The 144,179-nt window shown below is 35.0% G+C and overlaps 1 protein-coding gene across 3 annotated transcripts; it reads right to left on the reverse strand.

The window, feature by feature from the left end:
- Positions 1-4,439: 4,439 nt before the first annotated feature.
- On the reverse strand, positions 4,440-86,780 carry LOC140147991 (neuronal acetylcholine receptor subunit alpha-10-like). Of its 3 annotated transcripts, XM_072169816.1 has the most exons (8): positions 86,180-86,780; positions 85,199-85,246; positions 77,938-78,086; positions 28,957-29,001; positions 19,291-19,400; positions 9,020-9,247; positions 7,228-7,541; positions 4,440-6,207 (listed from the first exon to the last, which is right to left on the reverse strand). In XM_072169816.1, exons 1-8 carry the CDS (start codon positions 86,241-86,243, stop codon positions 5,597-5,599), a joined length of 1,569 nt encoding a protein of 522 aa, XP_072025917.1. In that variant the 5' UTR covers positions 86,244-86,780; the 3' UTR covers positions 4,440-5,596. The 3 variants fall into 3 exon arrangements, with proteins under 3 accessions (XP_072025917.1, XP_072025932.1, XP_072025924.1); XM_072169831.1 differs by lacking the exon at positions 85,199-85,246; XM_072169823.1 differs by lacking the exon at positions 85,199-85,246 and having other exon boundaries at positions 77,938-78,131.
- Between the last annotated feature and the right edge of the window lie 57,399 nt (positions 86,781-144,179).

The following is a 144,179-nucleotide window of genomic DNA, read 5'->3' on the forward strand; positions in this document are numbered from 1 at the left end:
ACCTTGTATGTAGTGGAGGGTGAACCAAGTCCTTATTTAGGCCCCTTGTGGGATCTTGCTCCTGGACTACATTGCCAGGAGTGGCTAAGTGCAATAGCTGCCATGTGTAAATGAGTACAATATACTGTGTAAATTGCCAAGTCTTCACAGGGCAGCTATTGCACTTACCCACTTCTGGCACTGACTAATCGAGATGTATTTGATCTTGATTTTACCTCAATGTTACCTCTATTTCAAACTTCTTTAACCTTGTTCGGGGCTTTGTTTTCATTCTCGACGTTTTCTGCAGAGAAATACGCCGCGATCAATTTGCCGCGTATGTCGCAATGGAGAACGCCCGTAAGACATTAAAGCTTCGGTTTCTCGAAGCATGGCTAGTGGTCAATTAATTTAGTTTAATTAGTCCTACATACCAGTGCTTACAATTTCGCATCGTACATCACAAAATAGATGCACTTGGTGGAGTAGCCCGGTGGTTTAGGAAGCCTGGTCACTAGCCATGTTTCGAGAAATCGGACCTAACTGTATCTCAACATTATTTAAAAGCAACGCATTGGAGTTTCTATATCATTCACTGTTTTGATGTGGTAGTTAGGACTATATATATATTTACAGTTTAATATCACGCAACACAAATAACAGCCATCATTAAAAACTTTTTGGAGGTTACTTTGCAGTGGCGTAGCCAAAGGAGAGTGATGGCTACTATACGCCCCTGTTAACCTTCAATTCCATTTGAAATCCATACACCACTTATGGACGACATGACCTCAATATCCCATTGTAGATTTCAAAAGGAGTCACCCAATCTGGTAAGGCTATTTGAAATTCATACTCCCTGTGTAGAAGATGAAATTCATGTCTTCCATAGGGGTGTATGGATATCAAATGGAATAGCCCATTTCATATAAGTACACTATCCGCTATAAACATGGTAAATGTATAATATGCTAACAAAACCAATTTAATGTTGTATCCACAGTATGAGATGATCGGTGGTGAATCATTGAAAAGTATTTTGTATCTTCTTTGGTTAACTGGTACTTAAAGCCTTAATGTACGATCTTTTTAAATTTTTAGATTTGTCTTTTTTTCTTCCAAAATGATAATATGCAATCATTATGAAAGTTCCCAATACATTTGGATGTGAAAAACATTGGCAATTTGCAAAGAAACAACATCATAAACTTCACCTCTATCACTCGAAATATCTCGCACTATTTGGATTAGGACGGCGAGTGCTGCCTCAGAGTTAGTCTCCTACGCAGCCAGTTTGGTTATGCTCCCTCCACGTGTGGAGGGAGCGTAACCAAACTGGCTGCGTAGTAGACTACGATTTGCGAGTCGTTCTGACATATTATCGAATTAGGGCGAATTTGACAGTTTGCTCATAGATTTAAGTTGGAACATGTGTAAGTATTTCAAATATGCCAAAAAAATCGGTTTGAAAAAAATAAAGGTATATTCTGAAAAAGATCGTACATTAAGGCTTTAAATATGATGCATGCAATGTATATACAATGAGAGATTGAGATTAGTCTATACGACTTAGCGCCTTGTGGCTTACGCATAGCAACTGACATTGTGAAGTGTGGCTTAGGAAGTCGTAATAGTGTGCATTTTGTAGAGGGCTGTTGCTGCAGCAACTTGACATCTCTCCATCAAAGATGTCAAGTTGCTGCAGCAACAGTCCTCTACAAAATGCACACCAGCTTGTGCCCACCAGATCTGAAGGCACTGCTACCAAAGCCATTTGTACGTAGTCAAAAGAGCTACCCGCTCCAGCTTGTCCATGCCTTGCCATGCTCTCTCAGTACCAGCTTCTTCCAACCATATCTACTGGCAGGACCTTCATTCACACTGCAGTTCACGTTTGGAATAGCCTACCAGATGGAGTAGTCGGAGACGTAACTGACAACGGCGCACCATCCTTCAAGAGCAGAGTGCATAAGCATCTCATTTCATGTGTCTGATGCTAAAGTTACTGTACCCCTTCACTCTTGTTGTTCCTAAGCCATGTAAGCTGCTGTGAACCACTGACTGGCCCATGTGGTTGTCTTTTATAGTGCCTAGGTATCTATATAAGTTTTTGACTTGTGTCACTCCTCATGGGCTATTTTTCACTCTAGCATTTTATATAAAAAATCCCCCTAAGAGGCAATTTTTTTTCAAGTCGAGCATATCTAGACATTAACAGCTGAAATCTATTAGATAACGCTGACGAAACTTCGGCCAGGCACAAGTGACCTGTTGAAGGGGGTTGCCGTAGATAGCTGGTCGGGATATTTTTACAGGACAGGCAAGTGTACCCGACAATCGGGACAATCATAAGTCATCGGCTCCGGCATTACCAGATGAACTACGGGGAGAGCGGAGATTTTTTGGGGGTGGGGTGGTCCTGCGGGGAATTGAACCCGGGACCTCTTGCACCAGAGGCAAAGACCTTAACCAGTGTGCCACGCTGTTCTCTTGTCTATCTGCTTTGGTTAAAATTTTTGTGCAACGTTTATAGACACATATGGTGTTCCAAATTGATCTACACACACCCATATTTACATTTTTGGTAAACAAAATGGGGTGAGGAGGAATTGCAACACTGCATTTTTCAACTCAAATATCTCAGCTCACGTCACTTTTCGTAAATGACAGCCGGAAAAAATAAAATATCAAATTGTGTAGATAAATGTTAACACCATTAGAAGCTTAGTAAAAGAATGTTGCACAAACACCTCAAAATTACTATATGTGACCTCTTCTCTAAATAATGCACTAATTCGTTATAGGCGGGTATGATTACCAGCCTAGGCATTCCGAAGGACAAAGGTTCGGTCATTGAGAATCATTGAGAATAGTCCATATGTGATATAACCAAAAGGGTCTATTGGCAAAATCGCAAATAATAATCAATTGAGGTAGAACCAAAGAGTACCGACTCCGCCATGTTTGCGTGTCGCTCATAGAGGGAAAACGGTGTACTTGTCTTAGTCCCAGACACTTTGTGCTCTTTCGTCACTAAACAAATCATCTGGCCACAAGCTCGAAATATCGATCGCTGATTGGTTTATGCATTTCCATAAACAAATATTTTCAATTAGCTATGGAACAACATGACTGCGGGCGTGACTTGTGTAGAGTTCAGACTCTCATATGCCGCCCAGAATTGTAGCTAAACTGAAAACCGCAAGCGCAAATTGTACAACAAAGCTACAATAGGACTGTTATATGGGCAGTGGTGACGGAGGCGCCAATCGTCTGATATCGTCATCCATGCGCATACTCGTGTGCATTGTGCGGATTTATATCACCACATGACTGTCAATCAACCACTGAAGCCCAGTGGTTGACTGACAGCCGAATCAACCCAAATAAATTGGGGGTTCGGTTTGAGCCAATCAAAAATGATATACCTAGAGCTCGTCACCTGATGGTATGTTTAGTGATGAAGGAGCACAAACTGGCTGAGACCAAGAATAACAGCAATGAGCGGAGTACCTCAAAATATTTTCCCTGTGCGCCAAACAAACTTAGACTCGAAGTGCGTGCGTGGCTGTAACGTCAAAGACGCAGATTATCCTTCGTTTTCGTGCACTTGACGGAAAATGCCGGAGGTACACTATTTTCCCTCGATGAGCAACAAACACACGTAGCAATTTTGAGTTGGTATTATTTGGGTTGAGTATAATTCTGTGGAATAATCTATTATCTCATTCGTTGTGATCTCCGCATATTTCCCAATAGCGACCAACTATAAATCAGCTCGTCCGCATCCCTTTGTATTATTTCGTCTACAGAGGACGACGTTGTCTATTTTGCCTTTAACCTTTTTACAGTACAAAGCCGTCTTTGTCGCTACTCGCACTCGGCGAGTCGCATAGAGCACGTCACTTAGACAGGAACGGTGGTATCCGGCATTATGCAAAATTCACAACGATTTTCCTCTTCGGTAAATCGCATAAGCCTTTGCGGGTACACCTGAGAGGTCGTCATTTGAAGTCACGCCGATCTGCGCCGATGCGCATATCGTTTATCGAACATCGTTACTGCGCATTGCAAGTCGGCGTGACGTCAAATGACGAGTTCTCTGGTGTACTCGCAAAAGCTTATGGGATTTACCGAAATGTTCAATTTAGTTTTATTACCTGGCCAGGGGTCCATTTCACTAAACTTTACGAAGCTTCGTAAATCTCGAAATCGTTCGTAACTTACATCTAGTATTGGGTATTCGTAACTTTACGAACAGTTACTTTGAGTTACGAAGGGTTACAAGTTTAGTGAAATGGACACCAGGTGACGTGATCAAGCAAAATGAGTGCTTTGTCGCAAAATAATAGGGCAAAACACGTACTCCTGTTTATTGTTTCAAGCAATGTGAAAATGATATCCCATCAACTGTATTCCATTTTGATGGAGTGTCTTCTATATATAATCGGGCAAGAGTTTATGTTACATTACAAGTTAAATTGATTTTGTGCGACATGCGACTAATTTTGCTTGCTTATATCACTATTTTAATATCTTAAAACATAGTAACCTGAACCTGGGGATAACAGTTTACACTTTAACAATCAATTGAAACTGCTTCAATATAAAATATATTATACGAGTACTTTTACAATGTTCCAGTTTCTAACAAAGTGTAAGCCACAAGACTGTGTGACTACTAAGATGATGACCTCACCGTTAAAGTTTGATAAATAGATGATTAATTACTTGCTCGTATTGTTGCGCCATTTTGAGAAGTTTGATCTTCTCTATAAATTTGGCATGTTATAATTGAAGACATGGATAAAAGGACTAGTTTGCGTCTGACGTCACTATCAATCAAATTCCCTACGATCTTTGATTGGTTATTAGCGCGTAAAAGGAAGGCCGAAAATGGCGAAAAATTACGTACTTTTATAAGACAAAAAGCAACTTTTCTAGGCATTGTTAACATGATGCCTTCGCGACAAAAAGTTTCCTACTATAAAGACCTAACTTTTCAGATGGTTTGTATGTTTGAACAATAAGGCGCCCGGTATTACCGCCGCGTTCAGCAACTCATATCATCACGACATTTATAAACAAACCGTGCTCGAGTTTGATTGACAGATGACGTCAGACGCAAACTAGTCTTTTTATCTCTGTCTTTCATTATAGGTGTCTTTCAAGTTATCCCCTTTCATGTTTACTTCAACACTTCCATGGTGAACGATTTCTCCCTTTGCAATTATTGCATTTGACTGCATTTGATATTAGTTCTGATCAAGATGGTTCGTCTATCACTTTGGGGAAACATGTCTTTTCATACTAGGATATTTCTTGGGCAGAGTGCAAGACTATCGTAGGTGAAGTAGAATGTAATAGCTGCCATTTGCAACATTTCAATAAATGTACTTACTTTTGATCATTAACACATAAAGAATGCCAACTACATGTAAAGGTGATATCTTGGGTTAGCTTAGTGGCCATAAGGAAAGTAATACAGAACATCAACCATTTACAATGAGGGGGCTATGTTGCAAACAATAGAGGCTTACATAAGGCAGCTATTACATTCTACTGTACTTACGACACCCTTGCACTCTGCCCACGATTTGAATTCTGCTGAATTCACTCATAAATCATCTGTATGTTGTGGAATCTTGCTCAAATCTACTTCACCCTCATGGATGTGCGTCACCTCTCGCTCAAACTCAGCCGCGCTATCAATTACGACTTTCACCATGAGAACCGATGTACACACAACTGTGAAGACGAAGAAGAAAAGAAGCAAGCATCTATCCATCACAGCCACTACTTGTTTCCATTCTCCACGAAGTGCTCCCTGGTGGTTCCTTTCTTGAAGATCTCTGCGTAGGTATTCAACACTATCGCGAATGTCCGCTAACTCACTGCAGAAAAATCTATCTCTGTCCCTGTTTTCATCATGGAAGACGCGAAGACTTACAGAAATGTCGTTTCGATCATTATCATCAATACCACCCGTATGATTGTTTACATTTAGAGCTTCTTTTTCGCAAATATCTATGGCTTTTTCTTCATGTTTTTTAACGAAGTGAGAACTTGGAGGGACACTGTTAATGCATACACATGCGCGTAGAACTCTTAGGAATAGCCATCTGACCCAAGGCGGGACAGGTCTCTCATTGTGGCTGACGTGAATAATAAAGACGGTAGAAACGACTGAAACACAGACTACTACAATCATGGTAAGGAAGTAGGTACCTGAAGAAAAGAGAACAATGAACAATTTTAAAGATAATGTCAACCGTGGCCAAACTTTATGTAAAGCAGTATGCAGACTTTTTATTATACGTACAATATTGTATGTAACATATCTACGTTATTTAATCTATTGCCATTCTATTTCCAGCAATGTTCAAGTTCTAACGAATGTTTGATGACGTAAAATCGATAATATATTTCTACCAGATATTATACGTAACATATTATCGATTTTACGTCATCAAACATTCGTTAGAACTTAAACATTGCTGAAATAGAATGGCAATAGATCTTGACTAATGCACTTTGCTCGGTGAATTATCTTTATATTAAAGACAAAGGCCTACCCATTATAGGTGAGCCATCTCCACCAGGTGGCATTGTTTCTGCTATGACCTGCTCAAAGGCGACTAACGTAAGCAAATTACATACCTATTATAGGTGAGCCATCTCCACTGGGTGGTTTGTTTCTGCTATGACTTGCTGAAAGACGACTAACGCAAGCAAATTACATACCTATTATAGGTGAGCCATCTCCACTGGGTGGTTTATTTCTGCTATGACTTGCTGAAAGACGACTAACACAGCAAATTACACACCTATTATAGGTGAGATATCTCGACCAGGCGGCATTGTTTCTGCTATGACCTGCTGAAAGATGACTAACACAGCAAATTACACACCTATTATAGGTGAGATATCTCGACTAGGCGGCATTGTTTCTGCTATGACCTGCTGAAAGACGACTAACGCAAGCAAATTACATACCTATTATAGGTGAGCCATCTCCACTAGGCGGCATTGTTTCTGCTATGACCTGCTGAAGACGACTTACGCAAGCAAATTACATACCTATTATAGGTGAGCCATCTCCACCAGGTGGCATTGTTTCTGCTATGACCTGCTGAAGACGACTTACGCAAGCAAATTACATACCTATTATAGGTGAACCATCTCCACTGGGTGGCATTGTTTCTGCTATGACCTGCTGAAAGTTGACTAACACAGCCAATTACATACCTATTATAGGTGAACCATCTCCACTGGGTGGCATTGTTTCTGCTATGACCTGCTGAAAGACGACTAACGCAAGCAAATTAGTTATCGACAGCGTTAGTTTCTCTCCGCATTCAGCCGGTAGATAAAAGACGAGTAAAGACAGAAGAGATAAAAACACACACGGACAGATGAGGTAAATGACATAGAATTCAGATCGACGCTTGAAGATGAGATGGTAATACAGCTCGGAGAATGGTGCCGGACAGCAGGAATATTTGGAGAGCTTTCGGCTAACTTTGACTGATACCATATCCCAGACACCGTCATCAAGATATCTGTAGGAATTGGAATGAAAACAATGAACAAAAATATATGACAACAACTGTAAATATGAAAAGCTTATTCTATCTGACTCCTGATCGGGGTTAACGGTAACCTGCTGAGTCCAGGGGTCCAAATTGGCAAATAAAGGGGTACAGGCATCTAATTCTACAAAGACGTACAAAATTAAGGAGTCCAAATCACAGGGACCTGCCAAATCAAGGAGTCCTGGACCCCAATACCCAAACCGCTACCCCTGCTCCTGATCACTTAAACTGAACTTATACTCCGTCGCTAAGCGACGAGCGATTGGTTCTTAACTAATGAGCGATCGCTCGTCACTCAGTAGCCCAGTCAAATTCAGAAAAATAAAAAAACCACTAATTGCAACAGAATCCATTTAATCACCATTCACTTCAGAAAAGCATATTAAATAATGTATCAAGAGTCCCAGAATATCAAAGTAGTGGAACAGTGCCTAATTTACACTAATCCAAAATGGCCGCCTATGCAGGGGGTGAAATTTCAAATTTGGTCAAATCTAGTTAAAATACCATACCAATATTGCTCTCAAGGATTCACAAAAAGTATAGTTTGACCTGTCTCCGACATACAGTTTTTGAGTTATAGGGAAAGGTCAAATGCTCCAAATTTTAATATTTTTCCAACTGGTCCTTTGGCAAACGAAACAAAACAAAACAAAAATAAGAACAGTTGCATTGTTTAGGATGTTTTCTTACATAGGGAACATCACAAAATAGGTCAAGGAAAACATGGCTCTATGGATTTTGATCTTTTTTGCCATGGTACTAAGGTAACAAGCCACCTGAGATATGGCAAACTATTCTTTTTTGAAATGTTTTTGCAAGTGGAGCAATCTTGTGAATCGAACGAAATGGCAAATGAGGTTACCATTTTCTTTACCTGTAATGTAATTATGTATTTATTAAAGAGAGTCTAAATCATCCTTTACAATGATTGAAATTGAAATTATCTATTGGGTCAACCATGCATGTGATATGAAATATTGGGAGCTAATTGGGGACCAAAGTGTAGTTTGTTACTTCGTTGTTTGCCTGTTATTTTTGTCTGATTGTTTTCCATTTTAATCAATAACTTTCTTTTCCCCTCCAGCAAACAATCCCTTCAGAGGCTTGACTTTATATTTCACCAACGACAACTACAATCATGGAAATAAGTCTTAGAACGCTTTCGTGTAAATAACGGAAAACTGTCACCCCCTTTCCCCCGTGCAATGTTGAGAAATACCAATGTCTGCAACGGCTTCCCAATGTCCCCGACATTGATTGATGAGGAGGGGGAAGGGTAAATCATTGTTGTATATGTCATGTTTGTTCCCAAGCACAATACTAGTATATACGTCATTTACATGATCATAAGAAATTCTGTAGGAAATTACGGCAGAGTGTACCAAACGTTTAAAGTACTTTTTTTCCAAGATTGTAGATATTTGGGAGAAAATAGAACTCACCTATTTTGAGCTGCGTCTGGACCAAGTTCTGGATACAGATCTATATCTAACGTAGTGAAAGACCATGAGGCAAATACCATCTCGCAAACTTGGGTATCAAAGGGAAAATTGTGCACCCTTACACGACAGTAGCTTGTCATTATGGAGGGCGTAAGCCATGATATAAACCCATCACTGTTGACGAGAACTACTGTGCCTGGTTTATAGCGCTCGAAGTCGAGATCAACACTTTAAAAAAAGAAAAAGATTTTTTTATCATTAGTATTATTTAGTATATTATTAGTATTTTGTCGCCGGGTTTTATGACGCACAAGAAGAGTGCACGAGAAGGACAAGCACATGAACAGCAGAGGCAAAAAATGATAATCCCTATTAAATCCTGTGTAACGCATGAAACTATTTTGGTCCATTACTCAGGATAGCAATTTGGCAAAAATATCAAGGTATCATTTACAAAATCCATATCTTGAAAAGTATTAATGCTATTTATATTTATGCTGATTGTTTAGTGCTTACATTTTTATTCAAATCATGAAATGTCACAAATGCGACTTGTTCCTGGTTTTGTCAGAGCGGGTCACATAAATAATTACATTCTAGCACTTTAAAACAAATTTGACGTCAAGAATGTTATTAATGTACGAGTATATGGAATGATGACTGTCTATTACCTAAAGTGCCGCGGTGATCTGTCTGATTGTGGTACAGTAGTAATATCAGAAACGTGGCCTTGAGAAAACTTGTTTCAGTGTTATTTGACGTCAAGAATATTATTGATGAATATGGAATGATGACTGTCTATTACCTAAAGTACCATGGTGATCTGGCTAATGTGCTACAGAAGTACTATAAATCAGAAACATGTCCTTGAGAGAACACTTCCAGAAACATAGACTAGATCGTTCAACTTAAACCATAAGATAAAATTTATAATTTAATACTTCAAGATACGTAGATTGATTAATATGCAAGGGTGTAGAGCGCTATTGGCACTCAACACTGCTTTGTGCTTCTGATGGGATCCACGTAAACAAGATTTCATTTCCCGCCCGATGACCACCGGCATGTCGAGAAGAATCATGACTACAATTAGAATAAATTATGGCATAGAGTATCAAAACTTTACTGAAGCAAATATGATGTACAGTTTTGAATACAGTCAAATAGCTACAGCAAGAGTGGACTTACGGGTACACGATGTATTGTTGGTCGAAGCATCCCAAACAAATCGATTATCATTATCTAAATCAATATATTATTGAAAAATAACACTTCGATGTTTTGCAAAAGTTCATTCTACAAATCATATACTTTGAAAACTTGCTTGATTTATTGTTGTTAATGAGTTATGTACGTTTTACAAAAGTGTTGTTATTTCAACCCTCTTTACAACGTAACTCAAGAACCACAGGACCTACAAAAGTATATATGTGACATTTGAATTCTTCTACACACTCGCTATGAAATGACCAATGCAATTTTTGCCAAAGCTCAGTACCATTCGCAAAATGCTGTGAACTATATACCGAATCGCAACAATTTGTTGCTAACCTTAAGATTATTCCAAGTCATTTAGCGCTTATTTGGGAGTTACTGTAAACTAACAGTAACATTGGAAACTACTGTGCCCATTTCATATAATGCATATACGACACTACAAATCAGTCTATAGTATTGTATAGCATATCACAGGCTCTTATAACGTCAATGATAAGTATTTTCTGATTTTTGACTGAAAGAGAATAGTAAGTGCCTGTTTCGGAGTGAGTATCATCAATTAATAGGCTGGTGTAAGTAATACAAAAATGAATCTTAAATCAATGATAAGCCTTTTATCTTTTCCTGAAGTATTTAGTAACTATCACAGAGAAGAATACTCGTGTCAGTTAACATGGATGATATTTAGATCAGACAGTATATTTAAAGAAAAATGGGAGCACTGTCTAGATGATAAATAAACTATGTACTTGTTAATGTCAAAATCTAGAGGCAAACTTCTCTGTTGTTTTCAAACTTTCAAAAGTTTGGAATAAAATCTGCATAAGAAACTAAATGCCATTCTCTAGAGATTTGTGGTGCTACATTTTTAAATACCTTGAGAAAAATCTGCATTAGAATTTCGAAAGTTTCATTCGATGTCATGGTGCCAATGACTAAAGCAGATGAACGAAAGATCAGTTCGATCTAACAAGGTGACAACACTAGTTCAATTAGTTTGCCAGCAAAACTATTCAAATGCGTAGATTGGCAATTCCAAGCATCATTCCGCAACGCGAAGTTTGCATATGCAAATTAGGGTCGTTTGGAAAAGAAAAAAATCTTTCACTTACCCAAAATAGTTTCCATTATACTATTCACTACTTTCCTAATTGACTGCTGCATTAAAAAGAATTCATGTGCGGAATGATGTTGCTTGGAATTGCCCAGATACAAGTGCCAAACATAAAAGTATTTCGAATAGTATTTCAACTATTGGCAGATCCCCTCTTGTATGAAATTGCACTCTTTGTTACAGAACAAAAGGGTCCAGGCGAACCTTGCTATATAAATGCTTGTACAATGCTTTTTTCGGTCAAGTCCTATAATTTGTTTAACGGACGGGTGGCCTTCAGAGTTTTTAAAGTAAAAGCTTGGCTCTAAGGGTGCTTAAAACTGAACTGAAGACGCATTATCGGAATATGGAATACAGAAACAGAATTAAAAAGTAAAACTAATTAAACTGTTGTTATCTCCTGTTAGTTGATCTCATGTATTATTTTGTAGGCTCCCTCTGCTTCGAGATTGACATTGAGCCATCTAAAGCTTTGCATCATGTAACCATAAACATACAAAATGTGTTAAATGCCAATGCGTATAATTAACTGAACATTGTAGCATTGAATTTAAGTTGGGCTTAGTTGCTCTATTTCTGTCAACAATGAAAATCACCAGAGGCTTATATTTCACTAAGTACTATGAGCCAAAAACTAATTAGAAATTGAGCTTTCCTGAGAATTTGGAATGAGTGAACATGAATGTCTCGAATGTGCTGCGCGCAGATCATGTGTTTTTTTTATCCATGTCTCCCTTAAGGAAATGAATGTATCAACTATGTGCTGCGCGAAGATAATGTATTTTATAAATGTTAACTTTCTTTGTTACTGACTGTGATTTGCTTTAATGAACAATAATTTCCTGGCAATGATTTTTGAGTGTTGAGGGAATGTCGATGATTGTTCTCTTGTTGCATATTACACTGGATATTTCGAGTGATGGTGGATTTCGGGTATGGGATAGACAACAAAATATATGCTTCTTTTTTATGGTTTTGCTAGTTTGACACTTCTTTCTAAAAATAAAAAATTGGTGGTAAAGCACGTGTTGTGTGTCTGCAAGAAATAAATGCCATATCTCTGTATATTCGAGGTTACAAATCTGCATTCCATTAGAAAGTTTCATCCGATGTATTAACAATGAGTTAGTAGATAATTAAATCTGGTCAACCAGAAAAACTCACTTTTTGGTCAGATGGAATCACCGACGTTTCGGCCAAAACCTTTGGCCTTCAGCTGGGTGGATGATTTAGGGTCATCCGAGGTCAATCAAAGGTTTTGGCCGAAACGTCGGTGATTCCATCTGACCAAAAAGTGAGTGATCAACTAATTGATCAAATCTCAGATGACTGAAAGTATACACAGTGTTATTAACAATGAGGCCTTCAAATGGTGCCAATGACTAAAGCAGATGAAGGAAAGATCAGTTCGATCTACCAAGGTGACAGCACCAGCTCAATTAGTTTGCTAGCAAACTATTCAAATGCGTAAATACAAATGCCTTCAAACAAGAAAGTATTTCGGATAGTATTTTAATTATTGACAGATCCCCTCTCGTATGAAATTGCACACTTTGTTACAGACAAAAACGGTCTAAGTGAACCTCGCTATATGTTTGTATATGGTCTCTCAGTCAAGTCCTATAATTTGCTCAATGGGCTGATAGTCTTCAGATTTTTAAAGTAAAAACTTGGGGTCTAAGGATGCTCAGAAAAGTAAACTGTGTTTGCGCAGTATCGGGATATGAAATAGAAATACGAAATAAAAACAATTTTTAACTTTTTTATGTTACTGTTAGTTGATCTAAATTCCCATCATCTGTGTGGATATTGGCACTGAGCTATCTTAAGCTTTGCATTATGTAAAACTAAACATACAAATGTATTAAATGCCAATCTGTGTACATTAACTGAAATTCTTAGCTTTGATTTTAGGTTTGGAGTGTTTTGTTGCTCGAGAAATTGTACAAAATAATGCACTAGTACTGAGATGTTGATTCGGGGTTAGTATATCAGACGCATCAACATCTCAGTATAAGTGAATTTGTACAATTTCACTCCCAACAAGTGATACGCGTTTATTAACCTATAATCATTGATAAGTCTTTTCTCTTTTCCTGAAATATTTAGTAACTATCACAGAGAAGAAACTTTGTACCAGGTAACGTGGATGATATATGGATCAAATCACGACAGTCTAAAGCTGAATTTATACTCGATCGCCGAGCGATTGCGATTAAACGCTTTTGGAAAGCGATGGACAATCGCCGAATTTTGCGATGCATCACTCGTCGCTTTTGCATTTATACTTATCACGGCGATAGCGATTGCAGACGATAATTAAAATATTCTAAATGCCACAAAATACATTTTTAAAACATCAGTTGCTGTCAATAATTATTGTTTTGAATTAATTCATCACCAAAAATTAATATTCGAGAAAGGTAAATTAATTAGCAAAATAATAAATCCAGTTGGTCGTATATGATTTGTTGACGCATTCACGTGTCAAGCGATATCGCTGGGAAGTTGAGATTTCTTCAACTTGCAAAAGCGATGTCGTTTTTGCCTCAGCGATTTGAATCGATTGATAGGCTTGACGCTCTGGAAATGTAAGTAAACACTGAGCATGCGTGAGAATCGCTTTTCTGCAAAAGCGATCGAGTATAAATTCAGCTTAAGTTAACGGAAGATGAGATCACTCTCTAGAATGATAATAAATTATGTACTTGTAAGTGTAAAACATTTATCAGTATTATTCTCTTAGAATATTATCTTAGACTTGAATCACCAATTCGTTTCATATTGGCAGATGCTTGAAGAGAATCTGCGTACGAAATAAATGGCTATTCCCTGTATATATTCGAGGTGCCAAATTTTTTACAATTGGAGAAAATCTGCATTAGAAAGTTAAGTTTAATCCGATGTATTAACAATCAGGGCTTCAAATGGTGCCAATGACTAAAGCAGATGGACGAAAGATCACTTCGATCTACCAAAGTGACAACACTAGCTTAATTAGTTTGCTAGCAGAACCATTCAAATGCGTAAATACAAGTGCCTTCAAACATGAAAGTATTTCGGATAGTATTTCAACTATTGGCAGATCCCCTCTCGTATGAAATTGCACTCTTTGTTACAGAACAAAAAGGTCCAGGTGAACCTCGCTATATAAATGTTTGTACTATACTTTCACAGTCAAATCCTATGTTTTGCTCAATAGGCTGATGGTCGTCAGATTCGTTAAATAAAAGCTGGGCTCTAAGGTTGCTCAGGAAAAGTAAACTGTGTTTCGCAATGGCGCAGTATCGGGAATATGAAATACATAACGGGATAAAAACTATGTAAACTGTTTTATGTTCCTGTTAGTTGATCTACATTACCATTTATTATCTCCCTCTGTCTGGAGACTGACATTGAGCCTAAAGCACTGCATTATGTAAAGCCAAAGATAAAAAATGTGTTAAATGCCAATTTGGTATACTAACTAAAAATCTTAAGGGTTTTTTTTAGGTTTGCCTTGTTGCCCTATTTCTGTCATTGATGAAAATCACCACAGGCTTTTATTTCAATAATGTGTGTGACTGTATGGAGACACTATTTTGATTCGGATGAGCCAAAACCTAATCAGTTTGCAGTTGTGCAAACAATACAAAATGAGTTGCGTCTATGATGAACTTAGAAAATGAGGTTACCTGAGAATTTGGAATGAGTTAAAAACACAAATCTTCCAGTGATTACAATGCCCCCCTTATGAAAATTAATGTCTCTAATGTGCTGCGTGAAGATAATGTATTTTATATCCATGTTAACCTTCTTTTACTAAACGTTAGTTGCTTAAATAAACATTGATTTCCCGGCAATTATTTTTGTGTGTCGAGGGAATTTGATGATTGTTCTCTAGTTGCACTCCATGCTCCATGTGCACTAGACCTTTGGAGTGATGATGAATAATCGGTGTGTTAAAGGTGGTGTGTATTTAGACAACCTAAAATTTTTGCAATCAGGGATATATGGTAAAGCATTGTTTATATTGGTAAAGCACTTGTTGCCGCTTGTTTTACATAGAAAGAGAGTCCTTGTTTCTGACTCAGAAAAAAATCACTTATTATAGTGGTACATGTCCCAAGATCAACGAATGTTGACTAAAATAGAATGGTAAACCTAACATTACTGTGCATGTTTCGGAGTGAGTTGATCAATGATCATAGGCTAGAATAAGTATTAAATACAAAGATTGATCTTAAATCAATGGAAAGTATTTTATATTTTCCTGAAGTATTTAGTAACCATAGGCGTAGATCCCCCCCCCCCCAATGTTGACGCCTGTATGTGGGTTTCTAGTTTAATTTAGTCATTTTATCCCCAAAAGTACCAATTTTTTCGCGCTTCGCGCGAATTTATTCCGCTTTCACAACATATTTAACCAGTTTAGCTTCAATATGATACAATTTTTGTACCATTCTGTCGCCAAAAGGTGCTGGATTCAATATACTATAATTTTTTCCAACATCATCCACCCTCCCTATCAAAAATAAATGTTCGCCACTGTTAGTAACTTTCACAAAAAAGAAACTTTAATTTAAAGTAAGATGAGATCACTTTCAAGAATGATTTTTAATTATGTACCTATTTATAGGTAATTAATTCTCTTAGACTTGAATCACAAATTCGTTTCAAATTGGCAAATGCTTGAAGAAAATCTGCGTAAGAAATAAATGCCATTCCCTGTAGATTTGAGGTGCTAAATCTGTAACAATTTGATAAAATCTGCATTAGAAAGTTTAATCCGATGTATTAACAATCTGGATTTCGAAATGGTGCCAATGACTAAAGCAGATGAACGAAGGATCAGTTCGATCTATCACAGTGACAACACCAGTTCAATTACTTTGCTAGCAACACTAAGCTGCCTTGGCCTCAAATGAGTCATTTTAATTAATTATCACCAAAAAAGGTATTGAAATAGCTTTCGTGGTGATGTTTTGATAACTCTTTGGGCTGAGAATAGTTGTGAAACCCGTTACGGCTAGTGTTTATAGTGGGCAAGTTTCCGGACAATTTCTGATTGGATAGAATGTATACACCGATGTACCGTACATCTGTTCCCACTATAAACGCGCTGGCTGATTGTGGCTTTTAGTATAGAATATATAAAAATACCTAGTCATTTATAAATGATCAACATCTATCAGTACTAATTGACTATGTCACCTATTACTCTGACAAGAAAAGTCTAATCATATTAATGATCCCGAATCCTATTCAAAAAATTAACAGTTAAATGGACAGTGTGCATTAACGTTGAGAGACAAAACTCATGAGCACCAGGCCGGATTGGAACCGGCGATCTTCGGATCACTATAGACATTATGCTTTAATCACTAAAATACAAGTACTGCGTGAAAATTGAGTTTAGATGGGTGTTTATTTATTGGCTCTTTTCGGTTACTCAGACAATTTGCGCCACTTTCCAATAATTCAGTTATCATAATTATTCAATACCGAAGATGAGGCAGATCAATATACTCAGGGAAGAAAGCTGAGAGAGCGAGTATGGACTTGAGCACATCAAGTCGTCTGTGAGCGACCGGGGCTCGGACCTGGGACCTCAGTGGTGGTGCAACGCGAGGACAGAACCACTATCTCGCTCCCTCTTTGGCTCAAATATCCCCTTTTGCATTTGAGCAGCCCTTAGAAACGATATTCATCGATAAAAGTATGCCCCAAAACAATTACTTCAGCTGTGCATGAAATACAAACACCCATGCCATGACTTCAGAGGGCAAACGCGTATTCACGTGCCTTCAAACAAGAAAGTATTTCAGAAAGTGGTAGAATAGGAAAAGGCCTATGGGATACAAAGTAAAACTAATTAAACTGTTATAGGCTCCTGTTAGTTGATCTTCATGTATCATTTTGTTGGCATACATCATTGTACTGCTGTTTATTAAGAGGTAATTGAACAGAAAGTCTTGCATTATCAGATTATGTAAAACCATAGACAGACATGTGTTACATGCCAATTTGAGTAGATTACCTGAAAATCTTAGCTGTGATTTCGGGTTTGGCTTGATGCTCAATTTAGGAGGCATATTTGCAACATTTGTGTGAAAAAACTACTTTGAGTCTTAGGGACGCACTACTTAATATCAAGTGCTAGATAGTTTTGTTCTTAATTTTGCTTCGCCATTTGAGCAAAAAAATTACTCCACCTCAGACCACAAAAAATTATCCACCTCAGACCAGAAAAAAATTATTCGGTGTTAAGGGTGAACAAAAAATGTTCATAGTCAGTGAAGAAAAAGTAACCTCATATTTGATTAGTTTAGCTTTCAAATTGCATTTGTTTGTGAAAGGTATTCTGTGAGCGAAAACACTTGATTTCATAGATCCCCCAATTTCAAATGGGAGCCATACGTGGGGAGGGATGTGGGGATGTTTTGGTTTTTTTTGGTGAAAAATCATTACACATGAGTCCATGTTTTGAAGAAAATAATCACAAGACATGGAGCTCATTTGAACATTTTCAAGTTAACCTGCTACGCGCATAAAAACTCACCATGTGAACTCATTGTTCACAGAACGCAAAATTTTGGTGTTAAAAACGTAAAAATAGTAAAATATGGACTTATCTTGAACAAAATTTGTTTCACAAAATCTAAAAACAAGTGTTTAGAAATAGATATGGCCTAGAACTTTAAATAAAATTGTCACGACCACAATTATCCAGCTCTCCTCTTGATATCTAATAGTGCGTCCCATATGAACCAAAACTAATCAGTCTGACGAAATAAAACAATACAAAATGTTTTGCACCTATAATGAAATTTGAAATTGAGGTTACCTGCGTTAAAAAAACAAATTTTCAAGTGATTACAATGCCTCCCTTAGGGTAACGAACGTCTCGAATGTGCTGGGCGAAGATAATGTGTTTTAACCGTGTCAACTTTCTTGCGGGCTGAATGTGATTTGCTTAAATAAACATCAATATTTAATTTTCTACTTATGTTTGTTCTTTAGTTGTATATACTTTACCTGTGTAAAGTTGCTGTGCAGTTACCCAAAAAAATGTTAGAATAAAGGAAAATATGTTACTTTCCTGTGATTTTGTTGGATTAAGGTTAGGATTACGGTGGTACTTTACCCCTTGATAGATTTGGTGACTAATTTTGCATTTTTCTCAAAAACTAATACACACCGGTAATAAAAGTTATGTATATTATAGGGGCAAGAAGTCCAATTACTGAAATTTCAGTGATTCAAGACAAGTGGTTCATTATATATGCTAAGAAATGAGGTACATTCTAGCGGCGCCTTTTTTCTTATAATAAATAACTTACCGCTTGTCTTTAGTCACTGAAATTCCAGTGTAGTAACTGGATTCCTTTCCCCTATAATATACATAACTTTTTTTACCAGTGTGTTATTAGTTTATGGGAAAAATGCAAAAATAGTCAAGATTTATCAAGAAGGTGTAGTACCACCTTAACGCACTTGTTGCCTGTGGTGTTACATAAGAAAGATATTCTTTGTCGGCCTCTATTCTTTTAATACGGACATGTTTCTGACTCAGAAACATGACCGTAACAAACCAGAGAAGAGCAAAATAATCTTTTCCTAGTGTTACAGATCCCACGGTCACTAAAGGTTGGCTGAAAGAGAGTGGTAACCTAATACAGCAAGCTCCAAATTCTCGTAGACAGTCGTACATACAAATGATCCAATAACATTTTCACTTGCTTTAACCTCTCTTACACGGGACAGATGTGACTTTAAGTATGCAAGGATCATTCTAGACATAAACATGGATGTGTATTACAATATATTTTCATGAATTCCGGTTTATGTATTTCATTTCCTTCTAGAGTGACGGTATTATGTCACAAAACACTATGTAAACCATAATTTTGAATACATTGTATCTGACACATGGCATCTAATAAGATATGGTACTTACTTTCCTTCCAATGTGATGTCTGGTTTCCAGATGAGATCCACAGGAAGATGAATAAACTCTATACCACCAAAGTCACTGGCATTCCATCTCAAAAATTCATCTGTCCAAGTCTGTAATAGAAACAAATTAACAAAGCGACTTAATGGTTAATAGATCCATATTACTTTTGTTTAATTGTCGTGTTATCAGGGTACGATTTTCAGAAGCAGCTTCATCAAATAAATTGGGTGTTATAAGTTCACTCCTTGCTTTTTGAAGGAATATAATTTTTCGCTTGAATAATAATACCTTAACCATAGTCCTATGAAAATGCGCTTTTTATGGGCGTAGATTTGCTTTAAAAGAGGGAGCGGGTGAAAGTTAGATCGTGCATTTATTTAGTGGCATGGGGTTTAGAGGCTCCCTTAAGAGGCTGTGCAATAGTTAATTTGTACCCACGGGTTGGTAAATTATCGAAATAAATGCTTCTGCCAAAATTCGCTTGCGAACCCACCCCCTCCCTTTTACATGCAGTAATTCACTTTCATATCGCTTCATTTTGAATACTAATACTAATTGAAAATTCAAGTCGTAAGAACAGGAAATAGTTCTGCTTTTTGGAAATAAAATCCTCTTTTCATTTCCATGCCAAATAACATCTGTCCGTGTCAATATTAGAAACAAACGAAGAAGTCACATAGATACAGTTGACTAATACTAGATTGTAATTGATAATGACAGTATGCATCATTATTTTCGATCATTTAAAGATACATTGTGCCTTGTTTAAACCAAATGAACAAAATTATTGAAATTCTTGAGAAACTTCATGAAATTCCATTCATTGTATATAAGCCAGTGATACGGCTCAAGCGAAGTCGGCAAGTAAGTCGGTGTTATTCTGGTAATTAATAGTACCCCCTTCAAGATGACAAGTATTATTGTGAATTCCCAATTTGACATAATTCATTCAAAAACAAATGCGAATTCCTAAAGGAAACAGGTAAAAAGTATTATTTCTTGAACAGAGCTTGCTTTTTGGGAGGGTATTCCCACTACTAAATGATGACTTTTCTTCAGAAATCATACTTCTGAAAAGGCAGGTGTTTTTAATTCCCATGCCTCCTTTTGAAGGCGTCTGATAGCGTAATAATCGATTTCGCGTCGATATTCCGTCCTCTTCCGATTTATTGTAATAAGATACTCTTCCGAAATATATATTTTCCGGTTTTAGGAAAATGATTTAGCTACTTTATTTCTCTTTACAATGACACCACATTTGAAACAATCAACTTTGTCACACCTGAGTACACGTTTTGTGAATGTAGTGGGATCTCAAACCGAATGTGACAAATTGACCATCATTCTGTGCAGCAAGCTGCAATCTCATATCTTCAAAATCTGGGACCTAATGCAATCCTCCAAGATGACAACGCTTGCCCCACAGAGCCAGGGTAGTCAACGACTACCTACAGAACATGGGAGCAGAGATAATGGAATGGTCTGCCATCAGCCCAGACCGCAATCCGATTGCACACTTGTGAGACGAACTTGGTCGTTCTTTGCATGCCAGAGTAGCCAATGCAACCACATTGAATGACTGTGACGAATCCTGGTTGAAGAATGGAATGCCATTCCACAGCAACATGTGACCAGGCTGATGAACAGCATCAGGTGGAGTTGCCTGGCTGTTGTGGCTGCTTATAGTTCCACTCGCTTTTTGAGGTGTAGTGACTAGTGTTGTTTGAGCACAGATAATGACCAATAATTTGGCACATTTTGTTTGAGACCCCACTACATTCATAAAACGTGTACTCAGCCGTGCAAAAGGTGATTGTTTCAAATGTGGTGCCATTGTAAAGGGAAATATTGAGACTATCCATTGATATGCTATGCAACACGATATGAACATGTCACAAATAATCTAAGATGTAGATGCTTGAAAAAAAACTTTCCAAACATTTGTTGAGGAGTTTATTTCTTTGCAGTCTTATGTTTTAAAACATCATTGATACAGAATTTTGCATATTCATATTATTATGCTAACAAAACATCTTTGATAATCGTATAAGTATTTCAAGATTTACACGTCTAATCTGATTTGAGTCAAACGATTGTTTGCCTATATTTTTTAATCAAAATAATTATCTATAACTCACTTTTTAAAAAAAACCAATCAATGTGCAAAAACTTTCTATTTTAAACATAATGCGACAAAATCTTATTGACATTAGATAAACTACCCATGGCATGTACAAATTTTCTCGCAACGTAATTTATTTAGTCGCCAAAATATTTTATTCTGCTTGTAATATGTGTATGCGTCGCTGTCAAGAAAATACAAAGACTTTACAATACTGCATTTGTATTGTCCTAGGGCATGGTGTCTCATGATGTATAAAAAGCAGGATATATCCTATAAAAAGTGCTTTGTTATGGCAGATATGGAATATAAAAACTGGGGGGCTTTAAGTCTAGATTCAGTTTCCTTTTTAAGTCGAGTGGAAATAAAATACTCATCACATCACTTGAAACCATTCTTAAAGCAACGAAACCCAATAAAGTTTTGTGATTTTCCCGCTTTTTATTTAGATAGCTGATATTCCTTCCAAATCCTGTAAATCCTGTACCTTCTGTGCATGCCTGAGTGACTATACATGTCAGTCATATCCCACAAACTCGATTTCATAACTTTTTTTCGGAAATTTGCTTGGAAAATGAATGATAAAAGAAATCGTTCCGTAATTAGGCTAAGTTGCGAAAGGAAATAAAAACCTGCTTCAGGGATTCCATATAACCCAGCGGCTGGATAAAATAAGTTTTATGTTCATAACATGACATATTAAGAACAAATGGGGTTTCAGATAATTCGGTATAAGGCAGGGCTGAGTCCCTCTTTGCAGGGTTGTAATTAAAGTACAGAATGTTTAAATTAGAAGTTACCTATATGGAGAAGTAGTAGTATTTGAATGTACAAAGTCACTTTTGCATTTCCACCAATTTTCATCCTATTTAGCAATGCATTGGAATGTGAATAAATGAGTAGTACTGTATTTCAGTTAATCTGCAGAGATTGAACCTCGCGGTGATTATGCTTGAGTTAACATATTATTACAATTTTTTTTTGTTATTTGCTATACGAGAAACATGTAATGCGATCATGCAAAATCAGTCGGAACTCGGAAATACTAAATTTTCAGTTTCTAATAGGATAGTAAAAAGCATTCACAAATCTGGATTTTTCAGAAAAAAAACATTGAGAATATACACAAATATATTAAAATTGAACGACCAGTTCCAAAGATATGAGCAATTAAAGAGTTTCCAAAACAACAGGAAACAAAAGGAAATATTTCCTTTGTATGGCTGTATCTCAAAATCAATATTACCGAGTTCCGACTGATTTTGCTTGATCGCCTCACAAATGATAATACGTTATTGTATTCAGTAATACTTTTTAACAACTCGTATAGCACCACTTACGTATTCATGTAGTATGGCTGCTTGTTCCCAATGCTTGTTAAGTTGGAGAGTGATATGTTTAAAAGTAGGCTAATTAATAACAGAAAAGTGTAATTGGGACAGAAAAACGTTTTGGTTTCATACTTTACTATAGTAAGATATTTGCTTAATTATTATATTCTTGCTTCGGATTGCATTTTTGCTTGCTGGAGTGCAACCCATAGGATGTCTCGTAATATAACCTGTTTCATTAAAGATTCAAGTTTTGTTAACTTATACAATCAGTGTATTTTGTTGTGCATTCTGAAGTGGTTAAATGTGTTTTGGGCCCTGGGTCGTTGCGATCTATAACAAGAGCCGATTGTTCTCTACTTTATATCAATCATTGTTACTTTAAGAATTATTATTAAATCACCATATTATCCGAGGGCTTGAAAATCATACCCAGACTTCTTTTTATATTATGATTAAAAGCAAAGATGTTTTAGAATGTAATGCTTCAGTCGTCTTTACATTATGCTGGGTATAGTCAGACGTTTTAAAGATAAGAGGTATATACCCTTGCAAAGTGACGTAATAAATCGGATTAACTACCATAGCAATAGGTGAAAACTATTTTGAATATATCCCGCTGCACTACAAGCAGGTTGCACTCATCACCTGTGTATGTCTGCAATCAAAGATTGAACACAATACCGGTCTTTTCAAAGATACTAATAGTACAAGTGCGAGTGATCAGCATGATATGGTTCAATGCAGAGGTACCGCGTGAACGTACTAGTGCAGCGCGGTATATTCAAAAATTATTTCCACATATTGCTATGATAGTTAATCCGATTATTACATAACTTCGCCAGCGTATTGGTCTGAATTTATTCGAATGCGTTCATACAAATGACACCAAAAGCGGACTTGAGTCGAATTATGTCGCAAGATGTATTATTGTGAGTTTCGACAAGTTGGCACGGAATTTCCGCTTTACGCGTCGCACGCGTAAGCCCATGCTTAATTTCACCTGTTTTTTGGATACTTAGTTGCCTCACATTAGTTACACTGCAAAAACAGTGTTTAGAAATTAAACACTTTTCTAAACACAATTTGGTCTTCACTTTGTAAACACGTTTAGAAGCTAAACATCATGTGCTAAATTTCTGAATATTTGTCAGTGATGGTGTTCAATTTCTAAACAGCTGACATCCATAACCTAAGCGTTTCTAAACATAAACTTGACACTGTTTTTGCTTGCAGTGTACTACATATTGTGCTGGACCATTTTGGAAAACCTATCAGTCACATAAGATACTTCATATTGTCCTTATATACTCCTATCATGCCATGTATTTTCTCCATCGATTAAAACAGAATCAACTCTGAGACTTTCTTTCAATGTGCGCTCCGTCATTCGGTAAATCGCAATCCTCTCATTATTCCATTCACCTTTTTTGGAAAAAATAGTGTTAATTCATTGGTGACGTTTTGCTTTTAACGAATGCTCGTGGGTTATTATATGCATAATAGGATAATGCAAAAGTTTTGAGTACAATATTACTCAACAATTAATTACTTTACTCTCGACTATTATTGCTGAAAAAATGCACACATTACGAAATCTCTTTCTAGTTATACATTAATTAGCAAAAACCAAACCGATCGTTTTAACGACATTCTGGGGCGAAACAAATGGAATGTACTGAAAATTGCATGTACTCACTCTGGGCTAATTTGCTTTAATATCTTAACGGTGTTTTTTTTTCAGTGCTAAACATTGTATGTTGTTATCTCGTCAACCTTGAGATGTGTTCGTGAACTGACCTCGAAAACTTGACTAGAATAGTGTATTAGGATTGACACTCCACTAATCTAATCAAATCAAATCAACCATCTGAAAGCACCATCTGAAAGCACTGCTACCAAAGCCATTTGTAGTCAGAAGAGCTACACGCTCCATCTTTACTAGTTTCTAGAGCTATCTTCTGGCGGGACCTTCATTCACGCTACAGTTCACGTTTGGAATAGCCTACTAGATGGAGTAGTTGGAGACATATCTGACAACGGCGCATCATCCTTCAAGTGCAGAGTACATAAGCATCTTATTTCTTGTGTCTGATTCTTTACTGTACCCCTTCACTCTTGTTGTCCCTAAGCTGCGATGAACCACTGATTGGGTCATGTTGTTGTTTTATAGTGCCTAGGTGCCTATATAAGTTCTTGACCTGTGTCACTCCTCATGGGCTATTGTTCACTATAACATTTTATAAAAACCACACAATATCAACGACCTCATGGGTCAAAACAATGGGTATTTATTCCCGATATAGGCTTATTCCACACACCCACAATAGAAGGAGCAAATCAAAATGGGAATTCCTGTTGGAATTTTAAAATGCATATGTACCCACCCTATGTGACAGACAATTTATTGATAAAAGAAATCTATACATTTATATCAATTTGCAAAATGGTTACAACGACAAATTCAAACCAAAGAGAAGCCAATTCTACTTTTGTTGCTCACTGGTGTCATCTTTCTTAATAATTTAACTGGGCCATGCTTATTATATTACGTATTTTGTTTCCGGTAGCAATGGGACAAATCAATGATTGGTATTGGGCCATCATAACGCTATACGCTGAAATTAAAATAAAAAAATCATTCCCTATTTTATTTCGATAATTTGATATGTTGACATAAATGGGCTATGACGAGCATCAACATGTGGATTAAACTTCATGTGCACACGTATTTAGTTTCCTGAAGCAACGGGACAAATCACTGATTGGTATTGGGACGTTCTATTCGTCGAATTTAAAAAAATATCATTCGCCATATTACTTCGATAATTTGATATGTTGACATAAATAGGTTATGACGAGAAACAAAAAGTGGATTAAAGTTCACGTGCACAACGTATTTTTGTTTCCTATAGCAACAGGGCAAATCAATGTTTGGTATTGGGCCGTCATAAACGCTAACAAATTGGTAATCTGCCATTACACTCGGCATTTGCTTTGAAATTTTGATATGTTGACATAAACGAGAAACAAAATATGTATCAAAGTACATATTTAGCAACCTTGCAAATTTGACCTTTTAAAATGAAGACTGATAGGCAACGGGGTAATTCACTGCCTGGTATTGGGCCGTCATAAACGCTAACATTTTGCAATCATTCTGTCATTTTACCCGGTATTTACTTTGAAATTTTGATATGTTATGTGCTATGACGAGAATCAAAATATGGATTAAAGTTCATATTTTCAACAATAGTAATAACCTTGCAAATATTACCTTTCAAAATGAAGACTGATAGGCAACGGGATAAATCAATGCTTGGTATTGGCCCGTCATAAATGCTAACATTTTGTAATCATTCTGTTATTTTACTTGGCATTTGCTTTGAAATTTTGATGTGTTGACATAAATGTGCTATGACGAGAAACAAAATATGGATTAAAGTTCAGATTTTCAACAATAGTAATAACCTTGCAAATTTGACCTTTCAAAATGAAGACTGATAGGCAATGGGGTAAATCAATGCTTGGTATTGGCCCGTCATAAACGCTAACATTTTGTAATCATTCTGTTATTTTACTTGGCATTTACTTTGAAATTTTGATGTGTTGACATAAATATGCTATGACGAGAAACAAAATATGGATTAAAGTTCATATTTTCAACAATGGTAATAACCTTGCAAATTTTACCTTTCAAAATGAAGACTGATAGGCAATGGGGTAAATCAATGCTTGGTATTGGCCCGTCATAAACGCTAACATTGTGCAATCATTCTGTCATTACTCGGCATTTACTTGTGAAATTTTGATATGTTGACATAAATGTGCTATGACGAGAAACAAAATATGGATCAAAGTACACTCTAAATTACAGAGATTTAAATTCAAATCCAAAAGACTTACTTTCAAAACTTTCAGAGACTGTAGTTAGGGACCAATCAATATAGGATTAAAATAGGTCTTTACAAAGTTTTATAAATTTCAGTCCCACAGGGATTTAAAAAATAAAACTTTCAGATTTAAAGTTTAAATCTAAAAAGAGCAAATGTTAATACTTCAAAGACTTACTTTCAAGTCTAAAAGATTTAATTTTTAAATCCAAGGCGGACTGTAATTGGTGACAAAACCTTTGGATTAAAAAATAAGACTATCCTTAGACTTAAAATTTCAAATCCTTGGAAGATTGAAAATGCAAGTCCATTGGATTTAATATTCAAGTCCTTTAAGATTTACTTTTAAGCATATCTGGGATTTATTTCAAAATAATATAAATCTTTATGGGGATTTAAATATCGATATCAAATACAAGTCTGTGTGACTTCTTATCAAGCAATACGTCTATTCACGGCAGTAATACCAAGTCAGGACTACTTCTTTCATAAAGTTCAAGCAATAGTCTGCAGTGCCACTGCAGTGGCCGAGTGTGGTCCTTCATGGAAATAAGCTTACCCATTTATAAATTATATTATGTGTATAGGTAAGCTTATACAGCAGAAGCACAGACTGTACTACCTCGGCGATTGAATATATTAATGTTCACATTGGCCCTTCGTGCACAACAATGTAAGCTTTTTCATGGAAGTTTTAGTCACTGACATTGGCAATTACAGCATCTGGGATGCCATTCTGCAAAACAAATTCGTCCATATCACTTCATTCATTCGCTCGCCTCCACACGAAATCGCAAAAGAAAGATGGCGGCTGAGCAGTCCAGGAAAACGTTTCCATTTGATCATGTGCACGCACCATTGCGTTGTGATTGGTTTAATGTTTAAGTCTTTCGAAAGATTAAAAAAAAGATTTTCTTTTTTCCCGATCCCAAAGAAAATTTAAATCAAACCCCGCGTAAAATAAATCTTAAAGACTCAACTAAGATTTAAATTTTAAGTCTTTCTAATTTAGAGTGTACATATTTACAACAATGGCAGCAACATTGCAAATTTGACCTTTTAAAATGAAGACTGATAGGCAACGGGGTAAATCACTGCCTGGTATTGGCCCGTTATAAACGCTAACATAGTGCAATCATTCTGACATTTTACTCTGTATTTAATACTTTGAAATATTGATATGTTGACATATTTTCAACAATAGTAGCAACCTTGTAAATTGTATCTTTCGAAATGAAGACTGATATGCATCTCTCTCTTGCTCTCCCCTCTCTACAGCCTGTCTCAAAAAAATTGTGCAAGTGAAAAGCGCCCTCTATGGCAATTAGAAAATACCGCTGTGACAAGATGCTTACATCAACGTCAAGGGCACAGTCTTAGCTCTCAAATACCGTTTATTCTGTTCAATTTGCTCTTTTTAATCTCGAGATATGTTTAGTTAACAACGAAAGGGTAAAATCACAATTGTGCCACTTTTACTAGGGAATATGGCTGTACATGTAAATCAATGATAGCTGATGTTGATGCGTCTAATGCACCCCCCTTCGGGACTCGTGCATTAGACGCATCAGCACCAGCGTGCGTGCATTATTTTGTCTAATTTCATTAATTTGTCTAATTTCATGAACGTGTGCAATATTTGTTTGTCTTTTAACATTTCTTGAATGACAAAGAAAACAGTATTTACCTGATAAAATCATTAACATTCACATGTATTTAATTTTACAGCAGAATGTGAAATATTTATTTATCTTTTGATTTGTCGTAAGTGGAAAAAGATAATCATTATACCTCTATCATGATAAAACACTAAAAACAATTTTGTATTGTTGTGTAATTGATGCATTCTTTTGATTTCACGAAGGAACTCTTGATAAACTTGATGCTATCATTGATTTACATGTACAGCTCTCTTCCCTAGTAAAAGTGGCACAATTCTGATTTTACCCTTTCGTTGTTAAGTAAGCATATCTCAAGATTAAAACAAGCAAATTGAACAGACTAAACGGCATTCGAGAGCTAAGACTATGCCCTTGACGTTGATGTAAGCATTTTGTCACAACGGTATTTTCTAATTGCCACAGAGGGCGCCTTTCACTTGCACAATTGTTTTTGAGACAGGCTGTATAATGTACCTCTAATTCATCTCGTATCTAGACTGTCCTAATTTTAATTACAACAATGCACATAAAACGCAATAAAAGGGATCATTGCGCTTTGTAATAGACAGGCTTTGAGCTCTAATGGCTATTCTGCGAAGAAGTCAGACAAGTCAGAATAGACGGTTTGGCCTCCTGACCAGTAACGTCAATTTACTTACCATTTTTATCCAGACTCCAATGGTAAACTTTTGGTTACGAGTATCCTGTAAACAATAATAAATAAACAAAATAAAAACAACAGTAAAGTAAATGAGCTAATGTTAAAAGTTGTAAAGTTGATGAGTTATGTTCATTTACTTTTTGTTTATTTCAGCAGATAAACCGTTCCTATGTATTTTAGACCAACTATATTCACGACCTCTTCATGTGGTAATCAGAAACAATTCAGGGTTGTCTAAAACAGTAATGGAAAGTAGTTTCTGTTTGAAATATTATCTCATATTAAAATGGTGAAAATATGGTGCAAAAGTGGAACAAATTTGCGACAAGAACGCACAAAATTGCACTTTTTAGGCTATATGGCCAAATATGAAGTTAACTTGGTAAGAAACCCACATAGAGGTGTCAACAATGTGGGCATGATTGTATGGACCGTCTCCCTTTACCATAACATTATTGGGGAGCAGCTAGTTAAGGTGCCTATTACGCTCTCGTGGAAAAATTGAGTTAGCTTGAAATTCCCTTGGACAAGGAACTTACTGCTAATTGTCTCGTTGTAACCCGTACGTAACTCGGGGAGCTGATCCTGGTTGCGATGGCTATTTGTGGAATGTCTAGGGTGTGCGCTCTTGAAGCAGCAAAGTCCCTGAATAGTTGTTAAATGGTTTATGGAATGATGTGGGGCCGTAGTGGTCAGCGACAACCTGTAAAGTGTGCTGAGGCTTGTGGATCAACGTTTAGGCGTTGTGCCTGTGCGTAGCGCACTATAAATCACTGCGCTTTTCTTCTTTTTTTTTTTTCTTTTTTTTTATTGCCTTTGGTGTAAGAAGTCCCGGGTTCAAATCTTCGCATGGGCAAAAATAAAAAAATTTTTATCCGCTCTCCCCGTAGCTCATCTGGAAAAGTCGGAGCAGATGACCCATGATAAAAGACCTCGTTACCGTCGGTTCCAATCAGAGTAATAAGCTACCCTTGCCTGTCCTGTAAAACTGCCCTCGACCGGCTATCTACGGCAATCCACTTCACTAGGTCACTTGTGCATGGACGGAATTTCGTCAGCGTTATCTCAGCTGTTAATGCATACGCTTGACATAAAAACAAAGTATTGGGCGGATTCGCCCTTATCCCCCGGATCTACGTCTATAAATGTAGGGATGTGATATTGATCCGACAATTCTCCTTTAATTTGGTTGATACTACTGAGTAAATTTCAGCAGGAAATACTTGGCGGGAATACATGTAGGGAAAAGTAAACATTGAAAGATACCCTTTAAATCGGTGAAATAGATCATATACCTAACCCGCTGGATCAGAGCTACGACATGTGATATCCGATAGTCACAGTGTGGTTTCAACATGTTCAATATAAATTATAATAAGTCCCCATGGCACTTTACAAGGTCTGAATGTCTCAATGACAAGAAAGCTATTAAGTTGACATTATGAAAACACACTCAGATCGGCTACGTCTGCATGGATTGTCCTATTGCATAACATGCTGTGTATTATGGTGGGTGAACGCGTGTAAAATGGGGGGGGTGGTGGTCGGGTGGGTGGGTAGGTAGTTTTAGTATATGGTGTGAGGGGGTGTGAGAGCAGGGGTGCGTGCATGTTTTTTGTACATATGTGTATGTTAAAATCAATTAGTAATTCAATGATGATGCAGGTAGTGGTAAACCTACGATGTTTTCAAGATTGTCAATATTCATGACAATAGCAATAACAAAATAATAGTAGGATTTTCTTACTTCTAGTCCAATAAACAGTACTCACTGTGGACGTTTCGAAAGATGTCTGGTAGATATCGAAACGTCCACAGTGAGTACTGTTTATTGGACTAGAAGTAAGAAAATCCGACTATTATGTTTCATAACAGTCCTGATGAACATGTTCAGCAAAGCAATAACAAAGTAATAATTCACTGTGGTGCAAATAGTGGTAAACCTACGTTGTTTTCAGGATTGCCAATGTTCTTCACAATAATAATAGCAAAGTAATAATTTAATAGTGAAGCGGGCAGTGATAAACTGCGTTATTTTTAGGATTGTATATTTTTGACAATATAGTGATAACAGAATAATAATTCAACGATGATGCAGGTAGTTGTAAACCTGCTTTGTTTTCAGGATTGTCAATATTCTTGATAATAGTAATATCAGGGTAATAAGTCAATGGTGATCCAAGTACTGGTAAACCTATGTTGTTCTCAGGATTGTTAATATTCTTGACAATAGTAAAAACAAAGTAACAATTCAATGGTGATGTAGGTAGTGGTAAACTTACGTTGTGTGCACGAGTGTTAATAATTATTCTTAACAATAGCAAGAACAAACTAATATTTCAATGGTAATGCAAGTAGTGGTAAATCTAGGTTGTTTTCAGAATGGTTGATATTCTTAACAATAGTATTTAAACACAGTAAGAATTCAATGTTGGTGCATGTAGTGGTACTACCTTCTACCATGTCTACGTTGCTATTGTCAAGAAATGTGATTGCTACGTTATTTTCAGGATTGTTAATAAACTTGGCAATATTAATAACAACGTAATAATTCAATGCCAGGATAACTGCCGGGAATGACGAACTATTCTGCATTATTTTGATTATTGATTTTAAAAAACAACACATCCTTAACAAAACAATTACAACTTTACATTGTGCATTATGCTTTTGCTCATTGCATAACCAAATTGTATAAAGAAGATGAACATTTGTGACAGATGATGCCTTGTAGCCGCTAATAAAATGTTTGACAGTGTTCCAATTCTGTCGCGAACAACCGATTGACTGCAATTGACTTCCATGTCTAGATTTACATATCATACAGACGCTTACTCAATAAAATGAGACTAACTCAATCAATCACAAAGACTTCTTAATGTTTAAATTGCGGTGATTGTTTAAAGAACAATCTAGTCTTTGTCAAAGACCTCGCGATCCTAGGGGGGCGAGCGGCGAAGCCGCGAGCTGAGCGCCGAAGGCGCGACAGAGCGGCGAAGCCGCGACAGCGAGCGGCGAAGCCGCGAGGTCTTTGCGCATATAGCATTTACTCTGTGCAAGCATCGAATGTCAATCAAACGATGTCGTCATAGAAAGCCAAAATAGTACCGCCCTATTTTTGTTGAACACAAGTAGTTCCGTAGTAAAAAAAGTTCCATTCCAGTCCAGAGAAGATCGTATTTATATTGCAAGGGCTAAAAACACATTGAAAATAATATTTCGTCAGAAGCATGTCCAAAATATGGTTAAACAGGCAGGTTTTGACTTTTTGGATTCAAAATTGAATAATAAAATACGAAAATTCGGTATGATTTTCAAGCCGGTACATCGCTCTGCTGCGTGTGTAAACCAGCTGTGGCGATCTTTTAATGAAAAATTGTCGTATTTTTCCCGGGATTTTTCCTTCGCAAATACAGTCTAAATAACGATGTTTCACTTTGCACAACAACTTTATACTTCAGAATATCAAAGATTGATATGTTTTTTCCTGAAAAATAGCATAGTTTTTAGCCAGGACTTCTTAAGATTTTCAAGACCACGGTTTATTTTACCGGACCCGCAATCGGTCCCCTCCATCTCACCATTTTGCCATGACAAGTTATGGTCGATCACAAGCAGGAGGTCGCGACCTTTCGACTTGATTGGACTTTTCCCAAGGTCATCCAAGTGATGAACATTCAATACTTCATGTACTAAACGGGGGGGTAGGAGGGGTTGTTATTGAAAAAAAAAACAATAATTATTATAAAGGGCAAATAGTATGAAACGTGTGCGCCTAAAATCAGTGGTTCAAGATAAATTTAAAATACAATTTAAGGGGGAAAGCAATTAGTGACTGACAGCCCATAGTGGGGGAGGGCAAGAGGGACCCCCATTTTTTATTACCCCAGTAAGCAATAAGCATTAAAAAAATCCATTATTTTGGGTAAAAATCACTGAATTTTATTTTAAATTTTCGAATTTTTACACCTTCCTCAGAAAAAAAAAAAAGCTTGCTCCGCCACTGCAGAATTGTAAGAATTTGGCAATGCCGAGAGGGGCAAGCATTTTTTTGATAAAAAAAAAAAAAAAAATTACACCAGGGGTAAATTGAACAGCCCATTAAGGAACACACCATATGGTACTTGGGGCTGGTGGAATTCTTTTTCGCTACACAGAAAGCGGCAATTAAAAAAAATAATGTATACCTTTATACAGAGTTGGGTGGGGAACTTTTTTTAAATCATCAGTGAGGTAAATTGTTTTCTCACTAGAGGCGGAAATATTTTTTCGTCTCGCTAGCGAGCGAAGTTTTTTCGTCTTCAAAACTCCCGGAAATAAAATGGTGCACCCCGAAGCTGCAAAATGTACTGCCTTCTGTCATATCTTGAATTCCATGGCATCTTGGTATTTTAAAAACATTATTTTTTGTATATTTTTTAAAACATTCAGTAATTCTATTCGTATACTACTTATGGATGAATGAAAAAAAAAAATCATACAACAAAAATGATACACATGACATGAATTTCCAAGTTTCTGTTACATTTTTAAAAAAGCTTTAATTGATTCGGAATGATTCCATTACCCTTTGGAGTGTTGGGAAAAGGTTGTAGGTCATTAGATCATTGTCCGAAATGGGTAAAGAAATTAAGTACCCGTACATGTATTATTGATCTCTTCCTATTGCATAGTGAGTGAGCTTGTCAATAATAATTGCATTGCACAAAAATAAAGGTTACTCCAAACAGTTGTGGAACGTATAATACTAATTATGAACTTATCATTAAATATTATTAATCAGTAATTATTATTGAATTATTATTAATAAATATTAAATAATTATTAAATAATTATTAGCTACAAATAACAGTCTTTCTCTGGCTTTTTGCTTTGCACACTTCCTTCTGCCTTGTCAAAGGCAAGCACATAACACCATGATTTCATCAACAACTTGTTCTACAAATTATAGTACCCCTCAGATTATGTTCAGAAAAGTCTGGCTTTCAAAGTGTTTCACAGTCTGCAAACATTTAGTAATAATTTGTGCCCAGGTCTGCACAAACTTTTCAACATTTGAACGTTAAGTCAATTTCTGGCAATGTACAAGTCAGAACTGTCTGGGGGTGACATTGTTAATGAGAAGCTTTAATAGTATGCCCCTAATGCAAAAAAAATTGTTTGCTTGTCCATACAATCCATACAGATCACTTTAAGAAGCTGGATCGGTCGGTCTGGAAAAGTATTTTATTTTTAATTTTTATTTAATACCACAATTCCCTGAGTCAGTAGGCCTATAGTTCCACATATGAGTAAAGTTTTTATGGATTTGGAGTGTCCCTTGACATAGAGCTGAATGTTGGGATCATTCATGGTTGACTTTGCAAAATAAATAAAGAAATAAACATGATTTCAAAATGCACTGGATTTGTATCCATTTTGAAATCATTAATAGACTATGACATAAATACAAATTATAACTTTACATATTAAAGACACAATTCAACCAAGTCAACCATGACTGATTTTAGCATTTGGCTGTATTTCCATGGACATATCCGAAAAATTAAATTAAAAAAAAAAAAACATTTTTGTAAAAAAAAAATTTAAAAAGTTTTACGGTCCGGTCTGCCAAGAAGGTCGGTCGGACGAGGACAAGCAAACAACTTTGATTTTGGACTAATTGCTGGACACAACTCTGTAAATTCCTCAACAGATCGGGAAATTAATTGGGAATTGATGTCATACATCAGTTGAACAGTTCCCATGGCCTTTAAATCCTGCAGTATTTTGACATCATAATATTCAATAGCTGTCTGCAATGTTCAAACAGTTGCCCGTCTTGCAGTATGGAGTGCCATGTACGACCAACTCAGTCCAGCTGATAATGTCTTTGTATGTCAAAAAATGTCCTCATCGTCATCGAAGTATTAATGAGCGAATCCCCAAAGATAACAACTTCCAGAGGCCCAGACCATGGCGAATACCTGTCATTAAAAAAGAAAATATATTGTGATTATAAGTAATGACTAATAACCAGATATTAATGAGAGTAAAAAAAATTGAAAAAATTGATGTTGAGGTGACAAAAAAAAACTTTCTACGGGTGGATGAACTTCTCAAGTAGGATCAATTGCCCGATCAGGAAGAAGCTTGACAACACTAATCATTAGCACAGAAAGGTTGCAAAATAAAAATAGATTTAAAATTCTGCAAAAAAGAAAAACATGAAAATGTCACTATCCAAGCTATGTGCTTGCATTCATATGCTTTGTAAAAATATTGTCAAATTCAGATATAACAGAACAAAATTGCAACACAGTGGCCTATCATCGCCTATGGATCGGTAAAAATACACAGCATGCCGAACTACACATAATTTGCTCAACCAATTATCGGATCGGATATCGAATCCATATTTACAATATCGGTATCGGATCGGATATCGGTAAAAAAATTAAAACATACTGAACTTGAAATAAAGTGAATCAATTTAGCCCGGGCAATTTAGGTAATTTAAAGAATGATGATTTGAAAAGTGAAATGATCTGTTCTAGTTCTTGTTTTGGAATTTTTTTGTATTTTTAACGGATCATCAGGTCAGACTTGTAGACCACCCGAGGCTATAAAAAAGTTAAAATTGCTAATGTGGTGATGACACTGTGACTGTCTGTCACTGTGAACATGGTGTATTACGAAGTGTCCCTTACTTTGTTTCCTGTACAAAATGTATTACTGTGTATGTGCATGAAAATAGTATGAATCTCAGTCAGCACCCTGACTTACCATTTACATGTTTACCAACATGGGCTTCGTCGACAAACACTCCACTGTGACTGTCCACACAATTCCTCTGTGCAGAAGTCTGACATAAAAAGTGATGTTTCCTGGTCGTCCGATATCATTTCAGGACTACTGTTGATGATTTCTGTTCGTCGTAGATTGAATGATTGAAAATCCCACTGAATTTCTTCTCACACTGCACTCAACTATGTCAGCGTAGTTCATAAGCTTCCCAGGCTTCGACCGTAGCGTACCGGCCCGAGTAGCAGCCTCTGAACAGGCTTCATCGTTGATCATGTTGAGGGAAAACTTGAACAGTAGAGACCATATATTTATATTAAATGGCTGTATTTCACGAGCAAGTAGGCCAGTTCAGTAATAAATAATAAATATGTAAACAAATTTACCGTCGCTGTAAAACTCAAATATGCCGGCGAAACAGATCTGACCTCTTGACACAGCGTGCACATTTCTACATGCGCACTATGTGATTCACCTTTGAAATCACTACGCAATTTATGAATGGGTTTTTGGCGATCTATTTTAAGGCAGAACGTATGACATCATCGGCAGCCAATCAGCGGTCTTATTTTCTTCCGGGAGAAATCTCCCGGAATTCAAAGGCTAACAAAACACACAAAATAAGTGCTAAAAGGCTTTGCCTTCAGTGGAATATTATAGGTGGCGCTCACACTACGGTGGTGGTCCAGGCAGAGCCTTGTTGAAAGGCTTAGAACAATCCGACTCAATTCATGTGGCATTGACATTTGATATTTTAACCGCGTTTTTGCTGTATACTGTTATTGTATATGTATGCTAAAGCATAAGTCTTGTGTGAACGCTTGCAACATCCCTTGAGCAGTACTCAAAACACTACTTGTCTATAATATGCATACGTTCAGCGGTTTTTTTCTTCATATTTTGGTATTTTTCCAAGCTACTAAATTTGTGTGTTTATTTGTGACGATTTGTATTTGGTGTTCTGCCTGATTAGTTTGTCTTTTCCACTTAATAAGCACTTAGTATGTTTTCCTATTTGTTGGAAGCATGTTTTTGATTTAGTTTCTTTGGATGGTTGGTTCCTTTTCTTGATGCGTGATTCAGATTTTTATGTGTTTGTTTCGTTTTGTTGGTGTTTGTATGTTTATCTGGGGTATTTGTTTTCATAAGCCTAGTCTATATAATGTGCCATTGTCTTGCGGAACAAATAACCTACTCTTACATAATTTACAGGTGTCACTTCAACATGACTGCAACGAGTGAAGAAATTAACTGTGCATTCGTTTCAACGTCGTGGAGCTTTAGCTGCTGTCTTTGCGTAAAAAGATACATTACAAAAAGTCTCATCATGTTCCAGCATGATGTCTGTAGGTTTCCTGGACCACAAAAACAAACCTCAATACTGTTCTTCAAGCTCTTCAAGCTGTTCTTCAACTACATTTTATCACAGATTAAACACCGATTGACTATCACAAAAATACAAACAGCCGTTAAAACTAACCTACAATAAAACACATTATAGTGCTAAATGTATGCATTTAACTGGAAGGAGAAAGTTGATCGTCATTTAAAACGCCGTCAAATTTGTAATTCGTGAATCTTTAAACGAACTTGGCACGTCTCTTATTGCACCATGATTGAAGTTGAATGGTGGTATGACCACAAGGAGGTATTGGATTTCTACATGTTGACTTGAATATGATCTTGATCTACGTTCAATATCCTTTGTTTTATTTCATTCATATATTCATAACTTCCGCGTATCACACCACAAGTGTGTCCCAATCAAATTGCTCGTTAGATGACATACGACATGTATGTATACAGGCTGAGGTTGTTGTTATTGTTGGGTTGTTGTTTTGAGTGTGTGTGCTTTTGTGTTAAAAGGTAAATATTCATTATTTGCACCATCGTAATACCGGTCAGATTTTGCTTCAAGCTATAGTGAAAACGAATGTAAGCTAATGTTCGTCTCAATCAGTTGATAAGGTGGTACTACACACCTTGATAAATTTGTGACTATTTTTGCATACTGGTAAAAAAAGTTATGTTTATTATAGGGGCAAGGTATCCAGTTAATACACTGAAATTTCAGAGAGTCAAGACAAGCGGTAAGTTATTTATGATAAGAAAAGAGGTTCCGCTAGAATGTACCTCATTTCTTAACATCACTTGAATCATTGAAATTTCATTGAAGTTATTGGATTCCTTGCCCCTATAATAATACCTGCTTTGTTTTCAGGATTGTCAATATTCTTGATAATAGTAATATCAGGGTAATAAGTCAATGGTGATCCAAGTACTGGTAAACCTATGTTGTTCTCAGGATTGTTAATATTCTTGACAATAGTAAAAACAAAGTAACAATTCAATGGTGATGTAGGTAGTGGTAAACTTACGTTGTGTGCACGAGTGTTAATAATTATTCTTAACAATAGCAAGAACAAACTAATATTTCAATGGTAATGCAAGTAGTGGTAAATCTAGGTTGTTTTCAGAATGGTTGATATTCTTAACAATAGTATTAACACAGTAAGAATTCAATGTTGGTGCATGTAGTGGTACTACCTTCTACCATGTCTACGTTGCTATTGTCAAGAAATGTGATTGCTACGTTATTTTCAGGATTGTTAATAAACTTGGCAATATTAATAACAACGTAATAATTCAATGCCAGGATAACTGCCGGGAATGACGAACTATTCTGCATTATTTTGATTATTGATTTTAAAAACAACACATCCTTAACAAAACAATTACAACTTTACATTGTGCATTATGCTTTTGCTCATTGCATAACCAAATTGTATAAAGAAGATGAACATTTGTGACAGATGATGCCTTGTAGCCGCTAATAAAATGTTTGACAGTGTTCCAATTCTGTCGCGAACAACCGATTGACTGCAATTGACTTCCATGTCTAGATTTACATATCATACAGACGCTTACTCAATAAAATGAGACTAACTCAATCAATCACAAAGACTTCTTAATGTTTAAATTGCGGTGATTGTTTAAAGAACAATCCGACTCAATTCATGTGGCATTGACATTTGATATTTTAACCGCGTTTTTGCTCTATACTGTTATTGTATATGTATGCTAAAGCATAAGTCTTGTGTGAACGCTTGCAACATCCCTTGAGCAGTACTCAAAACACTACTTGTCTATAATATGCATACGTTCAGCGGTTTTTTTCTTCATATTTTGGTATTTTTCCAAGCTACTAAATTTGTGTGTTTATTTGTGACGATTTGTATTTGGTGTTCTGCCTGATTAGTTTGTCTTTTCCACTTAATAAGCACTTAGTATGTTTTCCTATTTGTTGGAAGCATGTTTTTGATTTAGTTTCTTTGGATGGTTGGTTCCTTTTCTTGATGCGTGATTCAGATTTTTATGTGTTTGTTTCGTTTTGTTGGTGTTTGTATGTTTATCTGGGGTATTTGTTTTCATAAGCCTAGTCTATATAATGTGCCATTGTCTTGCGGAACAAATAACCTACTCTTACATAATTTACAGGTGTCACTTCAACATGACTGCAACGAGTGAAGAAATTAACTGTGCATTCGTTTCAACGTCGTGGAGCTTTAGCTGCTGTCTTTGCGTAAAAAGATACATTACAAAAAGTCTCATCATGTTCCAGCATGATGTCTGTAGGTTTCCTGGACCACAAAAACAAACCTCAATACTGTTCTTCAAGCTCTTCAAGCTGTTCTTCAACTACATTTTATCACAGATTAAACACCGATTGACTATCACAAAAATACAAACAGCCGTTAAAACTAACCTACAATAAAACACATTATAGTGCTAAATGTATGCATTTAACTGGAAGGAGAAAGTTGATCGTCATTTAAAACGCCGTCAAATTTGTAATTCGTGAATCTTTAAACGAACTTGGCACGTCTCTTATTGCACCATGATTGAAGTTGAATGGTGGTATGACCACAAGGAGGTATTGGATTTCTACATGTTGACTTGAATATGATCTTGATCTACGTTCAATATCCTTTGTTTTATTTCATTCATATATTCATAACTTCCGCGTATCACACCACAAGTGTGTCCCAATCAAATTGCTCGTTAGATGACATACGACATGTATGTATACAGGCTGAGGTTGTTGTTATTGTTGGGTTGTTGTTTTGAGTGTGTGTGCTTTTGTTTTAAAAGGTAAATATTCATTATTTGCACCATCGTAATACCGGTCAGATTTTGCTTCAAGCTATAGTGAAAACGAATGTAAGCTAATGTTCGTCTCAATCAGTTGATAAGGTGGTACTACACACCTTGATAAATTTGTGACTATTTTTGCATACTGGTAAAAAAAGTTATGTTTATTATAGGGGCAAGGTATCCAGTTAATACACTGAAATTTCAGAGAGTCAAGACAAGCGGTAAGTTATTTATGATAAGAAAAGAGGTTCCGCTAGAATGTACCTCATTTCTTAACATCACTTGAATCATTGAAATTTCATTGAAGTTATTGGATTCCTTGCCCCTATAATATACATAACTTTTGTTACCAGTGTATAGTTATATTTTGAGAAAAATGCAAAATTAGTCACAAAATTTATCAGGGGTGTTATACCACCTTAAGGGTACTTGCCCATCAATTTCATTCAGGGGCGTGTTTGAAAAACGGCACAGCGCATTAGTAAAAATAATAAAAAATACTAAAATTTTCACCAGTGTTCGAACCACTGCCAAGGCACTATGAATGCTAAAGATGCCTATTGTGACACGGTGACTGTGCTTAACATTCGGCGATTTTCAAAGATATACATATCAACACGTTTCTAGTGTATTGAAAATCAGATTTTGGTAGGAATACAGTCATAGAAAGACATATGACTCTACTTGTCTGTTTGTTTTTCATTTAATACAAATTAATTTTGATGAATTGAACTGGTACGACTCTTAGCACTTGTGATTAATTTTGTAATAATAAAATAAAAACGCTTGGTCATTCACGACGTCATTTGTAATTCATGTCAAAACCTGGGGAGGACCACACTGCACGCAATGCGGCAGTGACAAACACACTTTGTTGAGGATGCGTCATTTCAATGCAAAATTTTCTATTAGTGTTGTCACTTTGATTTACACTTAATGGCCTATTTCGCGGTAATTACTCATTTCAAATTACTAACTAGTCATTATTCTCTTACTCAATGAACACGATAAAAGAAATAAGGAGCTCGGTAAGTCCAGGCATTAGAATGCTACAGGTTGCATTTAGATGTCCTTTACCGGTGCAAAGCAGATGCTTTAAATGCATTAAAGAGATGGGTGAAAGATTATCCCGCGAGGTACTGGCTATTGGTTTTATGACATATCTGCCTCCGACCTCTGCTTCGATCGAGACCATTCAAATACACGCGGGTTAGAGTTTTCTCATTAATACTTGTCTATAGAAGCGGTAACCCTACTTTCGGGAACTGTTGCTTTATACCATTTTTCACCCTAAGGGAGTGTTAAGAAATACTCTGGTGGGGGAGGCTGGAAAATATGTATGGGGGTCATAAAAGTTTATTAGTTCTGAATAGGGGGTTTAAAAATGTTTTGGGTGTATGAACAGGGGGGTTAAATTTTTTTTGGCACGTACAGGGGGTGTAAAATATTTTTCATGCGCTGTGCGCGCAAATGTTCCAGTAACACCAGAACAAAAGTACATTTGATCAGGTGCTTTAGGTATTTTGATAAGTCAATATTCAATAGTCAGAGAAATATAAATTGTCTTGTCTATAATTTGATTTTGAGGTTTGTGTCAGTTCCTTCTGGTCTGCTGTTTAAATCACAAAAAAAACCTGCAAATATCAATTTTTATTATAATGTTTGATGTAGTACAGATTATTTATTTATTATCACTGATATATACAACTAAATCATGTTGCATTACAATTATAGGCAGGGGAAGCTTGGAGAACCGGGGTACACGCCCCTCCCTAATTTTTTCCATAGGGGACATCCCCTAAAAATCCTAATAGAAGAAAGATAGTTGCCTTTTAACTTTTTTAGCACATCGAAAAGCACCGTGTTTTGGCCCAAATAGGGTAAAATTGCCAAAAGTTCCGCTTCGCGATCACGCGAACTGGCCCATCAAATAGCAAAACACACCATTTTGACAGTAGAGTAGGCAGGGGGCGGGAGAGTGCCCTCTGACAAAAAAAAAATGAAAGAAAAAAGTACCCCTGTGACAAAATATTAAAGAGAAAATCTGGTGGGCAAAGGAAAAGTAAAGGGACAAGGAGCCCCTTTCATGGCTAAGATCCGTATGGGCCATACACTGCGGCTAGAGGAGCGGGAGAGATATGATTTGAACATTTGGCCTATATAGTACATTATAACACTTCGATGCTTTTGGCTTCCTTGATAACTCGGTTGTAAGAGCGCTGGTCTAGATACTTAGGCGTCTTAAGTTCAAATCCTGGTGATGGATGATATTTTTTCCTCCTTGGTTTCCTCGATGGAAAGAACAAAATAGGTGTACACCATTCGAATACTAAATAACTCTTAGTCGTATAATGACTTTTTTTAGACTGATTTACCAAAACGCAATGACCCACCGTATACAATGGTATAACGTAAGGTATATGCTATTCAAAGGTGTTGTAATGCTAATGCAAATGAGTGCAAAACAATATACACATTAATGGTATCACATTTTTGCATTCAAATTTAATCATTATGTATCCGCTTCATCCACATCTACATTATTCTCATTGCATGTCAATTATGTATACTGAGTGAGATATAATGTATCATTACTATCAATAATATAACTGTCACCATCATGTTGTTATTAATCCAAAATGTTCATATTACATGACATTCGATTCATTTTAGACTGGTTACATGCGTGTAAATGCTTGTACGAGCACAATATGTCATCGCATATGGAAATAATTGTGTATACAAATAATACAATATAGATACAACAACCAGCGCACTATGGATGGTTCTTAAACAGGTTAAAGGCGAACTTTTAATGTTCATTTGCATTTTATTCTTTAATTATTTTTTCTATTTCTTTCTTTCTTTCTTTCTTTCTTTCTTTCTTTCTTTCTTTCTTTCTTTCTTTCTTTCTTTCTTTCTTTCCTTCATTCTTTCCTTCTTTTTTTCTTTCTTTCTTTCTTTTCTTTTTTTTCTTTCTTTCTTTTTTTATCTTTCTTCCTTCTTTTCTTTCTTTCGTCCTTGCATCCTATATTTTTTTCGTCCTTTCTTTTGTCTTTTTTGGTATCTTTCGTCTACATATTCTTTCATCCTTGCTTTCTTACTTTCTTTTGCCATTTCCACGTTTGTCCTTTGTTTCGCATTTTTGATTCGTTACTTCTTTTCTTCTTGTTTCATTGGGTTTTTTTTACTTTTGTTTGGTTTTTTGTTCTTGTTTTGGTTTTTTTCGTTACTCTTTTCCCGCTCTTTTTTGTTATTTTGTGCGGATCCAACTTTAAATCTCTCTACATTGTATCAAACCACATGAACCAAGGACTCTTTATTCAGTGATGTTTCATCAAAACCTAGTTACAATGAGAAGATCGGAAGATAACAGATGTACTGGTATTCATTGGACACGCATGTCTGTACACCCACGCAGATTTACGGGGTATTTCATTCACCAGACACTCCATTTATAATAAACGTTAAAACCGACTATAAAATCTTCACCAAGAAATTTCTGAAAACTCACACTGCTAGACAGTACATTTTAAGTACAAGCAATTATCTTATGTTCAACTCTTCCATTTCATTTGTTCCTCTATGCGTAAGTGGCTTATAATTTCTTATTTTACATTTTTCTTAAATCTTAAGGTTTTCAAACTCTTTGAATAAGATATTGGAAATTTGGCTCAGGATTAATATCATATTTGATATTGTCACATTGATCAAGACAATATCATTAATCTAAAATACACTTTCATGTGCTTGTTTTGTCAGAGGAAACTGCAGCTGAAACTGGTTATCTAAGATTTCTTATTGCGTGATACATTGAATAAAAATGGATTGCAATCTCGGGTGTTCATTGAATTGTATGATGCAATGAATTAGTCATTTAAAATACTCTTTCGTATATCGAGAGTGTATCATAAGTACATTATAACGTCAATTTTATTATTCCTTTGAAAATATGTATTTCATATTTTCAATTCGTATGATTTAAATATTTGTGATTTGTTCCCACTTAAAATGGAACATCTCAAAAGAATTTGATAACAAATAAAAGACAAGACAGAATAATAAACTTGTTTTTGTACCCTCTAAATATAAGAGAAAAATCCACTCTTTTATTGTTTTGCTACAATGGAGACACGGTTGCTTGATGTGATCATTTATTAATTGTTTTAACAAAACATTATATAATTTTCAATTCATATCATATCATACTAATATACACATATTTTTAAAGCTATTTTTAACATAGATTTATCTTTCTTTATCATTTTTTTTTCATCTTTTTTTGCCTTTTGTAGTAATTTTTATTCTATAAATTGTATAGTTGTGTGCAAATTGAGGGCGCTTTTTACATATATTTTAAGTCTAATTAAGCCCCATAAGAGGAGTCATTCCTTTCATTCCATTTTTAGAAAATTCCCTTGCTATTTGTTAATCATTTTTCTGATGTTTTAATGTCATTATACAAGTGTCTAAAAGAAAATTCCCTCTTAAGAGTGAAATGCACTCCTTGCTCACTCTTTTTCATAGTGAAGTTCACTCTTTCTAGAGCAATATCACCCGAGCGTTAATTTCAATAAGATTACAGTCTGTTTTATTTTAAATCCATATGCATGGGATCAATTGGCCTCTCTACTGATCTTGCTTTCACCTGAGTGACCTGAAAACGATTAAACTAATCAATCAATTATCTGACATATCAAGTCTAATGTATTCACCGTGTGTTGTCAATCTCCCGGGGGGGGGGGGGGCACTTCAATTTGAAATGGATATAGGTGTAGGGCTGGCACTTTCGCACTAAGGGGCATCCGGTGAGAGCAAAATGTAAAAAATATGGGGTCATTGGGTGAGAGCATGATTTTTAGCATTCGGTGAGAGCAAAATGTAAAAAATATGGGGTCATTGGGTGAGAACATGACCTTATTTTTAATGGAATCTTTGCGTGAGAACCGAAACAGCGCCACAAAAACCTCCAAAATGGCTTTTGTTTCTTTGTTTTTTCAAAATAAGTAACAAAATCAGTGATAAATGAAACTTGCTGTTCAGATTGAACTTGTAAGGGTCTTTGGGTGACAGATCAAATGAAAAAATAGGGGGTCTTTGGGTGACAAAGCATGCGTTTGTAAAAAAATATGGGGTCTTTAGGTGACAGCGATGCTGAAAAAGGGGGTCTTAACAGCCCAACATACGCGTCACCTCCAAAGTTGGATTGCCCCCCCCCGGGGTCATTCTACTATAATTAAATGGAATCATAGAATCCTAACCATGATAAAGTTCCCGGTGATGAAGTCTCAGGTATCGCAAGATTACAATTTGATCTTGCTTAATGAGTGACCAACAGCATCTAAATAAATCAGGTCCTAATCTTTCATTCTTCTTTTTCGTTGATTTCAATACAAATTCTTCAACAGGTGTAATGTGACAACCTGGTGTAACATGTTCACTTCTGGCTTGAGATGCCATCAAGATGTCGTTGGCCTTATTTCAAGTTATGGGGGTTCATTTAGATTATCTTAAAACACTTTTTAACTAATGACCTTTGTTCTAATCATGATCAATCAACAAAAACTTTCGGCGACTTTAAATTTGCTGTCCTAATTAGAGATGAACCATAATCTGAAGATGAAAACTAAATCCCTGCAACCTAAAACAGCATCATAGTGGATTACAAACAATGTCTGACTCGGCATTTATTTTATAGACATATTGGTCTAACGGCTCGCATCCAACACTTTACTTGGAAAACCACTTTTTTTTTTATCATAGTGGATTCCTGTTTTCTTGACCAGATTGAGAGCCTCATCCCTCCACTTTACCCCACCAAACTGCTGATTTTGGTATCAGGTGAAAGCTCATATATCTCTCATAACCCCCATAACGGTATATATATGCATGGAATATGTTTCGTTTTGGAGGTATGAATAAGAACATGTAATGGTAGTTTAGTGCTTTTCACCCAGGAAATCGTGTACACTGTTGTTCTCTAGCTTGCCTTGATCCGCATGAAATGGTTAGACTTAATATTTTGTATTTAAAAGTCCTCCCAACGCACCATTTTATCCGCATGAAATGGTTTGACTTAATATGTTGTATTTAAAAGTCTAAAAGTCTGGTTATTTTAAGTGGATCCAATGGTGCGTTGGGAAGAGGCAGGCATTAGAAAACCGAATGAAGAACAATCATTTTGATACAGCTGAGCCGGTATTGGCCATTAGGATACACATAATTGCTCTATAATCCAAATAACTGGAGCAATTTAAATCCAAACTTGGAATAAGAATGTTTGGGTGATGTGCCTCAATGTTAATTATATACAATGTGTACCAATTGGACCCCATCTACCTTTAACATGATCACATATTATCCAGGTGGTAAGTGGAGGTCTGTATAAAGAAGGCTAAGATTATCAAGAGAAGTGATTTTTTTATATATTTCCTTGGCCTCCTAAGTATCGAATTACGAAATGATTGACTTTACTTTAGTTTTCATTGTAATACTAAACTTTAAAACGTCTTCAGAAATAGTAAACATCACTTCTACGGTTTACTAACCAGAACTATTTCAAAATTCATCTTTTGAGTTCAAATTCTTTCTGCAAACTCAGTAATGCTAACAAAAACAATGATAATCAAATATCATCGATATATTGTATATAAACACCCCTTGCACAATAACCATTCCAAGTTAATGCTAAGATGGTGGTCAAATCAAAAACAAAAACAAAAAACATTAAAGCAGTAATATCAAAAATCTTTAAAAGAACAAAATCCTTAAAGCAGTAATATCAAATATCTTTAAAAGAAAAAAATCCTTACTTTATCATAACATATCTTCTGTAATGAATATAGAAAGTGACTGATCATTCAAAAATGGAATTATCCGACATGATAAAATGTGAGGTAGAAAATTTATATGCAGTACTCGTCAGTATAAAAAATAAACTAGGGTCAAACATAAATTATTAAACGGAATAAATCACTACTTACAGAAAGTTATTAGATTTTTAAATCAAGCTTGTGGGATTGTGTATCATGATGCAGTCATGTCTACAGTAGAATTCATCTCGACCTTTGCAGGACTTAAACCCCATTAAAAGCTATTAAACCAAGATAACACTCATTGAAGCAGCTCAACTGAATAAATCAGATCTTCTCTGGTTGTGCACACTGTCTGTTTTCAATGTGCGACATCGCAATAAAGCTGGTATTATAGCTTCAGTTGGTTAACCGATTATAAAGGAAACGAAAGGAAACAATGGTATGTGTAGCTTTGTTTACGAAATGAGACAAAGACCTGCTTTTTGTTAACCAGCATTCTTCAAAATGAGCAACATAATGATTGTTGACTTAACACGGTTTGGAAATAATTTCTTCATATTTTTGGTGTTATCTGTCGTTTACATATCCTTCCTAAAACACAAAAGTGCGACCCTCTCCAAACATCTAAATTAGCTAAAAATTTAGGACATGTTACAAAACTATATTTTCTAGAACCTATTTAGAATAGTTAAGATGTAGCTTGTACCGTTTTTTTTGTGGCATCCTTCAGAAGTGAGCGGTCCGATACCAATATTTTCGGTCAAATCTCCATTCAATTAACACGGGGGGTTGGCTAGCTATGCCTTGCCCTCACTCATATTTTACAAAAGTGCGACTATTTCTGAACATCTAACCTAGCTGTAATTTTAGGTCATGTTAGAGAAATATATTTGCTAGAAGTTTGGAGAATAGCTCAAATATTGGCTGGTTATTTTTCACACAGTGATGTTAACTAGGCACGTGCCCATTCTTCCAACGTACATCATTTGTAAAGGTCACGCGTCAATGGTGAGAGCACTGTGTATTGTGTATAGGAAAACGGACAGTAACTGCAGTATGTTAAGTTCTACCAGATTACATAACAGTGTCGTTCCAGCATGCATTGCCTGACATTTAGTACATAAACATTCGCAGTTGGCTCAATAGTGTTTGCATATGATATGTTTAGTCAGTGGTTCGGTTCAAATTGTTCGTATTGGGCTATTCCATTTAAAATCCACACTACCCCTGTGGAAGATTGTGGAAATATCTTCCACAGGGGAAGTATGAATTTCAAATGGAATGGTGCATTAGGCAGCTCCATTTGAAACTCACTCTCCCTCAAGGGAAGATTCAGGTTGAATCTTTCTCAGAGGGTATATGAATTTCAAATGGAGCTGCCTAATACACCCATTCCTTTTGAAATTCATACTCCCCCTGTGGCAGATATTTCCAAAATCTTCCACAGGGGTAGTGTGGATTTTAAATGGAATAGCCCATTGGGCCATTCTAGTTGAAATCCATACACCCCGTATTAAAAACATGACCTTAAATGATCTCCCACACAGGGAGCGTGAATTGCAAATGAAGTCACCCATTTAGGTAACCCTATTTGAAATTCACAATCACTGAGTGGAATATTATGGTCATGTATTACATAGCTGGTATACTGAATTTGCATACAATGGTTTTTGTAACGGATTTTGTAACTCCTATATTTTTGAGATTCCTGACTTGCTAGACAGGGCCCATTGTGGTGTTCGGATTCGTGAAACATGTAAATGGTAAAAAAAAAAAAAAAACCTTTTCTTAAATTTTGAATTTTATTGTCTACTTCCAGTAAGAAACAAATTACGAACAACTTTTTTAAAATTTTGCCAGGCAAATTACCAACGTCTTTTAAAATCCGTAGCACTGTTTACGAATATTATTAGTGACATGAAATACAAGAAATTTTTATAGTTCTTTTGCATGATCTCTCTGGATGGATCAAATTATATAATTTGTAGATACACGTAGTTGAAAAAATGGAAAGAAATGTGTGATCGATGCGTTCAAATGATTTTGTATTTTACTGCCAAAGAGGCAACATAAAAGAACCGTGTTTCAATAAGGAATGTTAATATTTCTCTGTGAGAAAATTACCAACGCAACAATTCAGTCGTACAAACTCATAACATTAGATGAGAATTTAATTAGGAATGACACAAAATTGCACTGAAATATGGGATTGCAATTTTTCCTCACTCATATTCTAAGACCGAGTCAGATATCCTATACTGTCATTTAATACATCTTGTAAGATTGCTGAGAACGGAAATATATCATTGCATCATTATAGGTTGTCAAACCTTGTTAGCTACGACCCTTTCACAGCAAAAGGGCGTATCGCTTATGTATACTTTGAACAGTATACTTTTGATAATACAAAATATCTGAAATACATTGTTCAAAAAGGAAAATACTATGTCTAGTAAACATGTTAGGCAGGTAATCGGAAAACCTCATGTTAAGAGCAAAATGTTTTTCATGTATTCTCTATACTTGTAATTCCACAGGTAAATTCTTCACATGACACAGAAGACAGAGTGATATGCAAATTCTTGCTTCTTAATAATGGTATATAATATAATATTATTATTAGGCTATATGCCTAGGATTCAACAGATCTCAATATCATGTGGATTTTATAAAACAAAATATTTGATTGCGGTTGGATAAAATACTGATGCATTATTTCAAATTCAGAATAATTCTCTATTTTAACAGTTTCTATTAACTGCAGTCTAAGAGTATGATTTGTTTATATACTTTGAAGTATTAAAAATCAAGCCATGTGAGAACGTAAATCAATTTTGACGCGTATGCTTGAATTCCAAACGACTGAAATGTATATAACTTGAGTTCCAAATGATGCATGATGCGCACTGAATTTATATTATTTTTACTCCTAAGAGGCCGATTGTGGAATACAAATGCAAAAATTACAACCTTGAAAAAATAATCGGTGGTTTCCCTGTACCTATAAAAATGAAAACGTTGTGTTATTTGGTTATTTAGTTTTCTCCAAAATGAAATTCTCGTGTTTTCCATATTACACCAACATCATGTTTTGTTTTTATATTGTCTTTGCCCGACGCTGAATAATTTATTTGAAAGCATGTATAGAAAGATGATAAGACCTATTGCTTTGCTGTTGGTCACTAACCTCGGTTCTACGCTTAAAGGATATTGTTATGATTTTATGATTGCAGTTTTTACAGATTTTATTTCCTGCAATGAATTGTAATGTTATGAATTATTTTAGTATTAAAACACGTTAAGCTTGAGTATTATTTTAATGCAGATGATTTCTCGTCGGTAGCGTCATCTGCTTTAATTTTTCTGTGGAAATAAAAATGTATTGGTGAAGTGAAATATTTGGACTGACGTTTGGATATTATGGATTGTATACACAAGAAAACCTTTACCGTGATAATATACTTGACTTTATGGCGGTTTTTTCATATTGTTTAGCACAAACGACTACATTATTTTCATGACCATTAAAATTGAGAGAATGTAATGCCAAGTCGTTGATTTATCAGTGTGTTTATAAGTGGACTTGATAATACTAAGACATTGAGACGGTAAGACCTTCAAGACTGTACATTATTAAACAACGTTCAAGCCAGGTAGCGACCACACCCGGCCATGGTCTTCAATCTGTAGAGTTATGAACCTTTACATCGAAAGATATGCGACTCTAAAATAGGATGGGAGAAAATACTTTTCTGCGGCGTCGCTGCAAGCGGAGAACTACATTATCGTTACTAATTAAAAGCAAATTATGTCCAATGAGCATGATGAGGTGATATGTACTATGTTCTTTAACCAAATATGTGCTCAGTAACACGATTATGATAGCATTCACATGCAAAGCTCCCAATGATAGGTATTCCTAGTACGAGTTGCAGTACAAGTTGACATCGATTTTTCTCACGATTTTGTGTTGCTTACCTCTAATTATTTTCTTATATGATTTATGACGTCATGAATTTTGTGTCTGGTTCTAGAAAAAACATTTTAGCAGCATCAATTTGCTATATACGTATAGACTTCAAGCGTACCTTTAAGTGTGCTCTTTGAATGGGACAAAATGACATTAAAAGTTCAATATGATACTAAAGATAATAGCATCAATACTCTTCACAGCCAAGGGATCAACATATATGAGCTAACGACTCGTCAAGGGACCGCACAAATGATTTGTTCTCATAATCTCTACTTCCCGGTAGATAGGTATCTATGTACCTTAGAAATGGCAGAGGCTTACATGTACTTGAAATTCTTATCTCTTTTTTAGATGAATTTCTCTCACCCTGTATCTCTTTATCGGCTTGTATCCCCTCTCCCCCCCCGTCCCTCTCTCACTCTCTTTCACTTTCTCTCCCCGCCTAAGTCTTTTTCCCATCACCGTGTTCACTATATCTCTAAAAATTATAAATCTTCCCACTTACTTGTGTGTTTTAAAATTCATCATTTTATACGTTTCTCTAACTCTAGTTAAAGAATGTGATTTTTATTTACTTTGGAAGTATTAAAATTAGAGTATTCTTTAATGCCAAATGACTAATCTACGTGGTTTTCAGGATTATCAATATTCTTGACAATAGTAATTCCAAAATAATAATTCAATGTTGATGCAGTTAATGGTAAAACTACGACGGTAAACCTATGTTGCTCGATCTGTACAATGTTAATGAAGGTAAATAATGTTAATGATAACAGAGTAATAATTCAATTGTGGTGCAGGTAATGGTAAACTTACGATGTTTGCTGGATTGTTAATATTCTAGACAATAGTAATAGTGAAGTAATAATTCAATGACAGTGCGGTTTGTAGTAGACCTACGTTATTTTCTGGATCGTTAATACTCTTGATAATAGTAATAACCAAGTGATAATTCAATGGTGATGCAAGTAGTAGTACAACTACGTTGATTTCAGGACTGTCAATATTCTTAACAATAGCAAATAACAAAGTAATAATTCAACGGCGAAACAGATAATGGTAACCACACGTGTTTTTCTTTCTTTCAGGATTGTCAATATTCTTGACAGTATTAACAACGCAGTAATAATTCAATGGTGGTGCAGGTAGTAGTAAAAATAGTAGTAAACCTATATTGTTTTCAGGATTATTTCTTGTAATAATAATATAGTAGTAACTCAATAATAATTCAATGGTGGTGCCGGTAGTGGTACTATCTGTTACGTTGCTATTGTCAAGAATAGTGATTGCTACGTTATTTTCAGGATTGTTAACATACTTGACAATAGTAATAACAAAGTTATAATTCAATGGTGGTGCAGGTAGTAGTAATCCTACATTGTTTTTAAGGATTGTTAATATTCTTGACAATATTAATAACAAAGTAATAATTCAATGGCAGCATAACTGCCGGGAATGACGATGTATTCTATATATTTTGATTATTGATTTTAAAAACAATTGCAACATACATCCTCAAGAAAACAAATTACTTCGTGTTTTTGCTCACTACATTATCAAATTGTATTAAGAAGATGAACATTTGTGACAGATGATGCCTGGTAGCATCTAATAAAATATTTGACAGTGTTCCAATTCTGTCGCGAACAACCGATTGACTACAATGGACTTCCGTGTCTAACTTTACGTATCATACAGACTCTTACTCAAAAACGTGACTACTTGAATCAATCAAAAATACTCCTCAATGATTAAATTGCGGTGATGATTGTTTAAAGAACAATCCGAATCAATTCATGTGATATTGACATTTGATATTTAACCGTGTTTTGCTGTATTCTGTCATTGTAGCTAAAGTCTTGTGTGAACGCTTGCAACATCCCCTGAGCAGTACTCAAAACACTACTTGTCGCTATTCAGTGGGTTTTTCTTCATATTTTGGCAGTTTTCAATCCTACAATGTTTGTGTTTATCTGTGACCTTTTATTGTATTTGGTTTTCTTCCTGGTTAGTTTATCTTTTCCTCTAAGCCCTATGTTTCCTGTGTGTTCAAGCATGTTTTAATTTCGTTCATTTGGATGTTTGGTTGGTTCTTGTGACTTTTATGTGTTTGTTTGTTGTTGCTGTTGTTGTTTGTTTGTATGTTTGTTTGGGGCATTTGTTTCATTGGCATAGTAATGTGCTATTGTTTTACTGAACAAATAAGACACTCTTACGTAATTTACAGGTATCTCTGCAACAAGTGAAGTAATATTAACTGTGCTTTAGTTTCAACACCATTTTAATATTTTTGTGTAATTGTACCCCAAGACCGCAACTCAATAGTGCGTCTCACGATATTCGTGATTATATTACGAGTTTAGCTGCTGTCTTTGCGTAAATAGATACATTACCATTAAGACTAATCATGTTCCGGCATGAGGTCTTTACCGTAAACCACAAATACTGTTCTTATAGCTCATACATACGATCAACTACATTTTACCACAGATTAAACACCGATTGACGATATCAAAACACAAAAAGCCGTGAAAACTAACCTACAATAAAACACATGTTTGCATTTCACTGGAAGGAGAAAGTTGATCGTCATTTAAAACGCCGTCAAATTTGTGATTCGTGAATCTTTAAACGAACTTGACACGTCTCTTATTGCACCATGATTGAAGTTAAATGGTGGTATGACCGCATAAGGTATTGAATTTCTACATGTTGACTTGAATATGATCTTCATCTACGCTCAATATCCGTTGTTTTACCCAAAGTGTCAGTCGTCATGGCTTATAAAAGCATCATTCATATATTCATAATTTCCGCCTAACACACCACAAGTGCGTCCCAATCAAATTGCTCGTTAGATGACATACGCACACAGGTCGACACAATGACTTCCGCGTGTGCGTATCCTATGCGAAAGACCAGGCCACGCCCGCGCAACTACCGTATTTGCACATATCGTGATCTCGTGCTGCTGTAAGTGATCGTTAGCGGTAAGTCCGATTTAGCCGGGTTTTTTTTGTTTTTTGTTTTTTTTTTTTTGTTTTTCGTTTGTTTTTGTTTTTGTGCAGAGCAGAATGAAAGTTGTGATTGAAATTGGTTATTTTTACAAATTTTAAAGAGATACATGTAGGTTAAGCATAAATAAATACATGTAATATACACATTTATTGGTATCATATTTTTGCATTCAAATTTAATCATTATGTATCCGCTTCATCCACATCTACATTATCCTTATTGCATGTCAATTATGTATACTGAGTGAGATATGAGGTATCAATAATATAACTGTCATTTTAGACGGGTTACATGCGTGTAAATGCTTGTACAAGCACAATGTGTCATCACATATGGAAATAATTGTGTATACAAACATACAATACAGATATAACAACCACCGCACTATGGTTGGTTCTTAAACATGTTAAAGGCGAACTTTTTCCCTTTCTTTCTTTCTTTCTTTCTTTCTTTTTCTTTCTTTCTTTCTTTCTTTCTTTCTTTCTTTCTTTCTTTTCTTTCTTTCTTTCTTTCTTTCTTTCTTTCTTTCTTTCTTTCTTTCTTTCTTTCTTTCTTTCTTTCTTTCTTTCTTTCTTTCTTTCTTTCTGTCTTTCTTTCTTTCTTTCTTTCTTTCTTTCTTTTTCTTCAATCCTTTGTTTTGTGTCCTTTCTTTCGTCCTTTTTTATTTCGTCCTTTCCTCTCGTTATTTCGCTCTTTCTATTGGCTTTCGTCTATATTTTTCGTTCTTGCTTTCTTTCGTTCTTTTGCCCTTTTTCCTTTTGTCCTTTGTTTCGTAATTTTCGATTCGTTGCTTCTTTTGTCCTTGTTTTTTTTTTTTTTTTTTGGTCTTGTTTTTCGTTGCTTCTTGTTCAGCTCTCTTTTGTTATTCAATTATTATTCTCTTCGCCTCTTTTTCCTGCTATCACATGAACCAAGGACTCTTTATTCACCGATGTTTCATCAAAACCTACTAAAGGTTCGTTCATACTACCACCGCATTTGCGATGCGTTGCTTTGCGATGCCGATATATCGATTACTTTTTGCCGCAACTCGACGCAACTCGTCGCAATTAAAAGTTAAAATGTATTTAACTTCATTGCGATATCGCAATGCAGTAGTTTGCAGTACGATTCAGTGCGGCACCGCACCGCACCGCAAAGCAACGCATCGCAAATGCGGTGGTAGTATGAACGAACCTTTACAATGAGAAGATCGGAAGATAACAGATGTATTCATTGGACACGCATGTCTGTACTCCCAGGCAGATATACGGGGGCTTTCATTCACCAGACACTTCATTTATAATAAACGTTAAAACGATTAAAAAATCACACATCCAGACAGAATATTTTGAGTTTATTTGAAGAAAAAATGCCATTTATCTAATCGTACATATTATATCAGTTAAATGTATAGATATAGGTCACTTTTATGTTCGATTCTTCCATTCGTTCCTTATGATTTCTTATTTTACTTTTTTCAATCTCAATGTTTTTAAACTCATTGTTTGAATAAGATATTGGAAAGTTGCCCTGTGTCTAATGTCACATTTGATATTGTCACAAGACAATGTTTTGTATCATAAATCTAAAATACACTTTCATGTGCTAGTTTTGTCAGAGAAAACAGCAGCTGAAAATGGTTATCTAAGATTTCTTATCGCGTGATACATTGAATAAAAATAGATTGCAATCTCGGGAGTTCATTGAATTGTATGATGCAATGAATTAGTCGTTTCAAATACTCCAATGTTAGGCAAAAAAACAAGTTTGTTTCCTGTAACGCTCGTTTTTGACGGCTTATTTTACGCATTAGATTTTTTTTTCACTCACAAAGAAAAAGAAAAACCCAAACCGGAAAAAATAATGTAAAGCACTACTGGAGTAATTATTTACACATCACACAACAAACGAGCGTCCTGAAAAACTACTGGAGAAAACATCACACGTTTTTTTAAATAGCTTTTTTAAATTTGCAAGTTGAAAGGGGATCATAAATATTCTTGAATATGAAGAAATATAATTTTTCTGTGTGTGTCGGAGAGACCCGCTGTAAATTCCCATTCCAATTTGCAGCAAAAAAAGGTATTTTTTTTTCATTTGAAGACATGGATTATAAAAAAAATAAATATAAAAACCGCATTTCGCATTTGACTTTTTTGACCTACTACAGGAAACAAACATGTGTTTTTTTTGCCATATTTGCGTGGGATAAATTGTGCCCCCCCTGGAAAATCGGGCGAAAATAGTCCGGGGAATCGAGGCCCGTGTCGCTCTACATTTGAAAACCTGTGGACGCCACTGAAACTAAACAATAATCAAAAGAATCAAGTCTATTGTATTCACCGTGTGTCGCCAGGCTACTATATATTAATATGCTATATAGAATCCAGGAATCCTAGATGGAATTCCATAACCAAGATAACGTTCCCGATGATGAGGTCTCATGTATCACAAGATTACAATTTTAACTTGCTTAATGAGTGACCAACAGCATTCAAATAAATCAGGTATTAATCCTTCATTCATCTTTCTTTGATTTCAATACAAACTCTTTAGCAGGTGTAATGTGAAAATCTGACTTGAGATGCCACCAAGATGTCATTGACCTTATTTCAAATTACAGAGGTTCGTTTTAAAGCTTCATCTTAACAAATGGCTTGTATTCTAATCATGCTGATCAACTTTCGCCAACTATAAATATACTGTCCTAATTAGAGATGGACCATAATCTGGAGCAAATTCATATGACATATGCAGTCGTGTACGTTATATACCTAAATATAAAAAAAAACCTTTAAAAGGGATTGCCCAGGCCATATGGAAGTCACATTGACTGATTTAGTGACCTTCTCTGTCAAAACATTATATTTTTGTGAGTGAGATTATTTCACTGGCAAATGCTTAATCAATGCTTAATGTGCAATGATAAAAGTATATCAAACAGTCTAAGTGGAATAACTTGCATGATGGGAGCAAACACTTTATTAAAATCAATTTAGTATTCGATTACAGAAGGCATATTTTAATAGTAGTACGATTAATGGTTTCTTCTATATTCAGTCTATGATAAGAACAACAATGCAATTCAAATCATAGATGTTTAAGATGTTGACCTCAGACCATGTCAGCTAGCCAGCCAGCTAGCCAAGTTCATGAATAAGTGGCCATGGTAAGTATTTCTGACAATTTAGTGACATCTTTTAAACTTCCAAACATTCACGGGTCAACTTTCATACTGCAACATCATCCCTAGGTCAAAAAATAACTTCACCATAGGCTACAGAACAGCTGTATGAATAATTGTCATGGGGAATGAGGTTACTATTCCATCCATTCCCTGGGTAAAGTCAAACACTACTGAATATAGTTTTATGAATTTTGTCATGGGGAGTGAGGTTAGTTTTTTAGTAGCCTGCAGATCCATCCATTAGATGCTCTGCATTATCCTGTAAAATCATTTTAGTGAGGACGAAGCAAATGCATTTGCCTATCTATCTATCTATCTTGCGGACGCATCCGAGAAAGAGTTTACGATTCTTTTCCAGGAATCTCTATCAGCCATCAGATTTGGGAGGTCATTAATTTCTTGATTGACGTCCCTTGCCACACAGTCGATGTAGTTGAATGGTCTTCTTCCTCTACATGTTCGTGGAAGCCTCATACAGATGACATCTGAAATTATTTGGTCTTTTGCACGGTAGCAGTGGCCTGCAAATCTGGCTCGCCGTTGAGCAACGATGGAGGACACCTGTGGAACACCATCATAGATCTCTGCTTTGGTTTTATGTTCACGCCAGGATATATTTCGAACCCTCATCAACAGCCGGGTGTAGGTACCATCAAGACGGTCCTGAAGATCTTTCTTCATTGTCCAGGTCTCACTTCCATATAAGAGGATACTCTCTATGCAGGCTCTAAAGAAGGCAAGCTTGGTATTTCTTGATATGTTGGACTGCCAGATGGTGTGCAGTTTGTTGCAAGCTTTCCATGCTTGAGCTTTGCGAGTCAGAAAGTCTTTCTTGCTGTCGGCAACAAATGAACCAAGATATTTAAAGTCCGACACCTCCTTGAGTTGTGTGCCATCCCGAGAAAGGATTGGAGTTGGGTTCTTATCTCCATTAATACACATATATTCTGTCTTCTTGGAATTGAGAAAGAGGCCAACTTTGGCGGAAGCATCTTCTAAAGATGACAGAAGATCTTGGGCATCTTGTGATAACGTAGCTGTTAAAGCGATGTCGTCTGCGTAGTCAAGATCGGTTAAATACTTGTTCTTCTCTCTGCTCGTCTTATTGGGCATGATGTCAATCCCTTTGGACTTGTCAGTGTCTATCGACTGTCTGAGGAGATAGTCTACCACTATCACAAAAAGGTAAGGGGCCAAGGTGTCGCCCTGCAGGATTCCAGCAGTAGAGAGAAACTCTTCAGTTGGTCCATCACCTGTTTGTACAAAACTTGAAGTTCATGAATAAGTGGCCATGGTAAGTATTTCTGATAATTTAGTGACATCTTTTAAACTTCCAAACATTCACGGGTCAACTTTCATACTGCAACATCATCCCTAGGTCAAAAAATAACTTCACCATAGGCTACAGAACAGCTGTATGAATAATTGTCATGGGGAATGAGGTTACTATTCCATCCATTCCCTGGGTAAAGTCAAACACTACTGAATATAGTTTTATGAATTTTGTCATGGGGAGTGAGGTTAGTTTTTTAGTAGCCTGCAGATCCAGCCATTAGATGCTCTGCATTATCCTGTAAAATCATTTTAGTGAGGACGAAGCAAATGCATTTGCCTACTTCGTTTCAAAGTAGCCAATTTCGGTTCAAAGGGCAAGGTCTTGACTGAATGTAATATCACCCAGGCTGGAGCCTGAGCGAAAAAAGGGTTCATGATATAGGCTAAGTATTGTGTTCAAGTTGCGTTAGTAATTCATTTCTGAATCGGGATAGCGTCAATATCGACCAAATAGGTGATTGATTGATCAGACTTCGGGGAGATTTAATGAAAGTGATTGAAGATGAAAAATAAATCCCTGCAACTTGAAACAGCATCATAGTACATTCCTCAACCAAAATCTTGACCAAATTAAAAACTTCATCCCACTACTACTCTACCCCCCCCTTCCCCAACGCCATCAAACTACAGAATTTGGTATTAGGTGAAAGCTCATATCCATACTTTATTATAAAATATTTTGGTAACGTATAGAGCGAGTGACCTAACATTCAAAAATGGAATTATCCGACATGATATAGTATAGTCTTACTAAGAAGGGTGATGTAGAAAATTTATATATCCTTCAAACTAGAGTAGGATCAAACATAAATTATTAAACGGAATAAATCACTAGCAAAAGCACCGACTTAAAAATGTACGATTTTTTAAAGCTAAAATTGATTATTGATTTAAACATATATGTATGGATTCAAAATAAACTTGCAGTATAATAAATGGCATATAAAACTTAATCTATACTATATCCCTTTCTGCGAGCAGTATTTTGTACACATTAAATTGGTTGTATTTTTCGAAGCAAGAAACGTTTCAGCTCATAAATCGCTAGCAGCTGACGACTAAAACTATGATATTTTACAGGAATTCTAACAAAGTTCCATCAGATGACACATCAGTGTCGTTCCAGCATGCATTGCCTGACATTTAGTACAGCAAGAAAGCCTTGACTTAACATTCGCAATTTGCCTCAATGGTGTTTGATTCGTTTTTTCCATATCATGTTTTTAGTCAGAGTTTTGGTTCAAATCTTTCATATTAAGGACTATTCCAGTTGAAATCAATACACCCCATATAAAACATGACCACCTGAATCTCCCACACAGGGAGTGTAGATTTCAAATGGAGTAATCCATTCAGGAAACCCAATTTGAAATTCACACTCCATGGTGGAAGCTCGTATTTTTCATAGTGGTAGTATGGATTTCAACAGGAATAGCCCAATACATACACTGGTGTTTGTAGCGGATTTTATACTCATATTGTGAGATTCCTGACTTGCTGAACAGGAGCCATTGGGCTATTCCAGTTGAAATCCACACTACCCCTGAGGAAGATTTTGGAAATATATTCTACAGGGGGAGTATGTTTTTCAAATGTAATTGGTCAGAGGTAATAATTTTGAAACCCATACTCCCCCTTTATTATGGCTTTACCTATATCTTCCACAATTGGAGTGAGTATTTCAAATGGAAGTTATCCAATTGTATATTCTATTTGAAACTTATATTCCCTCTGTGTGAAGACTTTAGCTAAAGTCTTTCACAGGGGTAGTGTGGATCATAAATGGAATAACCCAATTTGAAGTCTTTGGATGCGTGTAACATCTCAACTGTAACACCTATTTTGTAATTTCTTTTGTTGAATTCAGAATTTTATTGTCAACTCTCTGTGGACTCGATCGGATTTGCTGGATGGGCCTTTTGTTGAAAACGTAATAAATTTCGAACAACTTTGTTTAACGATTAAATTGAGCCATTGTTATCGAATATTGATGACATGAAATATATAATTGTCATAGTTCTTTTGCATGGGGTGATTTTTCCTAATAATATTACCATTCTTAATTGAGATACGGTTCTGTTTATCGATCACACATTTCTTTCAATATTTTCAACTAACTAGAATTTTATAATATGATCCAATCAGTGAGAACTTGAACATAAAATGAAGCCATACGAACATTAGATGAGAATCATATTAGGAAGGACAAAAAATCGCACTGAAATATGGGATTACAATTTTTACCTCACCCATATTCTAAGACCGAGTCAGATATCCTATACTGTCATTTAATACATCTTGTAAGATTGCTGAGAACGGAAATATATCATTGCATCATTATATAGGTTGTCAAACCTTGTTAGCTACGACCCTTTCACAGCAAAAGGGCGTATTGCGTATGTACTTTGAACAGTATACTTTTGATAATACAAAATATGTGAAATACATTGTTCAAAAAGGAAAATACTATATCTAGTGAACGTGTGCGGCAGGTAATCGGAAAACCTCATGTTAAGAGCAAAATGTTTTTCATGTGTTCTTTATACTGTAGTTCCACAGGGAAATTCTTGATTTGGTACAGAAAACAGAGTGATATGCAAATTCTTGCTAGTAGTTTTACACATGGTACATACTCACCAGATGCTCTATATCATGTGAAATTTATAAATTGCTGTTGCATAAAATACAGATGCATTATTTCAAATTCAGAATTATTTATTATTTTAGCAATTTCTATTAACTTTTAGAATATGATTTGTTTAAATACTTTAAAGTATTAAAAATCAGCAGATGTTAGAACGTAAATCAATTTTGACGAGAATGTTTGAATACCAAACGACTGAAATGTATATAACTTGAGATCCAAATGATGCATGATGCGCACTGGATTTATATCATTTTTACTCCTAAGAAGCCGATTGAGGAATACAAATGAAAAATCACAAACCTTGAAAACAATCGATGCTTTACCTGTACCCACAAAAACAACATAAATAAAAATAACTTTGTGCGAAGGGGTTGTAGCCTTTTTACTTAGGTTTTTTTTTTTTAATTCCGTATTTTCCATATTGCAACAATAGTCTGTTTTTTATAGGGTCAGTCCATGTTAAAACAGACTGAGTGTACACCCACCCTCTTGGATTATGCTCTCCTTTGGCTCAGGGGTACCTTTCATGGACCCCTAGGTGAGGTCACAAGAAACAATTTCAAATTCAATTTCGTTTCCGAATGGCGGGCCATCTAAGTTTGGCGACCTTGACCAAAATTGGGAATTTAAGGTGTCCAAATGACAAAGCGCTCTCTTTGAGAGGCATTTTCTTCTTAATTAAATCAGTTGTGACCCTCTTTTTGAATGTGGTCACTCACTGGCTGTGTCTGAAATGCGCATGCCAAGAAAGATTGATTTCGGAATTTCGTTGGGATTTCAGAGGGGGTCAAAATCAGCACTTCATACTGTTCAATCAAATTATCTTTGATTTTGAAGGACCCATGATAATGCTACAGTGCAATTATGTTCAGAATGGATTAACCATGTGCCAATGTCTATGAGCAATTCAAACAAAGAGACATTTCTAGACCCCCTACAGAATTTTAGGCCCCCCCTAAAGTGGTTCAGCCACAAATGGCGCTTAAAATCGCCAAATTTTGACACCTAATAACTTTAGGTGTACACCAGATATGAATTTCTAGTCTTTTGCATCTGAAAGAATGTAGTCTAATGTGACTAGGAACATAAGATTTGTTTTGTATTTTTTGTGTTTTGATACTTTCAAAAAGGTCGTTGACCTATGAACATTTTTCGTCATAGCGCCCTCCTGAAAGGTCTGACACATAACAAACTATACATTTGTGGAATCCTCATGACCATACGAGTAATTTGATATATTACTTGACATAATTGGGAGCATTCTGAAAATTTGACCCCCATAACCTGTACTTTGCATGTGCATTGTTGCCAGGAAGTGCATTTTTGACCCCCATAAAAATCCATACAGAGGATTAGAAAGTAGTTTTTTCTTATTACTTGACTCAAGAGCAACTTGAAATATCAGGATAAATAATACAAATGGCTATAAAGTGATCAAAAATATAAAAAAATATCATACTAAAATTGGCATTTTGTACCGTATCCTGTATGCATGGTATGTTAGGCATAAATTACTATTTTTGAAAGCGTCAACTTAATACTAAAACACAAAAAATACAAAACAAATCTTATGTTCCTAGTAACATTAAACTACATTCTTTCAGATGCAAAAGACTAGAAATTCATATCTGGTGTACACCTAAAGTTATTAGGGGTCAAAATTTGCCGACTTTAAGTGCCATTTGTGGCTGAACCACTTTAGGGGTGGCCTAAAATTCTGTAGGGGTCTAGAAATTTCTCCTTTTTTTAATTGCTCATAGACATTGGCATATGGTTAATCCATTCTGAACATAATTAGGTCCTTCAAAATCAAGATAATTTGATTGAACAGTACGAAGTGCTGATTTTGACCCCCTCTGAAATCCCAACGAAATTCCGAAATCTATCTTTTTTGGCATTAGGTATTTCAAACACAGCCAGTGAGTGACCACATTCAAAAAGAGGATCACAACTGATTCAATTAAGAAGAAAGTGCCACTCAAAGAGAGCACTTTGTCATTTGGACCCCTTAAATTCACAATTTTGGTCGAGGTCGCCAAACTTTGATTGCCCGCCATTCGCAAACGAAATGGAATTTGAATTTTTTTGTGACCTCACCTAGGGATCCATGAAAGGTACCCCTGAGCCAAAGGAGAGCAAAATCCAAGAGGGTGGGTGTACACTCAATCTGTTTCGACATGGACTGACCCTAATATATTGTTTTTGCCCCACGCTGAATAATTTATTTGAAAGCATACATATACAATAGAATGGTGATAATACCTATTGCTTTGCTGTTGGTCAATAACCTCGGTTCTACGCTAAAAAGGACATTGTTGTGATTTTATGTTTGCAGTTTTTAATAATTTTATTTCCTGCAATTTTTTTATTATATGTAATTGTTCATGATCGCTGGGAACTGATGGCTCATTATCTATGTCTTTTCTCCTTCCATCAGTTCCAAGCACAAGGAATAATAATTTTAAAAAAATTCGGAAAAAAACGAAAAAAAAAAAAAAATTATTTCCTGCAATGAATATTAGGAAATATTTTGATATTAAAACACGTCAAGCTTTCGTATTGTTTTAATGAAGATGATTCAATCTGTAGCGTCATCTGCTTTTATTTTTCTATTAAAATAAAAAATGTAAAGAATTGGTGAAATTAAATATTAAATATATTACACCAACATCATGTTTGTTTTTGATATTGTCTTTGCCTCCATGATTTTATGATTACAGTTTTAATTCCTGCAATGTTAGGGAAAATGTTAGGTATTGGTGAAGTGAAATATTAGAACTGAAGTGTAGATATTATCTGATATTATGGATGGTATACACAAGAAAACCTTTACCATGTTAAGGCTTAATGGGTTTTTTTTATATATCATTGCCAATTGAATAAGTAGTGAACTTCTTGTATCTATATAACTCCTTTCATTAAAATTGAGAGAATGTATTGTTAAGTTTGGATGGAGGGCGAGTTGGCGCAGCGGTTATTCCCTCGCCTTGCACCACTGAGGTCCCTGGTTGAAGCCCCGGCGCTGCCCAAGGACTCATGTGCACTTGGTTTATCCCGATTCCATGCTCGCTCTCGCAGGTTTTCTCCGGGATCTCCGGTTTCCTCCTGCTTTCAAAAATCGGTGATTAGTTGTTTGGTTATCAAAAACTTCCTTCACCCAATGGAATTTGGGGAGCTGCATAGATAATTGGTGGATGTTACAATCTAAGTGTGGATAGGTTTGCGCCAAGTTCGGCTGCAACCAGCCTATTTGATGCGATCTGATTGTGATAATTCACCATGGCAGCGAAATTACAGCGCTTTGCTCCCTCTGAGATCTGGGAAAAGGCGCTATATAAAACACCGACATTAATTAATTAATTAATTAATTAATTAATTAATTAATTAATTAATTAATTAATTAATTAATTTATTTATTTATTTATTTATTTATTTATTTATTTATTTATTTATTTATGGGAGAAAATAATTCTGTAAGCAGAAAACTACGTTATCGTTACCAATTAAAAGCAATTCATGTCCATGTACTATGTACTATAAGTACTATGTTCTGTAACTTATGTTCTGTAAGATTCCAATGATTTTTATTCCTAGTATGCTTTGCACTACAAGTTGACACCGATTTGACCAAGATGTTCACATCTATAAACATCTGACTTGACTTTTAAAAGAGCAAGGACAGATGATTCAACTTATGAGGAATATGTTACTATACAAAAGACAGTCAATTCTTAAGATTCGTTTAATGGCATAATTATGTACGCTGGATCCAAAAATAATTCATACCTTACAAAATATAACAAATGGAGTAGGCAAATGATTTCATGGTTCAAATTTGAGATTTGATCAATTTTATTATACAGATATAAGTCGAAAAATAGCAAGTTTAATTCAAAAGTGTTTTTCAGTGATCAAAAGTAAAATTAGAATAATTGTGTCTACTTTTACATACTAATCTGAATCTCGTTTGTTATCTTGCAATGTGGATTCAAGCTGGTCATATCTAACCAATTCTAATTATTCTAAACTTGAAAATGATATGTTCGGCTATTGATATCCATCTTTGACAATTTCAAAAGTATTTTGCTGTTACTCTGATTTGCTGTAACAATGATTCTTCTCACAAAGCAATATTTTAGCATTTGACATGCACAGGTCGTAATTATAGGAGAGCAGCACAGAGAGCGAATTAATAATAGCGTTTTGAAATCATGTAAACGACCATTGATTTTACTTTTTCATATAAAATTGGATTTAATAAATGCACTTGCAGAGACTTAGTTACCGTAAATCAAATTTAGTACGGGGTTATATATCCAAAAAGTTAAAAAGGCGACTGCAATCTGGTAAGATGATTTCGCAGCTCTGATTTCGGTTACGTGAACATTTTGGTTGATGTAGGCTTAATAATACAACCTTTTATAAACATCTCAAAAAAGTAACTAACCCCATTTAAATAATGGCCATTATTCACAAACGAGCGATTGTATTACAAATCTGTAAAATGCGTTGGAAGCAGAATTTATTTGTGCACATTTTGACACCTTATTTGTAGCAATTGACTAAATATTGACGTCACGGCGTACATTTAAATCAATGTAACCCAATATTTGAAAGTTGCAATAAATTCTACATGTATCGATTTGTATTCAGTATAATGGAAGAAAATCTGTGTAATGATAATCTGAGTGTTTTTGTATTGTTGTAAGTGCAACTTTCAAATCTGGACCTCACTACATTAAATTGACCGGTGTTTTATTATTTTCAAATGAGGTGTCAAAATACGCAGAAATAAATTCTGCTTCCAACGCATTTTACAAATTTGTAATACAATAGCCCGTTTTTGAATAATGGCCATTATTTAAGGGGGGTTGGTTACTTTTTTTGAGATGTTTATAACATACTTTTGCCGTTACTTTTTGTTGCACGTTTACTTGTTATTTGTTAACATGTTCTAATGTTCTATTGACGTTGAACTTGAAGTTGTCGTTATCTTTGCCATTGTATGTTCCTGTTGTTGATGTTGAATAGTTTATTCAAAAATGGTATAGCTATACCATATATCAAATTTATTACCAATCAAATTTATATCGTATACGCCGATTTGACGCGCTGCGATGACTTTTACGCTGTTATTAATAGGACGCTGCTGTGCTTGTTGAACTTTAAAACTGTTCTTATATTATAACTATTATGTTTTATTCTTGTATCATAATAGAAAAATACAAAATCGGGCATTACCTTGGGTGTCAAATAAAACAATGTTTAAAGGGAAAATTAATTGTAGTTAAAGAATATGATTTCATATATACTTTGGAAGTATTAAAATTAGCACATGTTAGAACGTGAATGAACTTTGATGAATACTCTTTAAACCAATGAATACAGGATGTCCCAGAAAAAATTGCCGGGCGAATGAATTTTAACGTAAGTCGAGAAATAGACATCATAATCCAAAAGCTAAAAATCAGCGTGTAGACCATCTTATTTTGCATCTTATATGCTAATTTTACTGGATTTAGTTGACTGATTGCGAAGGAATAGGCGAATTACATAACGCTTGCGTTAATTCACTTCATTCCAAGTTTGATCATTCAACAAAATGCGCACTAGTGGTGATCTTTCAATGGGCTTCATAATTATTTTGTTCGGTGAAATCCTTTTCGTTCTTTTTAAACAATCTGTTTCTTGCAAAATATTGAATTAGGTTTTATTCCAATTTGAAAACCTGCACGATATGAAAGCTTGCATGTAAGATGATGCTCGGTAATTGAAAATCTATTTTTTTGTTAATGTTGATATAAATGTAGCATGAAGAATTATTGCATAAAGAATTACAGCTGGCTTACATAATTTCTCACACACATTAATGTTTTTGGAATATTTCCAACAAATTGCAATGCAAAGTTTAAATCTTTTAAAACTTCAACATTAATGTTGCATGTTTTAAAAATCACACGTAAAGCTGTAAATACTTGATCATTATAGTTCTTGGCTCAAATGTTCTTTGGAAAGTTAAAACATATTTGCACAACCTAAAGGATTTTTTCAAGTTGGAAAGCTTCCAATTACAGAAATCAAAATTTTCTCCGACAAACTGTTCATCTTCAGTGAAAGCATGAATAACATAACACCGTCGGATTATAAAATAGATAATGTGGACTAAATTTAATGAGATACACAAACTTTAGGAAGCCGTGAGCGAGTATGAAAAAAAAAACGCCTGTTGATCAAACTTGGAATGAACTGCATTGATGCGCGCATTATATAATCGTTAATTTCTTCGCAACCAGTCAACAGAATCAAATAAAATTTTCGTATGTGATGCACAATAAAATAGGCTATGCGGTACATATCAATTTTTTTGATTCTGATGCCAATTTCTCGACTTACGTTCAATTTTATTCACTCTGTACAATAATGTACGAGTATGTTGCTTGAGATAAATGATAAAATATCCCTACTTAAAAAAAGCTATACTGCCCCAACATTATGTTTCGTATTTGATTGTCTTATGTATACATAATTTATTTGATTCTACCATAATAATATCTATTGCTTTGTTATTGGTCACTAACCCCGGTCTTACACTGAACGGACGTTGTTATATGATTATGAATGTAATTCGTTTGGACCGTTATTATGAACTTTATTTTCTGAATGACTTAAAATTCAGAAAGATATTATAACATGTCAAGTTCGAGTATCGTTTTAATGAAGATGATTCAATTGATAACACCGTTATATATTATTTTGTTATCAAAACTATAATTTCCTGAATTTCATATTTCCTGATTGACTTTAACGTTTAAAATATTTCATAACACGTCAGGTTTGAGAATCGTTTTAATGAAGATGATTCAATTGATAACATCATCTACTATTATTTTGTTATCAAAAGTAATTTGTCATGTGAAATTAGGGCATATGTATATTATGGATGGTATACAAGCAAATTTAGTTTGCTCAGCTTGGAGGAAGGTTGGTTCCATATTGATTAGCACATTGTAATAAACCATTTTATAAATTTCAAAATCAAAATTAAATAAGTAATAGAACGTTAACACTTACCTATGTGAATGAATGTGTTTAAAAAATACTTAAAGATTTGGAATGAATGCTCATGATTATATAGTGGTCTTTAGTCAAGTTAAGGGATGCACCATTAGATTCTCATGGGAGCATGGGAGTTTGGGTAAGGCAGAATTTTCTTTTTTTCGCCGCATTCGGCGGCAAAGTTTTTTTTTTTTTCAATTTTAATGTATACCTTTATATAGAGTTGGGTGGGGAAAAAATTGTTTTACTCATCAGTGAGGCAAATTTGTTTTTTGTCTCACTAGTGGGCGAAGTTTTTTTCTTCAAAAACTCCCCCCCCCTGGAAATCAAATTGAAGCGTACAGCTTTTCCTTTTCTAACTCCTTTGATAGTGCCTTTTTCGTCGTCGTAAACATTATATCATGAATATTAAAATTTAGAGAATTTATTATATAACATTTTTATCATTAACAGTGGTTATAACAAACGTTCTATGCCTTTACATAATACGAAACATATGTGACTCTATATAGGATAGGATGAAATAGTTCTCCATGGTATCGCTGCAAGCAGAAAACTACATTACGGTTACTAATTAAAAGCAATTCATGGCCAATGAGGTTATAAGTACTATGTTCTGTAACTAATGTGTACTCAGTAACACAATTATGTGCGGTAGCATCTACGTTCAAAGCTCCCAATGACTTTGTATTCCTATGCTTTAAAGAGCATTTGCTTTACAACTTGGTATCGATTTTCCCATCTGATAAGCAGTATCTGTAAACCCTGTCAGAAAATTCATTACGTTATGCTTTGATTGCCTTTCTCTTATGAGACTGTTATGACATCATTCATTTTGCGACTAAGTCTAGAAACCTCATTTTGGTAGCATCAATTTCCTATTGACTTCAAGTGTTTTAAGTGTCGCTGCTGAGCTCTTTGAGTGGAACATATGACATTAACAGTATAAGTCAAACATGAGACTAAAGATTAATAGCTTCAATATTCTTATTTATGAGCTAATGTCTTATCGAGAGACTGCTCAAATGATTTCATAATTTATCTCGTACTTTCTACTTCGTGTAAGATATCTACACCTTACAAATTGACAATGACATTAATGTACTTCTTGGAGAATCTGCTCTATCTTTTCTCTTTGAGATTCTTTGTATGCCTCTCTCAATGTAATTTTCTGCCCCATCTCCGCCTCTTTCTTTCGCTCTCTCATTCAATATGTCTCTATTGAAAATTACACATTTCCCCCCCCTTACATGATATGAAACATGTTGGAGCTCAAGATAACCAGTTCTGACTTGACTTTCAAAAGTATGGATAGATAATATGATTTTATAACAAACATTGCCATGGGGTTAATTTTACTAAACAAATTCTTAAGAACATAATTATATAAGATACCGAAAATAATGCATAACCATATAGCATACAAATATAAGAAATGGAGCAGGCAAATTATGTTGTAGTTGAAGGTGGTACTACACCCCCTGATAAATGTTGTGACTAGTTTTACATTTTTCTCAAAAAATAACTACACAGTGGTAACAAAAGTTGTGTATATTATAATATTATAGAGGCAAGGAATCCAATTACTTTACTGAAATTTCAGTGCTTCAAGACAAGTGGTTCATTATATATGTTAAGAAATGATGAGGTACATTCTAGTGGTATCTCTTTTTTTATCATAAATAACGTACCGCTTGTCTTGAGTCACTGAAATTTCAGTGTAGTAACTGAATTCCTTGCCCCTATAATAAATTTAATATACATAGCTTTTGTTACCATTGTGTTATTATTTTTTGAGAAAAATGCAAAAATAGTCACAAATTTATCAAGGAGTGTAGTACCACCTTAATAAATGAAAGAGATGGAATTTGACAAGTTCGATATGCAGATCTAAGTCGCCATAATAGCAAGTTTAAGTCAAACTTTGTACACAGAGATTAAAAGTAAAAGAATTGTTTCTACTTTATATGCTTTTTTTTTAAATCTCAGCTTATTTATCTTGTGCTGAAACTATAATTTTTATTTTATTTACACTAACACAACTAAAGTGTTTAAAAAACTTACAGATTTGGAGTGAATGCGCATGTTAACATCGAGGTTTTTAGTCAACTGAAATTGAAGCTACTGCTTTTCCTTTCCAATTCTTTTGATATTGCTTATTTTGTCTTCGTAAAGGACTACTATAACATTATTTTCATAACTATTATTATTGTAACGATTAACGTTTATAAAGTGTATATAAAAATGTTGTGTGCCTTTTCATCTTATACTAAAGATATGTGAATCTATGATGAAATAGTTCTCCACGTTATCGCTGCAAGCAGAAAACTACATTACCGTCACTAATTAAAAGCAATTCATGGCCAATGAGGTTATAAGTACTACAGGGTGTCCCAAAAAAAAGAGGCCCCTCATTGCGCCCTAGTTTTCTCCTATTTCTGAAAAGTTGATTAAATATATTTTGGTCTGTAAAGAAACCTTTAATAAACCGAAACAATTATTTCAATCGGCTCATAACTTTTGAAGATATGCCCTTTTGAATAAAAGTACCTGTTTTTCACTCTGTCCACGGATAGCAAACAGAGCGGTTGGGATAGCTCATGCTGTGGAGTGGCCTGCACGATCACCAAACCTCACATCACTTGATTTTTTTTTTGGCAATATCCAAGATCTTCGCAAACGTATTACTGAATGCGTTTGCAAGTATCCGGCGCACAAGGATGGTACGCAATACAATTGATGCAATGAGGTCCAGAGCTGAAATCTGTATTCGCCAAGGAGGCAACCAGGTAGAGGGCAGAGCAGCACAGTAAACTCACTTCAGAAGAACCAACGACAAACCAAACAGCCTTTTAGGGCTACCTTTTATCCTAAAAAGATAAATGACTTATGTTGTAAATAAAAAAAGAAAGCAAGAAACAACAAAGTATCAAAAACCTAAGTAATTGCAAGTAAAGCAAAAGAAGTCTCATTCGGCATCCATTTTACCCACAAATTAATGACACTATTAACAAAATCCATTGCCCATAAACCCACCGGTAAAGCCCATTCCATAAATAAAGTTATTTTATAAAGTTATCATTGAGGAATGTTTGATATTCATGCATGGTATGTGTACTCCTTTTCAATCTTTGAAGTAGCCAAACCTTCTCCGTGGACAGAGAGAAAAACACGTACATTTCTTTAAAAGAGCATAACTTCAAAAGTTGTGAGCCGATTGATATAATTGTTTTGGTTTATTCAAGCTAACGACTCAAAGTTTCTTTACATAGCAAAATATATTTGCTCAACTTTTCAGAAATAGGAGAAAATGAGGGCACAATGAGGGGCCTCTTTTTTTTTGGGACACCCTGTATGTTCTGTAACCATTGTGTACTCAGTAACACAATTATGTGCGGTAGCATCCACGTTCAACGATCCCAATGATATTTATACCTATGCTTTGTTGAGTTGCTCTACAACTTGGTATCGATTTTTTTCCATCTGATAAGCAGTATAATTATACCCCGTCAGAAAATTCATTACATTTAGCTTTGATTGTCTTTCTCTTATGAGACTGTTATGACATTATAAATTTTGCGACCTCATGTTGGTAGCATTAATTTCCTATACCTATTGACTTCAAGTGTTTTAAGTGTCGATGCTGAGCCCTTTGAAGGGGACAAGTGACATTAATAGTAAAAGTCAAACATGAGACTAAAATTATAATAGCATCAATATTCTTTGCATCCAAAGAACAACATTTGTGAGCTAATGACTTACCGAGAGATTGCTCAAATGATTTCATAATATTGTCTCGTAATATCTACTTCGTGTAAGATATCTATACCTTACAAAATGACAGTGGCTTTCATGTAGTTCTTGGAGAATCTGCTCTATCTTTTCTCTATGAGATTCTCTCTATGCCCCTCTCAATGTAATTGTCTGCCCCTTCTCCCCTTCTCTCTTTCGCGCTCTCATTCAATATGTCTCTCTTGAAAATTACACATTTTCCCCCTTACATTTCCCCCTTCCATGATATGAAACATGTTGGAGCTCAAGATAACTAGTTCTGACTTGACTTTCAAAAGTATGGAGAGATAATTTGATTTTATGATAAACATTGCTATGGAGTTAATTTTACTATACAAAATCTTTAGATTCTGTTAAGAACATAATTACGTAAGATGCCGAAAATAATTCATAAACAAATACCTTACAAATCTTACAAATGGAGTGGGCAAATGATGTTGTTGTTTGACAATTTCGATATGCAGATATAAGGCGGCATAAGTCAAACGTTATAAACAGAGATAAAAAGTAAAAGAATTGTTTCGTCTTTTATATACTTTTTTTTATCTTAACCTCTTTATCTTGCGATGAAACTACAATTTGTATTTAACTAATTGAATTAATCAACAGTATTAATTATATTTTCATAATTATTCTCAATACAATATGGGCAACAATATTCCAACATTACATCTCCGGCTATCAATGACTACTTCATACAAAAAAATGCATATGTGACATGAGTATAATATAAGAGAGCGAATTAATAGCTTTTTGAAATACGGCTAACGACCTTTGATTTTACTTTCTTCATATAAAAAAATTGGATTAGTAATGCACTGCAGAGAGTATGTTACAGTAAATCGAATTATGTACGGAATTATATATCCAAAAAGTTGAAAAGGCGACCGCAATCTGGTAAGATGATGTTGTAGCTCTGATTTCGGTTACGTGAGCAGTTTGGTTGATTTTTTTTTTTGCAAAGGAAATAAAATCTTTCAAAATGCCACATACTTTTGTTGTTTGTACTTTTGTTTGGATGTTGTTGACATGATCTAATTGTTGTTGTAGCTGTTTTTGTTTTCATCGTTGTCGTTTAATGATGTTGCTGTTATTGTTTATGTTTATTAGGGTACCATGGCGCTAGCTATACCATGGTGCAAATGATAACATCGGGCTTTAGTCAACTTAAATTGAAGCGTACTGCTTTTCCTTTCTAAGTCCCTTTATAGTGCCTATTTCGTCGTCGTAAACATTATTTTCATGAATATTAAAATTGAAAGAAATTTATTATAAAGTTAACAATTTATAAAGTTAACAATTTATCATTAAGAATGTATATAACATAACAAACAATGTGTGCCTCGACATCTTATACGAAAGATATGTGACTCTATATAGGATATGATGAAAGAGTTCCTCACGGTATCGCTGCAAGCAGAAAACTACATTTACCGTTACTATTGAAACGCAATTCATGGCCAATGAGGTTATAAGTAGTATGTTCTGTAACCATTGTGCACTCAGTAACACAATTATGTGCGGTAGCATCTACGTTCAAAGCTGCCAATGATATTTATACCTATGCTTTGTTGAGCATTTGCTCTACAACTAGGTATCGATTTTCCCCATCTGATAAGCAGTAGGCCTATCTGATAAGCAATTCATTACGTTTTGCTTTGATTGTCTTTCTCTTATGAGACTGTTATGACATCATTCATTTTGCGTCTAAGTCTAGAAACCTTATTTAATAATAAAAGTCAAACATGAGACTAAAGATTAATAGCTTCAATATTCTTCGCAAGATATATGAGCTAATGACTTATTGAGAGACTGCTCAAATGATTTCATAATTTTATCTCGTACTTTATTCTTCGCGTAAAATATGTATATACCTTACAAAATGACAGTGGCTTTCATGTAGTTCTTGGAGAATCTCCTCTATCTATTCTCTCTATGCCTCTCTCAATGTAATTTTCTGCCCCTTCTCCCCTCTCTCTTTCGCTCTCTCACTCAATATGTCTCTCTTGAAAATTACACATTTTCCTCCTTTCATGATATGAAACATGTTTGAGCTCAAGACAACCAGTTCTGACTTGACTTTGAAAAGTATAGTTAGATGATTTCATTTTATAAGAAACATTGCCATGAGGTTTATTTTACTAGACAAATTCTTCACATTATGTTAAGAGCATATTACATAAGATTCCGAAAATAGTTTATAATCAAATACCTTACAAACACAACAAATGGAGCAGCAATTGAAATTGAAAGAATTTATTATAAACAGTGTACTTTGGTTATAAAGCGTTCACAAAAAATAACTCCCCCCTAAAATTACAAAACATTTTTTTGCATAACTTGACATACATTTCGTGGATTTGAAAAATTAAAAAATCTTTGAATAAAGGAATTGTTTTTCTACCCTCCCAATGTTCTTTCCTCTGAAAATCTTTTCGTTTTGGCCAAAAATAATCACGTTTTCTAAAAATGATGCTTTCATAAAAAGTTGCACTTTTCAACATCCTCATTTATGTCAAAATTAGCTTCAACAAATCATTATTTTGCACTACGTGATGGTTGCATGGGTGACTAAGAGTTCAGAGACAAAAAGGTGAAGGGAAAAAAACCAATCAAATCAATCGTAACATTGATACCGAGAAAGTTTTGTACATTACATGTATGGGATGTTGAAAAGCGCAACTTTTTTTAAAGCATCATTTTTGAAAAATGTGATTATTTTTGACCAAAACAAAACGATTTTGAGAAGGGATAACTTTGGTAGGGTAGCAAAACGATGCCTCTATTCACAGGTTTTTAAATTTTTCAAATCAACAAAATGAATGTTAAGCTATGCAAAGAAATGTTTTGTAACTCCTAAATTGATTTTACTATTTTTGAAACACCGGCTCAATAAAATCTTCTAGAAAAACCCCGTACATGTCAATTAGTCATTGTTTTATACTGCAAGATGATTGCATGGATGACTGGGTAATCGTATACATAAAAATTAAAGAAAACAAAAACACCATTACATAATTCAAAACATTGATATCGAGAATGTTTTTGTACTTTAAATGTATAGGATGTGGAAAAGTGCAACTTTTTCTGAAAGCATCATTTTGGAAAATGTGATTATTTTTGGCCAAAACAAAAAGATTTTTTAAGGGAAGAACTTTGAGAGGGTAGGAAAATGATTCCTTTATTCACAGGTTTTTAGATTTTTCAAATCAACAAAATGTATGTCAAGTTATGCAAAGAAATGTCTTGTAATTTTAAGGGGGGGTTATTTTTTGTGAACCCTTTATCTATAAATGCGCTTTTATAAATACGCACGTGACCCATGTGCACGACATACCAAGACCTGCATTGACCATTATACAGAAAGGGATAGGAACTCTGTAGATAAGTATCATCAAATTTAAGTATTAATTGAATAGCAAAATTATTACACATTTTGCAATTCCGAATTTGTAATATGTTATCAAAAACAACATTTTGAAAGTATTTGAAAAAAAATCAACGACGGACAAGTTTACAATATGAACTCCAAGTTGAACAAAATAGACACTTTTGCTGCACAACAGTCTCATGTTGTTCCGCCTTTGCATTCAAATGTATAGAAAGACTACTATCTATGTAGAAGGTCATTTCGAGACTTACTGTCTATAAGCTGTTATGGCAGCGCGGAGGTGTTCAGGTGCGTATTTATAAAAGCGCATTTATATATATAACCGAAGTACACTGATAAAGTCATTATTATTAAGAGTGTAGCCTATATAACAACCGTTGTGTGCCTTTACATGTTATGCGAAAGATATATGACTCTATATAGGATAGGATGAAATAGTTCTCCACGGTATCGCTGCAAGCAGAAAACTGCATTACTGTTACTAATTAAAAGCAATTCATGGCCAATGAGGTTATAAGTATTACGTTTTGAAACCATTGTGTACTCAGTAACACAATTATGTGCGGTAGCATCCACGTTCAAAGCTCCCAATGATAGATTTTACACCTATGCTTTGTTGAGCATTTGCTCTATAACTTGGTATCGATTTTCCCATCTGATAAGCAGTATCTGCAAACCCTGTCAGAAAATGCGTTCCTTTTTGTTTTGATTGTCTTTCTAATATGAGAGTGTTATGACATCATTAATTTAGCGACTAAGTCTACAAACCTCAAGTTGGTAGCATCCTATACCTATATGTTTTAAGTGTAGATGCTGAGCTCTTTGAGTGGGACAAGTGACATTAATAACAAATGTCAAACATGAGACTAAAATATAATAGCATCAATATTCTTCGCAACGTCACCAAAGAACAACATTTGTGAGCTAATGACTTACCGAGAGATTGCTCAAATGATTTCATAATATTGTCTCGTAAATCGTAATATCTGCTTCGTGTAAAATATCTACATCTCACAAAATGACTGTAACTTCAAAGTCCCATTCAGTGATTCCAGCGAAATTATAAAAAGATTAAAATTGTGAATAAATCCCATAAAAGCGAAGGATAAGTCGTTAAAATTGTCATTTTGTATTTCTGAAATGAGACTTTGGGGCAAAGAACACGAAGGAAACAGCATTATTGACAGAGTTGAAGCCCCATTGAAATACATGTAGCTAATTTATATACTGTCAGTATATAAATTACAGATTCATGTAAAATGTCTTATTTTGTCCTTCATACACGGCATTCGGCTGAACTTCTAGCAGGCTATGTTAGCACATCTATGACAATGACAAAGGTACCAAAATCTGAATTTTGATGATTTTTACGATCGTCCGAATGAGCAAATCACTAAATGGGCCTTTAATGTGGTTCTTGGAGAATCCACTTTATCTTTTCTCTATAAGATTCTCTCTACACTCCTCTCAATGTCATTTTCTGCCCCCTTCTCCCCCTCTCTCTTTCCCTCTCTCATTCAATATGCCTCTCTTGAAAATTACACAATTTCCTCCTTACATGATATGAAACATGTTGGAGCTCAAGATAACCAGTTCTGACTAGACTTTCAAAAGTATGAATAGATAATATGATTTTATGACAAACATTGCCGTGGGGTTAATTTTACTAAACAAATTCTTCAGATTTTGTTAAGAACACAATTACGTAAGATTCCGAAAATAATTGACAACCAAAAACCTTATAAACATAACAAATGGAGTTGGCAAATGATGTCGATGTTTGATAAATGAAAGATATGGAATTTGACAATTTTGATATGCAGATATAAGTCGGCATAAGTCGGCAAGTTTAAGTCAGACGTTTTACACAGAGATCAAAAGTAAAAGAATTGTTTCGTCTTATACTTTTTTTCATCTTAACTTCTTTATCTTGCGCTGAAACTATATTTTTTATTTAACCAATTGAATTAATTAACAGTATTTATTATATTTTCATAATTAATCTCAATACTATATTCCAACATTACATCTCTGGCTATTGAGCATCCATCTTTGGTTATTCTCAAAATTATTTTAATGTTGCTCTTCAATGACTACTTCATACAAAAAAAACTCACGTAGCAAAATTGTAATACTAAATATGTATATGTGACATGAGTATAATATAGCACATTAGAGAGTGAATTAATAGCTTTTTGAAATAAGGCTAATGACCTTTGATTTTCTTTTTTTCATATAAAAAAAATTGGATTAGTAATGCACTTGCAGAGAGTATGTTACAGTAAATCGAATTTAGTATGGCATTATATATCCAAAAAGTTGAAAAGGCGACTGTAATCTGGTAAGATGATGTTGTAGCTCTGATTTCGATTACGTGAGGAGTTTGGTTGATGATGGTTTTGTTTATAAAGGAAATAAAACCTTTCAAAATGCCACATACTTTTGTTGTTTGTACTAGTTTTTTGTTGTTTTTGTTGTTGACATGATATAATTGTTGTTGTAGTTGTTGTGTTCATTGTCATTGAATGTTGTTGCTGTTATTTTTTATGTTTATTAGGTTTCTATGTTCTAGCTATACCAGAAAGCAAATGTAACATACGGTATTAGCCGAGTATACGCCGATTTGACGCGCCAAAGTGATTCTTTTAAATCTGTCATTTTATGGGACGGTCACTGCTACACTTGTTGTCCTGTAAACCCTCCTGGTTTTTTTTTTATTCTAATAGTGATTGAATGTAATTTTATCATGAGTACATGCTTGAATTCTGAACAGAACCTGCTATTACCTTGGCGTGTCAAAGCGAAAATAGAAGAAATTATCTGTGAAATTTATCATTTTACTCACCATTTGAATTAGATTGTGAAACAGCAACCGCAGCGTCACCCTGGTAACCGTTGATGAGTCCATGACAGGTCTAACATAACCACGTGTCTCATAATTGTCCAATAGGAATTCAATAAGCCGACCCTGGTTACTGTTAGCAGCCTTGATACCTGCAAAAGGGGGAGGAGCAAAGGGGTCAAGATTTACCCCCAGCCCTTTAATGGAATCGTCCAAATAATAATTTTTAGAGATATTAAAGTGGATGATTTCCAAGAAAGATAAATAAATAAAAGTAATCATGATAATGAAACAAAGTTGAAATAGAAATAAAACAAAACGGAATGGAACAAACAAACAAGAAATAAAATATTACGATAATATTATGAAACTGTAAGCTAAAAATAATATACAATGTAATATTATCTAACAATATTCTCTGGTTGTTCATACTACGCTTGTAAAAAATGGTTTACTACAACAACAATGCTAAAATACGTGCACAGGTGTGGTGTGAAGAACATGCATATTAATATTATCTGAAAAAAAACCTCGTACTAAAACGTCTTTACTTCAGTCGTATTACAAAACTGTAAAGAAAGGAAGTGGTGTTTCTTGTGTGACTTTGCGAAATCCAGTTCACTATACCAAACTCTCTACAATGAATGAACAATGCAAAAAACGTTGAGGTATAATGAAAGACAGAGATAAAAAGACTTCATCGCGTTTGACGTCACTGTCAATTACTATCCTTGATTGGTTAATAGCTAGCGCGTAAAAGGAAGGCCGATTTATCTGGTGCGGATCGGAGAAAAGGAATAGCAGAAAATGGCGAAAAATTACGTACTTTTACAAGGCAAAAAAAACAACTTTTCTAGGCATTGTTGACATGGTGCCTTCGAGAAAGAAAGTTTCCTACTATAAAAACCTTTTGAGATGGTTTGTATGTTTGAAGATGTAAAATTATCAATAAGGCGCCCGGTTATACCGCCGCGTTCAGCAAGTCATCATCACGACACTTTGATTGACAGATGACATCAGACGCCATAAAGTCTTTTTATCTCTGTCGTTCATTATAGAAGTCGAAGTAAATCGATAAACGGCATTTCGCAAACTCTCCCACGTTCGTGTTCATTAGAAATCAAATCACGTCTGAGAAAAGACACTATGCAAATAAATGGAAAGTAATCAAACCACAGTTGTTTCAATGAGATTGATTCAGACGCATTTCAGGTCCAAAATAATTAATTCTAAAAGTTAAGTTGTAGTCATATTAGGTAGTAAATAATAAAAAAATAAATGTAGACATTTATATAGCGCTTTATGCCGTAAACAGCCTCTAAGCGCTTTACATTTATTCCGCCGTCATTAGAATATGTCGGAACCACGTTTGCAGCCTACAAGTGGCGCAGGGTCCATCAGTACAACGACTGTGACTACCCCTAACAGCTTCCCATTGCACCTGGGTGGGGTGAGGCAAGCGAGGCAAAGCGCCTTGCCCAAGGGCGCAACACGGTGGTGGGACGGGGAATCGAACCCACGCACGTCGAGCAAGCTCTCAGATTATGAGTCCAAGGCCGTAACCACTGAGCCACCGTGCCCTGCATGCACAATTATGTTATATGAATATAATTATTTTAAACGTTCTCAGCATGGAGGTATATGGATAGCTTGGAATATTAGCCGCAGAAATTCCGAGGAAAAAATAACATGCAAGACATTTTTGTGTAGCTTGCAGCTGACTTTCATACTCGCGACATACACAGAAATTTATTAAATTCTACAATCATGTTCTTAGAACGAAATATAGACAAAATATGGATAACAGGTTGCCACACAAAAAGACAGAATTAAACAAAACCGGTAGACTACCGACAGAAGACTATAATCATGTTAAATTAACACTTCTAAGGTCAAGCAGGTAGGGATATGAGAGCCTCATCCCTAGTTCTGGAAAGATATTATTTCTATTTTATTATAAACTTAAAAGAAGGATGTTTTTTACATTTATTTCCCTGATTAATCAGTGCATTGCAATGTAAAATTGAAATGCACGAGAACTTGATGAGTAACCTAACGTTAGAACAAGATATAATCTTTGTAATAAAAGATTTTCCAAGAGGTTAATTCACATATTGATATAACAAGTGTCTTGCTGTATATGTGATTGTAGCTAAATGCTGTCAATTATTAATAGCACTTGCAACCAGATAAGTATGTTGTGTAGCCAAGGTGCTACTAATATGACAGCTAAATGCTGTCAATGAATAGCACTTGCAACCAGATAAGTATGTTGTGTAGCCAAGGTGCTACTAATATGATAGCTAAATGCTGTCAATGAATAGCACTTGCAACCAAACAAGTGTGTTGTGTAGCCAAGGTGCTACTAATATGACAGCTAAATGCTGTCAATGAATAGCACTTGCAACCAGATAAGTGTGTTGTGTAGCCAAGGTGCTACTAATATGACAGCTAAATGCTGTCAATGAATAGCACTTGCAACCAGATAAGTGTGTTGTGTAGCCAAGGTGCTACTAATATGACAGCTAAATGCTGTCAATGCACTTGCAACCAGATAAGTGTGTTGTGTAGCCAATGTGCTACTAATTTGACAGCTAAATGCTGTCAATGCACTTGCAACCAGATAAGTGTGTTGTGTAGCCAAGGTAAGGTGCTACTAATTTGACAGCTAAATGCTGTCAATGCACTTGCAACCAGATAAGTGTGTTGTGTAGCCAAGGTGCTACTAATGTGACAGCTAAATGCTGTCAATGCACTTGCAACCAGATAAGTGTGTTGTGTAGCCAAGGTGCTACTAATTTGACAGCTAAATGCTGTCAATGAAGAGCACATGCAAGCAGATAGTAGTGTTGCATAACCAAGGTGCTAAAATGTGGCCACTGAACGAATGCTATTGTGGGCTACGCCAATAGTGAACATCTTTCCCAAGCAAGGAATTTATATTGGCTTTCTTTCGACAATCTGGTTTATGAAACGACAGGTTTGTCAATATAAGACATTGCATTAGTGGTTTGTACCTGATGAAAGGAGTGAATGGTGAAAGTACGTTATACCGTCTTGAGTTTGACATGTAAGCTAAGTCCAAAATTTCTAGTTCTCCCGAGAACTAGAAATCAATGCGACAGTATTGTTTTCGACTAAAGTAAAAACATAAATGGCAGCCATAATAGTAGTATGGTCCACAAGTATTACAGAATGGCCATTGAATCACCTTTTCATAGAAAATAAAATATCGCCTTAATTGGCCATAATTAATCTTTCCAACAAATGTTTCAAATTGCTTGATCAAATGACGCTTGGAATGTTGAGAAAATCACTGCACCAAGATCAATGCACATGATTATTGTTCAGCAGAAATTATGCTACATGTATATGGTCAATTCCAGCGAAAGCGGGACAAAATTCTCTCTATGTTAACTTTCCACTTTAAAATGTCATTAATAAAGGAAATCACGTTATTGATGGAGCATATCATGTCACGTCCAATGTGCTCTCTTTGTGCATATAGGCCTTTACTAGCAAGTCATACCAGGGGACAAGTTATGATAGCTTAAATGAATTGGCGTTACCCACGAATTCAAAGATAAAGCACCATATATGTCATTGAATGTCCTTCAATCAAAATGAAATTATTACCGTTAGAAAGACGTTTGCATGATCTCTCATCATATGTAAAACGATTGAATTCCACCAAAGTTTGTGGACTCTAGAGGCCATTAAGTCAATTTGGCTAATAATTTTGTTACCCGCGTATCAAAAATAAAATGATCGTTCTGAAAAATGTTAAGTGAATATGCCATAAATGACTATATCATGAAACGAAGTTTCGTTCTATAATTCTGATGTCCAAGTGATTATTTTATGCAAATACGTTTTACCCATAAAATTCCATAAAATCAAATTTGACGTTACCCACGTATCAACTGTTACCCACGAGTCCAGCAAATATAATTGCCATAACTTAAATTAACATTTAATGACTTTGGACACTGAATTTAGTTTGACAAGCGCTTAAAATTGTAAATCGTAAAAATACGTTCACCGCTTTAAAAAAGAATCTACGACGGTTTAAACTTTTGTTACCCACGAATCCCAAATAGATGCTAACCTTGAAAAATAAGGAGATTGTTAATTTTAAGTTTAAGTCAGCACATATTCAAGCCATGGGTATGCTATAATTTTGACAGTACTTACAGTGTATACACCTAAGAAACGCAAACCCCAAACGGTACTATAGTACTTATAGCTTTACCCACGAATTCGGCGTTACCCACGAATCCAAGGATTTACTCGTAAATTATATGTTTCTTATGCATCTTAACATTTTGAAAACATGCGAAATAGGTTCCAAAACAGTCCTGTTTAATAGCGTCCTCTTGAAGGTATACTGAAGCTGCATCATGAAGTTTTGATTGATTATCCTAAATTACCATTTGTTGGGTAAATGCAATTGGTTAGAGAAACGGGAATCATTGAAACACAATGGAGGAATAACCGCATGGTGGTTTCCAACCTTCTGTAATATTTTCTATTTTGCCGCTTACCAATACATACCTTCAAATATGTGTTACCCACGAACATTTTGGTTACCCACGAATCCCTACTTAAATTATAGTTAACAATGTATTGATAGTGTTTTTAGTTCATAGGAACTGTCAAACACGAGTTAATAGAATATTGCTGCATGAAAATATGGAATGATTTTACTAAAATAATAATATAAAACTGTTTGCTCTGTCTATTTGAATTTGGCAACTTCATTATTCTCAAAATTTTTATACCCAAAATGCCATAATGATCCATTTTAAATATTCCATGTAGTCTGTATTTTGATTAAAATTCATTTTAGTGCCATTGCAGCCTGAATTATTGACATACGGAAAAGTATTTTGTATTTTTATTTAAAAAAATTAATAGGAATTGATATTTTCCAGACGCTGTTACCCACGAATCCATCCGAGATCCTCATCCTGCGACGAGATACAAAATCTAACTTTATATTTATATGAAGCATTTATTCTAATCTTTCGAAATAATACAGTAATGTTAAATGACAGCCACTTTGGAAAGAGTTCGAAGAATTGACACAATCTTAACTGTACACCTGGTTCTTTCTTAAAATTTGTAATAACCAAAATATTTCTTTATAGATATATGTAATAAAATTCTATTTTACGTTCAAAGTCTTCACCGATTTCTAGTGTATATGAGTCACAAATAAAATATTGAAAGATATTAAAGAAAGTGATATTCTATGGCGTACAACAGGTGAAAAATGCTTGAATTCGTGGGTAACATGCATATGCGCATTTAACACTTTATTTGGTCTAGCAAGAAAAGTTATTTTTCAATCCGATGGCACTTCCACCTGATGATTCACTAGACATGATCGTCTCATTTGATAAGTCTAGAATTGAAAAGGAAAACATTTTCAAAATGGCCCCCAGAGAGAATTTTGGCCCGCTTTGGCTGGAATTGACCATATAGTTGTTAGCGATATGCCAGCAATACGACAATATTAAGTGACGCTAACTAATGTTATGGTTGTAAAACGAGTCTCTATGGTACTAAATAGTTTCTAAATCGTTTGTTGGTAGACATTGTTAGAGATTTCTTTTGAAAAAGTGAGTAAAGTTTCTAGTTTAAGTGAGTAAAGTTTCTGGTTTTGTTCAAAAGAAATATCTTATAACGTTTCTTCATGCTTTGCGAAGATCATGACTACACTTTCATCTCCAGCACTATTCATTGTTTTCATATTTAATCGCTAAGCGCTGGCAGCCAGAGTATGAATTCAACTTTTATTGGATAATTTGGGAGTCTAATTTACACAGCTGCTGCTCAACATTGTATTCATATAATTTTATAGGCTAAATAAATCATTTTATTGACATAATCCAAAAACGTGAACTGTTAAATATAATATTCTATTGTTGAATGATAAATAGTATGCTAAAGCATGCGACTGTGCAAACGATGCGAACATTTAAATATTATTATTAACGTACATAAATAAATAATGAAAATAAAATTGATACTTTGTGCTTTTAATGATAAAAAAGAATAAAACAGCGTAACAAGTTACACTTTTGCATGGCAAGAATACCATCAAAGCGTCTCAGGGATCTAGGCGTGCCACAAATCACTACAAAGCACTTTTTCCTTCTATTAAGCAAGCTACAAGGTTGGCCCAAAAGTCGCGCTACCATTTAAAGAAATCGTAACTTTAAAACGCTACGTAACAAATATCAGTAAAAATAGAGATTCATAAAAAAGATAAATCATCGTACAATTATTTTGATACAATACATACTATAGTCTACATAATGAATAGCTTATCTACGCTCAAAATATTCACTTTTTTTTACATATATATACATACATTTTGTAACACGTTCCTCACATATCATTCAAGCGCAATGTTAAGCAGTTGTTATTTCATTATTGTTATTTCAATCATTTCTGGTTTGAGTTTTTGCAGAACCCCAATCTTATGGAAGCTGTATTCCCGATGCCAGATACCACATCCTGTAATTTTCTGCCTTGTCAATAAGTTTACCAATTGCTGGTTAGTCAATTCGTAGTGAATGTGAAGATCAATTAACATTGAAACGTGTAATTCTACGATTTTAGCATACCTTCTCAAGTTTACGCAATTAACCGTAGAAGTAGTGATATTAACAGGATTAATTACCATAGCAATGGGTTTACACCAAATCATTTTAATGTATTGCCCTGCACTAGACATTACGCCGTTGCTCTGCATTGCACATAGATTATCAATGAACCGGGATAAAGACCTGGATCGTAATTTTATAGAATTATCACTTGCACCTGTAAGATAATTGTCTTTGAAAATAGCGCTATCGTAGTAAATCTATTATTGCACACATACACAGATGATAAGTGCATATAGCGCGGGGCAATACATATTAAAAAACAGTGTAAATCCATTGCTATAGTTACTACATCTACGGTGAATTGTTCCAGTAAAGTTATCTTGGTACTGAATCACCGAGATGATATGAAGTTAGCCTCCCTTAAAATTGTAAATCAGGATACCAGTGGCAACTTACACGTCGACGTTCGTTATAAAGATTAATAATTTCACAGAACAGATGCTAAAATATCTTGCAATACAAATATTGTAATAGCAAGATAGAACTAATGTGTTTGTTCAAATTTCTGTAGCAAAGAAATAATTTAAAATTGCAGAAACAGTTCACACATCTTATTGTGATCGGTGTGAATAAAGCATTTATCTTACCACTATTGGATGGTTGCGATTGATTTTCGTTTATGATTGGTCTCGTATCTTGCAAAAAAAGAAAGAACATTAAGATGGTAATTCACCCCCTGATAAATTTTGTGACTAATTTTGCATTTTTCTCAAAAAAAAAGTTATGTATATTATAGGGGCAAGGAATCGAATTACCTCACTGAAATTTCAGTGATTCAAGACCAGTGGTTCATTATATAATATATGTTAAGAAATGAGGTACATTCTAGCGGTACCTCTTTTCTTATCATAGATAACGTACCGCTTGTCTTGAGTCACTGAAATTCCAGTGTAGTAACTGGATTCCTTGCCCTATAATATACATAACTTTTGTTACCAGTGTGTTATTATTTTTTTGAGAAAAATGCAAAAATAGTCACAAATTTATCAAGGGGTGTAGTACCACCTTAATGGTATCAAAACAACAGTACTGTTAACCTATTTAAGACCACCCTATTTAAGACCACCCTTTGTAATGTTACCAAAATGGTAGTGCGACTTTTGGGTCACCCTATTAACAATTGTCATATTAGTAATAGTGCAAAACAGGCAAACAACTAATTGTATTAGATACATTTTGTCTTAAATAATAAGTTTTTTCATTAATTTAGTGTAAACTAGACACTATACTAGTTTACATAGAAACTGTAATTTATGAAACTCTAACAAATTATTAACAAATATCCAATTAATAAACATTTTGCAACGGTATTGTTGATTTGAAAGCAACTTTAACGAAGCAATTGGTGGTAAAAATAGCTGTATATCACAAACTAAACCCACTGTATTGTTCTTCAAATATCTAAAAAAATTCAGCAAATTTTAATTCTGTTAGCTCATTCATACGGCGGTTCCAAATTAACGTGTTAATTTGTATCGTTTGTTTTATCATTAAGACCACTACACATAGTATGTGAACGAAACACAATAAAGGTAACAGGAAATAATTGGTAGTATATACAAGCTTACCAGAATTGTTGCACATCAAGTAAACACCCACAATACTCCACACGACTAGATGAATTACAGACATCGTTGATCACGTCAGGAATACGTCAAATAAATCCAGATATTCCAACTTTTGAGCTACTGCTGATGCTAAAAGCAAACCTTACATGCTTAAAACCAGACATAAATAGTGTGAAATAAAATATGATTTACACGGCAGAACTTGATAAGGTGATATGTATTAGATAGCTGACAACTGTTAAAGCGATACTGGTCTTGGTATGGTTGCTGGATAGATAGAAGTTATAATTGATATAGAGAGTACGTGTTACAGAGACATCGAGTGCGTGACAGCCGCTATCACTGTGAGGGCTGTGTTCCAACAAGTGATGCCCGGTGCTGTAATGAATGGAATCCCAGGTTAGGGAGCAACAACGTTAATTGTACACAAGAGTGACAAGGGTCGAGATGTTTTATTCGCACTTCTTGAACCCTGTTAGTAGCGCTACGGACACAAAGAAGAAAATAAAGAGAATATAAGCTACAAGACATTATCGAGCTCGGCCTGCCGTGATATGCTTTAAGTGCAGCTACATTTAGTGGATTTATATATTGGCTTCTTATGTTTAAAATTCACAGATGAATTCAAAGACGGAACCCATTATTAATATCATGTTTCAGAAACATTAATAATTTAACCTTGAAAGGGCGTTTTTATGATACGTAAATAATTAGTGTCTTCTATCACGTGAAAAATAGCTACGCATGCGCTATGGTGAATCTTATTTCTGATTTTGATAAATTTGAACTACGTGATACATTTGGTGAGTTATATTGTGACGAAAGGTCCGTCATCTATAGCTTCTAATTCTAAATGGCATCCCTAAAAGTAAAATAGTAAAAGTAAAACCAGGACGGTACCAATCAGTTACAATGTCAAATTTGGTATATATTGTTTAATTCATTTTACTTTATCATTATTATAGTCTAAGAAATATCATTGCATTTACAGAAATGTCGCAACAATACTAGTCTTGTTAATTGGCTGACCATCCGTTTTGAAAGATTTATACCTGGCGTGCTAATGGTGCTAATGTTTTGAAGATGTAAAAATACCAAGATGATATTAATCAGTTACAATTTCAAATTTGGTATATATTGTTTAATTCGGTTTACTTAATCATTATTATAGTCTAAGAAATATCATTAAATTTTACAGAAATGTTGCAACAATACTAGTCTTGTTAATTGGCTGACCATCAGTTTTAAAAGATTCATACCTGGCGTAAATTCAACATTGCCCAGTACATCTGATAGTGTTGACAACAATTACTACCCAGCAAGTGATGAATGAGAACCTGGGAATGGGGAAACAGGCCTTAAACAGGAATGGGCCTTATTACCGCTACTTCACAAGATAACACGACATACACTTGAAGAATGAAGTGTGTGGATGAGAGTTCATTGAGAAGTCTATGGTAGCATATCGTCGCTGTTCCGTCGAAACCTCGCATAACTATCACAGCTGCTAGGTGTTAGACAATGTACAATATAATATTATACTGTACATATTCCTTCTAGCAGCTATCAGAGTTACGAAGTTTTGACAGTACAGCGACGCTATTGATTATCCGTCATCCTACTGAGCCACTTTTTAAAACACTTACTACGAAGGAGGTTTGTTACAACCCCTTTATTATTTTATTAAACGTCATAATAACGTAATATTGGAGACCAATATATAATGTGCATCTCCTCTGTCTAGTGATACCAACATTAGTACACACATAATGTGTCATAATGTGAGCGTACCCTCGCAAAATTGGGAAATTATAGCTATGTACAAATGTATAGGCAAGCAAAATTTATTTTCTGCCATGAAAGAAAAGGTCAACCTAACTACCAAATAAAAAGTTGATATACTTTTACAAGAGCAAAATGAAAATCATGAATTTTACTGTAGAAACATAATGTCACTCCTCCTATGGTCATTTAAAGATCGGCCATGCTCCTGGTAAGGTGTTAGCATAAAAATATTTATGGCTATATTGAGCGCAAAGGATTGATCGACGACTAGCTCAAGTCGTTTGGGCGTAAATACGCGCGTTTTTTTATGACCTTGTGGGGTTGGTACAACCCGCTTCGTAACAGAAGATCCATGAAGTAGTTCTTATTTCCCTGTTAGTTTTAAATCAAAACATATTATGACATAGACATATTAAGAATTAATTGTACGATATACTTTTTGACTTTTTGAAGAAATAAAACAGCTTTTCTAATTGTGCAATTATTACTTGTAACTTGTTCTATTTGATTCGATTTGGGTTTGGATAAAAAGTGTTGATGAATAGAAACTTTATTGAATTTATTAAACTAAAAGGATAAGTTTTGGTACAATTTTCAAGCCTTCCTATTTATTTCATTATTTCTTTTATATCACCCTTTTTGTTAATGTAAAGGGCTTTTGCAACAACATAAATTTACCCCTTTTCTAGAAATCACCTTTGCAATCAAATTTGATCCCATTGGTTTACACTACTTTATGTATTAAACTTGACTAATGCTTTCAAAATCAAAAAGAAACGCCTTTTGTTGATGTAAGGGCTTTTGCAACAAAATAAATGTACCCCTTTTCTATAAACCACCTTTGCAATCAAATTTGAGCCCATTTGTTTACACTACTTTATGTAATGCTTTCAAAATCAAAAAGAAAAATTGAAATATCTCATAAACTTTTTTATTTAAGAATGTTTATTCAAATCCGGCAAAATTATATTTTTCAGCTACAGCTTTTTACAGTGATCTTTTTCAAACATAGTGACGCCAAAATAGTTCCTTTTGGTTTTAATAGTTAAAGAACATTCAAGGCTACTATTATACCTCAAAAAAATGATTTTCCTAACATTTTAAGTTCAGATTTCTGGAAATTCCCTAAGATTTCCCAAACGGGAAATATACGATATCTCCGGAAGGGAATGTGGTATGAAGGTCAAACAACCACCAAAATGTGTAATTTTACCCAGGTGGTGGTCGCATTGCTTTCTCTAAATTCAGTAAATTTTCATCGTCAACCGTGTAATTGAATGGGATTATTTTGAAATTTTAAAACGCTTGAAATATCACAAACAAATAGGCCTATGTTAATAAATAATATAAATACATGTTAAAACCGTTGGGGTTCGATAATGAACCCCACAAAACTAACCGAGTATAGGGAAAATGCCATACGGCCGGGCGGTTTCACAAGTTGCCGGCTCTATCATGCCATTCGCCGCCTGATTTTACCCACACTATAATATCATGCCAATAACTCAGTTTCAGCCAGAGGATGTAAAGGCTTTTGCAACAGAGCTCTTCATTTGTACATCCAATAATTTGCAATTAATAAATTTCTGTTATCTGTATGAAGTATGGGTTACGTTGAACAAAAACATTTTGGCAAAAAAAAATGTTTTTTGATTTAGGGCCAAAAATATGCAATTTGGCCCAAATGTGACCTCACTATAAATATTGTTGCTGGCACTGGATGCACTAAAATATAATACAATTCCCTTCTGAATATAACCGTATTTTCCCACTCCTCCAGTACGTTTTAGTTCTAATAACTAACACCCATAAAACATACGTGAAAGGGTGCCTCAGACACATCAATGATGTTCAAGTTTCTTATGTCCAAAGGAGGTGATTATCACACTTTGTCATTAAATCATCAGATCAAGATGAAAGGTGTAATGAAAGGCTAGTGTCCGCCAGTGAGGGTATTGCTTGCTCTTCCGCCCTTTGAATAGACTAGCCTCATACAACGGGCTGATCTAAGCTGTGCAAGAGGTGATGGAACTGAGATTAACTGTAGCATAATGTAGCTAAGAAAATTTACTTCAAGGGGTATCAAATAAAGCGTCTCTCCCGCCCTGCTCTTCCGCCCTATGAATAGACGAGCCTCATTTCAACGGGCTGATCTAAGCTGTGCAAGAGGTGATGGAACTGAAATTAACTGTAGCATAATGTAGCTAAGAAAATTTACTTCAAGGGGTATCAAATAAAGCGTCTCTCAATTTTACGTTTCTAGCAATAAATTTCTGCACAAGCTGATTTCAAATAAAATACAATAAGGGACTAACAGCACCGATCTATTATTTTGAATACGTGACGATTGTTAAGGGATCTGGAATGAGCGTTTTGAGCGTTTCGATAGTATTTTTTGTGGGACATGAGAGCACATCAGACATATCGAATTGCATTCTGAATGTCTTTCTGATATCAAATAATTTTCATTTTTTGATTTATGACAAATTATTAAAATTTGATATTTTTCACATTTTTGATATATAACAGTCCTCGAAATAAATTTTATAAATCTAATGATATATTCTTAAAGTGTATGTAGCTGGGTGGAAAAGCCGACGATCAATTGAAAATTTTGACCTTTCATATTGAAGATATGGACTTTTTTTCCCAAAAAAGACCTATTTTTTTATTGGTGTTTTGGGAAAAAAATCCATATATTCAATACGAAAGGTCAAAATTTTCAATGGATCGTCGGACTTTCATCCCACCTACATACACTTTAAGTATAAATCATCAGATTTATAAAGTTTAATTCGAGTACTATAAAATATCAAAAATATCAATTTTTAATCATTTGCCATAAAATGTGTATTACATTGCGAATTTAAAAAAATCTAAATTATTTGATATCAGAAGGACATTCTTTGTATTCAGAATGCAATTCGATATGTCTGATGTGCTCTAATGTCCCACAATAAATACTGTCCAAACGTTCATACCCCATCCCTTAATCAATGAGCTACAATATTTCACCGATACATTACGAGTAACTAAAAATGGCTTCGATGAGTATCAAACGAAAGCAAGATATAATACTAGTACTCTATTTTTTCCCTCCATTTCGATTTTCCCTAATCAAGTTCCTTAATTTAATGTCGATACCAAGACTATTTTACTTTTGAAACAAGAAACATAATTGTTCTCCTGAAAATCATATATCTTACTGTGTATTACTAGTGGGGCTCACCAAGTCCTCCTGGTCATTTGTATTGGTCGGCCCTACACTCCCGGTAAAAAGTTTATATATAAAATGATCGCAAAGGATGGATGTATGATTAGTTTAAGTCGTTTGGGCATAAAGACGCGTCTTTTATGTCCGATGAAAACAATTGTCAGGTTTGGGCAACCCCCTACGTAGTACTGTAGTGTTAACCTTGTGAAATTGGTACAACCACCGTCTACTACTATAGGGTTACTCTAATTATAGAAATCCCTCAAGTAGGCTAATTCTTATGGTATGTGCCTGTATAGTTTTAAAGTAAAACATATAATGGCCTAGACATTAAAAAAAATGTTGTATTTTTATGTACGTTGTAATAAGTTTCTGTTATCTGTATGTATATTTCCTACTTTAAACATGTATTTGCTACAGGGGTAATTAAGCTTAATTGGTTGATGTTGATCTACTGTTCCAGTGTCTATTAGGCAATAGTGCATGTGTTGTATATTCTATTGTCTTTTACATGTATGCTACATTAGCTGTGGTTCGACTCCTATTTCGGCGCATTCTCCAATTTTTTTTATGTGGAGTTTACGCAGACATTAATTTGTTAATTCGTTTGTCTAAGTTTGAACGGTAACACATATTCTTATTTTTAAATTCATTATTATTTGCTTTTTGCTGTTAGCCAGTTGGTTAGTGCAATGTGTTTCTGCATCTGCTGCTCATTAATCATTCCTTCATTGCATTACCCATCTTGGTGTTATTGTATTTTTCTTTTATCTTATATTATCTCGTGATTATCTTGTTTTTCATATTATTTTGTTTTTATGATAATGTTATCTGTACTTTTTATTGATGTTTTTATATTTTATCTGTACTATTATATTTTGTTTTAATATTGTTCAGCGCTTTGTGATCTTGTTTGATGTAAATGCGCTTTATAAAAATAAAGTATTATTATTATTATTATTATTTATATATCATAATTCATAAAAAATAATGTGGGTCCAAGAATTTACCCTTGGGGTACACCACAACTAGCTTTAAAACTATAACTTTAAAAATTAAATAGTATTATTATCTGCAATTCTTGTAATTTACAATTTTTCACAATGTTGGCGTATTAGGACTAGTTGATGTTTCTAAGAATATTTTATATGATTGGTCACAGGATTAAGAATATTGCAAATAATAAGCATATTAGCCAAACGGTTCGTTAGTCCACCATTCTCATTATTTTGTGATGTGAAGTTTTTTCTGCCAAAACTTAATATCTACATAAAATGTATGGACTTTCAAATTGCATATGACCCGATTATTTGTGTTAGATTTTTAACGTAGGAAGTACACACCTGGTTCACTAATGTTATGTTAATGGTATTATATTTATAAAATGTTTATCAGAAAATATATTGGTTGGAGTGGTTTAAAAGGGTAGGTTTTCATTTAAAATGTAAATCCATTTAATTGACTTATTATGTGCCAAGTAAGTAAAATAAAATATAATCTTAAGTAGGCTTATATTTTGTGGGATAACAAATCAAAAGAAATTTAAATTCTTTATGATATTATTTATTTTTTTAAATATCTTCCTAATATTATTTATGTGCATTTAATATACCGACTTGGTAACTTAAGTATTTTTCAAATTTGATAGAACTTTAGGCGACAATAAACAACTTTGCACTTAGGTTTAATGCTTATGCATTTTCTGTCCATAGAACCATGACATTCGTCAGTCCATTTAAAATAATTGGTCTATTTCCTTAACACTTTATCCATTCAAAATGAGCATTTGGACACCTCAACTGAACTTGGCCCAAAACCTTTTAGTGCTTTTACATTAGTTAAGTCACTTTTGATTACAATTAATTGCGTGCACGAAGTAAAGATATATCTTCCATGTGATTTGCTTGCGACCCGACCAATCGTTATATCGCTTCCAAAAACAAAAGTAACAAATAATAAGTTCCATCTTTAAGACCATTCTTTAAATATTGTTGCTGGTACTGAATGGACAAAAATATAATATAATTCTCTTCTGAATATACAATCGTATTTTCACACCCTCCAGTACGTTTTAGTTCTAACAACTAACGCCCATAAAACATACGTGAAAGGGTGCCTCAGACACATCGATGATGTTCAAGTTTCTTATGTCCAAAGGAGGTGCTTATCACACTTTGTCATTAAATCATCAGATCAAGATGAAAGGTGTAATGAAAGGCTAGTGTCCGCCAGTGAGGGTATTGCTTGCTCTTCCTCCCCATGAATAGACGAGCCTCATACCACGGGCTGATCTAAGTTGTGCAAGAGGTGATGGAGCTGAAATGAATTGTAGCATAATGTAACTTCGGGGGATATATAACAAAGCGTCTCTCAACTTACATTTTTCACAATAAATTTCTGCACAAGCTGATTTGAAAAGAAAAATCAATAAGTGATTAACAGCATCGACCTATGGATATGTTTTGGATATGAGAAGATCGTGTTAGTCAATAAGCAACAATGTTTAGCCGTCACCTTACGTGTAGCTTAATTAAAAAGAGTATCAAACGAATGAAAAATGTGATACTCTGTTCCTTCTCCATTTCGATTTTCCCTAATCAAGTTCCTTAATTTAATGTCAATACCAAGACAATTTTACTTCTGAAACAAGAATATTTAGATTCGGATACAGTTGTTACACCTTTTTTGTTTGAATAATATCCCTCCTGAAAATGCGCAAGAAGTAATTAAAAAAAAAAGGTAATTGGTGGCTGATGATCAAATTATCAGTAATATTGATGGCAATTTTAATATTGCCCCAAATTAAAGGACCTCTCAGTGATCTCAACTGCAAGTGTTAGAAAATTTAAATTTGTAGGAACCCTTAAAAAGTGGAAGGTAGTCAATAGGTTCCAAGTCATTGGGGTTTTATATGAAAAACTTGTCTAAAAGGAAGAAAATGGCAGTGTTGATACTTTTGATGCTCCGTTCAATTGCATTATGTAGCTCCAAGTGTTTGTACGGACAAACTCTCCTAAAATTTGGTTCTGCTTATATATAAGACGAAAAATATAAGACTCATAACACCGTGTATTGATATAGAATGGCGTGTACACAGTTGGGCGCAGTGCTTACACTAGCTGTGCGGTGAGTAATGCGTAACTGGCGCACTCTTATGTGAATTTACGCTAGCGTTAGTTGGGACTTTATTGACGCGCGCAGTAACGAAACCCGAATATTTTTCGCCTATCATAAGCCAAACAAACTTTAACAGTGACCAAAATCTAACATTTTACCCTTATTTTGCCGTGTTTGGTCTTATTTTGCTGTACACCAATTCTATTAACCATTAACAAATGTTTGATTTTTGTATGAACTAACGAATCACTGATATGTTAAGAGTCATGGAAGAACTGTTATACCTGTAAAATATTAATGTGGAGCAAGACTCAGAATATTATTTCATGTGATATGATCGGTTTAAAAGTCCTGTTACGAAAATAAATTTATTATTAAGGAAACACCGTACAACATTTACTACAAGCATACAACAAGAAAAGCGTTTAACTTACCAGCACACAGGATTATACACTAGTACATTATATCCTTTTTAATACATCCAATATACGATATTGTGCATAAAACTGTGCATTTGCTATTTAAAATCGCACACCTTGAAAAAACATGCAGTCTCGTCTCCGATATGTCTACTTGTAGACGCCTGATGACAGATTATGCCACTTAGAACACAACGTGGACACAGCTCCCAACCTAATAAAAACATACACACGGGGAAAGTTATTAATGTGTACCTGGTCCTGATTTTTTAAATGCGTCGTTATTGCCGTAAGTATTATCAAAACTAAGGCAAGATATTTCAATACCAACTATATAATGGATTTTTGGAAGAGAACTAGTTCAATTTAGTAGGGTTCGATTAAAAAAATTACAATTCAGCAACTTCCACGATTGTACATGTAAAATGGTTTTTGGAAAAGAATAAAACTCCCGTGTTTTTGACTTTTCTACTTTTAAAGACATATAATGAATACAACAGCATTCTCGACTTTTAGATGACTCTCCTTAACAAGTAAATGGTATACAACATGAAAGGCAAGTCCAAAAAGAACATAGTTGTAAGGTTAATGGCTAAGAAAACACTTACTCTGGTATATAGAGCTTCAAGAAGGACGTTTCCACGATCTAGACGCACATCAGCTCCTGTGTTATGCAAAAATGACACAGATAAACAAAATGAATACCACATCTGAGTGCGCAAAAAAGCAGGTCAAGACAGAAGAATATTATAATTTTGTCAAAATAACATGACACCACAAAGCATGATTATCAAATCACAGTGCAGATGTAGCTTTATACGTGCGCTACCAGTTTTGATGATACTTTGTCATCGCGGGATTGTCATGTGTATGTGAGACTCTTATGGTTATTATGTTTTGTGAGTGCTTTATGTTAAATTAAGTGATCAGATTTCATGTAATGATAATAAACCCATGGGAATTATGAAGTAATGTGAAAACAAGAGCCTCCTGCGGCAATATAATGTGATGTTCAATTTTTTTTAGTAGTTTGCAAAGAGAAATAACTGGCTATGGATGCTCCTCTGGAAGTACCCTTAAGTGGTGATACGGGGTTGTCACTTACGAAGGTACTTTTAGGATATGCTGAAGGGTTTCTAAGTAATAAAATTACCAGCAAAGATGGTGCTGGGGTCATAGTTTGTAAGCAATTCCTTTCTTCAAAAATATTCGCTAAGCAGTATATTCCTGTTACAGTTAGCTCTCAGCGATTTTTTCATCTACTTTTCCCGCTACTTTTGTACAACCATTGTAATGCAGGGTGTATCAAAATGATTGGTCCCCATCACCTTCCAGTGATTATTGACAAGACTGTCACATCGAATGCAACATAGAAACTGCCTTATTTATAGGTGAATGTTATATACGTTCATATAACTATAAATCCTGGGCGTTTCAAGAGTATCAAATGTTGCATATTGAAGAAGCAGGCTTGTTAATAAACACCAAAAACTAATGGATACCAATCATTTTGATACAGCTTATATAATATTTATAGACTATATCACTGGTTATATGATAGAGCATTTGATATATATAGGATTTTGCTTTAATAATGAGTTTAAATTCAAGCGAATTTTTCCCTGTTTTGTATACAACCAAACATGAATTTCAGTATTTGTTTGCAGAAATGCGAGTGCGTACTCACATGACGTCATATATTGGTATCAAAAAGGAAAGAGCATGGAGTTGTAACAAACCCGCTAAGTAAAGCGTGTTTCACAAAATACCTCAGTGTTTACATGGTTTTTAATAATTAATTCAGTAATCGTTTTAATGAAACATACTGCAGCTGTTTTTGGTTTTTGTAATTTGAAAATCACTTTCAAAGTGATAATTAAAAAGTAAAAGGATTGAAATGTGAATTCATTTTCTCTTTACACTAAGCAGTCAGAAGTGGATACGTTCAAATAGCTGCCCTGTGATCATTTGGGGATTTCCCTACAGTATATTGTACTCATTTAACACATGGCAGCTACACCTGGCAGCTATTTCACTTAGCACTAAGCAGACCTCATGTGTGGCTAGAACTAAAAAGTACCCAACATTGCTTGGTGTGGAAGCGCATGGCGTATTTTGGCTTGTCAAACAAAGCAGCATTTTCTGAATGTAAAAAAGACGGATACTGCAAAACGTTTTCGTCATGACAATAAGGATCCTAACAGCTTTTAACCGACACCTTATAGTAGGGATAACCATCAAAATTTCATGTTGATCCTATTGCTACAAAAGATTGTTTTCTGAGTAGAACTAATCAACAGAAGTATTTTGGTGGTTAAATGGTCAAAATCGGTCAAAAACTTTTCGAATTATGAATTATCAAAGTTTCCCATTCTGACCGGTCATTGGAACGAAATAAAATGACAAGGTCCAAAAATAGCAGTTGGGAGCAAAATTGGCATAAGCATATATTTACCTTTATATATTTCTTTATTTTAACATATTTGCAAACATGAAACAAGCATATTGTGAAAGTATCAAAGGGTTTCTTATGAAATGGCACTTAACTAGTCACTGGCATAACTTATTTTTTTCAAACCAAGGCATTGAAATCATGCATTTAGAGGACATTTGCCAAAAATCATCCAAGATAGCCGATATGGCACAAAATCAAAATTGCACTAAGTAGGTGAACTTTTTTTTCACAACCAAGAATTTCAATGTTATTGGCTTTAATATGACCAATTAGTAGGTGTATGTAAACAAAATCATTGACTCATTCACAACAATAGAGATTATCCTCATCATGCTCATGTGTATTCCTGTAGTATTCCTCATTCAAACCAAAGTAGCACTCAATACATTATGAGTATCTTTGTTCAAACCAATTCAATGCTTGACCTCGGAGTTACCTGCATGACTATCGCGGGCTATTTTGAAACAGTTATGGTTGCACATTCAGGTACTTCTTTTGAAAGTCCTAAACAAGGTATAGCCAGCAGCAAGTTGTATATGTTATAGGCCTAAATATAAGAAAACGTTTAGGGTTAAGATCAGGTGAACAATACATCGAATGAGCACGAAACTTCACATTTATGTTCAGAAAGGTGTCTTCTTAACATGATTTGAAAGGAATATAAAAATTCCAAAGGGAAGCTGGTGATTTAATTTGTAACTCGAGATCTACTTGTTCAATTTTTTAACCTTTTTACAGAGGGTATGATAGAGGTATTACTGGCAACTCTGCCAAATTACAGCTCAGTAGGCTACGTTTTTCACCTGATCTTACTGATTTGAATATTATGTGCCATTCTTGAGCAGTGCTAAACTCAGCCACTGGCAATTAAGCGCACTGTGGCGATGGACCAATTTTGACTCGCACTTACAGAAAAACAAAATAAGTTATGTTGCTGTAATTTGCAAGATAGTTACAAAATATAATTGGCAGTAACTTCCCTAAATTTTACAGAAAAATATTGAAAAATAAAAGAATGAGATCAATTTAGAAATGTATGTGCAAGCAGTGCACAGTTGAGCTCCCTGCATGTCTATGGGAGTGTTCTAATCAATTTGATGGTTCATTGGTCATCCCTACTTATAGACACACGAGCACACAATTTGTAGACTTCATTGCGTCCATGTAACACTAACAGGCTTCCTGATCATCAGATAAACCCGTTATATTGATATGTACTTTCTCAGGGTTGCCTCTGTAAAAAGGAAGTCTACATCGATCCTGATCCAAGATCTTTAACATTCTATAGTCACAAATAATATGCTTATAATCTAATGGCCTCGAGAATGTTATCTTCCCAAAGATGTAATGACTTCATACTGCCCATACCATTTAAAGGTATTCCTGATCACACCGATTTATCATGAACATACGATTTAATTCTCATTATAAACGACAAGGTGGCAAGCTTGAGAGATGATATATTTATATTTACAAACATGACTATAGGCATGGACATGCTGTAACCTTACTCTTTGTAACATACACCAGGCACAAAAAGAAACTCGTCAGTTAATAGTTATATCCATCCTTGCTGTTCAACAACCTGATAATGTTGGATTATTCTGAAATATACATTATGATTTTGCTAATTAGACTGTGCTTTCTCATTTGACGCCATGTTCGTGAAAATCGAGCAAGAATGTACCATGATATGCGCCTCCAAACCCTCAAACCCTAAAATCAATTCTATTGTGCTTATAATATTGTGTGCTTTATTGATTGGCCCGCGGTGCTTGTATGCAATAGGCCCTATGTCACATGATCGATAACGCAAAATAACGAAACATTTTACTAAAACCTAAGAAAAGACCAGAATATTGTAAAAAAACACAAAAATGCACAACATTCTCTAAAATAACGGAAAATATCAGTAGATATTCTAAGGTAACACTGAATTTCAGGAGATATTCTAAAATATTTTGTTTTTTTAAGCATAGGGCCTGCACTTTGGCTAGACATTTGAAAGGGGCGTGAATTCATTTTTGGATACGCCCCTATTATAATTAGGTAATACTCGACTCACACACATTCCCTATATGTATATACATGTACCACATGTAGTAAATCTGCCTGCTTTATCTGTATTGTGCCGTTCTTAAGAAAATACGGTAGTTAAACACGATTTCATCAAACATTATAACAATAGCTCTTTTACAGTGTGCAATCATCCCGGGAAATAATTGGGCAATAATAGAGGATGTGCGTGAAATTATTGATTGGCTCCATACAAAGGAATTGAACCGGTGTCCTTCACCGTAATCATGGCGCAATGCAGTGCATTCAATCAAACGTTGTCGTCAACCTATTTGATCGTATAGTGCATTTGTTATATGTGTGAGACGAGCTGTCGCGGTAGATTGCAATAGCTTGTAATCATGCTTTTGTTGAATGAATTTGAGTATTCCGCCATATTTACGGTATGATACGTCATAATCTAGGTGATTATTTGCATTGGATGTCTTGAATACGCTGGCGAGGTTGTGTAATAATCGGATTAATGCTATAACAGTAGGTGAATACAAGTTTTGAATATATCGCGTTGCAAAGCCCCATTCAGTGATCCCAGCGAAAGTGAAAAAAAAATCAAATTGTTACTTTTATAAAAAATTTTAATGAAAACAATTGGCAAAAAACCCAAGAAAACGGCAGTATTGACGAAGTTGAAGCCCCATTCAAATACATGTAGCTAATTTATATATACTGTCAGTATATAAATTACAGATTCACGTAAATGCATTATTTTTGTCTTAAATAGGCCTACACGGCTTAGGGCTGAACCACTAGCAGAAGACACCAAGTTGATGTTTTATGACCTTTGACATTCTTTTGTGGCGAGTGACATGGTCAGTTCAATTCACGCCGAGTGTCCTTGACAGGTTTAACTCTGCTTCAGTGGTCATGAAAGAATTCAAAAGATAACCACTGCCCCAACAATCCCAAGCAATTGTCTGAAACTGCTCTTCGGATGATGTATCATAAGAACTCAGTCGTCAAATGATGATAGTCATATAATGACCAAAAGATTATTACTGACTATATCATTGAAGACTGAGTTCCGCTGTCTTGTACAAAATCTGAATTTTGATGATTTTTACGATCGTCCGGATGAAAAAAAATCACTGAATGGGCCGTTAGTTCCCTCCTCTCCTTACACTGGCAATATGAATCAAAAAAAAAAAATAAAAAAAAAAAAAAAAAAAAAAAAAAAAAAAAAAGAAAAAAAAAAAAGACAAAGAAAAGAAACAATAAAAGAAAAACAAATATGAAAAGTTCGAACAATATTTGATTTATAAAATTAATGTGACCGTGATGAGGCTCGAACTCACCACCTTCCGATTTAAAGTTCGAAGCGCTAGTGTACCAAATTCTGATGCCTTACCAAGTGAGCTGTGCTCCTGAGATACGAAATAAAAATAAAATAATACACTGTATACCTGCTTGTGTCGGTAATTGATTTACTCAAATTCCATAATGGTACAGTGCAACAGAGCAAAAATGCCCAAAATTTAAAAGCTAGGCCTATATAATTTATGACCACTATACACTACACATAAAAATACTAATACAAGGGAATTTCAACGTAAGAATCCAAACAATTAAGTACCAACATGCACAGCATTGTCCTTATATTACATTTGGGTTTTTAACAAAATGTTATCAAACCTCTACTGTGATTGGCAGCTGCACAAGGCATCTCTTTGATTGTTGATAATGGCCATCCATTCAGCAAGTGGCTACTAACTGACCTTGACAGGCTTGAATGAGCACTGTCATCTGCTACAAAACCATCACACTCTAGGACCTGATCACTCCATAATGCTACAGGGAGCACAGTACTTTGACAATGGAGTGAAAGACTATTATTATTGATTAGGCGCGGATTTTAAAAGTACAGCTCTTATGCGTGTATAGCAAAAATCATGTAACTAAAGTACTAAATGCATTCTGCAAAATGCGCTCTGACCAATTTATAAAGCATTTCATTAGCTTTAATTTGACATATTGTTTGACATATTTGGAATTATGGTAAATCATTAAATAAAATATTTATTAATTAATCAATTATGTCAATTAATTAAAATTTAATGCAAATATGCATATTTCTCTGACAGAATTGTAGGATTTGACAAGAGCCATCTTTCTTGTAAGTTTGATTCTTATAACATACCGGTATCGTATTGCGTCCCGTTATAGTTGCAGAAAAAAAATACGTGTGCAGGACACACACCCCACACCCCCACCCACACCCAGAGGATCGTACCGTTTTACAATCGTATAACATTCATTGGCGCTAGTAGTAGTAAATTCCAATTTTCTTTGCTTTACCTCACTTGTTCTGCTTAAAATTAAAAGGGGACATATCTGACAGTAAAAGCTTACATTTTATGGAAATTATGTTTAACTATTTGCTTAAACAGCACAAAACAGATAAATCAGACAAATTTACTATACATAGGCCTATACATGTATGGTATGCCAAGGACTGTTTAAGAATATAACATTAGATTTATGATATTTACTTCGAGGACTGTTATATATCAAAAATGTGAAAAATATCAAATTTTAATAATTTGTCATAAAATTTGTATTATATCGTGAATTTCAAACAATGAAATTTATTTGATATCAGAAAGACATTCTTCGTATTCAGAATGCAATTCGATATGTCTGATGTGCTCTCATGTCCCACAAAACATACTATCGAAACGCTCAAAACGCTCATTCCAGATCCCTTAATTTGGTTAATTTTCTTTGTCTTTTTTTTCTTTTCTTGTTTTATTTATTTTTTCTTTATTTTTCTTTGATTTATATTGCCAGGGTAAGGAGAGGAGGAACTAAAGGCCCATTCAGTGATTTTTGATTTTTTTTTCATCCCGGCGATCGTAAAAATCATCAAAATTCAGATTTTGGATACTAGACTGCGGAACTCAGTCTTCAATGATAGTCAGTAATTTTTATATTTTGGACATTATTATGACTATCATTTGAGGACTGAGTTCTTATGATCCGAGGAGCAGTTTCAGACAATTGCTTGGGATTATTGGGGCAGAGGTTATCTTTTGAATTCTTTCATGACCACTGAAGCATAGTCAAACCTGTCAAGGACACTCGGCGTGAATTGAAAGACCATGTCACTCGCCGCAAAAGAATGTCAAAGGTCATAAAACACCACTTTGGTGTCTTCTGCTATCTAAAGGCCTATGGCTGATTTTGTACCTTTCGTCATTGTCATAGATGTGCTAACATAGCTTGCTAGTGCAGTGGTTCAGCCGAAAGCCGTGTGTCTAAGACAAAAAATAATGCATTTACGTGAGTCTGTAATTTATATACCGGTACTGACAGTATATAAATTAGCTACATGTATTTGAATGGGGCTACAACTTCGTCAATACTGTCGTTTTCCTGTTTTGTTTTTTTTTTGCCATTTGTTTTTCATTAAAAAATTTATATAAACGTAACAATTTGATTTTTTTTTCACTTTCGCTGGGATCACTGAATGGGACTTTATAGCGCGGATTATTCAAAACTTGTTTTTACCTACTGCTATATAGTATTAATCCGATTATTACATAACTTTGCCAGCGTATTCAAGACATAGGTTATGTAGGGATAAACTGTACATGGGTATAGAGGCCCTGCATGCTTTTATCGATTGGCTCCAAACAAAGGATTTGAACCGGTGTCCTTCACCGTAATCACGGCCATCAATTATTCCATGTCACGGCGCAGTAGCCTACAGTCCATTCAATCAAATGTTGTCAGTGTGCGAGACGAACGATGTATAAATCTGGAGGTCACATCATCACTTATCATGCTTATTGTAAAAAGTTTGTCCAATGCATATACTGTGTGTATTGTTCCCGGGTATTGTCAATGCAGTCAAGCAAACAGGTATTATATTTTGAAAAGGCCGCTATAGTATATTCACAGGGGTGTCTTGAATGGCCAATCATATGGGACATAATCAAATTGCAGTGACTGCTTCCTTTGTTACCACATGTCAGTCATTTTGTGATTATTGGACCATGTAAACCTGCAAAAAACGAGCCAAAGTGCAGGCCCTATGGATACTTTGCGTTATCGATCAAGTGACATAGGGCCTCTTGCTTGAGATGCGCGAGTGAATTTCCACGTCAAATTACCTGGCAGGCAGGGTGGAAGTTCTGTGCTGTGTACCTGCAATACACATATTGACGGACCGACCACACGCACTTGAGGAACTCGCGTCGTTTTGAATTGTAATTTTTATTTTTTTTTTTATCTCCAAGCCCAAAAGTAATATGCTATTTACGAACTTAAAAATCAAAACGAGAAAGATTTTGAATTTTTTCCGCAAAGGAAAATTTTCCGGAAAAACGCATGTGAATTTTTCATTCTCCATTGAAATGTGTACAAAAGTGAAAAGTTGAAGCCCAAAATTGGCACTTTCCTTAATTTTCAGTGCTTTGAAATTCATGGGAGTAAAAATATGGCCAATTTCGAACATATTATTTTTTCACCCCCCGAAAAACCCCCCACAATGCCCCCCCCATCATTTGGGCAATTTTCAATTTTTGATCATTGAAGCGCTCTTGCTTGAGATGCGCGAGTGAATTTCTACGTCAAATCACCTGGCAGGCAGGGTGTGGTGGAAGTTCTGTGCTGTGTACCTGATACATGCACATACCCGAAAAACCCACCCAAAATGCCCCCCCCATCATTTGAGCAATTTTCAATTTTTGCTCATTGAAGAGGTCCTATGTCACATGATCGATAACGCAAAATAACGAAACATTTTAATAAAACCTAAGAAAAGACCAGAATATTGTAAAAAAAAAAAATGCACAACATTCTCTAAAATAACGGAAAATATCAGTAGATATTCTAAGGTAACACTGAATTTCAGGAGATATTCTAAAATATTTTCAATACAACGATGCGTTCCCATTGAAAATCGTTGAAATTGCAACTTTTGATTTTGGAGTTTGACATTGTGGGGGCGAATATCTTAGTAAATTCTTCTTCGATTTTCACAAACATGGTGTCACATGAGAAAACAAAGTCCAATTAACAAAATGTATATTTCAGAATAATCCAAAGTTATCAGGTTGTTATACAGCAAGGATGACTATAACTGACGAGTTTCATTTTGTGCCGGGTGTAGTGTGAATACGTCACGCGTCATGCACTTTGTATCCAAATGAGTGTTTCGAGGTCCAACCGAAAGTTACCGAAAGTTACCGAACATCAACGATCTGAATGCCGAAGAATAAGACGTGATCAGTATAGCCAATATTGTCAAAGGGATCATTTACTTTGACGATAGGATATAAGATTACACATGGTTTATATAACTACATGCGGTTTGAGATTATAGAAATTTATAAGAGATAAATTGCAGCTGAGAACATCAGAAGTACACCTTGTAGTTAATAAAGTATGAATTGCTGCCATTTCTTTATTTTGACGCCTTTCCTATTACCATGTTTAGACATACTCCAGTACTAATTAGGAAAACAATGGAAATGTTGATAAAAAAATAAGAGAAGCATGGATGAAAAATAAAAATGTACGTTGAGATTTATTAATAGCTAATGTCTGACAGTGGGTTAATAACCTTTACATACGAAGTTCAAAAGCCTTGAATTTGCAATAAAAACAAATTTCCATCAAATAAATACACCCTGTGTCTTTGGGCATTCTAACACATCAGTGAATATATTTCTTTTGGAATTCCTCTAAACTGATCACAAGTTGCAATATGTTTGGTTTCTCCTTGAGTGCTATTTTCAATTTCATTACAAAATTCCAAATTTGCCTATGAAATCACTTGTTATGTTAGTATATACTTAGGCCACATAAAATTAAAAATTCGTTTCACGTCCACATCTTTTTGGAAAGTGAGGAGGGAGGGAATTTTTTTTTTCCTAAATTGACAAAATACAGCAGTTTTCACGTAAAATTGACATTGCTATCAGCTTTCAGCATCTGCCAGGGAAACGATGAGGCCCTTTTTATTTTAAGATTATGAGGGGTTACACCCCTTAGAGTTCCACAAAAACACTTGTAAGTGATTCATGCTGACTAATAAACTTGTTTATCAGCATTAGCATTATACTAAAGTATTAAAAACTTACAATTTAATATGAAAATTGAAAAATAAAAAAAATATGGACTGATCCAAGAAAGTGAGGAGGGAGGTGGACGCGAAACGAATTAATTTTTTTATTTGGCCTTATATCAGAGATTATTATTTTTCAAGAACATTACAGAATGTAAAACGGTGAATGTGCAGATAATGGATGAGATTTTCTTCTGATGTTTGCATGTTTTGTGTATCCTTTTTGCCATACATTGAAATAAAGAAAACTATTTCATTCCACATACATATTTGCAGGCCCTTAACCAGACACCCCATCCCCAAAGACCCTAAAAGTCCCGTTTGGGAGCGTAGCGAGCGAAAAAATGTGGGTTTTTTTATACCTTTTTGGTCAAAAAAGTCAAATTTGTTTTTAAAAAGTCCACGTTTTCAAAATCCGCCCCTAGTCCAAAAAGGTCAACATTTTGAAAAAAAGACCACTTTTTAAAAATCAGCCCCCCACCAACAAACAATCCTGTACAGGCCTGCATATTTGGCCGAATGTTTACCATGTTTACCGAGTTTGAGGATAACGTTACTTATTCGGAAGTTTGTGTACATCATTACTTGCCAGCGTTTCACAAAAAGACTGCTATACCGCGTGTACCAACGATATCGTTCAAATTATGCGAGACTTGTTTTTAATGCGATATTTGTATGTTAATGATGCAACACAGATATTTCAATATCTAATTAAATGGACTAACAATTTGAATGTGCGTAGTGTTTTCATTTTCAATTCGCAGACGTGTAAAAATTTCAATTTCACAAGAAATGCAAATATCTTCCATTCCAATTTCCAATTCATGCCGGGAAATTAGTTGTCATAAGGTAATTTCTAGAAACATTTCTCAGTTTAAAAATGTTAAAAATTATGATGACATTTTTTCAATGTTTGTGCAATTGAAAACCTTACGAATGATTTCATATTCACATACAAATAGTCGGACTTATTTTCGATAACAATTTCGATTTTCCTGTAGCAGCGTTTACTTTCATTCAAACCAGCACACGTGATGTGTACCACACGTACACCCCTTATTGACCCGTTTCACCAACCTTGCACACCCTACACATACTCCCCAACACCCCATACAGCAATGTTACATGGACAATAACTTAACATTCCTGTATCAGCGCAAAACTGCAAAATCGTAATCCATAATTACGCGCACAAACACCCAAAAACACTGATGTCCAAACTCCCAATACACACACCTCTCACACACCCCTCATACACTCCACACACACCTTAATCAGATACATCTAGAAAATGACAACTCGTCTCTGTGGTAAAAAGAAACCTACAATATAACCGTGTGTATATATATAAGTACTTACCAGTTAAACTTGACACAGTTGACCGTCATCAAAGCTGCAGCAACTATGACCAAGATCCTCTTTTTGAGTTCCTCAAGTATTCCTTAGAGCTCTTCAATCGCCAAAGAGAAGTGACGGGCCTCATGTAGGGTTGTGCTTCCGAGGGTCTTAACAAAAAACACGTCATGAAATATTCATTAACTATACTCAAACTACAAAGTATAACTTGCTAATTATTTGAAACGGAAAGAATATTGACGCTCCTTTCCTGGGGTGTAATTTTTCAAACTAAAGTTTGATCATGCTTCTACAAGCCACAAGCGAAGCTGAGCTAAGATTGTCTGCCCGGATTACCATTTACAAAACATTCATTAACATGCTAACTATGGTCTAGCAACGGGAAAAATGCTCAACAATGATTCGTTTGTACGAGCCGACGAGCGTATTAAACAGATATGTTTATGGAATTATGACATTTTGTTTTAATTGAAAATGAGTTTTAATACCAGTCAAAATACACTGTCATCCGCCGCACAGTGTGTCATTTCTATACAAGAAATTTTTGGCGTATAGGTAATGGTTTATTAAAACTGATAAAATGCGCAGCTCCGTTTATCAACGCCTTTCATAGGTCTTAATTGGTTTTCCGTCGCCAGGATGGTTTAAGTATACTGACATCTGTAATTAAGCAATTCGTAAAGCCCAATGTGGAAAATGTAACACCGTGATTCAATATCTATCCATACATCATGTTCATTCTGTGCAACAATCAATCGTTATTAATACCTATTCCCTTTTAGGGTTTCGATGAACGGCGCACGGTATTATGGTGGACTGTTTTAAGGTTAGCAACTATATTAAACTGTTGCAATTTGGTAGTTCCCAGCATCTTGCGAATGGTATTGAGCTTTGGCAAAATTACATTGATAATTTCATAGCGAGTGTGCAGAAGAATTCAAATATCACAGATATACTTTTGTAGGTCCTATGGCTCTTGGGTGTGTTGTAAAGAGGGCTGAAACAACAACACTTGGTAAAACGTACATAACTCATTAACAACAATAAATCAATCAAGTTTTCAACGTATATGATTTGTAGAATGAACTTTTGCAAAACATGAAAGTGTTATTTTTAAATAATATATTATAATATTTTGGCTGCTTCAACAAAAAATACCCTAAATGGATTTAGGTATGGTATCGAGCCTTCACTATTTTATCAAGACACTTGAGTTACTTTAATACTTTAAAAGTTTCCCTAAAGCATGTAAAGTGACCTGTAAATGTGGCCTGGCAATTGCCTGAGTTATTTGGAAGTTTATTTCAGTGCTTTAATTACATTACCACCCCTCCGTCGTAGGATATTGGCCAACTCGCTTGTATCATGTGTATCGTAAAAACTCGATAGTTAGCATATATGCTTACTATCGAGCGCTTTTAAAAACATGAAATTGTACCCGTCCGTTGAGACACTCATGTGCAGGTTTACTTGTTCGTATATAATTATGTGTATCGATGATTTGCTCAAAACCCTTTACACTTTTGTGGATGGGGCTCTTCATGTTTGCATGTTTTAAAAGCGCTCGATAGTAAACACATATGCTAACTATCGAGTTTTTACGGTATCTATTTTTGAATAAAGTGGATTGTACTTTCCAAATTTATGAAAGCATGAAACACATTGTCAATTGCTGGACGCGTAGCGTGTTTTGGATTCATAACATTGTATTTGAAGCAACAGCAAGTCAGATGCTATGCGTCGTTATAAATGATTCGTGTAATTCTCATAGGAATCTATTCTTATTTAAAAGTTGTTGACACCGATAATATGCTATGGAAGCGGAAGATCATCTAAAATAAACTAATGAATTAAAAACTACAAGATTCTTCCGTTGAAACTACAAGATTTTTCCGTTGAAACTAAAACCATGGGCTCTTCAGCTACTTACTGTCACTTAACTCGTATGAGGGAGGAATGTTCACAAGTTCAAGTAAGGATAAGAAGCCTTATCAGCGATGAATAATTCAGAACAAGGCTCACAAAAAGAACAAGGCTCACAAAACGGATTAAATGTGGAATTCTTTGAGAACACACGAAGAATTTTGGACGTTTTGTACATAATTATATGACCTCACAATAATTATGTAAAATTTCCATTACTATAATCAAATGGATACCCAGCAAACACAAAACGTTTTCGACATCATTCGCAAAAGGTTATAAAGGTTGTCAGAAAACGTTTAAATGTCGGGTTATATAAAGGGTACATTAATGGTATAAAACGTTTTCATAACATTAAATAACATTTGTTGGTAATTTACTGCACAGCAAACACAAATGTTTTAAAGAAAACATTTAAATGTCGGGTTATATAAAGGGTATAAAAACGTTTTAATAACATTCCAAAAACATTTTTAAAAACTTGGTACAAATCATCCTAAACAGAATGTTATTTTGGGGTTGAAAAAATATTTTGCAAAAAATGTTTGCCCAAAATATTTACAATAACTTTTAAAAATGTTTTCATGACCGTTTATAACCCGACATTTAAATGTTATTAAAACGTTTTGTATAAAACATTTTAAGAACATTTCTTTGTTTGCTGGGTGCAAATATTTTAACATAATGTTATTTAAGTGTTGACAAAATATTTGGCCAAAAATGTTTGCAAATATAGTTTACAATGACATTTCGAAAACATTTTAAAATATTGTTGTAGTGTGTTTTCATACAAAACGTTTTAAAACGATTTCATGACCTTTATATAACCCGACATTTTAATGTTATTAAAACGTTTTTACCTAAACCAAAACCCAAAATATAACTTATTTAAAACGTTTTAAAAACGTTTTTGTGTTTGCTAGGTAGCTCTATACATTTAACTTTTGCCCATTTTTGTAAAACAACCTATGAAGGAGTTGCAACAAGAATTTTTAATGGAAAGCATCCAAAGTGAGCAAAAAATTAAGGTACCAGTTATGTTCAACCCTGTATATCCTAAACAAAGACAGATGTGTTATAACTGGAACTAGCTGGTCTCACGATTACCCAGAGTTATTCAGTGTAGGGTATGTCCATAAATAAGGGGTCCAAAAGTGTGACAATGACACAAAATTTCAAAATGGCATGTTTTTGTGAAGGGTGTTTTTAGATAAAGCATTGTCTAAAATATGAAAAAAATTAACGGTTTTAAATTTGCTGGGCATACTTACAAGAGCAGACGCTAAACCGTCATTAATCACCGTTGGCGTAATGTTCCACATGACAAATACAGGATAATTGATCGTGTGTCTGGCAATGTATGGCGGGAAAGAATGGTCTGTAACGCTCAATTTAACCAATAATGTTCCTGGTATTTTCAGAGATTTTGCATTCAACAATGGAATATTTTTAACACATTGTTTCTTCGTTATGTAAAAACTTCTCAGTTTCTTTTACTTATTCAACTCTGGACAAGGCATCAGCCATCACATTGTCTTTTCCTTTTATGTGTCTTATGTCAGGATTGTACTCTTGCAAGGTCAAACTCCAGCTCATCAGTCTGTCGGCTGTGCCTTTTTTTCTTACAGGTTCTTCTTTCTTTCTTTCTTTCTTTCTTTTTTCTGTCTTTCTTTTTTTCTTTCAGTTTCTCAAGGGCATGGCTTAAGAAGAGCGTGTTAACGCGCACATAATTGTCACATGGTATTGATTGCCTAACTTAGTTTTTGGTAGGGTCCTGCATAATCAATAATAATCAAATCAAATCAAGTCGTCAATCTAATAACTGATTTATTAAATATTTCTAAAGTCTGTCAAGTGGAAAGGAATAGAGAGCCCATTATTCAGGTTCTTGAATAGCAACGAGTGAATAGTGAAAGTAATGTCATTTTCAGATAGCCAAATGATTTACATAGCTTTACATTGCCGTGGAATTACATTGAGTGCAACATAACTGTATAATTAATGATCATGCTTGTTTTTGTTGTGACCAAATTTAATTGCATTCAATCCACAATCATCCCCATTGTTGGTATGAATATGAATGAATATGAATATGAATATGAATATGTTGCTGCCATCATGCTGCCATCATTGTTAACTACATGTAAGCACACAACACAGGGGCACTCACAATAGGCAATTGAACCCAACTGGTAGCGCTGTGTTGTAGCTATATGGGATGAACTAGTTAGCATCATATATCAAAAAGTATAAAAGCTATGTTTCAATTACTTATTCTTTTCCAAATATCTGAATCTTTAACCCGGTACAAGCTTTAATAACGGGGGAACATACATTTTTATTAAAAAGAAATCCTACCATCTATCCAAACTCGCCGTGTTATTCCAATGCACATTTTGCTTCACCGGGTAGCCATTTTGTGTCATAAAACCGCCATAGGTACATATTTAGTACTTTCTGTCAATCAATTATGGCTTATTCTCTACATGTCAATCTTTAAATAATTGGCATAGTCCTTATAATAACGGTGGTCCGTCTTGATGAGTAAATGACAGCAAACAGCTGCAAACCAGTGAAAAATACCCCCAAACCTCGGTCAGTGGAGCTCCGCTCGTACATATCAATAGTGTCATTATCGATTGGATTAGTCGTCCGTAGCGGACAATTCGGTCGCTCATTGGATCAATATTATCAGGTGGTAATAAATTTGCATTGGACAATAGATTACTATATAATGGTTTAGTACTGCATATATCGGTTTAATCTTCAATAAGCGGGTTTATGGCTGGAAAGGTCACGGTGAATATGCTGTGGACGACACTGCACTATGCTTCTAGGAAAGTCTTAATTTTGCTAGCCCTTTCATCTAAATGGGTTTTAATGCCAGTAAAAATTTTTTTAATTCTTCTATACGAACAAACCCAGCAAACACAAAACGTTTTTAAAACATTTTTAACAGGTTATACTTTGGATTTTTGGTTTTAGTAAAAACATTTCAATAACATTAAAGGTCATGAAAACGTTTTGTCTGAAAACACACTGCACAAATATGTTTAAAATGTTTTCAAAATGTTATTGTAAGAAAAAATTTCAAACATTTGTCAAGACTTAAATAATATTATGTTGGAATATTTGCAGTAAGTTATCAAACAAATGTTTTTGAATGTTATGAAAACGTTTTATACCCTTTATATACCCTTTACATAATCCGACATTTAAATATTTTTGGCGACCTTTTCCAACCTTTTGCGAATGATGTTGAAAATGTTTTGTGTTTGCTGTGAATTGCCTAAGTTGGCTAATTCTAACCATGGGTATCTTCACAAGTCCAAGTTCACTCACGGTTAATTATAATCAATACATTAGATCTCTTAAAAAACTACTTCAATATCAGCCCTAGTGTCCTTGTTGTTTAAAAAATACTATCCAAACACTTCATTATGTCCATGGTACTACACAATGCAAAGAAGGGGCTGTCCTTGAATTCCTGATGCTAAAGTTCTATAGTCCATCTATCGCTCAATCGCATATAGTGACCAATTAACTAAATAATTTCTTGTTACTTTAAGTTGAATTTGTACTCAGTTATTGAGCGATGAATATTTATAGTTTCCAACAAACGTTTGGTCAAAAATCACTCGTTCGTCTCTGACATCGCTCAGCGAATTGGGCATGTTTCAGCTTTATGATTATTGAGACTTTATCGTCGACATTATCGAATAATTGTTTACCCTCTCAAAATAATAAAGGTTTCTGGACCAAATTGCAAATACTTGTCATGATAATGAATAATTCTGTAATGTGATATTCTGAAAACACCTTAATCTTCATTTTTAGATGCAGTTGTTAGAAAGTTATGGCACTTTTACCACGTGCATGTCTGAGAGTACACAGCTGCCTTAAGTGTTCAGTAAGGGAATGGATTGACCGTCTGAGCACCATATCGAGACTTTTCGTTTGCCCCTTCTTCGCACTCACGAGAACCCTTTGTTTGTTTGACTGAAATCTTTCCTAAACCTGTCCTTCCTTAATGAAGGGTAAATATTATGTTTCACCTATTGTCTTCCGGGCAGGATACATAACATAACCCTTATTGATCCCAGGTCATTGTTTCAATCATAACTCTGATCATATCAAGTTCAAGAGTATGTGATGTGATTATATTCAGCTTGTTTGCCTATTGGTTTAATTAATTTCTGGATTTCTATATAGCAGATGACACTCTTGTGTTCTAGGTTACTGGGACATGGTATCATCTTACGAGCAAAAACAACTGTGTTAGTAGGTCACTCCTTGGTAAAATTCTGCGGGTCCCTTTGAGAGCGTTGATTTTTGGAACAGATATGAGAGCGGGAAAAGTGGAAACGAGAAACACTAAAGGGACGGATATGAGAGATGTAGTGAACGGGGATGGGAATAGAGGAAACAAAAAAGAAACGAATAGAAAATAAACGGGAAGAAGGAAGTGAAAAGGAAAGAGAAGAGAAGAGAAGAGAAGAGAAGAGAAGAGAAGAGAAGAGAAGAAGAGAGAGAAGAAAGAGAAGAGAAGAGAAGAGAAGAGAAGAGAAGAGAAGAGAAGAGAAGAGAAGAGAAGAGAAGAGAAGAGAGAGAAGAGAGAGAGAGAAGAGAAGAGAAGAAGAGAAGAGAAGAGAAGAAAGAGAAGAGAAGAAGAAGAGAGAGAAGAGAAGAGAAGAGAAGAAGAGAAGAGAGAGAAGAAGAGAAGAGAAGAGAAGAAAGAGAAGAGAAGAGAAGAGAGAGAAGAGAGAGAGAGAGAAGAGAAGAGAAGAGAGAGAGAAGAGAAGAGAAGAGAAGAGAAGAGAAGAGAGAGAGAGAAGAGAGAGAAGAGAAGAGAAGAGAAGAGAAGAGAAGAAAAGAGAAGAGAAAAGAAGGGAAGGGAAGGGAAGGGAAGGGAAGGGAAGGGAAGGGAAGAGAAGAGAAGAGAAGATCTGTGAAATCTTTATTGAGGGCTTTAAACTACTTTAGTGGCAAGCACTGCTTTCCAACCAGGCCCTCATACAATAATATTTACAACATTTTTACAGAATATTTACAAAATAACATGATATTTAAAATGCAAAAACATCAAAAAGTACATGAACGATATAAATCTAAAAATACATACAATATAAAATAAATTATTATGCTTTAGCAGAAGTAATGATGCATGTCTTGAATTGATGCAAAGACAGAGTTTCAAGGTTTGCACGATATGATGGTGGTAAGTTATTCCATAAGTTTGCAGCTCTTACAATAAATGTAAGTTTACCACTATTAGAATTGTATTTAAGCACGAGTGAAGAATGACTCCTTGTATTGTGATCATGAGCATTATGAACAAATTCAAATTGATTACATAAAATTATATTCAGGACACATACTTTTGATACATTTAAAGGTAAGAATAATCATGTGATTAGACCATCTATCACAAATCCAATTTAAAGAATTAAACATATCATCTACTGGTGTACTGATATCAGCAAAGAGAATTGTTCTAGCTATAGTCTGTTATGAAGTACTTGAAGCTGATGTTGATTGGTTACAGAACAGATAGACCAAACACTGCTGGCATAGTCGAAATGTGGAATTACAAGTGCATTAGAGAGCATAACTAAGGTTTTATGAGGAAGGAAATACTTTGCACGTTTTACAACACCAATTATTTTGGAAACATTTCTAGATACATAATCAATATGTGATGACATAGACATATTACTGTCAAACTTAATACCAAGATATTTGAAAACATCAACTCTTTCAATAATTTTGTCATCAAATGTTAGAGTTATGTCATTGTAATGATTTTGATACGCTTAAAAGCGTATGATTAGTTCCAAAAATCATAAACTTAGTTTTATCAGTATTTAATGTGAGCTTATTAGCTTTAAACCAGTTAGCAACAGCTAACATGATATTAGGTTGAGGTAGCAATAAAACGTGTTTCACCAACCGTAAAGAACATGAATGCATGTGATCAAATTGAGTATTTAATTAATGCAATATTGACGTTGCTTTGATTAATTTATCATTTTCTAATTTCGAAATATTAATTGAGTTTCGTAATGATGTCTCGAAACTTTTCCAATGAGATGGCTTTGGTTTTTACGTACGTATACACGAAAATGTAAGGATTACAGCTGTGAGTGCATCAACCATGTTAACTGGTTTACAATATACTCCTGTACCAGCATAACATTGTTGTTGCGCTCCATTAATTTGCACGAATGATGCGATTAACCAAAGACAAAGAAATTAGATATTAACTGGTTATGGATGCTCTTCTGACAGTAACTGATACAAAGTTGTCACTTATCAAGGTACTTTAATGAGATGTTAAAGGCTTGTTAAGTAAAAATACCCCACAGATAACGGTTTGTCGTCATTTTTTATATCCAAAATATTCACTATACCTGTTGCAGTAAGCTCTGTATCTATTGTACCTATGAGATAGCACAAATTTAATATTTTGTATTACTTGGTGGTTTAAGGGATGGGGTATGGACGTTTCGACAGTATTTTTGTGGGTCATGAGAGCACATCAGGTATATCGAATTGCATTCTGAATACGAAGAATGTCCTTCTGATATCAAATAATTTTGATTTTTTGAAATTCGCGATATAATAAGCATTTTATGGCAAATGATTAAAAAATGATATTTTTGATATTTAACAGTCCTCAAAGTAAACTTTATAAATATAATGATAATACTCAAAGTGTATGCAGCTGAGAAAAAAAGCCGACGATCAATTGAAAATTTTGACCTCTCGTATTGAAGATATGGAATTTTTTCCCCAAAACACCAACAAAATTAGGTCTTTTTGGGAAGAAAATGTAAATCAATAATATGAATGGTCAAAATTTTCAATTGATCGTCGGCTTTTCATCCCAGCTACATACACTTTCAGTACATATCATTAGATTTATAAAGTTTACTTCGAGGACTGTTAAATATCAAAAATTTTAAAAATATCAAATTTTAATAATTTGTCATAAAATTTGTATAATATCGCGAATTAAAAAAAAAAAATCAAAATTATTTGATATCAGAGGACATTCCTCGTATTCAGAATGCAATTCGATAGGTCTGGTGTACTCTCAGCTCCCACAAAAAAAAATACGTGAAAACGTGGTCTTTAAGTGTCTTCACATATAAAGCTATATTTGATATTTTTGTAGACAGTACTTTGGAAATCGGCTAGTTCTTAATTCTACAATGACGGAAAACATTGTTGGGACGCTTTGAATAAGCAATGGTTTGTTTCAAATATTTTGTATCGACTAACAATAGTTTTTAACGGATTTAGTAACTCATATTGTTTACAGACCTGCTGGACAGGGCCCCTTGAAGTGCTTGGATATGAGTGAAATATCTCAATTATTTTGCAGTTAGCAACCTGGACAACCGATTCTTTTGTTATGCAAGGCTCACTCAGTCATTTAATGAGGCAATACAAACGATCGAATTTGGTGTTGAAATTAGCTAAATTTTGAGTTACACCTTTTCAATGTAAAATTAATTTTCTCGGCCAAATAAAAAGCAATCATTTTCATTTTTTCAGTAAATGTCAGGTCAAATTGTAGTGCTTGATACTGTATTTTTTTTCAAATCCGAGTGTTAAACTTAGGCGTGAAATTCAGTCATTTCGTGTAAGATTCTGCCCGCGAGCCTTTTTTTTGATCAGCCTTTTAGCTTTTCAAAGTAATATAGTTCGCTAATGAAGGATTTTCCCCAACGTTCTAACGCACATCACCGTGAGCGATATATCATAGTTTTGTCAGAATTTCCGTTTTGATTTCACCATTTTTTACTCCCGCCTGAAAAATTTCAAAATCAACGCGTGAAATCTAAGGCTAATACTATCATTGTGGATCGATATCCCTGGGTTTAATAGGAATACCGGCATGGCTACAGTGTTGCCAGAACTTCAATATAGCAACGAAATTCCCAGGCCTAATAGCGCTCCTACTGATCACAGCGGCGTAGCTGGGATTTTTTCCAAGGGGGGCAAGCCTGTATGGGGCGGGGGCCCAAATCCACCAAATTTCCCTGCACTTGGGGGGGGGGGGCGGGGGGGCCCCAAATAGACAATTTTTGCCAGGCTTATTGAATATAATCGTATGGTATTGCATATATCGTATGGATTCTCCATCTCTCTGCCCTCTTCTCCTCTCCCCCCTCTCTCTCTCTCTCTTTTTCTTCTTTCTCCTCCTTTTCCTCTTTTTCCTTGCACTAGGGGCAGGGGGCCCAAATAGGCAAATTGCCAGGGGGCAATTGCCCCCCTGCCCCCGGCAGCTACGCCACTGACTGATCATGTTATAGCACGATGAGGATCTTTCATCACGTGAGTGATTAATTATTTGATTTCATCATCACCGTGATCATCGGACCAATGTGTTGAAATTTGCTTCTCCTCAAAACAACTTTGCCCGACAAACTTACATGCAATTGGGCAATATTTTAAACAAAACTTTCTTTTACAAAACATAATACCGTATTACGCTGTATGTTTTATGATCTAGCAAACTGTTTGGAACACACTTCCGAATAACCTTCGTAACGCCCCCAGACTTTCGTTATTTAAACGCCAGCTTAAAACCAATCTTTATAAATTGATTGTTTTTATGTTTGTTTGTAAATTTCGTGCTTTACGCGCTTTGAGTTCCTCATCAGAGATTGTGCCTTATAAGAACCATACCATTCATTATCATTGTTAGCTTAAACAGGTTTTTTTTTTTAAACAAAAACTGTTTCAGCAATTATTTAAAATTGCTTGCCTAGATGTTAATACTTGACGTAGTGTTTCAATTGTCACGAAGGTGACTGGGTATGGTGCCTTTTGTTTGTGTTTGTTTGAAACTGCTTTTGGAAACCCACCGAAAGTCATAGGCCCTAATGAAGCAGCCAAAACAATACCAGGTTAAACATGGAAGTTTATAAAAACCTATTAAATAACCTTAAGGAAAAAAAAACAATTGTGGCAACAATAAGCCTTGCATTGGAAGTCATAGTTAAAGTGTGTTGAGTACCACCCCCAAAGTTTCCCTACATACACCCCCACTACCCACCTCACACACCTCTGCACCCACCACACCCCATAGGCCTACATGTACATGATATTAAATAATAATATATAGCATAGCTATACATTTAGGTATACGCCTACATGTCAAATTAAAAACAAACCCGAACACAAGTCTGAAGGGTGTAATGAAATTGGCAACCCGCAATGGGGGGCGGGGGGGGGGGGGGAGGTTATACAAAATTCACCTGGAGATAGGAGGGACAGAAGATTAAAATCCCGTATAATAAATCCCGTGATTTTCTCCAAAAATGAGCATTTTAGCCCAAATTGGACCTCACAGATGATTCATCAAGTCATTTCCATTCTAAAAATGTATACTTTTATATTCTTTAGACAAATAATTTAGCAGAGGCCCGAAAGTTTCCATAATTCCAGGGTTCAGACCACCCTTAATACGGACTAACCTAGGTAAACAAACAAACAGACAGACAAAATGGTTTTCATAATCATGGAATCCATATAAATTGAAATTGCAGGCTATCACGGGAGCAAATTTTTAAAATTCACCTCATTTACCAGAAAACCCAATTGGGGATTTGGGCTACTATATCGCTGGTCGGGCAATATTTGCTTTTCAATGGAAAATTGCCCTGGATGACAACAATGAAAATATCGACTATTTCTGCTGGTTGCTCACGAGATAAAAGTACTGAGTTTGACATTTTCGGAGCATGAAGGGAAAAAGGGTAAAATAAAAACGGAAATTCTGACAAAACTATAATATATAGACCCACACGATGTGCCTTACAGAGGTGGGACATATCTTTCTTTAGCAAACTATATTAGTTTGAGACGCTAAAAAATCAATTCCGTAAAAAGCTCGCGGGCGAACTCAAGGCCTATAAAAATCAAAAATATCACACTAAAAGACACAATTTGATGCTTAATTTTAGCACCAGGATTTAAAAAAAAATGTATATCCAAGCGCCAAGTTTTTAACTGACATTACTGAAGAAAAAAATATTGCTTTATATTTGACCGAGAAAATAAATTTCATAGCAAAAAGGTGTATCTCTGAATTGTGCTGATTTTAACATGTATCGATCGACTTTTAGCGCGACTAAGCATTTCTAAAGAATCGGTTGTCCAGGTGGCTGACTGTTTGGTATTTGTGAACAGCAGAACATATTACATGTAAGCCTAATGCAGCCGATACACGTTCAATATTCTTGGGCAATGTCAAAGACCCTAGATAGCAATATACGTATGTATAATAGTGTACAATGGTGATTTTGTATCTAGGGTCTTTGATATTGTCCAATAAAATTGCACGTGTATCGGTCGTATAATATATATTGTATACTCCTTTTGTTAAATTCCGAATTGGGTTGACAGCTTTCTATTGCTCAAAAAGGCTTTATTAGTATATTACTATCAATGAGGCAAATTGATTTTAACCGAGCCATAATAGGGTGATGTAAATCGACCAAATTCCCTTGATCAATGCTAAATTCTGCAGTTTTGCTCATTTGTGCCTAAAGTTGCCCAACATTGATTGCTGAGGAAGTGCATGGGGTTGAGTATTTTGACCTGTCAAAGAAAGCAGTATTTTCTGAATGTTCAAAGTACGGATACTAAAATGTGGTCCAAATTTCAAATGGATATCCTAACAAATTTTGTCCAACACCTTACACACCTGCGGGTAGAAAACCAATATGCAGCCTTTGATACGTCCATGTAGAACTAACATGAAAACCAATATGCAGCCTTTGATACGTCCATGTAGAACTAACATACTTTCTGATTATCGAATAAACATATCAAATTGAATGTTGTTTCTTACCCTTGAGCTATCTTCCCTAGCCTTGAGTTTCCTCTCTTGTAAAAGCGACGTTTTCATTGATTCCGAGGGAAGCACGAACCATTTATAGCCTCATATAGTACGCATATTTTACACATGGCCTCAAGAGCTTCCGTGTAATCTTCCCAAAGGCGTGGTGTGTTCACACTGGACATACCATGCTAGGGTGTTCATTTTCCCACCGATGTATCATGAACATGCGATTTAATTCTCATAATAAACGAGAAAGTGACAAGCTTGAGAAGATGATATTTTACAAACATGACTACATTGTATATTGTACTGATATTGGACATGCCTTATCAACTTGGCCTCTTTGTAAAATGTGAATAGTCATGTAATTTGGACAACCTGCATCAAACTGAAGTGTTGCATGTATCACTAAATTATACTATAGTTTACATCAAAAATATTATAATAAAGGAATATCGTCTTTGGGGCCCAATAGAAAAGGTTCAACTAAACAACATGAACAAAAGGACAATATTGTACTTTTAAGTATATATTGGAATATAGCAGATAAATATATATTATAAATTATATATTATATATTATATATTATAAATTATATATTATATATTATATATTATATATTATACAAAAATACAGCGGAGAAAAAGTTACAGAAAGAAAGAAATCGCTGGCATTTCTTCGTTTTGACGCCTTTCTTAATAAACATTTTCAAGAAAAGTACTCAAAGATTAATAATTTGTTTACTCAAAGATCAATTGGAAAAGCAATAAACATTTTGCTAAAATAATGAGTGAAGCATGAAAAATAAATGTGTGCTTTGGGATTTAATCAAAACTAACATTGTTGTCCTTACTATTGTTTTATTCTGAGAGTGGGATGATAACCTTTATATACGATTTTCAAACACATCATTTTAAGTATTTTGGGGGAATTCCTCTCAAACAAGTGAAACGATGTGTATTGATATGACGCTACCGTTCATATTCTGTTTTGTTCTTTACTGTGATCTTTGTATGCTAATGATGAAACACAATCTAATCAAGATTGACTGTCAATTTGAATGTGCATAGAATTTTCATAGCATTATAAACCATTACCCCAGCGCAGCCACGAAAATCTTCAGAAGAAATCATAAGAAAGGTACACATCTTTCATTATAAATTCAAGTAGAAAAATTGTAAAAAATCAAGATAACACTATTTTGTTCAATGTTTGTACAGCAGAATGTGCAAAGGGTCTTACATTCCTATACCAATGGTCGGTCTTATTTTAATACCATCGTGATATGTCTCTCGTTTGTACAATTCAAACATTGCAAGCACGCACAGAGGAAATACTTCGACTCTATAGGGTTCAGATAGCTTGTTTCATGCGTTGTTTTGACAAATCTAGTAAGATTTACGTTAACAATTGCCTAAAATACATCTGCACTATACAATGCTATAGGGTCCACAACTTATACGTTCCCACCTAGTACTTTTTAAAATAAGTCCAAAAATATTTTACAAAATGTAAAAATATAAAAAGATCATATAGCCCTCTGTGTTTTACACATGTAGACCAATTTATAGCGTTATCAATGCGTTCAGTCACAATAGTTAATTGTGTAAGAGAAGAGGCCGTTTTAAAAGTTGCACCTGAGTCCATAGCAGTTAGGTTTTCGTAACAAACACATGAATAGACCTGGCTTTACTGTATTGTTTAAGAGCTAACTCCTATGGACTCAGATGCAACTTTTAACTGTTTAAAACGGCTTTTTTTTTACATATGAACCATTGTGACTGAACGCAATGACGTGTGACGCTATAATGTGGTTCATATGTGTAAAACAAATAAGGAAACCCATTCATTTTTACACCTTTGCGTTTCGTCAAATATTTTATATTTTTTAAGAAGTATTTATGGGGAAACATATAGGTTTTGGACTTTATACATTGAGGTGATACAAAGTGGTCAGACAATGTTAAACAAGGTTATTTCAAAAATTACCAGTAGCTATGTAAACAAGTAATACTTTTTAGAGATTACTAAAAGTAATGTACTCGCAACTGAAGAAGCCTGTTGGCTCTTAAGATATTGGTTAAAATATGGTACCTTTGTTATTAGGTTTGCCTATATGTGATGCGATCAAGCAAAATCAGTCGGAACTTAGATATAATCAATTTTCAGCAAAATCCATTGAGATTGAACAACCAGTTCCAAATAAGTTTCCAAAACAACGAGTTTCCAAAACAACAGGAAACAACATTAAATATTTCCTTTGTTTGGCTATATCTCAAAATCAATATTTCTGAGTTATTTCTGACCCCCTATACTTTTTTGGATCCTTGTGTCCAGGGGAACACGTTGACATGGTTTATAACTCAATTTGAACAACTTTGAATTTTTTCCCTGCATAAAGTTCGATGACCTCTATGGCGGCCATATTGAACAAAATATTTTTGGCCCTCCCACCTTGGTCTGGGGCGGACATTTTAAAAATTAATTTAGAAGAGCAGCAACGACACCACTTGCATTACATTCCAGATGTTAAATCTACATCATATGCAAAATTTGAGGAAAAATGAACGAGGCCGTTTTATTTTAGGGCCATTTGTCTATAACTGGTCTTTACATGTAGCCCTATGGAGAGAGTGCCCGTTGAGGGCGCTATAACCCCCATTTTAGGAACAAAAATGTGATTTTAAAAAAAATGGCCTCGTGCGAATTTTCTAAAATTTTCAGAGTATGTAGTATGAACATGTAGAAATATAATCAAGTAGTTATCCTACCTGCTCTTCTCCGAAAAAATAAAAAGTCCTATACCTCAATGATAATGAAACCTAGGTGCTCCCCCTAGAATTGTTCACCAGACTGAATACTACAACTGAGCCAAATTTCACACTTTTCACCAAACTTGTGGCAGTGACACAAGTACGCCTCCACTTTGAAAGAACCGTGAACCTGTGATTTTGACCATAAAATACCCAACCAACCGTATACCCCCACGGACTGAAATCAACTGCCTACCGGACACATCAGACTCCCCTTACCCTAACAACGCGGATATTGCTTTAAACGGCGAATCACATGTGTGCTGCTTTACATTTTAGCTGATTCCTACAACCGTGGACTTGCGGGTGTATCCGCATTTAGGCGGTAAAAGGTAGGATCAGTGTTAACTTTTCTGTACAACATAAAGTCACAATTCACAAGTACGTGTTTACACCAAAACACTGTCCAAAAAAGTCTAAACACTTCCACCCCTACAGCCCCCCCCCCCCGCACACCAAACACACTTTATTCCGATATATCTAGAATAAGATCAATAATGTCGCTGCCAAAAACGCTTTTAATTTGAAAGCACTTACCAGTTAAACTTGACACAGTTGACCGTCATCACAGCTCCTGAAGTATCCTATAGAGCTCTTCAATCGCCAAAGAGAAGTGACGGGCCTCATATAGAGTTGGGCTTCCGACGGTCTAATCACAAAACTGGTCATGAAACATTCACTAACCGCATTCCAACGACGGGAGGGTATACCTTTCTAATAATTATTTGAAACATTGACGTTCCGGGGTGTAATGTTTCAAACTAAAGTTTGATAACGCTTTAACAATCCTCACGTGAACACAGATTGGTCTGTCAGGATTACCGTTAATGAAACAATCATTAACTATGGTGTAGCAATAGGAATGAGGCTAAATATGATTCGTTACATTAAAGTGCTATTATACCACTGCTCTGTCCCAAAGTATTCCGAGGTATCTATATACCATGGACCATTTGGTCAATGAGAAACACTTACAATTAATTCTAGCTCGTTTGTAGGCAAAAGCTGTTTTGAAATCATTTCCGCGAACAGTTCTTAGTCTTGGTCAGTAACACCGTGGCAACTTTAACAGAATGTACACATGAACTGTATGACTAAAAAGTTCACGCAGTTCAAGAAATATAGCACTTGTTTTAAATATACAGCATTCATTGACGTCTATAGGTGAATATATTGGTTCTACACCTTTTAAGATCAAAATTTTACCAATATTTAGTGAGAACGCCATCAAAAAGTTAAAATAGCTACATTTCCACTTTGAAAAATACATTTCCACTTTGAAAAATAATAACCGACTGTGATTTTTTATTTTTTGGGTCGGTCGGGAAAGGGCATTAAAACCGTGTATACAGAGTGTCCCTGAAAGAACTGTATTGGGGGGGGGGGGAGGGGTATTTTAAAGGCACAAATCAAACATAACTAAATAATCGATGTGGTTGAGGAATATATCAGCTATCACACATTAAATTTTGACATTGCCGCTCTGGTTTTGTAACAAAAGAATTTTAAGAAACTACCTCATTTTCAATCCGTGCCACAGAGTCAAATATCTATCAATGACAATAGACGCACTCCGAATACAGATCATTGATTGTTATTTGAATCCGTGGAAAGATTTGAAAATGACGAAGTTGTGTAAAATTCTTATATTCTTTGATCTATTGTCAAAATTCAAAAAGTATATAATAGCTAATATTTTCTCAACCACTCCACTTATTTAGTAATGTTTAGTTGTGGCATTAAAATACTCAAACAATTAAGTTTCCGGTTATCATGGTTATACAGTTCTTTCAGGGACACCATGTAGGTACGACGTATATTCAGTGCCATGAAAATTAATTTAACTTGACTTGCTCTGTTTCAAAAAGATCTACAAAGACAATAGCATGGTTTATCTGCTCATTAGCAACAATGAAAAGGTTATGGCATTTAATTTTCATTGAAAATGGTTGATATTCTGTCCAATAGGAGTATTAAAACACATTGAAATCCGTGGCACAGTAAAAGTCTGTAATTTCTATGCAAGCTGTTCATGGCGTATATGTAATGATTTATTAATACTGATGAAATGCCCAGCCCCGTGTATCAACGCCTTCCATAGGTCTTAAACAGTGTTAAATGGTTTTCCTTCACCAGGATGATTTAAGTAAACTGACACCTATAATCAAGTAAAGTAATACGTGTAGCCCTATGTGAAAGTTATAGCACCGTTAGTTTCTATATTTACCCATGGTGCACGATGTGCATTATGTAAAATCTGTGCAACATAAAAAAGGAAGTTTTTTTTATTATTTCAAACTCTAATGGTGACCCGCAGGTCAAATTGCTAGAATAGTATAAATAGAATTAAAGACCGAATTAAAAAGACTAGTTTGCGTATGACGTCCTGTCAACCACACCAAAAATACCGTACTGCGCAGGTCAGCATCCAATCACGCTGCGCCTTTGCCCTGACGTCAGACGCAATCTAGTCATTTTAACTCGGTCTTCAATAATAGCTATTCTCCTTTAGTATTTGGCGTCTTGGATGAATGGCGCACGGCATTGTGGGATTTCATCTGCGTTACATCACAACGTAGCAAAAAATGTAGGTAATGATTGCTTTTAGTGAATTTATGTATTGTTTCGAGCCTTTATTATTTCTATTAAGATTCTTACTTAAATACTACCATTATGTAGATTTAACGCAATAAAATGGAAAATGCATGAATCAAATTTTGAGATTCACAACCAAACATAGGTCAGAAGCTCGTTCTATAACAATGGCCTAATTACCGCGAGTTGTTTGGAATCTTATTTCAGTGCTTTTAAGTACATTGGATGACAACCCCGGGTGTAACTACACTGACTCCTTCGCAGGACTGTGGTCAACTAGCTTATAGTCCAATTTCAGATGGATTACAGTTTCTAAATTGGTGAAAGCATGAAACCCATTGGTTAATGACTCACCACTAGTGGGTTTGACGTGCTTGAAACTAAAAACGTGAGCTCTTGAGTAACTACTTTCTGTCACTTAACTCAATATCAGGGGGTAATAGGGAATAACCACGGGTTCAAGTAAGGATAAGAATCCTTTTTAACAATTACCCATATTGTAACACATTAAACAATAACATGGAGCCTTTACTGTTTACTGCCTTTATAGCTATTATGCGTTTCCATTATGTCGCCAAGAGTATGACATCATAAAGAAGAAAATTGAGAATTCCTTGTCGAAAAAAGTAGGTAAAGAAAAACATTTTATTTTCTGATTAATTATCCTACAAAACGGATTTTCAACTAATATTATTAGACTATAAATCTATGAGAGGAATTTATTCCCTATTTACCAAGTTTGGAATTTATAATCCTTAAAATATTTTAATTACTAACAAAAATTAATATTTTGAGGTTTATGAAAGTACACGAGTTCCACGATTATGCAGAGCCAGTTGGTTTTTATTCGACTCAAATCGACTTAATAGCGTTGTATTGCATGACTTTGAATATTATTTTTTTCAATATCGTCTGGAACAATAATCACATGTAACGACTGTCATGATTCATTTTATCCCTTAATTTACTCATTAAAGCAACTGATCAACAGATAGAATAATCGCATTCATATATAATTCATCCCTAAATTGGAGACATGAAAACCAGGTCAATAGCAAAGAGAATCAAATCCTTTTTCCCTCAACCTACATTTAGTTTGTTTTCTATTGTTTAAATCCAGATCAAGAGTCTCCACATGCTTTTCCTTTTCTCTTTCAAAAACCATCACTTACTAAGAACAGGCGCCAAATAATCCTAAATCATCGTTGGCACAATGGTACATGTGTCAAAAACAGGATAACGCATCGTGTGCCTGGAGGGAAACACAGGTCTGTCTCGTTTAATCTAACCAATAACTTATTGTAAGGTTGCTGTTATCTTTATATGTCTTACATTCAACAAATCGTATTGCTTCCATGTTATTTTTGTTTGAACAATTTTACGTTTCTGATTTTGTTTAAGACACGTTCTAGTTCTGTCTCGTTTAATCTAACCAATAACTTATTATAAGGTTCCTGTTATTTTTTTCATGCTCTTACATTCAACAATCCAATTGCTTTTAAGTAATTCGATTGTTTAAAAATGTTATTTATGTTTGAACAATTTTACGTTGCTGATTTTGTTTAAGGCACGTTCTATTTCCTAAGAAGCCACTTTAATTGAATATTAAACAAAACAAGGTCCGCATAAATGAGGTGCTAAAACCAACGCAATTGCAATAATTATTCAAAAACAATAAGATAACATTAATAAGCGCATTGCCTAATAGTAATACCTTATCTTATTTCAGGGCTTTTAAGTACATTCGATGGCAAACCCGGGTGTAAATACCCCGACTCCTTCGCAGGACTATGGGCAACTAGCTTATAGTCCAATTTCAGATGGATTACAGTTTCTAAATTGGTGAAAGCATGAAACCCATTGGTTAATGATTCATCACTAGTGGGTTTTACGTGCTTGAAACTAAAAACGTGAGCTCTTGAGTAACTATATACTTTCTGTCACTTAACTCAATATCAGGGGTAATAGGGAATAACCACGGGTTCAAGTAAGTATAAGAAGACTTTTTAACACTTACCCATATTGTAACACATCCTAACAATAACATGGAGCCTTTACTGCTAGGTTTATAGCTATGAGTATGACATCATGATGCAAGAGCGCCCATGCAAAATAAGAATAACATTTTATTTTCTGATAAATAATCCTACAAGGGATTTTCACCTAATATTATTAGAGACCATAATTTTTTGAGAGGCCTTAATAATTATTTACCAAGTTTGGTATTCAATTCTTTTCGAATATTTTGATACGAACAAAAATAAAATTCTATATAACCTGAAAGTACGCGAGTCCCACGAGTATGAAGAGCCATTCGAGCCAGTTTTTGTGCAACTCAAATCGTTGTTTAATAGCGCTGTAGGGCACGACTTTTTTCAACATCGTCTGGAACAATAATCACATGTAACGACTGTCATGATTCATTTTATCCCTAATTTACTCATTAAATCTACTGAGAAACAGGCAGAATAATCGCATTCATATATAATTCACCCCTAAATTGGAGACATAACATCAAACTAGGTCATAGCAAAGAGAATCAAATCCTTTTTCCCTCAACCTACATTTAGTTTGTTTTCTATTGTTTAAATCCAGATCAAGAGTCTCCACATGCTTTTCCTTTTCTCTTTTAGATACCATCCATTACTAAGAACAGGCACCAAATAATCCTAAATCATCGTTGGCACAATGGTACATGTGTCAAAAACAGGATAACGCATCGTGTGCCTGGAGGGAAACACAGGTCTGTCTCGTTTAATCTAACCAATAACTTATTGTAAGGTTGCTGTTATCTTTATATGTCTTACATTCAACAAATCGTATTGCTTCCATGTTATTTTTGTTTGAACAATTTTACGTTTCTGATTTTGTTTAAGACACGTTCTAGTTCCTAAGGAGCCACTTAAAACAACTGAATGGCAAACCCGGGTGTAACTACCCTGACTCCTTGGCAGGACTGTGGTCAACTAGCTTATAGTAGAATTTCAGATGGATTGCAGTTTCTAAATTGGTGAAAGCATGAAACCCATTGGTTAATGACTCACCACTAGTGGGTTTGACGTGCTTGTAACTAAAAACGTGAGCTCTTGAGTAACTATATACTTTCTGTCACTTAACTCAATATCAGGGGGTAATAGGGAATAACCACGGGTTCAAGTAAGGATAAGAAGACTTTTTAACAATTACCCATATTGTGACACATCCTAACAATAACATTGAGCCTTTACTGCTAGGTTTATAGCTATGCGTTTCTATTATGTCGCCGAGAGTATGACATCATGATGCAAGAGCGCCCATGCAAAATTGAGAATTCCGTGTCGAAAAAAGTAGGTAAAGAATAACATTTTCTTTTCTGATAAATTATCCTAAAAGGGATTTTCACCTAATATTATTAGACCATAAGTTTCTGAGAGGACTTAATTCATTCCTTATTTACCAAGTTTGGAATTCAATTCCCTTCGAATATTTTGATCCGAACAAAAATTCAAATTTTGAAGTTTCATCAACCATGTTCTATAACCTGAAAGTACGCGAGTCCCACGAGTATGAAGAGCCATTCGAGCCAGTTTTTGTGCAACTCAAATCGTTGGTTTAATAGCGCTGTAGGGCACGACTTTTTTCAACATCGTCTGGAACAATAATCACATGTAACGACTGTCATGATTCATTTTATCCCTTAATTTACTCATTAAAGCTACTGAGAAACAGGCAGAATACTCGCATTCATATATAATTCACCCCTAAATTGGAGACATGACATCAAACTAGGTCATAGCAAAGAGAATCAAATCCTTTTTCCCTCAACCTACATTTAGTTTGTTTTCTATTGTTTAAATCCAGATCAAGAGTCGCCACTTACTTCCTTTTCTCTTTCGAAAACCATCACTAACAGGCGCCAAATAATCCTAAATCATCGTTGGCGCAATGGTACACGTGTCAAAAACAGGATAACGCATCGTGTGCCTGGCGGGAAACACGGGTCTGTCTCGTTTAATCTAACCAATAACTTATTATAAGGTTCCTGTTATTTTTTTCATGCTCTTACATTCAACAATCCAATTGCTTTGAAGCAATTCGATTGTTTAAAAATGTTATTTATGTTTGAACAATTTTACATTGCTGATTTTGTTTAAGCCACTTTAATTGAATATTAAAGCAAAACAAGGTCCGCATAAATGAGATGCTAAAACCAACGCAATTGCAATAATTATTCAAAAACAATAAGATAACATTAATAAGCACATTGCCTAATAGTAATACCTTATCTTATTTCAGGGCTTTTAAGTACATTCGATGGCAAACCCGGGTGTAACTACTCCGACTCCTTCGCAGGACTATGGGCAACTAGCTTATAGTCCAATTTCAGATGGATTACAGTTTCTAAATTGGTGAAAGCATGAAACCCATTGGTTAATGATTCATCACTAGTGGGTTTTACGTGCTTGAAACTAAAAACGTGAGCTCTTGAGTAACTATATACTTTCTGTCACTTAACTCAATATCAGGGGGTAATAGGGAATAACCACGGGTTCAAGTAAGTATAAGAAGACTTTTTAACACTTACCCATATTGTAACACATCCTAACAATAACATGGAGCCTTTACTGCTAGGTTTATAGCTATGCGTTTCCATTATGTCGCCAAGAGTATGACATCATGATGCAAGAGCGCCCATGCAAAATAAAAATAACATTTTATTTTCTGATAAATTATCCTACAAGGGATTTTCACCTAATATTATTAGAGACCATAATTTTTGAGAGGCCTTAATTCCTTATTTACCAAGTTTGGTATTCAATTCTTTTCGAATATTTTGATACGAACAAAAATAAAATTCTATATAACCTGAAAGTACGCGAGTCCCACGAGTATGAAGAGCCATTCGAGCCAGTTTTTGTGCAACTCAAATCGTTGGTTTAATAGCGCTATAGGGCACGACTTTTTTCAACATCGTCTGGAACAATAATCACATGTAACGACTGTCATGATTCATTTTATCCCCTAATTTACTCATTAAACATGTTAAATCTACTGAGAAACAGGCAGAATAATCGCATTCATATATAATTCACCCCTAAATTGGAGACATGACATCAAACTAGGTCATAGCAAAGAGAATCAAATCCTTTTTCCCTCAACCTACAATTAGTTTGTTTTCTATTGTTTAAATCCAGATCAAGAGTCGCCACTTACCTTCCTTTTAGCTTTCGAAAACCATTACTTACTAAGAACAGGCGCCAAATAATCCTAAATCATCGTTGGCGCAATGGTCCACGTGTCAAAAACAGGATAACGCATCGTGTGCCTGGCGGGAAACACGGGTCTGTCTCGTTTAATCTAACCAATAACTTATTGTAAGGTTCCTGCCGTTATCTTTAAATCTCTTACATTCAACAATCGAATTGCTTAGATATTATTTGTGTTTAAACAGTTTTACGTTCCTGATTTTGTTTACGGCACGTTCTAGTTCCTAAAGAACCACTTAAAACAACTGAATATTAAAGCAAAGCAAATTCCGCATAAATGAGGTGCTTAAAACGAAGGTACACAATTACAACATTCAAAAACATTAAGATAACATTAAGAATAACCACAGTAGTAAACAAGCGCATTGCCTAATAGTAATACCTAGGACAGTATTACTGAAATCGAATCATGAAATAGCATCCTTTTTTTTAATTTTCTTTCAGTATCATGATTATGACATTCAATATTAGTCCTGACAACCATTTCTTCCTTTCCGACCTGAGCATAGAATTCTAACCATAGGTATGTTCTAAACATCCAAGTTCATTAACGGTTAATTATAATCAATACATTTAATCTCTTAAAACTACTTCATAAACAACAAGGACACCCGGGATGATATTTGAATTTCAAGTATCACCCCTGGTGTCCTTGTTGTTAAAATAAATACTGTCAAAACACTTCATTATTTCCGTCTCTATGGTATAATGGTACACTCTGCATGGTAGAGATTCTCCTTGAGTCCCAACGTTGAGTTCTTGATGCTAAAGTTCCATAGTCCAGCTGTCGCACAATCACGATATAATTTATCAGTGGCGTACCGTGGCCGCCCCAACCCCGGGGGGCTGAAGAAACTTCAATTTTGCCGCCCCTTCCTCAACAGCTAGAAAAGGTTGACCCAATTTTTTTCTCGGTCGTTTGAAAAAGTAAAGAGCCAAAAAGGGGGTATCAGGCGCTAGCGCCCTAAAAGCAGCACATTTTGATGTATAGTACCATTTTCTCAAAAAATTTTATGCTTTATCAAATGTTCCGCCCTTTTTTATTTACTAATTCTTTTTGCCGCCCTATTCGTTTTTGCCGCCCCTTCTTCTTCCGCCGCCCCTTCATTTTTACCGCCCCCTGCTTTTACCCCGGGGGGCTGGCGCCCCCAAAGCCCACCCCCAAAACAATACGCGCGCATGTTTATAACCAATGAACTGAATAATGTCTTGTAGCTTTAAGTTGATTTGCGTTCTGTCACGTTTTTTTGCTTAAAATAACACACACAAAACACCGTTTGGTCAGAAATCACCCGATCAGCGCTAAGCTTCATGAACACCGTATCATCCACATTATTATACATGTAGATTGTACCCTTTCAATCTAAAGACCAAAATCTTATACAGAGGCTCCAGGCAATGGTGCCTGGCCCAAATCATTGGTGCCCAATCCCGGGGGTCACTCCCATTGTGGCCTGTACACCATCCGCGATAATCAACTTTTGAAAAGCACCCTAAACAAGGATTTAACCTTGGCTAAAACAATATCCTAAACAGGGATTTTATTCCTTGCATCAAATTTCATACCCTAAATTTCATTTCCGCGTATTAATTTTTTTCCAATATTTCATGTTTTTGACACCCTAAACGCGTTACGCGCGTATCGTGCTTACCCACGAAAAACTACCCTTTTTACGCGTTTTCATTATCACGGATGGTGTACAGGCCACAATGGAGTGACCCCGGGTGGGGGGGGGCTTTTCCCAAAAAGCCAAGCAAAACCCTTGATTTTGACTGTTCGCAGCTCCTAAAGTCCCCATTTTACTTGTTCGCAGCCCGGTCGTAGCTCCAAAAGACCCCCGGTATTACCGGTACGCCGTCAACTCCCAAAGACCCACCTCCTCAAAATTCCGGGGGATCATACCCACCAAAATGTGTCCCCGGGATCGTAATAACACTGAATGCAAGCTAATGCGGGCTGTCAAACTTTCAGAACTTCGCAATGCAGGGCCCTCAGGTTGACCATCTCTGTTAAAATGGGATACTATGACAGTGCGCACATCGATCCCATCATCACACTCAACAATACTTTTTATTAAAAACAAACTATCCCCAAGACCCCATTATATAAATAGCCTATGTATCTTACGGGCTTAATATCAGCTCCTCTGTCTGCTTATATGCTCTGAAGTATAACTTTTCTGAAATTACATCGCATGTAATGTTGCTTTAACCATATAGAAACTAATTCCGTAACGCGAGTGTTAAGAATACAATTATTGCTGTTTAAGTATTCAGTAACGGAATAGTTTGGCCGTCTGAGCACCATATTGAGACAACTCTCTTTATAGGTACCTCTTCTTCGCACTCATGGGGGAAACCTTTGTTTGTTTGACCAAACTCTTTCCCGAGCCTGTCCTTCCTTAATGAAGGGTAAATATTATGTTTCACCTATTGTCTTCCGGGCAGGATACATAACATAACCCTTATTGATCCCAGGTCATTGTTTCAATCATAACTCTGATCATATCAAGTTATACTGTATGTTTATGTAATTTGCTGCGATGGGATTATGTTCAGCTCGTTTGCCTATTGGTTTAATTAGTTTCTAGATTTCTCTATAGCAGATGACACTCTTGTTTTCTAGGTTACTAGGATATGGTATCACGTTCTCTTACGAGAAAAACAACTGTGTTTGTGGGTCGCTCTTTGCTCATTCTGCTGGTCACTTCGATATAGAGTTGATTTTGGAAGCGATGGAGATCAGGAAAAGGGTAAAGAGACACGCTGACGGGGAGGCTTTGAGATATGTAGATGAACCAAACGAACATAAATGGAAAAAGGCAAGAGAATGGAAATAGAGAAAAGAAGAAAAAAAGGAACAGAAAAAGAACACGAAAAGGAAAGAAAATGAAAGACAAGAGAAAAGAGAAGAGAAGAACAAAACGGAAAGAAAAGGAAAAGAACAGAACAGAACATAAAAGAAAAGAAAAGAAACGAAAAATAAGAAAAGAAAAGAAAAGAAGAAAAGAGAAGAAAACAAAACAAAACAGAAGAAAAAAAAGAAAAGAAAAGAAAAAAGAAAAGAAAAGAAAAAAGAAAAGGAAGTACGTGATCATATAGGGAATGACAGCAATTTGCACATTTGTGTGCAAATGTAGAATTAATATTGCAATCCGTTGAAAGTGTATATGCAGGTTTCATATACCTGGATCTTAATTCTATGGAATATTCATATCATGGTGATCACTCGCACCTGTAAGTTTAGTATATTTGAAAAGCGCGGTGTTGTATTCAATATATACTGCGCCAATAAAGTATCCTTACAGTTGGAAAAATAATTACAATTCCCAAACTGAACAATATTGGGGTAAATTTGTTTTTTTAATAGATGCACTAGCTAATCTTGAACATTATGACACCACATTGAATCCAATGTGACTTCAAGAAGCAAAGTTACAAGCATTTGATTAGACGAAGTTCCAGTTTTGAAAGTGACAAACTGGCCTATTCAAAACTCCACAGACTAGACATCTGGTTTGAGAGTGGTGAATGACTAATTTATGCGTTTGGCTTTAATTTAAAACAAATGGAACAAAAGAAAACTGAAACAAAAGAACTGACAAATAAAATGAAAGTTATGAAAAGTACAGAGAAGTAAAAACAGAAATAAATACTATAATTAAGGCTGCATTGAAAAAACGGAATAGCGTCTTGGTTTCGCTTGTTGTAACCTTTTTGCGACTTATAGGCCAGTTTGTCACTTTCAACACTGGACCTTCGTCTATTCAATTGCTTGTAACTTTATTTCTTGAGGTCACATTGGATTCAATGTGGTGTCATAATGTGCAGGATTAGATAGTGCATTTATTAAAAAACTAATTTAACCCAATATTGTCCAGTTTTGAAATTGTGATTATTTTTCCAAGTGTAAGGATACTTTATTGGCGCAGTATATGATTGCAAACATACAGAGGTGATGAGTGTAACCTGCTTGTAGTGTAGGGCGATATATTCAAAAATCGTTTTAACCTATTGCTCTGGTAGGTAATCCTGTTATATCATCACTTCTAAGGAGAATACTCCTGTGTCAGCATACCATTGTTGATGTCACTCCATTATTTTGTTCGAATGGTGCGATTAATAGCCAAAGACAAATGAATAATAGATTATTAAACACTTATAGTAATTGCATCATTTGTCTTCAAAGGTGAACACTGCTATTACTGTCAACGTAGCTGTGTTGTCTGAACTTTAGTTACAGTACTATCGTGTATAATGATAGGATTTATTTCACTTTTTTTATAATATTTTTGTAAAAGCAAATTAGCACACATTGGTAATAACCACTAACAACTTGAAACAAATTTTCTGGAGCAAACAAAATTAAAGATACTCCCACACGAAACTCTTACGCAAAAAATTTGTATTTTGGATATTTATTTTTAAATTAGGAAAAATCATGTAAATTCATTTTGGCCGACCATGTTTAGAAAATATTCCCCAGCCTTCGGCGGCGGATTTCAATGTATACTTTTACACAGATCTGGGTGGGGGATTTTTTTTAACTCATTTTTTTCTTGTCTCACTAGTGGCCGAGTTTGTTTTGGTTTAATTTTCGTCTCACTAGTTTTAACCAATTTTTTTTCGTCTCACTAGTCATGCTAGTGGGCGATGTTTTCTTTTTTTTTCAAAACTCCATTGCCACCCCTGCAAATCTAATGAAGCGCTTCAAACAAATAAGGTTCCTGTTATTTTCATAGCTTTTACATTCAACAATCAAATACGTTTTAACGCATTGCATCTACATTATGTTTAGCAAATGTTTCGTTTTATGTTTTCAATTTTTGGTTAAGGCACGTTCTAATTCCTAAGAGCCACTTTAAAAAAAATAACTGAATATAAAAGCGAAACAAAGTCCGCATAAATGAGGTGCTCAAAACGAAGGCAAACAACTATATATGATTCATAATTAAGACAATAATTTAACCGCCAATAATGAAACACGCACACGCATTGCCCAAGAGTAATACCTTAGACGACATTACTGTAATCTAATCCTACATGATAAATACAATTTAATTTTCTTTAATTATTTTCTTTCTGTGTTATGATTATGACAGCCATATTTATTCATGACACCCATTTCTTCCTTTTTGATCTGAACAAGGAATTCTAACCATAGGCATGTTCACAGTTAATTAGAATCAATACATTAAATTTCTTTAAAATAGTATAATATATCATCCCTGGTGTACATGTTGTTTACAAATGCTGTCAAAACACTTCATTATTTTTCTAGATATGAAACATTTTCCTCAATTTATCGTTCAATCACGATATAAATTTGTGACCAATGAGCTGAATAGTTTCTTGCTGCTTAAGGGGGTACTACACCCATTGATTTTTTTTTGCTTTTTTTTGCATTTTGTGAAGAAATTACAAAAAAAATTGGACAAAGTGGTATGCAAAATGAAGGGGCAAATCTTCTCGTTTTATTGGTGGTATCGGTATCAATGTAGCTTACATGCTTTTACAGATAGAAGCAAAAAGGAGGTACATCACTGATGATTTAAATTCACTTCATTTTGGAAAGCTTACTATCAACGGATTTCGTTAAAATTTTGGATATGTGTTGCTAACACATTAGGGAAATAAAGTTGATATGTAAAATGGGAATAAGTGGTTCCTGATTTCTTTTATGACTTCATGAACTTGGTGCTCCACAACTATCAAAAAGGAACTGGTTAAAATGCTTCTATTTTCAATGTTGAGCTATATTTTGTATTTTTAACTTGCGACATTATTGCACTGAAACTTAATTAAGCCATAGGTAACAGGTTACAACAACCATACTACAGCAATGATGAAAAAAATTGTATTTCTTGTCACCTATACAACCATATTGGGTAGTTTTCCGTAAGCTTACCTTTTGTGATTTTGGTAACTATTTTATATTTATTTGTGAAATCCGTCTCAACTAGGCATTCTAAATTGTACTCACCATTTACATCCCAAGGTATATTAGTATATCCACCATGCACTTCTCGATATATATCCAGTTAAAGACAGAATATCAAAATTATGCCTCATATGATATCACAGACTCTCACATGTGTATTCAAAATTGATGCTTAAATTTGACCTGAACCAATTGACCTATAACCTGACATACGGTGACCTAATAGCCTTTTCTTCTCCTAACAACTAATGACTATGCATCCATTGTATAAGTGTTTATTTAATTTATTCAGTGTTATATCATGGTAGGTATTTTGCATGCACCACTATAGATTTTCTATAGAGAGTATAACAAAGGATTTAATGTATTCTATTCATGTACCCTACTTGAACATTTTGAAAAGAATAAATTATGGTTTGTTATGAAACACAGATCTGAGTTACTAGGTTACAGTAAACAAAAAATATATAGGGTTAAAATGACTTACTAAAATGGTTGAAAGTCACTTTATATGTAGATATATTTTATAAGTTAAGGACATGAGGTGATAAACATATATATGTACTTAATAAATTTGCAAGAAAAAAAGAAGAGGGGTACTGATGAAAATCGGGGTATTATATCGCCTTAAAGTTGAATTTGAACTCACTGCCACACAGCATGCTCAGTCACGTTCTTTGTTTCCAAACTACATGTAGCAAACAGTAACAACAAAACACGTTTGATGAACTGTACAACCAGTTTAAAACAGCGAGTATGGAGAATGTTGGTACTTATTTGGTATCTCTGGACAGAAGTTTTCTATTATTACATATATTTTTGTGACTAATTTGTGAATCCAGGCCAATACACTTTTGAACCAAATTTTGATCGGTGAATAATTGTGCTGTGATCAAGCAAAATCAGTCGGAAGTCGGAAATATTGATCTTGAGATATAGCCAAAGTATTTCCTTTTGTTTCTATTATTTTGGAAACTCTTTAACTGCTCATATCTTTTGAACTAGTTGTCCAACTCGGTGGATTTTTCTGCAAAATGTAGCTTTGCAAATGCTTTTTACAATCCTTTTGGAAAATGGAAATTGAATATGTCCGACTTCAGGCTGATCACACCATAATTTGCATCAGTCAGAATATCAAAATATTTGTTTAAACAAAAGGCGACAAATACATAGGCGATCGACTTGCTTGAATCGAATAGACAATTATGCTCGGTTCTTGCGACAAATTTCATTTATTTTGATCAACATTAGAGATGACATTAAAAATGGAACACCCGTTTGTACACTTTACGACAAGACACAGTAAATTATTGTAACTGTTTCAAGACGTAATTTACATGTTTGTTAAAATACTTCAGTACGAAGCAAATTTCTTTAACTCTAAAACTACAACGGGGAGGTCACCCCCCCCCCGATTTTTTATCCGTCCTAAAAAAAACAAGCGTATTTACTTCCAAACGATCGACCTAAGCTAATCGTAGATCCACCCTTTGCGCTCATTTTACATTGGATTTGGAAGATACCTTCTCTTAAATAACAGTATTGCGAACCACCAGCATCCATAGTTCGATGTAGAGAGTCTTTCCTATTCAGAGGAAATATTGCAATTACACACCTTATTGCCTTTTAACAATAACCAATGACACTAGCATGTAATGTGACCATCCATCTCAAACCGCTCGTAAAGTCGGCAAATTGTCAAGCACCAATCTTTAATCCTATTGTTGAAGAGGATAATAAGCTTTATACTTATGTATAGCATTAGTAAAAAGCTTAAGTCTTTGTTTGCTTTGGCTAAATCCTTAACAATGAGAGGACATTCCTGAATCTCGTTCAGTTGGGGATGATTTGAAGTGACCGCCAATTATGACCAGTTGATATTTAATACCAGCAATGTGGAAAAAAAAAATAATGTAGTGCCAAAATAATGTACCCTTTTACGGAAGGAGCAAAGTTTAACAAGTTATAACTCCGCTTCTGCAGTACGAATGTCAGCGGCGAATGTCAGGTTATTATTTCCCAGTCTTTAAAAAAAATTGCAGGCAGAGGTGGGAATCGATCTCGGTAACTCCCGGTTAAAAAGCACTGTGCAAGACCACTAAGCCAACTAAATATCTGTTGTTAGATGCTTGACTTTAATCTTTGATATTGCTTAATGGAACAAATCGCGGAATTAAATCAGTAATAAAAGAAGTAGATTCTTATTTAGCGGTCAAAGGGGAAATATTTGTCCCTGCTCTAAAGAAAATATAGGTTAGAATATTATCAAATAAATTTAAATTAAAAATTGAGATTTTAAATTTATTTCTTTCGCGAGGCGGCATTATCACAGACAAACACTGTATAAGCTAAAAACTCGACCCTCATCACTAGATGCTGTCATATAGCTCAGTGGTAGAGCATCAGACTGCTAATGTCAATATCGTTTGTTCAAGTCCTCCTGCCAGCAATGGTTATATTTATGATTTTAATGCTACGCTACAATTTGTTCGTTTATTTATTTATTTATTTTTATTTATTTATTTATTTATTTATTTATTTATTTATTTATTTATTTATTTATTTATTTATTTATTTATTTATTTATTTATTTATTTATGTTTATTTATGTAAATAATTTGAAAGAGGTATTTGAGCAATTGAAATTTTGATTTTATAATCCTATGGGGGCATTTTGAACCCCCACCCCTTGCCAAACGCACAACACCTATGAGTTTGCATCATACATAATGATCAGTACGTCCATGTCATCATCATAAAAAAAAAAATTCTATGTATACCTGATGCCGGCAACTAGACTACTATAAAAAAAATAGTATCACATCTTTCCTGCTCAATCAAAATAATACTTGCAAATATATCATAGTTTACTAATCTAATCCTGTAATATAGACCTGTAATATCACCTGTAATATAGGTGATCATTGTTTACATGGTTTGTTATGGTTGGGATTAGATTAGTGTCCGATCTCTGTAATGTAATGTAAATGAAGCATATTGATATGCAGGAAGAATCGATCAGGGCACTAGCGTTATTGTCCTATGAGATGTAGGGCATAGTGCGAACTGCCCAAGCTGATTGTTCATTTAGTATCATAATCTATTAGGGAAAGATAAACACTATTCAAAATATCAATAGACAAGAAGAAAGGGATTTAGAGACTTGTAATTGAGTCATGCATGATTTAACAGAAGGTTCTTTCCAAAACCCAAACGTAATGAGTGATGAAATTTTTACCCAAGTACCTTACCTGGGGTAGGATCGGCCATTAAAATGACCACTCAGTGATAATTTTCAAATATTTCAAAATTATATTCAAGTAATTTGCTGATGGTAAATAAAAACAACGTTACAACCAACAGGTTAATATTTTTATATAAGATGTTATTCAAGTGTGCAAAATAAAAATATCGCCCAATCAGCATGTTCAGGTATTATTTTGACATGTTGCAGAGGCAGTTGGCCAAGAATATTTAGTGTAACGATGCTCTCTATACGAGGAGAATTTACTTGTTCCATTGCTATACATTTGTTTAATCCCCTTTTTTAAATTATTAATTTATTTCTTATGGCAAATTTTTACGCCCCATTAGAGTAATCTGCAGGTCCGGTCTGCAGCCCATGTACACGACGAAAAATCTGCATTGAAAACTAGTGGGGATACGCAACGCCTCTCCACAGTTTCTCCATTTTGATGACACTCGAAGTATGAAGTGCAGTCCGTTGGATGTGGATAGATACCATCTGGTTTATTGCGACAGAATTCACCAGGTGGAAACTCGGTTGGTGGTCCGGTTGACGGATTGGGGTCTCTGGTTGAAGGTGTAGGTGTAGGTGGCACGTAAGTACCTTGAAATGAAGAAAAATATTAAAGGGTTAGAAACAAATTCGTTATTTAAAAGGCACTAAAACAATATACTGTAATACCGTACAACCAAGTGGCACAGGCGGCCCGTGAAAACTTTGCAAAATGAGTTCGGGTCCTTATTTTTTGTTTGTTTAAAGCAATGATAATAGTGTAAATGATGCACCAAACTGCTTCAATTGGACCTTCATTTTGCATTATTTTCCAACTTCTCAGGGAGGAACATCCCACCTCAGACACCCCCCTTTACATTTCAGTTTTGTACACCCGTACACTTTATTTTAAGCAATAACTTGGCATTTTCTAACTAAAATTGCACAAAATGATAGCATCAAAATTGTCCAACAAATGGCTTCAATTAAAGGCCTTTATTTTGCAAAATGTTCCAACTTCTCAGGTGGAAACATCCCCAGTCAGATACCCCTTGCGTATAAATTTTGAAAGATATGCCGCACTCAAAATTAGGCAATTAGGCTGTTTCTTTTAACGGTTTACATAGGCCTACAGTTAGGTTTGAGTACCTTATCCTCAATGCCTGACCCACCAAGAAGGGGGCAAGAACAAGCAACAACTATCACGTATACCCCACAGATGATGCATTAATTCACCTATTTATATAAGCCTGATATTCCCTGGACCCCACCGGGGTCTTCAGCGGGCCCCTGTACCCAGCGCCGTTAGACTTCTGCCCTAAAACATTTCAGCATATCATGATGTGGCACTTCTACTAAAAATCTAATTGATGAAGGTTGATGCAAGATAAAGTTTTTTGGTTGTTGTGACTTAAATGTATAACTTAGCATTCGTTGTCGCTTTTCGATTTCACTATTGAAATGAACCGTGTGTCTTGACTTTTGAGGGATACTTACCACCTGCAATCATTGCTTTCATCGTCTTGATCATCGGCCACGTGCCTTGACCACAGTATGTACCTTTGAAATCATCGAGATCCAAGGCCCAGGTCATGCCACCGAGAAGGTCCAGCTCGTCGATAATTTGTCCCTATTTTTGTTAACAAAATTATACGAGTACATTATGTCAGTGTTTCATCACTACTATAATACTAACTAGATTGCTATATACTAAATGTAGTAGCCTTATGTTAAACAAGAATAGTCTTTAAAAATACAATCGTCGCTAAGGCAGTTCTAATGTGAAGTGCAGTGGGAAGTCATGAAGGTCGTCACAATTGTGACGAGAATGAATAAAGATGAGCTGGTGTTATAAAATCATGTGAAATAGGTTGTGCACAAGTGGAGGACACATGAAGTCAATAAAGGCACAAAGACTAGCATATAATATGATTTTATAACAGTAACATTCATCTTCATGCATTCTTGTCACACTTGGGACAAAGATCGATGAAGTCCTATAAGCGTAATTCCGTTTTTCGGCCGACCCCGTCCAAAATGTACTTAATCATGAAATGTTCAGAAATTTGGGTCTGCGCACTCATGCACAGTTTAGCCTTTTGTAGCTCACCAAACATGTGGTTAAGAGGCTAGCAAATCTACTACTACTACTACTACTACTAAACTGCATTTAAAATAACGCTTTACATAAAAAAAAACCACAAAGCGCTTTACAACTTAATACTACAAACATAATATACAATATTACTAATGTACAAGCAAAATGTAAAAAGGAAACAATATAATATACAACAATAAATTTGAAAAACATGGAATATAAGTAACATGGCATAGAAAAACAATAAGAATCAACAGAGTCCTATAAGTCAAATAGATGCGTTTTCAGAGCACGCTTGAAAGAACCAAGAGTTTTAATGGAACGCAGTCTAGAAGGCAGCTTGTTCCATTCCATAGGTGCTGCTGCTGAGAAAGCTCGACTGCCATAGGTGGCAGTTCTGATGTTCTTGAAGGATGGTCTTTTCAACAAAGAGCTCTCAATAGCAGACGATCTGAGACACCGCGCTGGTTTGTAGATTGTAATCAAGTCCAGGATGTACTGTGGAGCCAACCCGTGGATGTCTTTGAACGCGAGCAAGAGGATTTTGAATAAAATCCTTTTTCTGATAGGCAAAATAAATTTATTTGAAACGAATGATCATTGCTGTGGATGTGGATAATTGTACAATTACAACCAAACAAAAATATATTCGCTGTCAAAGTGACGTAATAATCGGATTAACTATTATAGCAATAGATGAATACAAATTTTGAATAGATCGCCCTGCACTACAACGTTCACGAGGCTCCTATGCATTGAACCATATAGACGAATCATGTGATATATTAATTATACTTGATTGACAGCCAGTACAATAAATATCGGACAAGTGGTTTAGCTATTACGCCCTTCAGAAGAGAGCGGCGGCTCACAAGTGAGCGATGCTCAGTAAAAGTTGCATTCGATTTAAACAAGGTATTTGGCATGCCGTGCCTTTGCTTACTATAATACCCAATTTGTGTGTCCGTATCATATTTCCAAACATCTAAATTAGCTGAAAAATTAGGACATGCTACAAGACTATTATTCTCTAAGATCCCAGAATACAAACAAGAAGACTACGCCATAGATGAAGATCATAAATAATTTAAAAAAATAATAAATCATATAATAAAATGATCCGATTTATTTATTTAACAGGTTAAATAGGGTACATTGTTCAATACTATACATGCATGAATTATGCCCGTAACATAGGCCCTTAAAACTTTATTTGTCGTCGGATTGTTTCACCTTGAAAAGACTAAATTAATATTGAATATATCAATTATTTCATTGATAAGCTTTTCATTATAGGATAATGACTTCCTCCATGGTCCATAAGAAAGTTTTAATTGTTTTAATTTAATATGTACACATACCTTCAACATTGGGTCCCTATATCAATGTACTCGCAACCAATTATCACCCATACTGTGCCACTCTCCAGCCCCGCCCTGATATAGTCGCTAGTTCTAATTCAGTTCGGCGACTTCTTATTCACTTACACTTACACTTAGATTTGATGAGTTAAAATTATAGGTTCTAGGCTTTTAGTTCCCCATATCCATTCTTGTTCCAAAACTTTTTTCACGGCAGTGAAATGATGCCACTTGCACCCACATCTCATATGCACAGTTTATCCCTTACATATATCCTGTGTCTTGAATAGCTATATGTGGTTAACCAGTGTGGTTAAGAGGCTAGGAAACAATTCCTAATATCTCTTACCCTAGTTTGTATGCCTTTATCTAATCTTGCCACATATGGCAACTTAATATTTAGTCTTACACCTGGCAAAGAGTCTTTTAAGTGGAGGAATTTTTTAACCTTTTTTATAAACATGTTTTCAATTGGCTTATAGCCATCACATGCTGACAATACACATAACTGATTGGTTAATCAAAACTACCATTTAATGGTCATCAAGCCTAATCACAAAGTACACATATCATCTGTATTCCAATTAGAAAACTATGCAGCAGGCGATTTACTTCAGAAAAAGTTCAATATAATTACATTGCACAAAACTAAGTCCATTATCTATGTTAATTGAATGTTTATTGACTCTTGTAATAACCCAGTTATTTGATTGTTTATTGACTCTTGTAATAACCCATGTGTATAAACCTGTATAATATTGGTGTTCATATAAAAGCTGGACCATGACCCTGACATAAAAAAAATCCTTTAAAAAAGGAACGGGCGCCCAATGTGAGCTTGGTCGTGATGTGGTGAATTTCATGGTGTTTAGATTTGGTATTAATTATCTCTTGCAAACCCGGTGACACCTCATTATAGAAATCAGACCTGTTGATAGGTTGTAAGAGAGGATAGCCTTTTCCAGGCACAAATTGGGCCATATATAAAGAAAGTTTTGCTACTTTGCAACGCAATAAAAACCTAAATGCAAAATGAGGTTTTTAAAAAATATTGTTTTCTAGAGTCAAGACGCAGGTATCATCATCATTAAGTCTCATATCACTTATTTATTGTCGAATAAGTGCAGAGTAGGTTAGATATGAATATTGAATGTTAGACCAAAGTAGTTCAAAGTACGTGTACTATACACCTGATCCGTGAACTTGTCTTTTTTAAAGACAAATTCTTGTTTTCCGCTTAAATTGGTTACTATCAATAAAGTCAAATGTTTGGGTTTTTTTAATATCACGAATATTGATTTTTAAAGCGAAAATTTTGGGCCATGATCGGGGTGAATTTTGTCGGAAAAGGGGCTCCTTGTCCCTTTTCTCTTCTTTGCCCTTCAGATTTTCTCTTTCATTTTTTGTCAGATGGGCACTTTTTTTTGTCGTGGAGAGG

This window comes from Amphiura filiformis, chromosome 1 (assembly GCF_039555335.1).
Source record: "Amphiura filiformis chromosome 1, Afil_fr2py, whole genome shotgun sequence".
NCBI classification, from domain to species: Eukaryota; Metazoa; Echinodermata; class Ophiuroidea; order Amphilepidida; family Amphiuridae; genus Amphiura; species Amphiura filiformis.

Coding starts and splice junctions, on each gene's coding strand:
- LOC140147991 (XM_072169816.1), bottom strand. CDS start 86,243: ATGTCTGTAATTCATCTAGTCGTGTGGAGTATTGTGGGTGTTTACTTG. Junction 85,247..86,179: donor CTTGATGTGCAACAATTCTG/GTAAGCTTGTAT, acceptor TTTTTTTGCAAG/ATACGAGACCAATCATAAAC. Junction 7,542..9,019: donor CCAGACGCAGCTCAAAATAG/GTGAGTTCTATT, acceptor CAATTCCTACAG/ATATCTTGATGACGGTGTCT.